Below are 114,423 nucleotides of genomic sequence, written 5' to 3' on the forward strand. Positions count from 1 at the left end.
AATGTCAAACCCATTTGCCGTGAAACTGGAGACCACGTCCATTATCCACAACCAACAACACGCAAACCTAAATCCAAACCCACGCGTACTCATCACGCGCCACCACCGATCCTCGAATCAATCTTCAAAGTCACTCACAAACCACACTACGGAGAATGCAGGAAGAATCACGCCGCCGATATCGGCACCACCGCTTACGACGGCTGCGGCGAGTTCGTCACGGCCACCGAGGAGGAAGACCAGTCTCTAAATTGCGCCGCATGCGGCTGTCACCGCAACTTCCACCGTGAAGAACTGATCACTGACAACGGAGTCGCCGAGACGGTTCTTGAAGTTCTCAAGATTTCGTCGCTGCAGTTCCGTCAGATCTTTTGCTCACCTTACGGCGGCGGAAAAAGCAAAGCGAAGAAGAAGAAACAGGAGAAAGGAGAAGATTTGGTGGAGAAGAGAGTGAAGAGGTTGAAGACGAAGTTTACGGCGGAGCAGACGGAGAAAATGAAGGATTACGCGGAGAAGCTACGGTGGAAGGTGAGACCTGAGATGAGAGATGAAGTTGAAGAGTTTTGTGTAGAGATTGGAGTAAATTGGAACAAGTTTAAGATTTGGATGAACAATCACAAGGATAAGAACTGATGAGTTTACCAAACTCTATTTTGTGTAACTGTGTAATGATGTAATGTGTAATATTTAACGATTTCATTTTCGGCTTACCCAAATTTTGTGGCCAAGGATTTGCCGGAACCTATTTCTAATCGGTAGATTTTTTTCCCTCAAAAATGTACTTCTATTAATTTAATTATGAGTTTATTATCAAAACAGGCACTTCGAGAAATGAAACTTCGGATTTAGGCATCGGACAGCGAAACTTCGGATTTAGGCATCGGACAGCGAGAGGGATTAATAAAAGTGAAAAAGTCACTGTAGCAGATTTATTTACCCCCAAACGAGAAAGACCGTGTAATTAGAATCTAACTAAATGACGTCAACTCTGTTAGCAACAAATACCAATATCATGACAATAAATTTTAATAAAATTAAAAAATTACATCATATGAACTCAAACCATTAATGTAAGGTGAACCTAATATAAAAAAGATTAAAAAAGGGAATACTAAACCCTAATAGATAGTAAATAGAGAACCCTAATCAAAGACGTATAAACCCAAATCGATCACTATACAGTAGATTATACATTAAAAAAATTGAAAGAAAAAAAAAACTAAACCCTAATCGATCGTAAATAAGGAACCCAAACATGGGTTTCAAGTACTTAGCAATCTCACCATCTCTTTCAAAACACTAATCAGCTTCCTCTCTATTTTTTCATTGTCAAGCTCCTAAGCAAGCACCTTCCCACGGCCTCTGCCATAGTTACACATCATGCGAATGGCTCCTTCCTTAGGACAAGCTCTGAATCGTAGATGTTTTCTCTGTATCCAAACACATCTTAACCGCACCTAAGCTATAAAAATAAAAGAATATGTCATCTTAGTACTGGAGACTTTTATAATAAAACAAGGAAACGACCTAACAGACTTAAATAGCTGTACGATTGCTAAAAAAAAACCTCACATTGGCTAGAGTCTGAAGAAACAAGCCTCATCTTTCTTTGATTTGATAAGTACAAACCTCAGTGGATTCTGCATTAGAGTCATCATCCTCATCTTCTACAACCTTCAATCATTAAAATAAATCCATAAACTTAAAAAGAAAAGCAAATTAATAAACATAAATTAGAAAATACAGAGCATGAAAAAAAAACTTTAATAACACATCTCAAATCCAAGCAAAACATGTCTCAAATCCAAGCAAAACATGTCTCAAATCCAAGCAATAAGCACTTGCAACATATCACAAGCACTGACAATCATCAAACTATCTTGTATTTTGTTTTGCCTATGAACTAATCACAATCAAGAAAAACGACATAATTCCCCTTTTAGCTAGCAATTCTAGCAAAACCTAAAAAAAGTTAAACTATCCAAAATCTAAGTATATATATACAAGGAGATATAACTACTGTAGGAAAACCGGAACAGGTTGATCTATGGAGGCGTGGCAAAACCCTAGCTAATTACAAACAAGATCTTCGAGATTTTTGAGAAGCCTTTCCGTCAAATTACCAAAAAAAATCAGAGCATCCATATCAAACCTATTTCGAGCGGTTTATTGACTTAATCTCTAGTCTTCATAACCCAGATCGCAATTCCTGAATCGCTACCAATCGTGTGTCGATGTGGCTTGGATGCTGGTTTATCAAACCGCTAAAGCTGCTATATATATTCTCCAAATCAATGACTCCTACGCCGTTGGTGTTGGTCACCGGAATTTTTGGTTTGTAACTATTGAGAAAGTTGAAGAGGATGGGCGAAGAGAGAAAGAGAGATATCGAAACCCAAAAAAAGAGTAGGAAGGATGACATCAGCGAGTGGAGGGCAAAAGCGACTTTTTGCGGTGTGTCGAGTGCCTAAATCCGAAGTTGAGTACCCACAGTACCTAAATCCGAAGATTAGTTTGTTGTCGGTGCTCTTTTCGTAAATAACTCTTTAATTATTTAAACTTGTTCCATTCAAAGTTGCTCTTGTAGCCAAGATTCAGCATAAAACTCTCTATCAATACATTCAAATTGTGCTAACAAATGAGCTACTTTATTAGACTATCCTTATTGGTAGTGTTTCTTAGTTGTTTCTTAAGGCATTTTTAATTATAAAAAGGAGAGAAGAAACTTTGTTAAGAGAAAAGGAAAATTTTGTTGATTTTTGGTAGAACCAAGTTTAGGTGTTTCTTAGTAATAAATATAGTAAAATAATAAGTAAAGATCATACAACACTACCAACTCATCAATACAACTCATCACCTGTGTTGGGTCTATCTCAAACGAGTGAGTTTCTTTCTCTTCTGCTGCTGCTGCCAATTCTGCTTCATTCAACAGCTCTCCGGGTCCAGCCTCAAGTTCACCGCTTGTTTTTCCAATCGTAAATCCATCACCGTCATAATATGGCTAGCATAAAAAAAAAAAATCAAGTTGGTTCGACAAACTGAGGAGAACACATATTGGTATAAGAAATATGAATTCCACATTCAGTGAATTAAGGAGCTTAAGGAGAAGGATAATGAGTTTATCTACCAGCTGAAATATAGTTCAAGAGAACTTAAAATGTAAAGACGAAACCAAGAGAACCTACGAGAATCCTTTGAGAACAACTAATCATGGTATGTATATCACTTGAGTAGTTCAACATACCTCAGACGAAAATCTAGATCGGTTAAATTATACTCGTGCATTGACTCTGGCCTGAAAATCAAATCCAAAATCATAACTTGTACATTGATATAATCAAGACAACATCAAAATCTCTAAAACAAATATGTAATGATGAGAACCTGCAAACAGGTTCAGCAATGGCGATAAGGAAATCATAAGCTTGTTTATAGAGAGGAGAAAACGTCTCCAGGAAAATCCTTCCATCAGCACAAGCCCACAAAGGCATGTTCCCATGATCTGGCTTCAACTCCAAATCTGTAAAATCCCTCTTCTTCTCCTCTCCTTCACGTTCAAACCCCATTATAATACTCTATTCAATAATATTCCAAAATGTATCTATACTAACTATGCCAGAGAGAGAGAGAGTAATCAATTTTACCATCACGAGAACCCTCATTAGCATCATCATCATAGTAATCCTGAGAATTTTACACTAATATCACATTATACTTCCATTGAAACGCCCATAATAAAATCTGAAGAGTAGCATTGAACTGAAGAAACCTAAATATGATGGAAAATATTCAACACGAACCTTCCCAGCGTACTTCATCTTCTTGTTAGGTCTTCCTCTTTCACCTGAAACATCAAAATTCCCAAATTGTTGACCGGATAATTCGATTTACTAAGCCAAAAACAAAAATCCCTAAGATCGAGACTGTTACCGTTCCCCATATTGATCTTTCTTCTTCTTTTTTTGCTCTCCCCTGGTTGTTATCAGATCGTGATTTCTCAGAAGGCTACAATTGTACGCGACGGAGGCAAACGGCGCCGTGAAAAAATCCCGGTGTAAGATAATTGGCGAAGGAAGCTGCGTCTCCGGCGATTTTTGTTATGGCGAGACTGTTACTCGTTTGATGATGTCGAGGAGGGTGCCACAAGAGACGTTTCTTTCATTCCTAAAATTAGAAACGATTCTTGCAATTCTTAACTTATGTTTGATTAATTAATAATATCTATCTACACCTAAGAAATGTACTAAAAAACAACAAAAAACTACCAATAAGGATAGTCTTATATTCTCTTTTTTTTTTTTATAAGAAAAAAAACTCCAATGTGTTACAACTAATAACAAGAGTGGCCTCTAGATGCAGTTAGATCATAACCAACTCTTCTCAGAAGTCACATACGACTCTGTTTCCTCACAAACAACATAATCCGAACTATTCTACTTTCAAAGTATATAAGCAATGAACTATTTTACTCCCACGTGTTCCTCTCTTGCTCCACACGTGCTGCTGTTCCTTTATCAATACCCCTCCCCCCCTTCCCCAATCGAAATGAAGCTTGTCCTCAAGCGCTAGAGTAGGAAACTGCTTCTGCAATTCTCTGACCACCTCCCAAGTTTTCTCAATATCAGGCAACCCCTTCCAATGAACCAGTGCCTCCAGCACGCCCTTATCATTGTAACGGGTGTCTAACACTTCCTCTGGTACGATTGACAACTCCTCAGATTCAGTAAAAAGATCTAGCAGAGGAATGACATGATGATGCCAAAGTTCTCCTTATGTGTTTGGCATGCTATGCAAGACAGATTATCAACCGGAGACCGCATGAACCAATGGAACAATGGAGTATATGGGACGTGTGTTCTCTGCAACAGTGCTCATGAGTCTAGGAACCACTTATTCTTTTCATGCAGTTTTGGATCAGAAGTTTGGGAAGCTACAACAAAAAAAAAACTCAATACAAAGTATACAACGGACTGTCAATCCCTTCTCATTTCAGTTTGCGAGCAATGGCATGATCGCCTTGACAGCTTCATGTTCGCTACTTCTTTCAAACTGATATCTATAACCTTTGGTGGGAGCGGAACACCAGAAGACACGGACACCCACCTAATGCAGCAGCTTGGATAATCTCTATGGTGGATAGAAAAATGAGGGACCGGTTCTTATCTCTTCTCCTCATTGTGGAAATACGATATGATAATGGCTTGCAAGCCTTGTAGTGACCCTTACCCAGAAGTGAATGACCAAGCATAATTCATCGTTCGAAAGGCTTGGAAAGGACTTGGAAAGACAATTTAATATTAATGAAGAAGAACAACCGAGAGATGTCCGAGGAAATTTGAAAGAAACAAAGGGTACCAAGGCCAACGTTGAATACCGAGTGTAATGAAATAAGGAAGGTATGGTTTGTTAGCTGGGAGATTTCCACGATCGAAAATAATAGGAACTCTAAGGAAGAAAGACTGACGAGTTAGAAGGAGAATATATATAACGAAGAACCAACGAGGGGACGGAGAAAAAAGAACTTGAAACCAACGAGAGAAAATCAAATGGTACGTGAAGTAGACATGAAGTTTGAGTGGTGCCAACCAAAGGAAGAAAATAGAAAGGAAATAATGGCCCAAGAACGAGAGAAGAGGAAGAAATTGAAATAGATTAAAAAGGCTTAAGTGAAAATTAGGCCTTAACACAAAGAAAATTAATAAGGGTTAAGAAGAATTAACGCTCGTCAAGAGGAGAGAGGGGCAGCTAAACGGACGGCAACGTCAAGGTTAAACGGTGTTAAAAAGAAATGACGGAAAGGACATGAGCTCGAGTACACTGAACCTAAACTCTTCAGTTTCCCGACCAAGTGTTGGTGTTGGTAACCTTTGTGGTTTCATCACTTATGGAGTGTGGAATGGAACAGAAGTCTGTCGCAGGCCCTAGGAGTATTGAAGCGTCTAGTAGTTGCGAGTCTTTATTTATTTGTTACTTGTTGATTGCTTAATGTTTCTTGTTGGCATTTTGCTTCCACATTGCGTGTTGATTGCTCCTTGCTGGTTGTTGTAGGGGTAGCGAAGAGAGACAGGTAGAAAGCATGGTAGGGGGATACCCAGCTCACTGAGTAATATTAGATTACTCATGACTCATTTTTGTTTTGCAGGATAAGGTCCGAGAGGAGAGTCTAGACCCGGGTCAAACGTAGGAAAATTGGATGGTGCAATTTGTGTCTATCTTTTTATAAATTTATGGGATATATTTACCCTCCTCCTACTATGCGATATTTTGGAGTAATTCAATTGTTTTGGGATTTACGTTTGTTATCATAAATTAATTTGTATTATTTTGTGCTAATACAAGTTAATCGGTTTTGTTATAATTTGTGGCAATGAAACTAATATTGACCTTTTCCGGGCCAACACAATGGTCCAGCCGATGAACGGTTGAAATGCCTGGTAGTCGACTTGGAACAGGGGAGATTTCACTGAGGCAAGCTGGCTGGGGCGAAGGAATCCTCTTGAACCTCGACTGGTTTGCTTCGGTGAAATTTCCCGTAGTGGCATTATGTAACCGCTCTAGGCTTGTCCGGCTATAGAGTGGTGGGGCGTCACAAGCCTGGTTTGCACTGGTTGTAAAAACGTTAACGTTAAATTTTTTATAAAAAAGAAAAGAATCCACCACAAATCAACCAGTATGAAGAGAATGTAGTTGAGAAGATAGGAGAAGTAGATCGTATCCATGATACATTTGGTGAAACCATTATTCAAGAAGACATCGCCGAAAAAGATTACTTCGCTCAACAAGATTTCAAAGAGACCAGACTGGTTCCAGGTTGGTGGTCCTAATACAAATGCAATCACAACCTTTAATACAGGCGAAAAAGTGAGACTCACATACATTATATACATAAATTTGTTTTGCCTGAATGATTTATCTCGACTTTACAGTATTATGCGAACATAGACCGTTACTTTGCATACCATTTTATCCACACGTCTTTAGGTTTAGTTTGGCATCTCTAAACATGCATCCGTATATTTCAAAATATAGTAGTAATCAATCATAACCAAAAAGAAAGTTTCTTACCATTGGCTTTTGTCGAAAGGATGACAATTTTATATATTTACAAGAGCTTCTGTCGCCAGCATTAGGTTTCATATAATCAAAAAGATAAGAAAAAAACCTTATGAACACTTCCTTGATTAAAGAAGATAATATAGATAATCGCCGATATAAACAAACAAACAAAGAAAGAATCTCTTTAAAATTGTCGCAAACTCATGGGGTGTGCATCTTTAGCGACTAATCCTTCATGTTGTTCTAATCGCGCAAAAGATAGTGAAGGCATAACAGGGTTATCTTGAGGCGTTGGCGCCATCGAAGGCTCCATTACCAACTTCTCTTCTTCTACGCGACTAAAAAACTCTTGTGCCAAATGCATTTCTTCTGAATATCCCATCATCCGCCTTGGACTAGAGTCCTTGATTTTTTTTTCTGAAATCCATATTAAAAAGTATTAAATATTTGGAACACAAGGGATCATTATAGAAGAAAAACTAAAATGTTCAGTTTTATCTATCAACCAAAACGTTCGGGGCTGAGCCAGTAGCCTCCCTAAGCCTGGAACAAGCATTTGATAATACCCTTATTGGGTTTAAATAATTCTTTCCAAGCGGGATTGAATTGAAGATGCAAGGTTCAACTTCCTTTGAAGGACCGAGTCAACGATCATCTTATATAAGTGAGTAAATGACGTTTAATGTAAGAAGAGATTGTTAAGAAGTATACCTTGATCATCAGAGAGTGTTGGAAGGTTTTTGAGAGATTGAGACCAGCTAACAATCATTGGGGTGATAATGGTGAGAAGAGCCCAGAAGAAGAAGATCATGACGTAGGCCCTTCCTTTCATTTCTCAACAACAATTTTTATTTTTATTTTCTGACCAAATTAAAGATTGATGATGTTTGTTTCATCCTTAATAACCAAACCAGAAAATACAAAATGGGTTTGGGAAGAAGACAACTTCTTCCAACAAATAAACGGCGAGCTGGCCATGTTTGCATAACATTCTCAACACTTTCTTCCTTGTTTATTTTATTTGTATGTTTTAATAATCTCGCATGAAGTCAAGCATTTCAACAAATTGTTTGATTTAATTAACTTATGTTTGGTGGTTAGGATGGTGGTTGTTTTGGTATCATTTTCGGTCCGGTCTAATCCGCTCCTAATTTTTTTGTTTTGTCATTTGGTCCAACTGACTAATTTTAAATCCATATTTGGAACGTTAAATAGCAACTATGACTAGATAGATGGTAGACCACATGACTTGATGTTACAATGTTGCAGAATCAGGGTTTGATGCCCATATTCACAGAACAATTTAGTGCTCCTATGTTCTTGATCGAAATGGTTTGACTTTGTATTGTCGCTACAACCTTCTCGGAATGTAGGATATTTATACAAATATGAATCTTGAAAGATGGTGTTTTTCTTGTTTTTTTTCCCCCGAATTCTTCAATCAGTTTGGACGTTGTTTAGTGCTTAGTTCAAAATGGCTTCGTATTCCAAAAACACGTTTGTTCTTTGTTAATCTAATTTTATATGATCAACTAGTTCGTAGATAACAATTCTAAACTCTTGATCATTTTTTCTTTGATGGTTATGGTATATACGGAAACAAATGGTGGATAAGGAAATGATTGAGAGAGAAGGCAAAGTCAATGGGTCTGGTTTACATGGTCCGCATTATCCAATGTTTTCCGTAGTTGTCACCATGTAGGGGGCCTTTTATGCTTTCTATTTGACTAAATGATGTCGAACTAATCATAAATTTGATATTATAATCAAAGTTTGGTGTGTGTGATATTATTAGCTTGACACCAACTCACCAAGGAATTGCAGAAACAACGAGATAGGAAGTCGTGAACAGATTTCAGATTTAAAACCAAAAGAGCAAACTACTAGAAAAGTCTTAATGGCAGCTATTGAGTTTATATCACCAAATGACAACTTCACGAGGTTCCCAAGCATACATCTAAACCCGCAGCCATTTTGCAAAGTAAATCCAGCTAACATCAAAATAAAATAGTTCCAGCGTTACACACACAAGACCCTTACATTTCCATTGGAGCAACGTCACCTGCACCAGCACCACCTTGTTCTGCAGGTTGAGCAGCACCAGCTTCGGCCTCGTCTTCGCCTTCCTCTTCCTCTGGCACTTTCTCAAATGTGTCGATCACTTTCTGTATCGCTTCTTGGTCTAAGAAGTGGAATGGCTCATCGACTCCTAGAATAGCGACTGTGCAGAGAGAACTCTTCAGCGTTTCCCCTTGCAATGTCTCCCTAACAGCCAAAATTGCATCTTTGATCAGATCTTCTCTTGAAGAATCCCCAAAGCTCTCAAACCTGCGTTCCAGATAGGTCTTTGCTGCTTGGGAACGGGATCCAATAGCAAAAGCTTGGTACTCAAAGTAGTTTCCGCTTGGACAGTTGTAGTAAAGGTGGGCGCCAGACTCATCCAATCCACCTACTAGTAAACCCACACCATAGGGCCGTTTCCATGATCGTTGGGTACAGACCTGTTCACAAGGAAAACACACACACAAGAATAGTCTCTTATTTAGATCAAGAAGTATCACATAGAAACAGAAGAATGAGAAACATGTAAGACTGTTCGTTTTAGAAAGACATATTGCTAGTGGCTTTTTGTAGCAAGCCAACAATTAAAAATGGGAATATAACAACAGTTGCGTTATAGACATCAACAAACGTGAGATGTAGCAGAAAAGTACATTAGCTAATTTAAGAAACCATTAGTTAGAGAGATAAAACAGAAGTGATATGTATCACATAATGATAGGCAAGATGACGGACATAAAAGCAGGAGTAATGAGCGGTGAGAAAAGTGAAAAAAGATGAGGGCAGGACAAACTATGTATAAAGCCAACAAATGGAACACTAGATGCAAAAGGAAGACCAAAATCCAAATCATAAACGAATGACAATTGAATCTCTTAGTGACAACTACACAAACAAGTAAAAGTACCAACAGACAATCAAAACTCAGTCTTCTAGCATCCTAATTTCAAAGTGGATGTTTTATACAACCTAAATCCAATTATTAGACGAAAGAACGATAGATCCTCTTAATGGCAACTGCAGAAACAAGTAAATGTACGGGAAACAAGTAAACAAAACTCATTCTCAAAATCCTAATGTCATGACATGTCTTGGTAAAGGTAAAACCTCTGTATACACGATTATGCAGCTGTGACAACAATAACATCCAAAGAATGTACAAAACAGGAACTGATAAAATCCTACAACTCAGTATCCGCTAAATCAAGCAAACCCTTATTGATTTTAAGCCTTAATCACCTCAGATCACTGTTACACTTGCTCTTAACCTCATCTCTAATTCCAAATCATCAAAAATTCATCACATACTAAAATCAGTAATTGAAGAAGACAAAAACACATTCTCAGCATACCATCACATCATAGAAAAGAGCAAATCACTAAGACATTACATGTAAACCCTAGGCGCAAATTCAAGAAGCTATCTGACTAAATTTGTGAGTCACACAAAACTAAGTGTAATCGATTCCAAAGCTAAGTGAGTCAAAAGTGAGTATGATTGATTCCAAAATTACCCAAATCTAAATCAACAATTACAGTAATAGCTAAGAGCAAACCTGAGCCTTATCAGCAAGATGAACAACGAGACGACCAACAGGAAGAGGAGACTCATAAGTAAAGGAGTGATTGATCGACTCCGATCTCATATACCGAGAGAGAACACGGCCGTCGGCGGTAAGACCAGCGATTGCGACACCAATATGGTCATCGACTTTGAAGATCTTCCTCTGGTGAGAAGAAAGCTCTGATTGAGCTTTGTTGACACAAGCGAGGACGACATGGGAACGAGATCTGAGTCCAATTGCTGCAGATCCTTGCTTCACTGCTTCCATGGCGTATTCCACTTGGAATAAACGACCTGTGGGACTCCATGTCGTAACATCTGTGTCGTACTGGTTTCTGAACATTTTTGCTTCTTCTCTCTTTCTTCTTTACTCGTCGTCGAAAGGGTTTTATAGAACAGACGAAATCTCAGGAAACTTTTCTTTTCCTTCAAGCCATGGATGCTCTTTAGCTCTCTCTCTCTCTCTCTCTCTCTCTCTCTCTCTTCGATACAACTTAACAAATGGGCTTTCATTTAATGTTCGCCCAAGTATTGGGCCGAGACTTTAAGCCGATAGCATCAATCATTTTGATATGATAATAGTGCAAATTTAATTGTGAAAACAAATTACAGTACATGGATATCTTACTCATCTTAGACCATCCAAATTTGTTTGATGTTTACTACACCCTTTTATTTATTTTTCACGCCACGCTCATCTTTTTTTTCTTCCACATCATCATCAACACTAACATCACTTTTATTCTCTATAATAGTTTATTTAATAAAATTACAACATCGTATTTTCATTTTTATTTTTGCTTATAGTTTTGTGATTACATATTATTAATCACAGTTAATATTAAAGAAAGTCTACAGTCATTATGAAACAGTCTTTTGAGTTTGAATTAATTTTACATTCAATTCAAAAAAAAACAAAAAAAACTAAAATAAGTAAATATTAAATAATTTTATAAAAAAAGGAAAAATATGGTTTTTTTTTTTGTGAATCCAAATTAAGTGAAACAAGTCTCTATTTATAGAGAATAAAATATGATGAGTTTTGGTATAAAAATATTTAAATAAAATTTCATATTTTATTAGATAATTAATCTCAAATCATTGGATTGGGTTAAAAATATTTGAAATTTGAGCATCCAATAGAAATTAAACACATATTTTTATCTAAATATTATCTTATAATTTTAAAAATCATCAACTCATTATCTGCTACTTGGCGAGCAAGGCCACCTTTTTGAGTTTTAACACTGTTGTCTCCACATCATCTTATTTTTATTTTTTCAACACCCCATTATAGTTATTCCAACAGTTAAATTATTCAACCGTTTAAAAGGTGACTATTGTAAGTAGTCTTACAATGTCCTTTTTAATAATGGTCAAATCATATTTGTGGCTATGAATGGTTTGTGTAGTATGTTTCAGACCAGACTAGTCCGCACTTAATTCACTATTCATAATTATAGACTAGCGTTATACATTGTTGCGTACTAAAAATCTTCGTATAATTAGTACGCACTTGAGCATAAAACTCCATATTGGTCTGTTTTTTTTTCATTTCACTATTCAAAACCTCCATATCATGATAAACTACTAGACAACCATTCAAAGACTAAGCTTGCTGTAACAAATATAACTTGCAAAAGTTCAGTCGATTCAAAGACAACACTCTTAAAATACGTAAATAGGCTCATTCATAATTTCATATACCGTTACACTCACACACTCACACACATACATTATAAATCAGTTCATATCACTCGCCAATGATAAATTATGATTAGTAACGTAAAGACAAACCCAAATCATACCTCCAATCGTAAATCGGTATGACAATATAATAATATAATAAAGGTTGAATTTTCTAAGCACACATCTGTTGTGCTTGCATGGAAGCATCGTTTCTCTCGCTGGTTACCCCTGGTTCTGTCTTGTTACATGACATCATACCTTCGGTTAGTCCAATTCCTGTTATGAGCTCAATATTGTCATCCTTACTCGGAACTTTGTTCAAAGAAACCGGGAGAAACCCCTTTTGTCGACATGTCTCGATAGATTCAACGAACATTTCCTCGAGACTATACTTGAAGCTAAACCCCATCTCAGTCAGCTTCTTGGAACTGAACACAATGCCCTTTAGATTCTCATCAACACCTTCAAACCTGTTCCAAAGAGTTATTTAGCAAAAGATTTGATTGCACAATTAAGGAAACTAGGCCTAAATATTTTCTCTAGGCCTTATCCCGAGGAGATCAGGCTTTAGCCGGTATTACTTACGTTGAAGGTACGTTGTATTCGGGGTATTTTTGCCTGAGAAATTTGGACATAGTAAGAATGGTGGCATCGTGAGAGGAACAAACATAACGTCCCTCGGCAGCAGTTTTTTCGTACAAGAAGATATGAGCATTACATAGGTCGTCCAAATGCACATACTGTCCTTGTCTTATGATCGAGTAATGTGCCTCCTTCCCTGAAACATTATATTTATTCATCGTTTTAGATATAATATAATTCACATTCAAACAAAAGAAGAAGCGCACACGTACGAGTGATAGGAGAGAGCGCGGTGATGAGGCTAGGCGGCATAGATGTTGTGATGAATGGACCGATCACCAGTGTTGGAATAATACTAATGAAATCTAATCCGTTTTCCTTGGCGAAATCCCACGCTGCTTTCTCCGCTAATGTTTTCGACACGAAATACATCTGCCAAAAAAAACGTATATATGATCAACTTTAAATTACTTTGAAGAAGATCAGCCTTAGCTAAATTGATTTTAATTAGTATGTATACCCATCCTGTCATCTTCTTGGACATGATAAACTCAAGATCACTCCAATCTTTTTCATCATAGACACTCTTCTGATTTTCTTCGACATTAACAGTTCCCGCAGATGAAGTAAATACGAATCTCCGTACAGTCTTTGCCTTGACACATGCTTTCAATATCCCCAACATTCCATTCACTGTCGGTTTTATCACTTCGTTCTGATTCACAAACATTAAAAAATCAATTAAGCATGGATGTCAAAACCAATAGAGGTTTATTAATTATCCATATATACTATATACTCACCTCAGGGTCTTTTGACTCAAAATCCATGGGAGTTGCCACGTGGAAAACACCGTCGCATCCTTTTATGGCGTCATCGTAGCTTCCTTCATCAGACAAATCGGCCTTCCATAAAGTGAGTTTCGACTTGGCGTTTGGCAAGTCAAGGAGATGTTTCACTTTTTTCGAATTCCCTTTATAAATTAAATCCGGTTACTAAAGTTAAGTTTATATAATCTTAGGAGAAACGAGTTTGTAAGAACATAAATAGATACGTACCAGGATCGCGAACAGTGGCACGAACAAAGTAACCACGTTCCAGCAATCGCATCACTAGCCATGAACCGATGAATCCCGAAGCGCCGGTTACACACACGGTTTCTCTCTGACTTACCATTTTGTTTGTGTTACAAATTAAGATGGATTGTGCTTTAGGGAAAGATTGTTTAGGTTTTGGTACAATTCTATGTGCTACGAAGACATTATAAATAAGGCACTAGAGATCAAGAATCGTTTATTGAAGAAAACAAAAAAGGAACAAAGAAGCTACCGGACACGTGATTACCAACCGGCAGAGCACGTGAGGAACGTTGGTTGGCGAAAGACTAAAGAGATGTGTATGGTACGTGACAATCTGGTAAGTTGATTTTATTATTTCCTTCGGTGTGTATTTTTTAGTTGTACCGGTGGGTGTAATACCTTTGACTAGAATTTGTTTGGTGAGGGAGATAGAAAGACGAGAGTTTCTTCTACGTTCTTTTTTCTTTTAATTTATCGTTTTCAAATTTTCTTTATTATTAAACTCAACTTTCATTGACAAAGAAAACACACACATATATATACAGTCAAATATTTATGTAAGCAAATCATAAAATGAATAAAAACAATCTAAACGTGTGTGGTGGAGAGGGGAGATAACTCTATTTGTTCAAGTTTATAGAAAAATTTGTGGAAACCAACATTTCACGTCGATATCATTCGTGAGGTCCCTAAGACAAGAAGCAGGCAACCGTCCATACCATTTAAGCATGAAAATAAACACGCATGTCTGTTACTTACTACGACATCTGCTACTTAGTTACCGAGACAATACATAATTGGTTTTTGTTCACCAATCACATTTGCTCTATTTACCCGGTCTACTGGCGCTCACTTTACCAATAACTACTAACTAGTGTACTTGGTTCATAGAGAAACTTGATTTATTGCGTCCAAAATATATGGATCCAGTATCCAAAAACTTCATTTCACATTCCAACAAAAAAGAGAGACTTAAATATGAAATATTTAAATTCATTGTCCAAATAATTTTCAAATTTTGAGAAGAGAGAAAAAGTCGATATGAACCACATTTACTGAACTTTAAATTTATGAACTTAAAACTCAAACGAGATTGCAAAATAATACTAAGAAGTAAGAACCAGTGCCACATTGCAAAATAATACTAAGAAGTAACCAGTGCCACACACAGAAAAAAACTTATAGTACTATTTTATTATAAGTTATTATATTTATGATAATATATATAGAATTAGCTGATTGAAACTTTTTATTACGATAAAAAGTGAATAGTGGTTGTGTTTGTTTTCTACACAAATCAAAAATCAAATTATTGTTTTAGTTTTATAATATATTTAAACACAATTCGGAAATCAAAGTAGATTATCTAACTATAGATCAATAATTTAAATAATATCTAACCCTGCTATTGCGGCATGATAATCCGTCTATACTTCACACTAGGTAATATGGAGATTATGTAAAATTTGTAGATACCAAAAAAATGCAGTTTAATTCTGCTGAAATCCGGTCCGTCCTTGGAAAACGGCATGTGTGGCACGGAGGAGGACATCTCCAACATGATTGCATAAAATCCAAGCCTCACCATAATAGTATGAATCACTCATCCAAGTAGAATGGATATTACATTTTAGTCTACCTGAAGCCGGTTTAATCCAATGGTCAACTGTATTCAGTCTGTTGCGATCTACGTTAGCCAGCTCGTGAGACAACATCCATTGTTGCTTAATCCATTCCTTCCGATGAGCTGCAGTGTAACAACCTGTCCTGTGGGCCCCCACTAGCCTCACTGCTAGCCGCCCAAACGGATCCCAAGCTGGTCTTGCAGGACATCGATCCTAACCCATCACTATAGATATCCCAATCCACCAGTAGGTTATTGGTGCGCTAGGCATTCCTCGAACCCTGGTCCTCACCCTTTAACAACCTTCCCACAGGACAAGTTGCCACCAATTGACCTGCAGATCAATTGGTGGCAACTTGTCATTTATTGTAACAACCTGTCTGCCGGTCAATTGGTGGCAACTTGTCCTGTGGAAAAGTTGTTAAAGGGTGAGGACCAGGGTTCGAGGAACGCCTGGCGCACTAATAACCTACTGGTGGATTAGGATATCTACAGTGATGGGTTAGGATCGATGCCCTGCAGGGCCAGCTTGGGGTCCGTTAGGGCAGCTAGCAGTGAGGCTAGTGGGCTAGCAGTGAGGCTAGTGGGGGCCCACAGGACAGGTTGTTACATGCAGCAATGTGGACATGAGGATCATGGTCTCTCTAAGAGAAAATTATTACATTTCTAGCTTTCCATATCCCCAAATGATCCAGGGCAGCATATTTTTTAATTGCTCTGGTATCTCAGTTTGCTCCATCAACATTAACATGTGCTTACTGTCCTCTGCAACTGAGCTTTGCGGTAATAGAAATGGAACTGCAGTCCATACTTTAGCTACCAGAGAATAACCAAATAGTATATGAGATATTGTTTTCTCCTCAACTTGTCACTCTTGACAAAGCGGGTTAATTTGAGACCCATGACTCCGCACACACTTTTTTTAAGTCTATTTTTTTCTAATTGAATATTTTTATTATTCTTATATATAAGTAGATTAGGATCCGCTCGATGTGCGGGTTTTAAAATTTCTACTAAAATAAATTTAAAAGAAAATATTGATATTTTTTGTAAATGAAATATATTTTCTAGAAATAAATATATAAATATTCTTCGTTAGAGATAAGTTTTTACTTTTTTTTTTGACAACAGCATACAAGATTGGCTCAAACAAGCCAATGCGAAGGGAAATTGTTTACAAAGGTAATTAATTGCGGAAATGCGCGTACACGTCGCGCCAAATTATCCGCTTTACCATTCTGTGAGCGAGGAACATAGACTAAGGAAAATGATGCAAACTCCTCTCTATCCGCCTGGATGTCCTCTAGATAAGGCGTGAAAGCTGGCCACTCAGAAGGCGAAATCACCATCTTCACCAAGTCGGAGCAGTCTCTAGGGAAAACGACTGATTGATTGTCCGCCCCAATCATGCAACGCATCGCCCAGATAAGGGCTTCCATCTCAGCATGAAGAGGTGAAAGGCTTCGTCGGATGTTGGCTGCCCCCATGGTAGGGTCATCACCCGTAGGTGAAATGCAGTACCATCTTCTACCCGCAAACCGATCTGACACTTTCCATGAGCCATCGATAAAACAAAGATAACTCGACAAAGACCTAGAAACCCCCAAACCTCCATCCCCGTGCAGGACACCCGCATGAGGAATAGCCAACTATGGCCCGATGGACTCTGTCTGAGCCAGAAACCAGGCTTTAGCCTCATCCTCCGCTAACCGCAATATTGCTAGTGGATTCGAATCCAGATTACTGAAAAGTTTATCATTACGTGCTTTTCAAATGTACCACAAAGTCCATGGGAATCCATCCTGTGATGGAACATCCTTAAACCGCCAAAATAGAGAATCCATGTTTGTCAAAACAGAAGCCGAACAGAAGACATTTTGGGCCGTCGGAAATTGTGACAAGGCCTAAACCTGTCTGTCTGGCGGACATTCAAAAAGAGTATGATTTATTGTCTCCTCCTCATAACCACAAAGGCCACACAAGGGATCACAACTCAGACCACGTTTCCGTAAGTTAGCTGTGACCGCTATGCAACCCGAAAGTATTTGCCACATAAAGTGACGAAGCTTTGGCGGACACCGGAGTTTCCACACAAACGCCTGTAAAGGGACATAGTCCGGCCCAAGAACCTTTGGTCCTACCATAGCCGGTGTATGGGACCTAAGAATATGATACCCTGACTTAACCAAATACTTACCTGACTTGGTAAAATGCCAACCTAACGAATCCGTTTGTCCGGTTGTCGTAGTGGTAGGGTGGAAATTATGGCAACATCTTCCGGTACAAAAGTAGCCGTAAGCTAAGCCATATCCCAGGAATTAGAGTTCCTGTCAATAAGTTTTTGAACGGAGAGCATAGGGTCAAACGACAACCCTGTGTCCAAAGCTGGTCTCGGGGATTGAGCAGGGATCCACGGGTCATTCCATAAAGAGATGGAAGCACCTGATCCTACTCGTTTAATAAGTCCTTTATTAACCAGAGAGCAAGCAGAAATAATACTCCGCCACCCATAATAAGGCGAGTAAGATTTGATTGGATCCAAAGGATCAGAGTGCCAATAATATCGGCCTTTAAACACCCGTGTGAAAAGTGAATCCGGAACAGTGATCAAATGCTAGAGCTGCTTTGCTAGCAGGGCAGTGTTATAATCATCTAAACACCGGAAGCCCAAACCTCCCTCACTTTTATCGCCACATAGCTTATCCCATGCCACCCAGTGCAATCATCTTGATTGGCCAGAAGAACTCCACCAAAAATTTGAAATCGCACTAGTTAACTTCCTCGTATCCGTCTTGGGTAACCAAAAACACGACATCACAAACGTTGGGACAGCCGTAGCGACAGATTTGATCATTACCTCTTTACCGCCCTTTGATAGCAGCCTAGCCGGCCAACCACTTGCCCGTGATTGTAACTTATCATGAACAAACGAAAAAATTTGCATCTTTGCCCCCCCCCTAAGCTTTCCGGAATGCCTAAATAAGAACCCATGCCACCTAAATTAGTAATACCTAAAACCCCCTTTAACTCCTCCTTGAGAGCATGATCCACCGTATGCCCATACTAAAGCGAAGATTTCTGGAAATTGATTTGTTGACCGAAAGCCCGCTCATACTTCCTAAGGATCTGAAGCACCACCTCACACTGCTCCCTTGTGGCCCGACAGAAGAAGAGGCTGTCATCCGCAAATAAAAGATGAGAAATAGCAGGACTAGCAGTCGAAACCTTAATACCAGCAATAAGCTTCATCCGCTCCGCTTTACGGAAATATGCGATAAACACTTCCGTACAAAGAATAAAAAGATAGGGAAATAAGGGATCCCCCTGCCGCAATCCCCGGCAAGGAACAATGGAACCATGTGCTTGACCATTGATCAAGACCTTATATTGGACCGTAACACATAACATGATCCAAGATACCCACTTATCACAAAATCCAAGCTATCTGAGTAAAAGGTCAACGAAAGTCCATTCGACCCTGTCATAAGCCTTACTCATATTCGTCTTGATAGCCATGAACTTCCCTTTACAAGAAGGATTTGTTCGGAGGCCGTGAAACATTTCCTGAGCTATCAAAATATTATCCAAGATAATTCGACCCTCCACAAAAGCCGATTGGGTTTCCGAAATAAGAGAGGGCAAGATAGTGCGTAGCCGTTGACACAGAACCTTAGATATAAGCTTATACCCCACATTACACAAGCTGATAGACCGTAATTCAGTCATCCTAGTCGGCTTATCCACCTTTGGAATAAGACATATATTTGTCATATTTAATATTTTATCAAATTCCCCATCCTGCAAAAAGGAATTCACCAAAAGCACCAAATCAGCTTTTACCGTATTCCATGCTTTCTGATAAAACAGCGCCATCATCCCATCCCGGCCAGGAGCCTTATCTGGATGCATCATAAACAAAGCTTGTTTAATCTCCTGTTCTGAAGCCTCCTGGGTTAAAAACGCATTACACTCTTGCGAAATCGTTGGGGAAACCTCATCCAACATCGCCCCAAAATCCAAAGGATCCAAGGAGGTAAATAACTCCTCAAAATAAGAAACTACAATATTCTGTATATCCCTCTCCTCCGTCTGCCAATTACCGTTCTGATCATGATGACCTGTTTACGATTCCTAGCCCGTCGCTGCTTGGTCTGAGCATGAAAATAGCCAGTATTGTGATCACCAAATAGCATCCACCGACTTCTGCTTTTTTGGTACCAATACACCTCTTCATCCCTATACGCCTCCCATATCTGCCAGGTAAGCTCAGCGAGCTCATCAACCGAAGTAGCATCATTCTCCTGGGCCGCTGCTAATTGGGACTTTATATCCTCAATTGTCTCCCGCCCATTAGGTGCTTGCGCTTTCCGCCACCAGGAAATAGCCCGACGACATGTGGTGATTTTATCCACCAGGGTGGCCGAAGAGGTGGAGCCCTTCGTAGGAGCCCAACCCTCAGTAACCGCATCATAGAACCCTTCCTTATCTAGCCACCAGCGGTCAAAACAGAAACCACTTTTACCCCGTTTCACCTTATCCTCGATAACAGCTACTAGTGGCTTATGATCCGACACAATCATTGGAAGATACTCCGTGAAAGAGTCTTTAAACAAATCATGCCACGCCTCATTTGCTAAAGCCCTATCCAGCCGACAGCGTATCGGCTTCTTATCTCGCCAACCTTTCCAAGAAAGACTATCTCTAAGAAAAGGGAACTCAAGTAAACCACAGTGTCTAATCATTTAGTTGAAAGGCACAAAGGAAGTGGCATGGCGTAATTTACCACCTCGCTTCTCATGATTTCCTTTTAGCTCATTGAAATCTCCAATTAAAAACCAAGGGTCATCTCAAGTTAAACCAATTCGTGTTAACCGTTCCCAAACCAAATCTTAGTTCTTTGGAACCGGATCACCATAAAAAAAAGTGAGATAAATTAATTTGCCTTTATACAGAAACTCTACATCAATAAGTCTGTTGGAAGCAAATAAAATAGAAACATTATTATTATTATTATTATTATTATTATTATTATTATTATTATTATTATTATTATTATTATTATTATTATTATTATTATTATTATAATAATAGAACCAACAGGTTCAACAGTTTTTAAATTAGAATAACCAAAATGACCAACAAAAGACTCTGAACAAGAAAATGATTGCTTAGTTTCAGAAAGAAACAAAAAATCTGGCCGATGCTTCTTCCATAAATCCCTGAGATTCCCCACTGTTGCTTTATTACCAAGCCCTTGGCAATTCCAACTTAAAATCTTCATTTAAACACTTTCGGAATCGGTGGCTTTGCTCCACCTGCGACCCCCTTGTCCACCTCCTGTGGCTTCGGGTGAGTAGACTGGCTTGGAGCAGCAGAGTGCTTCGGAGCAGGTCACTTACGGGGAGTGTGAACGTAAACATTTAGCTTCTTCGACCCCATACCTTGAAGACCCAACACACCCTTTCCTTTGCGTGATTTCTCCACAAAAGAAGTACCATCATCAACTGCGAGTGAAGAATCCGTGCCTTGCTGAGAAGGATCAATCTCAATGATGGGAAGATCCTCACCAGGCAAAGAACCCTCGTCGTGACCATCCTCCCCCATCGAATCCTCAAGAAACCCCTCCCCAGCAGATTCCGATATAGCTCCATCAGCAAGAGCCTCCATGTCTCCAGCATCAACCCCTGCAGAAATATCTGCCTTCTCCTCAGGATCCACCAGAGCAAGTCCCTCCACCGCTGGTAATGAACTCTCACCACCTGCATCAACAAAACCATCCCCAGCAACACCATCCACCTCCACAGCACCCGCAGAGCCATAGAAGAGGCCAGCAAGGTTGTTGCCCCCACAAGAAGCAATGAATCCCCAACCGCTGGTGCATCAGCAACCTTTGAGGCTATCGGATCCTCAACCATAGCACCGGCTTCCCCATCATCCTGAAACAAAGCACTGCGAGCCACCGGAACTTGCTTAGTCTCACTTGCAATAATCTCAACCCCAGCTTGGACCATAGCCTCACCAGTCACCACCGGTACCTCCACCATAGCAACATACTCTTTAGGCATCTCCTGATGATGCCTATACTCATTATACTGCACATAGGACAGGAACCTGCGCTGCTTGGCCACCGGTTCCCCGACTGTGAAGGCAGTCCTGACCTTCGAGCCCCTACCAAACTTCCTGATCTGAAGGTCAATTAAAACCCAAAGCACACTCAACCACGATCAAGTGGTGTCGTCGTAGCACTTTAGGATCAAATCCACAGAGACCAAGCAATGCACTTTGAAACTATTTAGACCGAGTATAGCTAAAGCAATAAGAAGATTGTTTTTCAAGTAACCGAACAAAATAGAAAATAAATAAGAGTTTGTAAAATCAAGTGAAGGTATTGGGCGCAGGGAATCAACCAAGGGTTATGATCACGAAATTGGGTGATGGGTTGGGATAGCTTTAGGGACCGTTCTTGAACTCAAATCTCAAATATAAAACTAACCTATTGTCGCAGTGTTAGTTATCTATGCAGGGAATGAATTAAACTCTAAACCATCGTTTGAATCTAAACAATCCTAGCAAGCAATAAGTTCTAGTTTGATTATGTTCACAAACTTCAACTGTCGTTGGCTAAGGATCACCTTGCTCACCTACGTTCTTTTCAAGTAATTCAACAACACTTTTCATGCCTAGATGAATTTAACCTAAGTTCATAAACTAGGTAGCTAATCTAGTTTAAGCAATAAGAACAACAATAGATGAAGAACACAATAGATCAATCCCAAATCTAACAACCTAAATCAGTGAATCATAAATTCCCCTTTTGAAACCTGAAACCCAACAGAGAGACTACTCATACATGGAAATCAAAGCACAGCAAATAAAGGATGAAGAAATCATAATCAAATTGCAAAGAGAAATAAAAGGGTTCAGAATTCTTCTCCAAAGGGTTAGAAAGGATAAGAGATTTTCTCCCAAGCTTACAAGTGCTCAAAAACGGCGTAGAGTAAAAGTTGTTGTTTAGGGGTCAAGCCCCGTGCTTAAATAATAAAATAAATCTCTAAAAAGTCGGTTTAAAACGAAAAAGGAAAGATTGCGTCGGGGACGGGATTGGTCGATCTCGCGAGGATCAGTTGATCCGGGATGTATTTCTGCTTTCATTCCATTTGCCTTCTAGCTCGATCAGTCTTCAACCAATTTAGCTCCAGATACATATTTTCATCCCCAAAACGCTCAGATTCCTCCTAAAGTCACCCAGGACTTGTAAAGACTCACAAAAGACAAAAAGGACTCTAAAAGCACACTTGGAACTACGAAAAAAGTCAAAACAATCCTAAAAACTATAGTTAAAACCCTACAAAATGTAGACACATCAATTCCCCCGGACTTGAAACTTTGCTTGTCCTCAAGCAAGAACAGACAAAAACTCAAGAACAGAGAAAAGGTTTGAAAGTGGAAACTCACATTTTCTTGGGGACCTCTTCTTTGCACTCTTCATCACATCAAATTGAGAACTACTTTCTGTACTCTGCCCATGATTAGGATCAACACTCCCTACTCTGAACTCCACGGCCTTAGAGAACCTTCAGTCTCCCCATCGTTGTCTCTCTACATCAAATTAGTAAAAAGGTGCGGTCTTACCATGGGAGTATCAATCATTGAACTGTTGACTCCTTCAACCTCTTATCGCCCAAAACCTCCTCTTTGCTCCCTTTCCTCTCTCTTTTCTCACTTCCAAAGGATTGATTTCTCCCTAATTTTCTAGGGTATCATTTTATTTTTTTTATCAATCCTTTACTTTTTTCTTGCAGACAGGTTTACATGAGTTCCGAAGGATGCACGGGTTTACGCACAACCCTCGGTTCACTTCTTCTATTACCTATATCCTCTTTTTCTCTTTTCTTCTTTACTTCCTTTTTTACTGAGTACTGAAGGGAAGAGAGAGGGAAAGCATACTTTGTGAGGAGTTGCATGTCTCGTGAGGCTCGAGGGAGGAGTCTTGTCTGATGTATACCAAGCCCCCAAGGTAAGTAATTTAGTCCGGTTAAGTCATGTCAAAGCTAGAGACAACTTCTGGTTCAACTTACTGTTCTCCTTGGCGAGTGTCTTTTGGAGCGTGTTGAGACTGCTCATGTTCATTCCAAGCTTCATTCCAAATCAGAGGTACAAAAGTAATCATAAGAGTGTTAGATCAAAGCAAAAGATTCCTAGAAATGATCATAGTTTCCTAATTTTTTTTGTTTTTTTAGACTCGACAAACTGACGCAAACAAAAGGAAAATCAAAGGAAACAACCAAAGAAAACGACATTAGTAACTTGGAGACATCCCTCCCCCGGACTTACTTCACACCGTCCCGGTGTGAAAGCAAAGCTAAGAGAAAGGAAGCCTCCGACAATAAAAATGAAAAATAGAAATGAAAATCCTAGAACATAGACAGATTAAACCGGAGGGAGACAGCAGCTGCTCAGAACTGGTGAGAAGGCGAGGATGTCGCAGAATGGTCAGAACCGAGAGGCTCAGTAGCTGCGTCCTCATCATCACTGGTAGTGGTGTGAGCTGCTGGAGGTGGTGCGAAACAGGATGGTGCGAGACTCTGGAGCCAAGTAGCCAATCAAGTGAGCAACAGGTTGTTCTTCCGCTGAGTGTCGTAGACCCATCTCTCAAACTCGGTTCGAGCTGGCTCCTTAGGTGGTGCAGCAAGAAACTGGTTCACATCAAAAGGAGGAAATGGTGGAAGGGATTGAGACGGCTGCGAAGAAGTAGATGCCCCTGCGGGTTGTGTGCGGCTACGGGATCTGAGGGCTGCAGGCTCACGTTCCTCTCCCAAAAGAACATATACAATATCGCAAAGGATGTCAACAGGAGGATCAAAATCGATGTTCTGAGCCTTGCAGAGTGAAGTGAAGAAAGGCATAGGGATTAACATGTAACGAAGTTGACCGGTCTTGGTCTGGTAGCGATAGCAAAAGTTGTGATGCACCAAAATCTCACTGGTAAACATATACTTGAGGTCAAGTAATTTCCGCTGTGAAACCGTAGCATGCGGTCAAAACGATGCCGCAATACTCGATGATAGGAGTCACCAAACTGCCAATGAGAACTCTCTTGTTTTTAGCCTGAGCCATGTTCCTCCGTACCTGCTCAAACTCCTTAGAAAGCAGGAATCCAAAGTTAACATCATGAGTTTGCTGGTAAAGAGGCGAATCCGGAGCGTGAAGGAACCTGCGAAGACCATGGAAAAACATCCACAACTCAGGTAGCTGCAGTGTGCTAGTCTCAGCCCTAGCATAAATGGTGTTACTCAGGAACTTTGCAGTGATTCGGAGGACTGGGTTGCGGATGCAAGACTGCCTGGCTCTTCGAGAAACATATTGCTCAGCAGCAATGAGCTTTCAAACGTATGTCCTACTGTCGAGCTTCTCCATCGTGCATAATGTGTTTCTAGGGAAACCGAATATGTCACAGAGATCAAACATGGAGATGACATAGTGCTTCTTGAGCAGGAAGAAACTGATCGAACACTGCTCAGCCATCATATCAGAAGCGCCTGGCAAATCCACTTGTACAGTGGCGAGAAACTCTCGTGCGAGCCGATCATGCAATTCCCATGCTTGCTCAGCGAAAGTACCAAATCCCATGTTTTTTACCAACTCATCAAAATCTGACAGCATACCCATATTCTCAAAAAGCTCCCGATCGACAAAACGAGTTGGCTCCATCTTGCATTGTGCGAGTAGCTTCAAGCACTTACTGTCCTCATCATTCCAAACTCTCGTTGGCGGTTCTTCGGAAGGAGTGGCAGTCTCCTTACCACTTCGGCTTCGTTTAGGCATTTTCTACAAAAGAGTAAATAACCAACATGTGAGAAAAAGCAAGGCAAACAAAAATTCCTTATGCTAAATCAATCCATGTTACAAGCCTATGCTAAATTCAAGCCACAACAGCCTAAATCTAGTTCCAAAAGTCATTAGGACAGTTAATCTTACTAATCCACTCATCAATTGGAAAGAAGAAGAGAGAATAGCAAAAATCTCAAAAATTGAGAAATTTCAACCTTGGAATCGCCGAAGACAAACATAAATCAGGAGAGGAAGGACTTACCTTGTTCGAATGTGTGAGACAACAATCGGGTTGGACAAAGGATGATAATCAAGTAGTGGGAACCCAAAATTCGAACAAAGCAAAGAAGAAATCGAGAGGGGAAACAAATCGGAGTTGGGGACGGCGAGGGATATCGAGGGAGAAAGGAAGAAGAGAGGAAAGAAATTAGGTTTTTAGTGGGTGTGAACACGAGACCGGTTTAACCCGGTTCAATTTAAGTCCAAAAACCCGAAAACCAATTCTCTTCCTTCTCTTTTTTATTATTTTTTTTTACTTCCCTCGATTTTACTTACCTGGAATGGGGATCAGTCAATCCAGAATTGGACTAGCTGATCCGGACCACCACGGAACTTTCCTTGAAAAGGGTTTCGCATCTTCTGCGTTTAGAACCTGTTCCTGAAAATAGAACTCACTACCAAACGTGATTCTCGAGTGACTCTGTAAAGGGTACAAAAATAACAAATTTCCTAAGAAAAGAAAAACAAAACCAAAAAGTGAAGGGTGAGCAAATGCAAACCCTTTGGGTTGCCTCATGAGCGCTTGTTAAGAGTCTCGAGCCTGGCTGTTCTTGCTGCCTAAACAGCTTGTGGTTCCTCCAGAGGGAGAGATGTCTCAATCGGATCAAACTCCGCTAGGTACGGTTTAAGACGTTGGCCATTGACAGTGAATTCTTTGCCCTCTTGGTCCCAAAGCACAACAGCACCATAAGGCATGACTTCCTTGATTTGAAAAGGTCCAGACCAACGAGAATGCAGCTTCCCAGGAAAAATCTTCAGCCTTGAGTTGAAAAGAAGGACCAAAAGATTTGCAGCAAAATCCCTGGGGATAATCTTCTTGTCGTGTAAGGCTTTGGTCCTCTCCTTGTATATCTTGGTGTTCTCATAAGCATCCATGCGAATTTCATCGAGCTCATTCAGCTGAATAAGGCGTCTTTCTGCTGCGTTCTTGACGTTGAAGTTCATCTGCTTGGTCGCCCATAAGGAATGATACTCAAACTCAACAGGCAAGTGACATGATTTCCCATAAACCAACCGGAAAGGGGTGATGCCGATGGGTGTTTTGTAAGCAGTCCGATATGCCTGTAGTGCTTCATCGAGTTTCAAGGACCAATCCTTTCTTGTTGAGTTGACTGTCTTCTCCAAGATGCTTTTGATTTCTCGATTAGAGATCTCGACCTGCCCACTGGTCTGCGGATGGTAAGGGGTAGCAACCTGGTGTGTTACGCCATGTTTTCGCAGAAGGTTTGCAAAAAGCTTGTTGATAAAGTGAGTGCCTCCGTCGCTTATTACCACTCTAGGAACACCAAACCGTGGAAATATTATGTGCTTGAACATCTTGAGGACCACCTTCGAATCATTAGTAGGACTTGCAACAGCCTCAACTCATTCAGAAACGTAGTCCACTGCAACAAGTATGTAGAGATTTCCATAAGAAGGTGGAAAAGGCCCCATGAAGTCGATCCCCCAACAGTCAAACACCTCAATCTACAAGATAAAGTTTTGTGGCATCTCGATCCGCTTGCTGATGTTCCCACGTCGCTGGCAAGAGTCGCATCGGGCGACAAAGTCGTGTGCATGTCGGAATAAAGTGGGCCACCAGAGGCCTGCTTGGAGCACCTTTGTCGCGGTTTTGAAGGTAGCGAAGTGTCCCGCGTAGCTAGAACCGTGGCAGTGAAAAAGAATTCCTTATACTTCTGATTCTGGAACACATCTCCTGTAGAGGCCATCAGCACAATGCTTGTAGAGAAAAGGTTCATCCCAGAAGTAGCGTTGCACATCTCTTAGGAACTTCTTCTTAGCATATCCAGTGAAGTTCGGAGGTTCTTTTGCAGCACACAAGTATTTTGCGATATCGGCATACCATGGTGAATCATTACCTATCTGTCGAAGGACCTTGAAATCGACGTTTTCCTTGTAGCAATCCATGAAAGCTGCAACCACATACACATTCTCATCAGGTAGTCGGTCATCTATGGGGATATCTTCATCGATTCTCAGCCTAGAAAGGTGGTCTGCAACGCCATTCTCGATCCCCGTCTTGTCCCTTATCTCAAGATCGAACTCCTGCAGTAGTAGTATCCATCGCAGCAGTCTCGGTTTAGCATTTTTTTTGTCAACAAATAGCGCAGTGCGGTGTGATCTGTGTGCACAATAACCTTGGATCCGACCAGATAGGACCTGAATTTTTCAAAAGCAAAGACTATGGCGAGTAGTTCCTTTTCTGTTGTGGTGTACTTGGTCTGTGTCCCATCGAGTGTCCTGCTAGTGTAGTAAACAACATGCAACTTACCATCCTTGCGTTGCCCCAGAACTGCTCCAACAGCAAAATCACTTGCATCACACATAACTTTGAATGGCAGATCCCAGTCGGGTGGTTAGACTATTGGGGCCGAGATCAGTGCTTGTTTGATTGTTAGGAAAGCCTCCATAAAGTCTGCAGTAAACTCAAAGGAGATGTCTTTGCATAGTAGTTGGGTGAGTGGTATGGCTATCTTGGAGAAATCCTTTATGAACCATCGATAAAACCCAGCATGGCCAAAGAAACTGCGTATGTCTTTAACGGGTTTTGGAGGTTGTAGACTAGACATGACTTCTATGTTGGCTTTGTCGACTTCTATTCCTCTATCAAAGATTCGATGGCCAAGAACAATCCCATTGGTGACCATGAAATGACATTTCTCCCAATTCAGCACAAGGTGTTTATCCACACAGCGTTGAAGTACTTTGCACAAGTTAGACAAACAGGAGGAGAAGGATGAGCCATACACCGAAAAGTTATCCATAAAGACTTCCATAATTTCATCAATCAAGTCGGAGAAGATCGACATCATGCAGCGCTGGAAAGTGGCTGGGGCATTGCACAACCCAAAAGGCATCCGTCGGTAAGCGAATGTGCCATAAGGGCAAGTGAAAGTGGTCTTCTCCTGATCATACGGGTGAATCGGAATTTGAAAGAAGCCTGAGTAACCATCCAGGAAGCAGTAATAAGGGTGGTTCGCCAAACGCTCAAGCATTTGGTCAATGAATGGAAGAGGGAAGTGGTCCTTCCTGGTGGCTGCATTGAGCTTGCGGTAGTCGATGCACATGCGATGCCCTGTTACCGTCCTGGTGGGGATCAACTCGTTCTTCTCATTTGCAACTACTGTCACCCCTCCCTTCTTCGGCACTACATGGACTGGGCTCACCTAAGTGCTGTCAGAGATTGGGAAAATCACTCCGGCTCCCAATAGTTTAAGGATCTCCTTCTTCACCACTTCCTTGAGGTTCGGATTTAGCCTCCTTTGGTGTACGATGGACGACTTAGATGGATCTTCAAGGTGAATCCGATGCGAGTATAACTCCGGTGATATACCTGAAATGTCATCTAAGGAATAGCCCAAGGCCTTCCTATATTTTCTTAACTCGCAAAGCAAGAGTGCGGTTTCAACATTGTTTAGGTTAGAATTGATGATAACAGGATATGTGGAGTTAGGTCCGAGATAAGCGTACCTTAGCCCTTCAGGGAGTGGATTTAAGTCCAACTTTGGAGCCTTGAGTTTGCTCCAATCCTCCTGACTTGATTTCGTCCCAGAGCAAGTTTCGGGATCAGCTGATCTGTCGCCTGGAACGGTCAATCCATCGCCTTTATCGGGTGTTTCCATAGGAGGTGCTGGATCAGTCAGTCCAGTTTTCGGATCAGTCAGTCCAGGGTGCAGATTGACGAATAGGACTTCATGTTTCAGAACTGCTGCAGCATCAAGTGTTCTGGCCAAGCTCTCAGTCTCCTCAGACAGATATCCCAGCTCTGGTTCCTTCTTTGTCAATGCGACAGCCAGATGATCACTTGTGCATACCTCATCATAAATCTCATCAGCTATTTCGCCTATTATATCAACCCAAAAGGTTTGACCATCGATTGTAGGTTTCTTAGCTGCTTTCTCCAGATTGAATCTCAAAATCAAATCATCCATGTGCAAGTCGATCTTTCCCTCCTTGACGTTTATCATCACACCAGCCGTGGCCAAGAAGGGTCTTCCAAGTAGAATCGGTTCTTGGGATTCTTCATCAAGTTTCAAAATAATGAAATCTGTAGGAATGTAGCAGTTCCCAATCTGCACTGGCAGGTTCTCCAATACTCCTTCTGGACGTCGAGTGGAACGATCAGCAAGGACGAGGGTGACTTGGGTCGGCTTGAAGGTGTAGAGACCAAGTCGCGTCGCAACACTGAGTGGCATAAGGCTCACGCTCGCTCCTAGATCGCAGAGGCATTTGTTGAATATGAGATCTCCTATCGTGCAAGGCAGAGTGAATGGTCCTGGATCTCCACATTTTTCTGGCATTCGATTTTGGAGCATAGAACTGCATTCTTGTGTTAGGTACATCACTCCCTTCTCCAGACTTAGCTTGTCGGTGAGGATCTCTTTCATATACTTCTTGAGAGAAGGAACCATCCTCACTGCTTCGATGAAAGGGAGTCTAACCTGGAGTTCTCCTACCACTGATTTCAGTTTCTCATACTCTCGCTCCTGAATCTTGGTCTTGCGGCGAGTGGGGAAGAGCAGTCTGGGTGCATAGGGTTTTGGGGATCCGCTGGTTTGCTCTCCTTCGGGAATTGTTGAACCAGGTATAACAACATCGTCAGTAGTGTTGTTGAGAACTTCGACAGGGGTTTTCTCCTGATTTTGTGTTTTGGATTGGCCAGTCCCGCCGTTGGATCGGTCATTCCCTTCTTTTTGTTGCGGTTCCAGAAGCTCCTTGCCGCTTCGAAGGGTGATGACATTCACATATTCCTTAGGATTAGCCTCGTTTTTCCCTGGAAGTGTCCCTGAAGGTGCCTTGACCCTTGCTGCGGACTGAGCCACCTGATTCTCCAATACTCTCATGTGCGAGTTCAAGGACTCGATTCTCCCATTCAGCTCAGAGTACATGCTATCGATCTTGACATTCACCTCAGTGGCGTTTTTCTTCTGGTTTTCCATCAAAGCATGCATCATCTGCTCCAGTTTGCTCTCCTGTGGGACTGTTACCTGCGGTGCAACCGCTGGATACCCTTGTGTGAAGTTGTTGACCTGAGGTTTCTGCTGAAAATTCGATCCTCCAAAGCCTGTACCCTTGTTCTGGAAGCCCTGTGCAAATTTATTCTGCTGAGGTCGCGGTGGATAGACCTGATCCTGGGGGTTCTCGACATTGCTGCTCCTATACGAAAAATTAGGGTGATTCCTGAAATTCTGGTTAAAGCCTCGATTTTGGAAGTTCCCTTGTCTTCCCATATAGTTCACTTCCTCCGTACCTTCTTGGTAAGTCTCAGCTCCGAACTCTGCATATCCCCCAGCTTGTTCCTTGCACAAGTTGACGCTTTGGTGATCCTTTTTCAGCAGGAGATTCACCTTGGCTGTGAGGTCTTTAATAGCATCAGTCTCGACAGCATTGACCCGAACCGTACGGTCATAGTTTTTGCTGTGATTGCTGTTGCTTGCCGCAAGGTTCTCTATCAATGCATTGGCTTTTTTCGCGGTGTTGGTGGAGAAATCTCCCTTGCTGGTCGTGTCCAATGCCATCTGGTACTTCTGTTCGATGCCCCCATAGAAGATGTTCATCAGATTTTCTTCGGTGTAACCGTGGTGAGGGCAGTCTCGAAGATATTCCTTGAACCTTTCCCATGCTTCACATAACGACTCCATGCCTCCTTGCGAAAATGTAGTGATCTTGCTTCGCAGTTTGGCTGAGCGTGACTTGGTGTAGAAGTGATTCAGGAAAGCCGCTCTACATTGTGCCCAAGTGGTGAGTGATCCAGCATCCAACAGGTTTAGCCATCTAAGTGCCTTATCCGCCAAAGAGAACTGGAACAGAGTCAGCATTAGATAGTCATAAGGTACACCATTGGACCTTGTCGTACTGGTCAGCCTCTCAATAGCCTCAATGTGATCTAGAGGACTCTCCGATGGTAGCCCGTGGAACACTCGGTTCTGAACTAGATTGATTAGACTATGCTTAATCTCATAGTCTTGCCTTGCAGGTGCGGGAGGTTGAATCGCAGATCGGTTTGCAAATAGCCTGTTTTGAGCATCCTCATCCCTTAAGGTGGCTTGCCTTGCGGGTGGATTCAGTACAGCTTGCTCTTGCTGCCTCTGGTGTTGTTGGACGATTCCCAGCTGAGGATTGGGCGGGTTAGCCCCTGTGTTTTCTCCGTCAGCCATAGGATTGGCCTGGGCTCTTGCTCTCCGGTTCTCGCGATCAAGCTGTGCTAACTCCTTGTTTCCTAGTATACGCAGATCAGTTTTCTTGCTGCTCCTTGTATGCATACACTTGAAACCAAGAAATAAGGTTGCGAGAGCTCGTTAGTAACTCAAATAAAGTAAAAGTTAGACTAAACGTGAATTTAAAATTTCAAAGGAAATGTTTTGGTCCCCGGCAACGGTGCCAAATTGGTCTGAAGGTCAATTAAAACCCAAAGCACACTCAACCACGATCAAGTGGTGTCGTCGTAGCACTTTAGGGTCGAATCCACAGAGACCAAGCAATGCACTTTGAAACTATTTAGACCGAGTATAGCTAAAGCAATAAGAAGATTGTTTTTCAAGTAACCGAACAAAACATAAAATAAATAAGAGTTTGTAAAATCAAGAGAAGGTATTGGGCGCAGGGAATCAACCAAGGGTTATGATCACGAAATTGGGTGATGGGTTGGGATAGCTTTAGGCACCGTTCTTGAACTCAAATCTCAAATATAAAACTAACCTACTGTCGCTGTGTTAGTTATCTATGCATGGAATGAATTAAACTCTAAACCATCGTTTGAATCTAAACAATCCTAGCAAGCAATAAGTTCTAGTTTGATTATGTTCACAAGGTGCCCCAACTTCAACTGTCGTTGGCTAAGGATCACCTTGCTCACCTACGTTCTTTTCTAGTAATTCAACAACACTTTTGATGCCTAGATGAATTTAACCTATGTTCATAAACTAGGTAGCTAATCTAGTTTAAGCAATAAGAACAACAATAGATGAAGAACACAATAGATCAATCCCAAATCTAACAACCTAAATCAGTGAATCATAAATCCCCCTTTTGAAACCCAAAACCCAGCAGAGAGACTATTCAGACATGGAAATCAAAGCACAGCAAATCAAGGATGAAGAAATCATAATCAAATTGCAAAGAGAAATAAAAGGGTTCAGAATTCTTCTCCAAAGGGTTAGAAAGGATAAGAAATCTTCTCCCAAGCTTACAAGTGCTCAAAAACGGCGTAGAGTAAAAGTTGTTTTTTCAGGGGTCGAGCCCCGTGCTTAAATAATAAAATAAATCCCTAAAAAGTCGGTTTAAAATGAAAAAAGAAAGATTGCGTCGGGGACGGGATTGGTCGATCTCGCGAGGATCAGTCGATCCGGGACGTATTTCTGCTTTCATTCCATCTGTCTTCTAGCTCAATCAGTCTTCAACCAATTTAGCTCTAGATACATATTTTCATCCCCAAAACGCTCAGATTCCTCCTAAAGTCACCTATGACCTGTAAAACTCACAAAAGACAAAAAGGACTCTAAAAGCACACTTGGACCTAGGAAAAGACTCAAAACAATCCTAAAAACTATAGTTAAAACCCTACAAAATGCAGACACATCACTTCCCCTCAAAGGGACGTTTGCCATCCACCTGAGAGGTCTCACCAACCGATTTGTGTCTATGACCCCCGCGAGAACCACTCTCCTACCCAGAGCCTCGTTGCCTCTCTGTTTTGACAGCACCCTTGTAACTCTGATGTCGCATCATCCTTTGGTAGAACAACCGGAGCAGAATCATCATCCTCCAAAGGTGGACAATGCTCCTCGTCGTGACACAGAATAGAACATTTCCTGCACACTCCAAACAGTCTTTCATAACGAAGCGAGACTGTGGTTTCTTCACCGTTGAAGAACTCGACCTCAGTCTCAAAACAAAGAGGTTTGAGACCATTCACCGTCACCTGCACCCTGCCACCATCGACGTCTACCTCCACCACAGACCCTAAGGCTTCTCCAATGCTTCTAAAGGTTGGACCAGCCCAGAATTGAAAGGGTACTCCCATGACAAAAACCCAAAAAGTGAGAGCTGAAAGGTACGAGGGATCCACCGTCGGACTCCAGCGAACCATGGAAACCATCCAATGATCAAAATGGAAGGGAGGCATCTTCAGAACCTCAACAATGTCTTCTTCGTGATCGAAGTCAAACTGAAATTTGCCCATCCCAAGATCCGCACTAACCACCTTGCCCTCGAGATGCCAAATCCTGGGAAACATCAAGAGAAGGGACTTCATATCTTGAGCACGCGGGTTCATACACCGCCCCACAACCGTCTTGCAGTATCCCTCGATGAGAGCCGTGTTATCAAAGTAGGGAATCTTCACCTTTCGCTTAACCACCAAAAAAAAAACAAGATCAAACTCCCCCCCCCCCCAAAGAAGCCATTAAAGAATAGAATCACAATATCTCACCGATATCGGAATCCCCAAATAATAATCAGACACCATAAAACCAAATAGCACCAGATCCGCCTAACAGAACATCGAGATACCCTCAGACAGACAAGCAATCGGATCAGAGACAGATACCAATCATTCCACTTTCCTTTCAGAGTAGCGAAACCAAATAAACCCCATAAATACAAATCGCAGACCAGATCAACACACCACCGCACTCGCCGCGAAATCACACATCGCCAAATCTTCCCCCCAATCACCAAACAGATCCCGAACAAATCCCAGAGATCCAAGAATCGCCGTTGCCAAATCGCAATCAAATCCAAACGGATACACATAAATATCCCAGGAGAACCGATTGAAACCCATAACACAAACCAATCGGAGAAACTCATGGTCGGGCTAAAACCCTAGAGTTATCGCAATCGCCATCGCCTCCCTCTCTCTCGTTTTTTTTTTGCAAGACCTTTGTATTTTTATATTTTAATACACTAATTTGTATTTTTATATTTTGAAATTATTATTACAATAATCTAAAACTATATTATCAGCCACCAAAACTTTTTTCAAACATTAATCATTACGAATAGTATCATGGGAGGTCAAACCCAGAAGAGTAGCTAGTCAACCAAGGACCAATATTATCAAACTTCAAAAACGTTCCACAACTTATTTATGTTTTACATGGAGTTAACCCGTCAAAACGTCATCTTATTACAATCCATATACAATTTTACTATATAGTTTACCACTAAAAATATGTTCTTACATCCAAAAAAATTTTATTGTTAAAGTTTGCTCTTTATCACCACCTATAAAATGACTTTGTGAACAAATTAAACCAATTTTTGTTCATTTACTTTCAATTTGACGTAGTTTCTTTTCACATTTGTTTGTGACAGTTTGTATAACCACTAAAATTTTTCTTTAAAATTTTTTACTCAAAATATATTGTGGATAAAAAGAAAAAAAATATCTACGTGATTGCAATGAGTTTATGACCAATCCAATAAAATTTAAAAAATTGAAAGATAGTAAATTTGACATAATAAAAATAACAGTTGATATATGAGTCTTAGATAATTTAGAGATATAAAATATAAACTAAAAACAATTTAAAAATACTACAACATTAAAAAAAATTAAGAAAAAAATAAATATTGATTTTACATATCCATAACTAAAGAAAAATTTCAAAATAATATAAAAATATATTTTAAAACCATCACCAATTTCTAATGAGAAATCAAATTTAACTAAATCATATAACTAAAATCTAAAAATACTATGACATAATTACATTAAAATATTTAAAAAGAAAGAATAAACAAATATTGATAGTTAGTAGATTTCCTTTTAACAATAGGTTTAAAACTTTTACTTTTTACATTTTAGTTCTTTTTAATGTGTTTAGTAAATTAGAATTGACATATGTCAACATCTTATCAATAAAAGTATCAAGTGTCACGATTTTGTTAATGAGTAACTTTGACATCAAGCTTTATATAATAAGATTTTTATACTTTTCATTTGTAATATTATAGATAATGATTTATGGTGCGAACATATAAATTTTGATTAGGCGTTTTAAGTACTAGTCGTTGGGTCACTGCCTAGTTAGCGGCTTAGCGCCTAGCGGTTTCTTGAACACTGTTTAATATATAAAGTACTAGATTAGGACCCGCCCGATGTGCGAGTTTAGAGTTTTTAAAATAAAATTAAATTTAACAAAGAATTTGAAATAAATATTTTTAGTAAGTAAAAACTATCTATAAAAATAAATTGATACACGGAGTTGCCCAATGTGATATTTGTGTAAATGATGCGACTCTGCAGTTGAAACTATTAATCATGTTTTCTTTGAATGTCCTCGCTCGTATGAAGTTTAGGATTTATCTCTGACTCTGGTCTCGTCAGAGGATTTTCCATATGACTCGGTGTACTCGAATTTGGATTTTGTTTTCTGGAGGGGTGCCTTTGAACACGGTGATCCTGATCAACTTCTTCAATTATCGTGGAGTTTATGGGCAATCTAGAAGGCCATAAATAAAAAACTTTTTCAAAGTTTAGAGATCAAGGCGAATGATATAATTGCTCAGGCTTTGGGCGATAAGTTAGCCTGGGAAAAGGCGCTCTCTTTTACGGCGGTCATGCCAGCTCCATCTCCGTCTTCGGATGTCCAGGTTTCTTCACCTGGTTGTCATATTAATGGTTCTTGGAAAGCAACTAATGTGCATTCAGGATTGGGCTGGTGGTGTTACGTTGGTCAGGAGCGAACCTTGTTGTTGGGGGCCAAGTGTCTAAGACGGAGCCCCTCCCCCTACATTCGGAGTTAGAAGCGTTATTGTCGGTCATGGAACGGATACGTGCTGCAGTGATTGCTTGTCAACATTTCAAGACTGATTGCGCTAAGTTACTCACTATTGTGCAGTCCCTAAAGATTGGCGGTCCTTCTCCAACATGCTCGATGAGTTTTAACTTGCTGGAGTCCTTCCCACTATTCTATATGTCTTGGATCCCGCGTGCGTCAAATACGAAGGCAGATTGTCTTGGATGTGCTTCTCATTCTCTTATCTCTGAAGTTTCTTTTGTAAACTCATTCCCTTCAGCTTAGACAACTAACCGAGAATTTCCTTTTAATTTATTTTTTGGTTGAAAAATAAAAAGTAAATAGATACACTTTTAGTTAAAGAAAATAGTTGTAAATGAGTTCAAAGTTATTAAAATAAAATTAAATTTAACAAAGAATATATATTTAATTCTTTTCATAAGTAAAAATATAGTATAAAAGTAAAGAGATAAACTTTTAGTTATAGAAAATAGTTATTTTTTGTTTTCTGTAATACACTAATGTATATCCATTTACAATAGCAGTCTTTTTTAATAAATTATTTGATTGGTGGAAAAAATATGAGACGATATATTTTTTTTATTTTTTTTTACTTCAACCATCTTTTTCTTAGAAACAGTAATTAATTGTATATTTTCACAATCATTTTTTATCTTATATAAAAAGTAATCATTTTTTCTTGTAAAATTAGCAACTTAAAATCAAAATAAATAATGATCTTTTTTAAATTTAAAGCTGTTTAAATTTTAGAATTTTCTTATAATTGCCTTTTAATATTTTTAAAACTGTTAATACTTTTGTTTCACATTTAAAAGTTTACAAAGGATTTTTTTTTCTTTAAAAGATTTTAAATAAAATTAGGTTTTTTTTTTCTTATTGTACTTTTTTATAAAACCTTTTTATGGTAGGTTTTGAATTTTTAAATTTTTATTATTTAAAATTTTAATAAAATTTAGAATTGAATTAACTTAATAAAACCAACGTTAAATTACTAAATGTTACTATCTCGTAATATAAACACATCTAATAATACATAAATAATAATATATATAGATCTTGGTTTCCTAATTTATTATGAACAATTTTATTTAATTTTTTTATTTTATACGTTAAATTTCTCAATATATAAATGTATTAAACTGTTAATAGTTTTTTTACATTAAGATTTTTTTTCTTTAAAAGATTTTAAATAAAATTAAGTTTTCTTTTCTTAATAAAAATAAATAAACTATATTATAATTTCAAATTTTATGATATATATATATATAATTTCCTTGTAATGATCTTTTTAAAATTTTTAAGTTGTTTAAATTTTATAATTTTCTTATAATTGCCTTTTAATATTTTTAAAAACTGTTAATAGTTTTTTTTTACATTATGATTTTTTTTTCTTTAAAAGATTTTAAATATTTTTCTTTAAAAGATTTTAAATAAAATTGGGTTTTTTTATTTTATTTTAGTTTTATATAAATTTTATGGTAGGTTTTGAATTTTTACATTTTTATTTTAAAAATTTTTAATAAATTTATAACTGACATGTGTAAACATCTGAATAACACAATTGATACGTGTCACGATCTTGTTAATTAGTAATTTTGACATCAAGCTTTATATAATAAGATATCATAATGATATTTAAAATTTATACTAAATAAACTGAAGCAAACCCAACTTGGATCCTAATTTCTATAACCAAACTTAATATACCAAATAAACTAAAATGACTTAAACTATAATTGAATATATACAAAATACATCTTTAACTATTATAAAAATATGATGCTGACACAATTTGGTTAAGTAAATTTTACCTAAATTCAGATTGAATCTAATACAAACTGAACCATTTTTAAAAAACTCCAACAGACCCAAATAAATATTTGCTTAATTTTAATACATTTTTAAAAATCTAAAAAAGAATTAGAAACCTGAAAAAATCAATTGAAAATATATATATATATATATATATATATATTATAGGGTATTTCTTTAAAAAAAGTATTTCTAATAAATTTTCTATTTGAAATAACTTGTAGCAATTTTACAAGTTTTTGCAAAATTAAGAGGGAAACAGTGTGTCTCATAAAGTAAGAGATAAAAAGACGTGGAGGTTACAGCATCCACGTGGATTCTATACACAGAGAGAATACATTGATTGATACGTTTCTCTTTCAATTTTTGTATCTCAGAGAAGGTCAGCTCTCAATTAGACTCTCCAAAGCTTAACAAGACAAAAGAAGAAAACCCAATTTGATGTAGTCAACAAGAAAAAGGAAACTATTTCAAAAGCTCTCCTTCGTCTTCTTCAACTACTCGTTTTGCTTTCGTTCTCCATCGATTTGATCTCGATCTCTTCAAAAATCGAATCTGATGGAGATGGTTTTGGAGGAGAAGGATGCATGTGATTGGATTTATAGAGGCGAAGGCGGTGCTAATCTCGTACTTGCTTACGCTGGATCATCTCCAACTTTTGTTAGTTCTTCTTCTTCTTCTTCTTCTTCTTCTTCTTCTTTTTCGATCTCTCTTCGTTTTTTTTTTTTTTTAATCCTGTAAAAGTTAAAAAGCAAGCTTTTGGTGAATTTTGATTTCGTAGTGAAAAAAAAGTAGTTCAGATTCTCGCCGTCATTGAACTTTTTTTCTTCTTTGCTTTATGAGTTTTGCTTAGATTCTTCAGATTCTATTTTAGTGGCCCTCAGGCTAGAGGGTGATGATAAATCAGAATCAGAATGAGAATTAGAATTAGAATCAGAATCAGAATCAGAATCGGAATTCGGTTTGCAAATGTGATAGGCGGTAGAAATGTTTTGGCTGGTGAACGGAGTTAATTTTGTGTAGAGAATTACACAATTTTCCAATAGTGTAAAAACGTCATCTACAGGATTGATTTGGTTTGTTTTAGTTTGATTATGATTGTCATTCTTGGTGGACTAAATCTGTTATCTTAATCTCTAAACATTTATATTAGGTGGGGAAAGTGATTCGCATACAGAAGGCTCGGAGAAATGATAAAGCAACTAAGAGTGCAAACGGCGTTGTTTCGGTTTTAACAAGCGATGAGCAACTTCTGTGGAGAGAACACCAGGAGATTATTTCATCTCCAAACAAGGAAGTTCTTGAGCAAAGATATGTTAAGCATGTGATCATCCCACTCTTGGGTCCTAAACATGTTGATGCTGGAGTAAGCTCTATTATCAATTTGTCTTTGTTGGTTTAGTTTAGATACCAATGGCTTCTTAGTAAGCTGATGATTGGAGTATTGTGGTGTTTTTGTCTACCAGGTACGTGTTTCTGTGTCCAAGGAATTTCTTGAGTGTGTAGATAAGAAAGTAACTAAGCAGCGTCCGCTATGGCGTGTTAATGCAGCAAATGTTGATACTAGTCATGATTCTGCCCTTATTTTGAATGATCATTCACTTTTTTCTCAAGGTAACCGTTTTATATTCAGAAATCAGGTTTGTTAAGAGAATCATATCTGTGTTGAGTGTTTTTTTTTGTTGTGATCACGTAAATTAGTCATAACTGTCTAGTGATCTGTTTCAGGGATTTCTAACAGTGGTGACTGCATTAGTGTTGAAATCAAGGTTTGATAAATCCTCTTTCTTTTTCCTATACACTGGTCCTTGTATTTACCTAAACTCGCTGTCCTTAATTCCCTGAAGTAGCCCAAATGCGGATTTCTTCCAACCTCAAGGTTCATAGGTAAAGAAAACATGCTCAAAACAAGCGTAAGCCGCTTCAAAATGCATCAACTTTTGAAGTTGGAATATAACGAGGTAAGGCAAATCATTGGTAGTTTAACAATCTTAATGGAACTTTCTTTTGTGGAAGAGGTCTATAGATTGTGGTTTGCTCCAAACTCTTATAAGTATGCCACTGTTCTACAGATATCTGAAGAAAGCGAATATGATCCTCTTGATCTCTTCTCTGGATCCAAAGAGAGAGTTTTGGAAGCTATAAAAGCCTTATATTCTACTCCCCAAAACAATTTCCGTGTATTCTTGAATGGTTCTCTCATATTAGGGGGTTCCGGCGAAAGCACCGGGAGAACCAGCCCCGAAATCGGGTATGCCTTTGAGGATGCTCTCAAAGGCTTTATTGAATCAGAAGATGGTCATAGGACGAAGTCCTTTCTGCAGCTAGTATCTGACGCTGTCTGTGGCTCTGGAGTGCTCAATAGACTTCTTGAAATCCAGAAGCTAGACAAATTAGACATTGAAGGAGCGATTCATTCGTATTACGATATTATCAACCAGCCTTGCCCTATCTGTAAAGAAGGTACGCCAATGGAGGCGAAATCGTCTCTACATGCTTTACCTTTAGATGAGAGCTTGAAGATAGTGAAGGAGTATCTAATTGCTGCAACTGCCAAAGACTGTAGTCTTATGATCAGTTTTCAATCAAGAAACGCTTGGGACTCAGCACCTCCTTCTGATTACATTTCTCTACAATCGACCAATCAAACCTTCGATTACAAGGTATCATTAATTTTAACATATTCTTATCTTTTATGGTGAAAGAAATATTAAAACTATCTGCTGAGATCATGGTGTTATTGTTGAATTTGTAGTCCTGATGAGAAAAGGGATTCATTAGAAAGCAATCGAGTTTTCAGGAACCGTGAAATTTGTTTTTATTTTTTGATATATCTATTTGATATCTGGACTGGGAAATGTAGGTACACTTCATTGATCTAAGCCTGAAACCATTAAAGAGAATGGAGGCATACTACAAACTGGATAAGAAGATAATTAGCTTCTACAATCGGAAGCAGATGGTCGAAAACATGGCAGAACAAATTGGCGACTCAAAACCTTCCCATAGCTAAAGCCATGGATCTTTTGACAAAAAAAAAAAGAGCTAAAACCATGGATCATCTCAATACCACTTACTGTGTTTTTGTTGTTGTTGTTACTGTTGTAAAACATAAAGAAAAGATAGCGCTAAAAGATGATGAATGTTCATTTCTTAATCTTATAATCTGTTGGAACGATACCTCCCTCGCTCTTTATAGCCTTCTCTCCCCGGTCTTCTCTCGAGGAGCTCATACATTTTTCTAGACCCGGAGTGGAGCTGTTGCCTGGGGGTGTTACCCTGGTTCAGATGGTCTCTGTCAAGTTTCAGGACTGCTTGTACATTCAAAGATTGTGGAGCCTAGTCACTCACTTCTTTATCCACATAGGAGGGAAGTTATGTAAATATCCATCTGAACTCAAAATCCTTAAAAATTACAATCCCAGGCAAATTCCACTAGGATTTGTTCTCCACTCGTTCAGAACACTCATCAACCACTTAATGGCTTGACAACTAGGATTCTGATGTGTGTAATTTTTCTTAAAAACTATTACTTTGGAAATCACACAGAAAGCTGCAAGCGAATAATTTGGATGAAGACTCCAAGAAATTATTTTTAATGTACTATCCTTATCCTATTATTCTAGAAGTTTCGTTGAACTCCAAAAGTTAGAAGTGATACATACCAAAGAACGCTTTAAAAAAAACTTACAATTTAAAAATACAGGATCAGATTAAGCAAAATGTATATGAATAACTTAAACTGGATAATTACAAACTGGATAACAACACTTCTTGAGAAGGATAGCATTGTTCTTACATCCGATGTAATATTGTTTAACCCCATTTTCAAAAATTACAGATTTTTTTTTTTTTTTTTCAAAATAGGCATGAATAGAATAACAGGTGACAAACAAATATCATTACCATGCTATAGCACGAAGCATACACGATGACATATGATTTGAAAAATCATACTACAGGATTACGAGATCATAACTCACAAACAAAAAAAGAAAGAAAGGATTGATGAAAAAAACTCTAATAAAGGTTGCTTTCATCATGAATCCTTTCTTCTTACATTTGAAAGTTGCTTCCACGTTGAATTGTTGGAGAGCTAATGTTTTTGTTTCTCCTTCTCCCTCTTTGTGTGTGTGTATTTATAGGATCCGAATGGCAACCGTGGATTTAACAGTGCAGGACAAATAATTTGATAGTGCGGTACGGTTCAACTGCGGTAAGTGCGGGACAAATATATTTGCGGGACAAGTGCAGTTACTCCAAAATAAGCGGTACCAAATAATGTTTGATTGGGAAAAAAAGGTGCGGTACAGAATTCATATTATTTTATTAATAATTAATATAGTTTTATATTTTCATTTTTGTATTAATAAATAAAAAATTAATTTTTAAATTTAAATACCAAAATTTATTTAAATAGAAATCCATTTGTTATTATATTAAAAGTTTCAAAAAGAAATTTATTTGTTATTAGGAAAACTGATTATATATGCATATATACTACTAAAATTACTACTATATATTAAAAATGATTTTTTTAGTGCATTCTAAAAATTACTTGGAGAAAGAAAACAGATAAGTCATTTTTATTTTTTATTTACATATGTATCATGTAGATAAAAATATTTATAATAATTATTATAATAAAAATCTAAAAATATATACATATGGGCGTTTTTTCTTGAAAACCGCAGGGTAAATGGTGCATCTCTTAGAAAAAGCGGGACAAGGCTATATTCTTCAGACAAAACCGCACTTGTTTTTTTTTTCTTTTTGGAAAAGAACGCAAATTGTGAGAAAAGTTGTGATTGGTGCCATGAATGCATTTTTTGTGAAAACGCTTTGAAAACCGCATTTAGTGGTTGCCAATCACAGCCATAGTTTCGAAGGGATACCTATAGTGTACATTAAAAGTAGTAAGTCTCTGAAAAAAAAAAAGTAGTAAGTCTCTTAGCTACCTGTTATTATTAGTATTATATTATGTATGGTTTTTTTTTTTTTCAACCTAACATTAATTTAAAAGAAAACTCCAAGGTTAGTTGCCCAAACAGAAGGAAAAGAGTTTACAAAAGGTAGTTGCTGAAATTAAAGATCTCGAAAAGTGAACAAGATAATCAGCCCGGACATTGGACGTACGCGGGATCCTCGAAAGCATGAAAGAAGGAAAGAATGAGCGAAGTAAACTGAACTCATCTTGAAAGGACCGACCTTTTTTTTTTAATAATAAATAATAAATAATAATATCCATAAATAAACTACAACTAGTGGTCCCATACCCATTATCCACATAACCACATTTACAATTAACAGCGGAATAACAATATCCAATAATATTCAATAATAAAACCAATACTATAGCATAAGCAATATCCAATAACAAGATAACCAATAATCCAAAATCCAATCATCAGAAAACATGAAACCAACAACCTAACAATGTTTCTAATGACTCAACTCTAGCAACCTGACAATGCCAGACAACATCCAATCGAGTCCCTAGAACATCCTCAACTTCATTGCCTGGATCTCACGGTCACACTTTGCCTTTACTTGCACCACAAACACAAATTGAGATGCATGAGTATTTGATAAAAACTCAGTGAGGCAATCCTCCCATCTACTGGGCTATACACACAAGCAATAAGATCTCTACATGCCACAATCAACAATCAATAAAACAAACCAGGCAATATACAAAGCATGCAACATCCATCGTAGCTGAAGGAAGGGTGTCGACCGACACCAGATGGTGTTGATCGACACTGACAATCTGGTGTCGACCGACACCTTGCCCGACACTCCCGAAAACCCTAGTTTGTGTCGACCGACACCTCCACATGGTGTCGATCGACACTCGCCAAAGTCTCGAGCCGTCGTCGCGTTGGTGTCGACCGACACCCCAACCGGTGTCGACCAACACCGATGCCGAGCAGCGATTTCCTTCGATCAAAAACTCCGAATTTCGCCTCCAATCTTCTCCAATCCGCTCCATGCCTTCCCAGAAGCCAAACCCAGCCAAAGCAGTGACGAAATACCATAAAGAACTCAAGGAAACAACCACATAAGAACCAAATCACATAAAAACTAGAGCTCTTAGCTTAGATAAGCCATGGTCATGCACTCACCTCTTTTGCAGGAAGATTCAGACCAAAAGCAACGAACCCAACCTTCCTAGCAAGCTTCTAGATCCTTCCTAGCTTCCAATCTCTCAAGAACAGCCAAGAATCTCACCAAAAATCACCAAAAAGCTCAAGAACACACTTTTTCCTCTTTTTCTCTCAAAAGCGTTAAACGGCGACAAAAGAACTTCCCCAAAACCCTTCTGGTCGACAAAACACTTCAATGTCTCGGTTTAGTGGTTTTCCCTAAACCAAACCGGTCCAAATCGATTAAAAACTCAATCTGGTCGAACCGGAAAATTAGTGGTGTCGACCGACACCCCCTAGGTGTCGATCGACACCCATCCCCAAAAACCAATTTTTGGTTCACGGATGTTACAATTCTCCCCCACCAATCTAGACTCGTCCTCGAATTTCGAACGACCATCAGTCAAGGACTCCCGTGCAACCATCTCCACGGCTCGCACTCCTCCGACCGATCTACAGAAGGTCACCTCTAGGCGATAGACTCACGCTCCAGGCGTCATTTGCTCTCGACTTTTGGACTTTCCTTTACTCATAAGCCTAAACCTTGAGTTTTTATTGGCTCCTCATCAGACCTAAGTCTGCATGCCATAATGTTGGCTCCTCATCGGGCCTAAGCCTGCAGTGCGCCCCCAGATCGTCATCCGAAGTCGATATACCAACCATATTCCCAAGCCACAAATTCTTTGAATATGGCAGTACTAGGAGAACCTAAGTCCCCCAAGAGCCGCGAGCAAACAATTCTGAACAAGTCTGAGTCCTATCCTATCCAGGTTTCCTTCCCGTGGCTCGCGTAAAACATCTCAATGTCCTACCAACCACATATCCCCTCACTGGAATACCTCATGACCACACAAGTATCATATACATGCCACAAGGGCCGCCACAAAGGCCAAACAAAATGTCCTAAAGAGGACCGCCACCAAGGCCAAACAAAATGTCCTAAAGAGGACCGCCACCAAGGCCAAACAAAATGTCCTAAAGAGGACCGCCACCAAGGCCAAACAAAATTTCCTAAAGAGGACCGCCACCAAGGCCAAACAAATGTCCTAAACAGGACCGCCACCAAGGCCACTCGTCCCAAAGGACCGTCACAAATACCATCTGTCCCGAAAGACCGCCTAAACAGGCACTCTGGCTAAACAGCCCGCTACAAAGGCCACACAATTGGCTAAACAGCCCGCCACAAAGGCTACACAATGGCTAAACAGCCCGCCACAAAGGCCACACACGCTAAACAGCCCGCCACAAAGGCCACACAATGTCTAAAAAGACCGCCACACAAGGGCACACTGACTCGAAAGTCCGCCACTAAGGCCACACAAGCCCCTCCAAGGCTCTCCACCGCTAAAATGGACCAATTCCAACTCCCGTAAAACTTTCCATATTTAGCACTTTCCATTCTTAGAAACTTTCCACTTTTGGAAACTTCTATTTCAAAAAACTTTCCTCCAAAAACCCCGCCTCACGGAAACTTTGTATCCCGAGTACCACCTCATCTTGTTACTGAGTCGCACAACCAACCATCCCAAGCGACCGAGTAACAAGAGAGATGGGATGGAATACTCCATTCCCGCTCCAGCCACGGATTACAGATGGGACAGGCTAAACAAGCTCAAGTCGTGGCTTGCTTCTCATACCACTTCTTGAATTTTGCCTTCATCTTCGCCTCAGGCTCCCAAGTCTGCTCCTCAACACCATCACAGTCCCATAGGACTCTCATCAAAGGAATCTTCTTCTTCCGAAGTTCCTTGTCCTCCTCTCGAGAACCCTCACTGGTCTCGCCTCCAATGTCATGTTAGGCTGAAGATCCTCCGGAATCTTAGCCAACACCTGCTCACCCTCACGGAGACACTTCCGCAACATAGACACATGGAAAACCTTATGGAATGCACGCATAACCTCAGGTAACTCCAGTCTATATGCCACTGGTCCAACCCGCTCAATCACTCTGAACGGTCCCATATACCTCGGACTCAACTTAGTCTCTGACAATGACCTGTTTGGACCCTGCAACATGGCCATCTTGAGGTACACTCTGTCTCCTACCTGAAACTCAAGATCTCTCCTCCTCCTATCAGCATAACTCCTCTGCCTATCCTGAGCCTCCTTCATGTTCATCTTGAGAACCCAAATCTTTTCTGAGGTCTCCTGAACAAAACTAGCACCAAACATGCTCCTCTCCAACACCTGAGTCCAGCATAACGGTGTACGACATGGTCTCCCATACAAAGCCTCATAAGGAGCCATCTTAATACTCGCCTGATAACTGTTGTTGTAAGCAAACTCTACCGGGTTCAGGTGATCTGCCCAATGGCCACCCCAATCCAACACACACATCCTCAGCAAATCCTCCAGCGTCTGCATCGTCCTCTCAGACTGTCCATCTGTCTGGGGATGATAAGATGTACTCATATGCACATTAGTGCCCATCTCTGTCTGAAATGCCCTCCAGAACACCAAAGTGAACTTAGAATCCCTGTCAGACACAATGCTCTCTGGCAACCCATGCAACCTGACTATCTCCCTCTCATACTTCTTAGCCAAGACCGCTGGTCCATCAGTCTTCTTAATGGCCAGAAAATGTGCTGACCTAGTCAACCGGTCCACAATGACCCAAATAGCATCAAAGGTCCGTGACACTGGCAATCCTACCACAAAATCCATGGTGATCATATCCCACTTCCACTTAGGAATGGGTAAGCTCTTCAGTAGACCGCCAGGAACCTGGTGCTCAGCCTTCACTAGCTGATACACATCACACCTCGAAACCCAACTAGCTACATCCTTCTTAATCTCGACCCAATGATAATACCTCTTGAGATCACGGTACATCTTAGTCGCTCCTGGATGAATAGAAAACCTGCTCGCATGAGCCTCCCTTAGGATCTCTTGTCTCAACTCCTCATCCTTGGGCACACAAACCCGACTGTGCACCAATATAGTACCATTATTTGAGACCTGATACTCTGAATCCACATCCTTTGAGGCATTCACCAGCCCCAAATCCTTCTCCTGAGCCAACCGCACCCTACTCAGAAGATCTGCTCTATCAACTGCTTCCAAACCCAACGGTTCCTGTGAAACAGCACACAACCTCAACGCACTGATCTCTCCTACCAGAGACTCCATCTCCTGCTCAGGCAAAGCCAACACTGGCGTAGTAGTCAAGATCTCCTTCAGGCTTGCAAAACCCTCCACTCACTCCTATGACCAAACAAAAGGAACATCCTTCCCTATCGACTTAGTCAACGGACGTGCCTTGCGTGCAAAACCCTGCACAACTCTCCTGTAGTAACCTGCCAACCCAAGGAAACTCCTGACCTCTGTGGCATTATGCGGTCTAGGCCAATCTCTGATAGCCTGAATCTTCTCCGGATCTACAGAAATTCCCTCTGCAGAAACAATGTGACCCATAAACCCATCTCATGCTGCCAAAAACTGCACTTGCTCAACTTAGCAAACAACTTCTGCTCCCGCAGCTTCTCCAGAACTGCTCTCAAAGGCACTGCATGCTCTTCAGGACTCTTAGAAAATACCAGGATAGCGTCGATGAAAATGATGACAGACACGTCCATAAACTCCTGAAACACGCTGTTTATCAACCTCATAAACGCTGCTGGCGCGTTAGTCAACCCGAACGACATCGCCACAAACTCATAAACCCATACCTCATCTTTCTTCTTGATGAACACCGACGCTCCCCACAGTGAAGTGTTAAGACAAAAGAGTCCCCTGCTCAACAAATCCTCTAGCTGCATCTTCAGCTCTACAAAACAAAAAAATCAAGTAAGCCGACATCAACTCACCACCACTCGGATATCAACATCTCTTGTCCATCGAAGAACCTCTAGTAACTTGTTTCTTAGGGAAACTTCCACAAAATAGCTTAATACAAAGTTAGCTTTTTGCTTAGCAATTCTCCACAACAAATCATCAATATGAACGTAATAAAACAAACAAGTACCATACGTTCGCACATTCTAATTCACCGCGTCAAATGCTTTGCAAGCCGCCAACTCAAACCTCTTGCCTTGTCTCCCTCAGCAAACTTACCAAAACCTTGAATCTTGCAACCCTGTCCATCTCCAATGAACGTAATCCAACATCGTCGCAACGATTAGATTATCCTGTCATGAAGGCTTCTCGTGAACTTATGTATCTGGCAAACATGCCTTTCCCGGCTCAGACCTGCTGTAACTCCCCTTCCCGGGACTCCAGCACTACCGGCCTCACAATCCTGGCGAAACAGCCACACATTCATAACCGCTCTGTTCATAAAACCCTGACCCATTGGTCAACACATCTAAAACCCGAGATTAAACCACCGTTAATCTCTCGAGATCTACATTCAATCGGGTTGTTTATACTCACGTCCTAGGTATTGCTTGCTCCCAAATCCACCACCATTAGGTCGCAACCTTCGAGCCATACCGATCTCACTCTCAGACCAGCGTCTTCGAGCTATACTGTCTCACTCTTGGAACACAATCCTCAAGATCTCGGTATCAGGGGAACTACTCATCCCCTCAGGGGAACATAATCCCCTCTGCCACTCTCGGAGCCCCTAGCCCCTCGAGCTATTGGTATTCAGGAGAATCACCATCCCGTCAGGAGCAACAATCCTTAACCACTATAAACATCTCCCGACCAAAAGTACCTCCTATGGTCCAAGTATAACATTGCAATGTTACACCTGCCCACTCAACTTCTAATATCCAACTGGATTACCCACCAAACAGAGAAAATATTCGCTCCAACTACAAATGTCCACCTATCCGCCTCTCTAGGCTCGATACCTCTCGAGAAGAATCTCGCACCGGCGTCTACCACTGCTCCATCCTCCTAACATAAGATGGAAACTCCTCCACATCCGCAGCCCTCGGCTGAACCCCGCCACATGCGGTACAACTGGAGCCTGCATTGGTACCCCTCTCGGTAACCGCTCCAACGGCACGCCAATAGATCCGCCAAGTGATCATCTCGACCCTGGGCTCCACCTGCTGCAACCCCACACCCGGGTTCCCAGCACCCCCGGCATTCACACCGGCTAACCCTCTATGGTCCCTCCTGATACGCTTGCAACCCTCTGATGTACTTCCTCGTGGAACTCTGGACCACACACTTGCTAGCCTTGGGACCCGCCCAACCATGACCACGACCACGTCCCCATCCACGACCAACAACTCAAACACCTTTAACCACTACACTTCCAAGAACAGAGGCTAACAAGCAATCTTAACATAACACAGAAACACAAAAACACAAACTCACCGTGGAATCACTCTGTAGGCTCGAAGAGGATGTTATAGGACTCCATGCCACACACAATTGAATAACTCACATAACTAATCAAAGAATGCAAATCCCAAACATCTACAGCACAAAGCCTAGTGAACCCAAACCTAGAACCGTATGGGCTCTGATACCAAAATGAAAGGACCGACCCTTTTTTAATAATAAATAATAAATGATAATATACATAAATAAACTACAACTAGTGGTCCCATATCCACTAGCCACCTAACCACATTCACAATCAACAGACCAATAACAATATCCAATAATATCCAATACTAAAACCAATACTATAGCATAAGCAATATCCAATAACAAGATAACCAATAATCCAATAACCAATCATCAGAAAACATGAAACCAGCAACCTAACAATGTTTCTAATGACTCAACTCTAGCAACCTAACAATGCCAGACAACATCGAATCGAGTCCCTAGAACATCCTCCTCTTCATTGTCTGGATCCCACGGTCACACTTTGCCTTTACTTGCACCACAAACACAAATTGAGATGCATGAGTATTTAATAAACACTCAGTGAGGCAATCCTCCCATCTACTGAGCTATACACACAAGCAATAAGATCTCTACATGCCACAATCAACAACCAGGCAATATACAAAGCATGCAACATCCATCGTAGCTGAAGGAAGGGTGTCGACCGACACCAGATGGTGTCGATCGACACTGACAATCTGGTGTCGACCGACACCTTGCCCGACACTCCCGAAAACCCTAGTTTGTGTCGACCGACACCTCCACATGGTGTCGATCGACACTCGCCAAATTCTCAAGCCGTCCTCGCGTTTGTGTCGACCGACACCGATGCCGAGCAGCGATTTCCTTCGATCAAAAACTCCAAATTTCGCCTCCAATCTTCTCCAATCCGATCCATGCCTTCCCAAAAGTCAAACCCAGCCAAAGCAGCGACGAAATACCATAGAGAACTCAAGGAAACAACCACATAAGCACCAAATCACATAAAAACTAGAGATCTTAGATTAGATAAGCCATGGTCATGCACTCACCTCTTTTGCAGGAAGATTCAGACCAAAAGCAACGAATCCAACCTTCCTAGCAAGCTTCTAGATCTTTCCTAGCTTCCAATCTCTCAAGAACAGCCAAGAATCTCACCAAAAATCACTAAAAAGCTCAAGAACACACTTTTTCCTCTTTTTCTCTCAAAAGCGTTAAACAGCGACAAAAGAACTTCCCCAAAACCCTTCTGGTCGACAAAACACTTAAATATCTCGGTTTAGTGGTTTTCCCTAAACCAAACCGGTCCAAATCGATTAAAAACTCAATCTGGTCGAACCGGAAAATTGGTGGTGTCGACCGACACCCCCTAGGTGTCGATCGACACCCATCCCCAAAAACCAATTTTTGGTTCGCGGATGTTACACATCTACAGCGGGCCAATCTTCAGGAGACTGCACCATCGCCAGTAGATCAGCACAGTCCGTCTCGAAATACTGACAGTCAACACCAGACGCTAAAATAGTTGCCATCGCCCAAAGCAACGTCTGAAGCTCCGAATGAAGAGGTGAAAGACCGCGTCGCTGACTCCGTGCTCCCAATAACAACGTTACATCTTCACTATTGCACAACCACCAGCCGAGCCCTTCCAAAGGATCTGATATTATTGTGTATGTTTAACTCAGTCAAACAATAAACAATACATAGTCTATGCTTAATTATTACAATTCAATTTTGAATTTTTAACAATAATTTTATTTTTAACATTAGTTTTACTAATATATATTATTTAAAATTTTTAGTGAGAACTTTGACCAAAACATGCCTTATTTTTATTTTAGAATTAAGAAAATAATAGAAATATAAGAGAAAAATTCAAGTCAATTTGTTTTTTTCTAAATATTTGTAATTTGTTTACACAATCACTTTGACTAATAATAATAACTAAGTTTTAAATCTGCGCTACGCTACATATCCTTTTATGTCTATAAAAAAATTTAAAACTTAAAAATCATTTAAATAACTATATACTGATAAATGATATTCAAAAGTATTATAGTATGCAAAAGTTTTAGATAATATACAAAAGTATTATAACTTATCTGTTTTCATTTTCTTAACAAAATATTCTTTTATTTATAATTTATGCATCATTTATGTTTTTTTATAAAATTAATAAGAAAACAAAAAATAATATAAGATTATTTAGGCCATGAATGAAATGAGTTTTTAAATTGGTTTTTACCTTATGGTTTTTAAATTTTATTTTATGGTTTCTAAATATTTGGTTTTTGGTTTTTACTAAAAAGTCTAAAACAATTTTAAAAATAATAATAAAAATTGAAAATGAGAAAAAACACTCATAAGTAGGAAAACCACTATAAGATGTTTTTTGGTTTTTCTTTGTAAATAGTAAAATCTGCCAAAAAAAACTAAATTCCCTAGTTTTTAGAGAAACCAATTTTATAAAATCTTGAATGACGGTAAATTTGATTTTTAGAAAAACTAAAACCAAAAGCTACTTAAATAATATATTAAGGAGCCGTCTCCGGCGAAGGATCCGACGAAATCTGAAGGAGAATAAAAATACGAATCTGCTCCGGTTGTGGCCAGCTCAGATTCAAAGTCTTGATATGATTCGAAATATGAGTCTGAGCCAACTCCTACTGCTGTCGTTGCTGACTCAAGAGTGCTTATGCTCCGGTTGCTTATTGTTAAAGGCTGAGATTCTAAGGGAGATGACTTTTCCAATCTCTTAATATGACTAGAGAATATGAGCAGAGAGAGACATAATCTAATCTATGGATTTGCTCCTTTTGTCTTTTTGGTTTGATGTTAGATAATCGGCTAATTAGTAAGTATCTATTACATTGAGTATTTTGTGACCAAAATGGAATATACTCTTTCGTTTGTTGTCATAATAGTTTAATAACTAGTTAGTAACCCGTACTACAGTACGGGCAAAATATTTTATATAATTATATTATTTTAATTATATAATTCAAGTATTTGTACAGTATTGGTACTAAATCCAAATATCGGATTTCAATTTGCTTTTAATTTTGATTATTACGCGTATATAACCTAGACGTATCTATTTTGGAACGGAAAACACATCATTTCCTATTCCGTCCTTTATCATGTCCCATTCCGTTTCATTTGGTCTCATATCCATCAAAAGTTTTCTCTCTTGTGATCATTCTCTTTTAAATAATTTGTTAGTCAATATATTTGATAGAGATTAGGTAAGAAATTTAGATGGATACCCGAATTCTTCTTGAATAGTTAATTTTTATTTAGTTAGTTGAAATTATCCAAGAAGAATTATAATTTTACAAAACTATCTAACTGCTTTAAAAAAAATACCAAAAATCTGAAAGTACCCTTTACAAAGTGGCTAGTTACTTCACAAAATATATAAAGTCTTTATTTGAGTATTTAATTTATATAGTTAGTGAGAATTATATTTCTCAAAACCTCTCAAAATATTTTCAAAAATATCCAAAATTCTCAAAATACTCATCTCATATTAGTTATTTACATGTCACATAGTAAAAAAAAATTTGAAAATCGTTTAAGTGCAATTTTTTTAACTATTATATGAATTATCCGTTTCCGTCGCACATCCCAAATTAATCATAATTTCATTTACCTGTTATATCAAATTTTTTAGTTTTATATGTTTTCTGTGTAGTGGCACACCAAAAAAAAAAAGTTTTTTCTTTATTAGGTATTGACAATAATGATTTCTCATGAAATGTAATTTATTACATACTAGGTTGAGTCTCGTGCGTTGCACGAGATTATTATATTAATTTATTTTCTGGTTAAAAGTCATTAAGAATAAATTAATTTTTTAAAATAAATTTCGAGAGACTTTACAATTTGAAGATCATACCAATAAAGTTTATTTGTATCGAGAAACTTTGTTTTTTTGGTTAAAAGTTATTAGGGTTTTGGAATTGTTTTATTTGTATTCATTAACTATATAGTTAATGTTAAATGATCAATTTATCCTTTTCTAAATTATGAACAATTTAAAAAACCTTTTTAAAAGTTTAAATTATTATATTATTTATGTTTTTATTGAATTTTAAATAGTATTATAGTTTATACTATTTGTATTCTATAATTAGGACATGTTATTTTGTGATTGCAAAATAGAGTGTCGATATTTTGAGTTCCTCGTAGATCTTGAAGACAAGTTGATTGTTATTTCTAGGTCTTAAATTACTGCTTCCACATCAAGTGTTCTTGTTTCATTGGATTGTAGTATTCGCTTTCAAAGAAGACGTTGAGTGGTTGTGGGTTAGCTGGTCCAAATGATAGGATAGATGCGTGTATAAAATCTATCAAATTATTCATGAAAGGTAATACAAAAATTGGTTATGTTTATGAAATGTGGATTGTTGGAATATGAGATTGTGTAGCTGATGTTGTTTTTTTTGTCGATATTTGAGTTTTATATTAAAGTGTGAGTTTAGAAGAGTTTAGACATTACTATATTTTATGGCAATCTTTGGTAATTTAGTTTGGAGATAAGAATAAGATAGGACTTCAATTAAGCATAGATGCCATTAGAGAAAACTTTTTAATTTTAAAATCTAAGATAGTTGTATGTAAGTTGTAATAGGTTGATTATGAAAATGTTTTTTTTAGGGATAATAGAGATGTATCTTCAAAAAAAAAATGTAAGATATATATCATATAGTATCTAAAGTTAAAATTTACAATTAAGCTTTTCTAATAATATTAAATTTTGTTTTTTTTTGACACATACAACAATAACAACCAACCAAGAAAAACACAAAAAAATGTATAATATTTAAGAAAGAGTGAAAGAGCATGAGAAAATGAGTATTCATAGGATGGGAAGTCATGGGAGTTACAATTTAGAAACAAAAAGTATGGGAGTTAATTGTAATTTATTATTTGTTGAAAAAAAATGAATAGAGAAATAAAGTTAATGCAAATTTATTTTATTTCAGTTTTAATATTAAAGTGTGAGTTAAATGTATATGATAAAATGTGTTTTATTTATGGTTTAATTTGAAATAATTTTATCAACTAACTAACTCCGAATCAACCTCCAGCTCAAGCCGTGTTACTCTCTTTTCCCAAGCAATATGGAGACCGTAATACACTTCCCATAACTCCGCTAAAGGCGCAGAACAAATTCCTATGTTCAAAGCAAAACCTCTGCACCATTGCCCCATCCTATCTTGCAGTACTCCTCCAGCTGTGGCCAGACCCGGATTCTCATGTGAAGCCCCGTCAGTGTTCGGCTTCACCCATCCATCACCCGGAGGTTTCCAACATATCATTCATTCCACTTGTTCACCCCCGCGGTTTCCTACCTGAGCAGCCTTATAAGCAGATTCCACTTCTTTTGCCATACTTGTAACAAACTTCACGTTGTCCCTGTACTTGCTCACTTTGTCAAAAAATGCGAACATCTCCACTTAATAATATTTAATTTGTTTTTTTTTAACACAAACAACAATAACCAACCAACCAACCAACCAAAATCGCAAAAATTTTATAATAGTTAAGATGAAGTGAAAGAGAATGAGAGAATGAAAAATGAATATTTATGGAATGGGAAGTGATGAGAGTTATAGTTTTGAAACTAAAAAGTATGAGAGTTAATTCTAATATATTGTGTGTTGAATAAAATTGAGTGGAGAAATAAAGTTAATGCAAATTTATTTTATTTCAGTTTTAATATTAAAGTGTGAGTTAAATGTATATGATTAAATGTGTTTAATTTATAGTTTAATTGGAAATAATTTTATCAATTTTATATTAAAGTGTGAGTTAAATTTATATGATTGAATGTATTTTATTTGTGGTTGCATTAGAAATAGTTTTTTAGTTTCATATGACAAAATGTGTGTTATTTATGGTTTAATTGGAAATATTTTATATCTTATTTCAATTGTAATACTAAAGTATGAGTTAAATGTATATGTTTAAATGTGTTTTATTTATTGTTTTGATTGAACCGTTTTAGCTTTATATTAAAGGGTGAGTTAAATTTAAATGATTGAATGTGTTTTATTTGTGATTTAATTGGAAATGTTTTTTTCAGTTTTATATTAAATTTTGAGTTAAATATATAAGATAAAATGTGTTTTACTTATGGTTTGATTGAATTTTCTTTTAAGGTTTCTATTAAAGTTTTAATTTTAAAATGTATGATTAAATGTTTTATTTTTGGATTAATTGAAAATATATTTTTTAGTTTTACATTTAAAGTGTGAGTTATATTTATTTAATTTAATATGTTTTATTGGTAGTTTAGTTAAATTTTTGGTGAATAAGTTTTTGGACAAGTGTTAGTTTTACAGTAGTTGTGGAAGAAAGTTTTAGGAGGTATCCTACTTTATTATATAAGAAAGTTTAATTTTAAAGTATAAGATTAAATGACTTATTTGTGGATTAATTGAAAATATATTTTTTTAGTTTTATGTTTAAAGTGTGAGTTATATGTATTTGATTAAATGTGTTTTATTGGTAGTTTAGTTAAAATTTTGGTGAACAAGTTTTTTGGACAGGTGTCAGTTTTATAGTTGCCATATGTCAAGCTGTGAAAGAATGGAGATATCGAGATTCCCTTCGACTCGGCTGATTCAAAATCTCGCAGAATTGAACAGATAAGGGGGGAAGGGGTGGGGAAGAGAGAGATGCGAGGAAGAGGAGAAGTCGGAAGTCATAGATTCCGTCGATTTTTATTCGAGAAGTCGAAAAAATTATGTGGCCCATTAATGATTTACATATCAATTGGCTTAAACATGAGATAAAACATTATTAAAAAAAAACAGAGAATTCAGAAGTGCCACGTGGCAGATAGATAGAGCTTGTTAGAGGTGTAACCCTACTTTATTATATTAGATATTAGATTGGCTTTCAACAAAGATAGTGATAATGAATCATAAAATTAGCTGTTTAATCATTGACTGCTGATGAATTTTTCAAAAATTTGGACAAAATACATGAATTTTTCATTTGAATATTGATTTTATATTTAGTTAGTAGAAATTATAATTCTCAAAAACATGCAAAATATTTTCAATAAAATCAGAAATCCTCAAAATATCCATCTCAAAATAGTTCTTTACCTGTCATGTATATCTCATCCTTGACTTTGAGTTCATTGTTTTTTCCATTGACCGTGATCAACACAATTGTGTATCTGCAACAATCAAATAGAGATAGGTAATCGTTTTTATGATTCCGACTTGAGTAATTTTCGAACTGTTCATGTTCTTTACTTAGCATAAATTACACCACTTTCCAGCAACTACTTGGCTAGGAAGTAACACACATAACTCCTTGAGTTTAATCCTTATTGAAGCTCTGTCACTTTGTAAGGACTATTGGCTTGTTGGATATCACGTAGGTATCTTTACTTTCCCCAAAAGACGTCAGATACGGCGCCGTAGAGCCCCCAAAGTTGGCTCCCCTACACATCCTTTATCTCCATCTTTCTTTACACTTTCTTTCCCTTTTCCCCCTTTAGCTTCCCAGATCTGACCTGTCTTGGCTTCTCCACCACAATCAAGACTTGCCACAACAGCAGCATGAGTCCCCAGACCCACCATTGGTTTTCACCACTCCACTGCCTCTTTCTCTCTCCTCTCCATCACGATTTACTCTTTTCTTCACATCATTTCCACCAAGGAGCATCAGAGTCCTCTCACCTCTGCTCACGTCTCTCTCTGCTAATCCATGTCCTTTGTTTCTCTGTTTTCATCCGACGGCGTCTGGTTGAATTTGTGTTATTTGCAAAATCACAACCCTTCTCCCTTTGTGGATTTTTTGGTTAGCAAAATTGAGTTATTTTCCAGTTAGGTTTTGAACTATTTAAATTATGTAAATAATTAATTAAAAGATATGTTTAACATTTACTAAAAAATAATTTAAAAAATAACATGATACGTATTATTAATGAAATTATCTAATTCTTTGTGTTCTTTCTACCGCTCTCTAGTAGTTTCTTAGAACACCTCCATCGGTTACATACTTACATTTCAGAAGGTATCTAAAAAAAATTTTAAAAAGAAAAGAATGAAGATAACATAGGTCGGTTCTCATTTGAGAACCTATAAGATACTCCATAGAAACTCTTATAGGAAAGCCCTACTCACTCCGGGAAACATCTGTACCCGAATCCACTAGAATCAAGCTTATATAATTGGCTTCTACATAGAGCTTTTACATTCACAACTCAAACCCTACACGCATTGAAAATTCTCCCTTCCATCTCACCCACTCACTGCTTTTTCCTCTTTTGTTCGAACATCACTTGCAGGTTACATTTACATAACACACAGTTTCATTAACAAGGAAACAATGAGTTGGCGCCAGCACGTTTCCTTGAATGACTCGTACGAAGATCGATGGGCTGTCTTGGTGTTGGGCCTTGTGGTCAAATTTCGAATCAAAACCTGTGATTGCTTGAGAGTCTTCTCTTGCCTTCTCTTCTCAACTTGAAAACTCGAAGACAAACTCTCACAAATACAATGATTATTCGTGGAAACGTACTACTCAATCATTCTATAGGTTGTTTCTAATCTTGTATCTTAAAGTCTACTGTTTTAATTCTCAGCAGTGTGGTTGTAATATTGTGGAGTTTCCACTGTTGTTTACTGTGTTACCTTCTGGTATATACAAAATGAAACTTTAGGAAAAAAAAAAAATCATTCTATAATATTCCTTTATTCTTCGTGTCAAACCGAATGTTTCACAAATCCACCTTCAAAGTTCCAATACTTTAATAATACTTTGTAAGAAAAGGAGTTGTAGAATTTTTTGCCATTCGAATTGTTTATCCACCGATTCATTGACCAAGACCAGGAGAATATAAAATCCCACCAACTCTTCTTGTTTGTCTTAAAGTGTACCAACTCTTCAGTTGGTGAAAGCAAAGGTTAATTGGACTTTTCAAAAAGTCCAAACTAGTAAAGGATAAACGTTAATCTCCAGGTTCACCAACCAAGACATATTTGTCTACTGTCCGTATATATTATTCATCCATGCAAGGCCACTAGACCTCAATACTTCCACAATGGATTCTTCATCATCAGTAAAAATCGTCTCAAAATGTTTCGTGAAACCCAAAACCATACCGGAAGAATCAAAGAAACCTTACTATTTATCCCCATGGGACTACGCGATGATCTCAGTTCAGTATATCCAAAAAGGTCTCCTCTTTCACAAGCCACCACTTGACTCCATTGACACTCTTCTTGAGAAGCTGAGAGAGTCTTTTGCGGTCGCGCTCGTCCATTTCTACCCTCTCTCCGGTCGCCTCTCGTCCCTGACAACGGAAAACCCGAAATCATACTCTGTGTTTGTGGATTGTAACAATAGCCCTGGAGCTGGGTTCATCTACGCGACCTCGGATTTATGTGTAGAAGATATCGTGGGTGCAAAGTATGTTCCTTTGGTTGTTCAATCTTTCTTTGACCATCACAAAGCTGTGAATCATGATGGACACACCATGAGCCTCTTATCAGTCCAGGTTTGTTATATTCTTCTTTTTCGTATGGTTCGGTTTGACCTGTTTCACAACTTTTTTTTGTTTTGTTTTGGATATGAATGAAACCAAATATATCAAATTGGTTGACATTTTTACTGGTTTCTGTCCGGTTTTGACCGGTTAAACCAGATTATACACTCTAATTTCTTATACAGTCCAAACTACAAGTACAATTGATTACGAATTTTAAGGGTGTTTGTACACTTGTGTAGGTGACAGAATTGGTAGATGGAGTTATCATAGGACTATCAATGAACCACGCGATGGGAGACGGTACTTCATTCTGGAAGTTCTTTACGGCTTGGTCAGAAGTCTTCCAAGGACAAGAGAGCAACAAGGAGGATGACTTGTGTCTTAAGAATCCACCCTTCTTAAAACGTTACATCCCTGAAGGACACGGTCCCCTCTTCAGCCTTCCCTATAGCCATCCTGATGAATTTATCAGACCCTATGAATCTCCAATTCTCAAGGAAAGAATATTCTGTTTCTCATCAGAAACCATAAAATTGCTTAAAGCAAAGGTCAACCAAATATGCGGAACAACCACCATTTCTTCTTTCCAATCGCTAACCGCGGTTATATGGAGATGCATAGCTAGGGCGCGGAGATTACCTGTGGATCGAGAAACAAGTTGTAGACTAGCTGCTGACAACAGAGGAAGAATGGATCCACCGCTTCACAAGGAATACTTTGGAAACTGCCTCTGTACTTTGAGAACGGCTGCAAAAGCTGGCGAGCTGTTGGAGAATGATCTTGGATGGGCTGCTATGAAAGTGCATCAAGCAGTAGCTGAACATTCTAGTGAAAAAGTATATCAGATGATTGATCAATGGTTAAAGTCTCCTTATATATACCACATTGATCGGCTTTTTGAACCGATGAGCGTTATGATGGGAAGCTCGCCGAGGTTTAACAAGTACGGTTGTGAATTTGGGATGGGAAAAGGAGTGACGCTTAGAAGTGGCTACGCGCATAAGTTTGATGGAAAAGTATCAGCTTATCCAGGAAGAGAAGGAGCGGCAAGTATAGATTTAGAGGTATGTCTTGTCCCAGAATTTATGGATGCTTTGGAATCAGATGAAGAGTTCATGTCTCTTGTTTCCCTCTGATAAATTACCAAGTTTTTCTTTCTTCTTTCAATAAATTCTAGAGTTTGGCAATCATGCGCCTTTGCTCAATGTTATTTCAACTGTAATGTTTGTAGTTCGAGTCAAGAAGCAACAGTGCATTGAACAGGAAAACAAAGACTCAGTCGCATCACTCCCTCCTTCACATTGTAAAGGATTTATTGAAAAACAAGAGAACTAACTCTTACCGAGAAATTGATCAAATCAAGTGGTTGGCGCAAGAAGGGGCAGGATCAAGTTAGGAACGTGAGCTTGATGATCCTCAAGACGTCCCTTAACAGATTCACCATCCCAACGAACAAGAGTTGGTACTCCGGTGAGCTTAAACCGTGGATCAACTCTCCACGGATGCGCCGGAGTCCTCCACGTCGGTCTATCTCCGGCGTAAGCACGGATCAGATTCACCTCCTCTGGAAACTCCTCTAGAGTCTTGAAAATCACAGGTTCAGCTCTAACACAGTCTGATTCACACAAAAATAAAAAACCATTGAATCGATCAAGATGATAAAATCGCTTGAAAATTGAAACAAACCCTAAGAGACAGAGAGACCTGGACACCAGCTGCGACCGGTGGTGGGTTCATCGTCGGCGAGGAAGAGTATGAAATTGATCTTGCTGCGATTGGTTTCGTCCGATTTCAGTTCTTGCAACACTGATTCTAAGGTTGATGGATTCGCGTCGATCTTCTTCACCGTCATTTTCTTCTACTTCCTTCTTCTTCTCCAACGATTCTGATTTCGCTACCAATTTTAGTATTTTCTAACCTTTTCTTATTGGGCCGCGCTACTCAAATTAAGGCCCAAATTATTATTATCTTTCTTGTCAACAGCTACCATAGTCTTTTGTAGGCCTGGGAATCCGAACCGAACCGAATTGTCTGAACCGAACTCAGATTCGGACAATTCGGTTCGGTTATATTTGTTTTTTGATTCCGATCGGAATGGTTTTCAAAAAATTTTGGTTTGTCTTCGGTTCGGTTCGGAGAGACAAAACCGACGGAAACCCGAAATTTAACCCTAGGTATATTAGCTAATACACCGGTTTATTTCATTAGTTCTAACCCTAAACCTAATCTATCTAAACTCTTCCTCTTAGCGGCGACAGAGAAAGACATTCTCGAGTTTCTGATCCGATCCTGTGTTGTCCCGATCAACCTTGTGTTTAATCTTCAGTGTAAGTTCTTTTGTCTTAATCCTTTTGTTCTAAAGCATCGTGTAATCCTTTTGTCTTAATCCTTTTGTTTTATTGTTGTCCGTCTTTGATTCGTTGTATAGCTCTAGGATTTGTTGTTCTTTGTTTCATTCTTTGCTTTTGATGTCCGATAGTTGGGTTTGGTTTCATTCTTTGCTTATGTTGGGTTTGGTTTCATTCGTTGGGTTTGGTTTCATTCTTTGCTTATGTTGTCCGATTAGAACTAAGTATCCTTTGGTTTCATTGTTTGCCTTTGATGTCTGATAGTTATAGTTAGAACTAAGTATGTGTTGTTACTTATTAGAACTAAGTATGTCTTGTTCTTTGTTTCATTCTTTGCTTTTGATGTCCGATAGTTGTAGTTAGAACTAAGTATGTGTTGTTACTTGTTAGAACTAAGTATGTGTTGTTACTTGTTAGAACTAAGTATGTCTTGTTCTTGGTTTCATTCTTTGCTTTTGATGTCTGTTGTAGTTAGAACTAAGTATGTGTTGGGTTTGGTTTCATTGTTTGCTTTTGATGTCCGATAGTGTTAGTCTTTAGACTTGTACTGATCTATGCTTTTGTTTGTACTGTTAGTGTTAGTCTTTAGACTTGTACTGATCTATGCTTTTGTTTGTACTGTTAGTGTTAGTCTTTAGACTTGGACTGATCTTTGCTTTTGTTTGTACTGTTAGTGTTAGTCTTTAGACTTGGACTGATCTTTTTCACTTGTTGTTTTTAACAGATGTCTCATGACTCTGGGGAAGAGAACATTGACCCGGTTCTACAAGAAGAGATTGATGATGGTCCGACAGCTTCTCCAGTTGGTGGGAAGAGACGACGAACTCAGGCTACAACTTCTACTGTACCGTCTCAACCGAGGAAAAAGCCAGCTCATAGATCTCCGGTTTGGGAGCATTTTATTCAGCAAGCACATGATCAGGCCCTCGCCAACTGTCGGTACTGTGGTCAAGCTCTAGAATGTGACACAGTGATTCATGGAACAAGTGCAATGAAGAATCACATTAGTAGGTGTAAGTTGTACAAGATGCATCTAGAGAGTGGTACTCAGAGTGTGTTGGCTGGTGATAGCAGTGGTGTAATGACTGCAATCAAGTATGATCAAGCTTTGTTCAGAAGGTCTGTGAATGAGATGATCGTTCTTAATGAGCTGCCGTTTGCATTTGTGGAGTCTGAGGGTTTTAGGAGATTTTGCAGCAACATGCTTCCCATGTATACGGTCCATTGCAGGAAGACAGCCACAACAGATATATACAGTATGTATCTGAGAGAGAAAGGAGCTTTGAAGGAGCTGTTTGGTAAGGAGAAGCAGAGAGTGTCTATGACAACCGATATATGGGTAGCTCCCACGACTTCTTGTAGCTACATGGTGGTAACAGCCCACTGGATTGACAGAGATTGGAAGTTGCAGAAGAGGATTATCAGTTTCAAGCCAGTGACAGATCACAAAGGTGATACAATTGCTGAGCATTTGGTAGCCTGTCTTGAAGAATGGGGAATTGAGAAGGTCTTCACAGGAACAGTGGATAACGCTAAGGGGAATGACAAGGCTCTAAGGGTATTCACTGATGCTTTGATCATGAGAGGACCTGATGCTTTAGTTAGTAATGGTGATTATCTTCATATGCGGTGCTGTGCGCATGTCCTCAACTTGATAGTGAGGGATGGTTTATCCAAAGCAAAAAGGAGTATAGTGTCCATCAGAAATGCGATTAAGTATGTGAGATCATCAGGTGATCGGTTGAAGTCATTCCTGTTGAGGGTCGACACAGAGAACGTAGGTCGAGGAAGCTTATGTCTTGATGTTGCAACCAGGTGGAACTCGACTTATCTAATGCTCACAGCCGCAATTAAGTTTAGGGTTGCATTTGAAAAGATGCTGGCTGAAGACAAGTTGTATAACGACTACTTCATGGAGACTGAAGAGAATAGTGAGGAGAATGGTGATGAAGCTGAATTCCCAGGGCAGAAGCGTATTGGTCCTCCTAATTTTGCTGATTGGGATCAAGTGCAGAGGTTAGTTAAGTTCTTGAAGATCTTTTTCAACTGCACTTTGTCTTTCTCAGCCAGCAAATCAGTGACCTCTACTCTTTGTTATAATGAGATTGTGACAATTGAGAGGAATCTTATCAATCTAAGCACCACTGGTGATGTGCTACTAAAGACAGAGGCAATGATGATGAGGAGTAAGTTTGAAAAATATTGGGATGGTCTCCTAAACATGAATCCGCTTGTCATCATCGCAAGTGTGTGTGATCCTAGAAACAAGATGTAGTTTGCTGGTCTTTGCTTCGACAAGCTTTATGGAAAAGACAGTGTCGAAAGTACTCATCTAAGATCATCAATTAAGGGTGTGATGAAGAAGATGTATGCAGAGTATGTGGTGAAGTTGAGTGTAAGTGAACAAGTTGTACCAACTACTGGTGGGGTCGTAGCTGATGCTGGAATACCAGCAACTGATTTGTATGATTTGTCGGATGAGGATGGTTATGAGAGGATGGATACGCTGTACTCTGAGATGGTGGCTGAATGCACAAATGAAGAATGTAGCAGTGAGCTAGATATTTACTTGTTGGAGAAACCAGTGCCAAGGACTGTAACTGCTTTGGGATTGGACTTTGATGTTCTATTTTGGTGGGGGCGAAACAGTTCTAAATTCCCTGTCTTATCTGAGCTAGCTAGAGATATCCTTGCTGTTCAAGTATCTTCGGTTGCTTCTGAATCCGCATTTAGCACAAGTGGTCGGATCTTGGACCCGTATCGCAGTTCTATGTCACCTTTTATGGTTGAGTCGTTGGTTTGCACCCAACAGTGGCTGAGGAATACCATTCAAGCAGAGAAATTAGCAAGCTTAGTTCAGATGTTTGAAGAATTGCAGTTTCATGAGTCCTTAGGTAACCCATTTCTCTTAATTCTTACCTTTTTCATTACTTTTTTGTGGATTAATGACTAATTTTGCAACATTTTCCTTGTGTAGCTACACAGAATGCGACTCATCCAATTGCGGATCCGTGATCTAGAAAAGAACAAGGGAGACTAGAACCAAATAATGATAGTAAAAGGTTGTCTCTCTTTCTCTACATCTTTTGCATAAAAAAACTCATAACAGTTAACTATTTTTTGGAATGAAGTAAGTAGAGAATGACAATATACCAAATGCCTAGAGGTAAGAGGAAAGGATCATTGGTATATTGTCAATTCTCATTCTCTCTATTAACTTTTGGCAAGTGACTTGACTTTTGGCAATTGTCTCCTAATATCTTTGTGACATTCATGGAGACTTTTGTAAGTGTGGTTTTTTGTAAATTGTCTTATGTATAAGAGAAGTAGGATTGACTGATGAACACTTGAACTTGTTGTTTTTTGTAAACATGACTTGTATGCTATCTTAAGCAGTTAAATGTCATGAATCATATTCTATTTAGTTGTTGTTGTGTTGTGTTTGTTCGACATTGTTGGTTTATTGACAAGTTTCACTTAAAATCGAAATAACCGTGTCCAAACCGAACCGAACCGATCGATTAGTCGGTTAGATTCGGTAGAGTTTTCAGATTCCGAATAACCCGATAACCGAATAAACCGACCCGAATTAACCGAATAAACCGAATTCGCAGGCCTAGTCTTTTGTTCTAAACATACCATCAAAATATTTTTTCCCAAAAATAACAAAAAATTAAAACTAAATTTTCAACATCAAAACTAAACCCTAACTCCTTAATACTAAATCCTACTTCCTAAAAGCTATACTTTAAATCTAAAATAATCAACCCAAACCTAAAAAACAAAATTTCTACACCTCTTAAAATCATTTTTTTGTTTGCGGTATTTTAGAAAAGATAGAAATTTTGTGATATTTTTAAAAAATATATTATAGGTGACAAAAAAAATGGTATTAATTAATAATGGTATTTTTGGGTTGTATTCTTCATTGTAATCATACTCTGTTTTTTTTTTTTTTGAAAAATGTAATAATACTCTGCTAACTCACAGGCACATGGTTTTATTTACATCCGTGTCTTTCTCTATGGTTTTCAAATTACCTTTTTTACTTATTAAATTAATTTGTTTGCATGGAAATGAAAATATATTAATATATCATAAGATGATTAATTGATAAAATAGTGTAAACAGTTGCTGCAAAGTTCATAATTAGGAAATAAGCAAAAACAAATCCGACTAAATCAGGAATTAATGTTGTTCATTACTACTTTTTAGCCAATAAAATGATGTTGATGTCATTAGTGTTTTCACATATCGGATTAAGTTATGTAACACAACTTTTGTTTAGATGGAACAGTTATTCGTTACGAATGATTTTTCTACGTACATCTACTTGAAAACTAATGGAAACAATCTTAGTAATTATGTTCCTCGAGCTTTCAATTTACATAGACTAGGAGTCTATAGCCACGCTATTGTAAGCTTGTTGTATAAACAATTTTTTTTTTAACATTTGATACATTAACTCACATTTTACTATAAAGTCATAATTGAAATCATATAAGTTATGCATTAACTATTTTTGTTCACTAACTCTTTTCAAACACACTATAAACTAGAATTAAAACTCTAATAATTTAGGCTATGAATGGTAACATGACTAGTTAGTTTTTCGTAAAATTGGTTTATGCACCGTTCACAAAAAAATTGTTATAGTTTGTGTTATTTCAAAATAACAAAAAGATGTGTTTGCGATTTTTTAGGAAGGATACTCCTTCCGTTTTTTATTAGTTGTCGTTCTAGAGTTAAAATTTTGTACCATAATACTTGTCGTTTTAGATTTCCAATGCAAATGTTTTGTAAATATTCCAATTTTATCCAATTGTTTTAATGTTTTAACTATTAAAAAATTAGAAAATATATTAAGAAAAAACTAAAACAATAAAATTAATGGTTTTCTTAATTTATGTGAAACAACCTTAAACGACAACTAATAAAAAATGGAAAGAGTATTAATTAATTGACCGTAGTTACTTATTTATGTGACCACCAATTATCCAACGGTTTTGCTTCCAATAAAGCATTGGATAAAGTCAAATATTGAATTATTATTTTCTGTTTAATTTATACTAATAATAAATGAATAATTTTAAATTTATGACTAATAATAATCAAACTCTATGCTAAACCTATTTTTAATGTTTTTTTAAAGTTCTTATAAATAAATTACTTTTTAAAAAACTTTAAAACACTTCCAAGCACGGACATCGAAACACATCCACCATCAAACATGTTTTGGCGCCGGCGTCGGGATACTTGTAATACCCCCGAACCGTTCTACCGGCCGGACAAACCGCGGACCTGCCCGGAGGTTGTCACAGAGGACAACTGCCTGCGATCCGGCCGAGGTACCACCAACGAATTAGGTTCCCCAACCATTCCACCGACAGCCGCCTACCTGTTACGTACGTCCCTTAGGCTTTTCAACCCTCGGAACACACTCGACGTTGTGCTAGTCTGGACTAGACCGTACCATTTCTACTTGTCCGAATATATATATGAAAATATCTCGATTTATTACTTAAGTAAAATGTTTACAAATCAACAAAAATACGTAAGTAAAACAGTTGGATCTATTCAAAGAATAACAAAGACTGCTCTTGAGAAATAAATCGACTAGTTTGCTAGGATTTGTAAAAATATCTGTAAGACCTCTCGTATTTGCTTCATCTGGGGTGATAGGTATTTGCCCCACTCCCAAAATACACCAAAAGAAAGTACAAACTTGCGTAGCTATTCACATTTCTCTCCTGACCTGAAGAAAGGAAAAGAGAAGGGGGTGAGTAAAACGAGTTTCTCAGTGAGGAGATCAACTCTGCCCACTGGTATGCAATAAACGTGTTCCAAACATAAACACGACCATTACTTAGCATAAAATCAGAACGTATAACCATCAAACAATCATCACATCGATGATATGTAGCGTAACTCATTTATACACATCTTTATCTCGTTATCATGCAATCATGCACCTTAAATATCACACTTAGAGCAAGACCCTTGCGGCCTAACTACTCCCACACTCAGAACAAGGCCCTCATGGCACAACCTCTCCCACACTAACATTCTCATTTTTGTTCTCATACATATGTTTATGCAATTCGTAAACTTGTTTTAACATGTATCTGTAAACATTAAAATCTCATATTCGATTTACTAACAACCTAACTTCATCATGTAATCACAAACCACCCAAGGACAATTCTCGAGCCTATACTCAGCAACTATCGAAGAATATATAAGGAAATAGGCTACTACATATCCGCAAATACCCTCACCTGAATTTGGACTAAACGAGAAATGAAAAAAAAAAGCTGAAGCGACTAGCAACGATCTGAAACTTGCAGCAGAAGAAAACAGTTCAAACACAGATTAGGGTTTCTGATTTTTGACACAAGCAGATGATTCTTGTCCGACTAGCAATCAATGTAAAAGCTAAGGTGTACCTTTTCCGGTGAAAACGATGGCTCAGGTAGCTTCCCTAACACCCCTTCTATCTGACACAATCTTCAAGCTGCCTTAAAGTCCACATGTATCGCCGAAAATCTTTCACCAAAACCTCAGGTTGAAACTGGAAACTGGATCTAACACTTTGTTAATTTCTGGGTTTAGAAAATAATAATTTTTCACTAAATTTGATCATCATTTCCGGATTGGCATTACCTCGCATCAAAGTATCGTTTGTTGCTGCTTCTCCCTTGCAGAAAGATCTATCTAACGACCCCCAACTCACAATCTGATCCTTCAGTTTGACCGGAAACTGATCACCAATGTCCGTACTTGACACTGATCTTTCCTTCCTCTTTTTCCCTCAAAACACAATAGGCTGAAATATAAACCACTTATTCTCTCAAAAAGTAGAGAATAATATAAGAAGGTAATATAACAAGGTTATGTTTCCTTATCCAACAAAGTAGAGACAAACGGTGATGAGTGGTAGAGAACGGAGGTTGGCGGTGGCTCCGTTGGTGGTGACTAACAACCTCACGATGATGGTGACTTGAATTTCAGATTTTCAGAAGCTAGAGAGAGATCAAAGTTGGGACGTATGCTCTTAAGCGGCTGTGACGAGTAAGACAATATATACACCTATGTATACACTTACACGCTTTCGTTTTTTTTTTTATTAAAGAAGTTGGGCTTTTGATGGGCTGTATCAGGTCTCACACTATTGCTCTGAACCTCTTTAAGTGTCTTGGAAAGCTAGTTCTGAATCATTCTTGCCACCAGTTTGATTACGGTTTTGCCAATAGTCATTCTAAGTCATTGTTAGCTAGAGGCTTCAACATCTCTCAAACTGCCACCACTTTTATCCGTAGTGTATTATCCCTAACACCTTTAGGCATCAACCTCCATCATCTGCCACCTTTTGTGAAGCTCAGGTCTGCTTTAGTTATGTTTGTGTCATGCTGGCAACAAACTTTGTGTAGAATCCGTAATCTCTGTTCAGCCCCGTCTCAAAAAAATTTGTCCCTGGGCATACAAATTTTTAGGACCCTTTTCAACATAAATTTACTTTTTTCTTTTTTTTTTCTGGTCCCCATTTGCTTAATGTTTTTTTAAAAAAAAACTTTTGTCCCATGGCAATTGCCCCTCTTAGCCTAGGTATGAGCCGGGACTGTCTCTATTGCCAAGGCCTTATAAGAGAGGACCTACCAATTATGTTAAAGATGTACACTTCTTCATTGAGAAACATATCAAAAATAAAGCTTTATAGCATTCACCCCGCGACATGTATTGCTTCTTTGCATCTCCTCTCAAATTGCCAAAGGAGTGTGTATGGTCTTAGAGCTTCTTTGATCAACAATCGCCCTCGACATGTATTGCTAGCTACTTCAACCACCATCCACTCGCCTTGAACACCTTATCAACATCATTTAGTCATTGTTGGACAATGACCAATTGGTCTACCATCGATCTATTCTTAGAAGACACTTCAACAATCCTTGACCTCACATGTGGCAAACCGCTTTATAGCATTTACTTCAAAGCTCTCTTGGATCCCTTGTTGATCTCTTGGATCCTTTATTTGACACAAACAAATAATAAATAAATTACTTTCTTTTTGAGAAAAAATAATTCATTATTTCTTCACAAATAATCATTTTTAATATAAAAATATATTTATAGAAAATAAAAACTATAGTCAGTTTTAATCAGAATTTGATTACATTATATCATTCAAAATGTATAATATCTATTTTAAATAGATTTAATAATTTGAAAAATATTATAGTTTCCTCTATAACGAATTTATGTTAAAATTAATGTATTTTCACTATTTTAATGAAAAAAAGTTACATGATTATAATTTTTGATTACATGTATTTATAATATATAATTAAACTAGTTATGTATAAAATAATATGAAATCCGCACCACAAATAATTTTTAACCAATCAAACATTATTTTGCAATAGCCACATTTGTTCCGCAAATACATTTGTCCCACACATACCACTGTTCAACCGTACCACATTATTAAATCATTTGTCTCGCATAACCAAATCCGCTGTTACCATTCAGATCCTTAAATATTTAGTAAAGATAGTGAATGTAGACCATAAAAAATTGGTTTTCCATAGTGTTTCTTAAAAACATATCCCAGTCACCAATCAAGTATTTAAAAATAAATTAGTGTTCTTACAAAAAAAACAAAAAAAAACAAAAAAAAAACAAAATAAAGTATGCGAATTTTGGGACAGATTTAACACAAGACCGCGTTTCAATATAAAGACAGCGGACATGAATGATTACCACGACCAAAGTATTTTTGTCCGTTTGTAGTTTTGTTCGCACTTTTTTACCATTTGGGTTTTATCCCTACTAAAGTGGACTCAAAACAAAATAACATTAGAAATTTGAAAAAAAAAAAAACAAAAGTGGACAGAAAAACAGAAAAACAGAAAATCCGCATTTAAAAACAGTCCATGCACACAAGAAGAGAGGACAAGTCCGTAGAATAGTGGTTTGCTTTTGAAAAACCAATCAAATATTTTTGTTTTCTTTGGAGTTAAATTTTTTCTTATATTTTCTCTTTATTCAGTTTAAATTTTTATTATCGTAGTAGTAGGTTATACATTTCATTAATTTTTAAATAGATACATATATTTACTACCATTTACGCATCTTATAGTAAACCGCAAATAATTTCACGAATGAAATTTTATTTTGTACCGCTTATTTTGTATAAATCGCACTTGTCCTGCAAATATATTTCTTCCGCATGTATCATAGTTTAACCATACCGCACTATAAAACCGCTTTTTCCGCACATCCAAATATATGACACAACCACACCCATTTTGAATTAATTAATTAATAAGTTCATATATATTAACTAATTTACTCAATTAAAACATGTCAAACCAACACGGAATAACCAACAAAATTCCACAATAATTATCATAAATAAATAACCAGTAATTATCCAAGTTGCATTCTAGCAACAATCCAAAGCTAATTAAACCAAAACCAACAAAAAACTGATATCCTAGATCATCATCTCTTCATTGCCATGATTTCATGTTTACACATTATCTTTACATGCACCACAAAGAAGAGAAACGTAAGTATAAACACAAATACTTAGGAAAACGATCCTCCTTTCTACTACAATATACACACAAGCGAATAAGAACACGAACAAATAATCAACAAAAAAAATCAAACCATGCAATCAGGAAATTCAAAACTAAACACTCATTAAAAAAAGAATATTTTGAAAATTAATAATCTTTATTTTTTCATGAACAAGATTTTTATGAATCAATGTTAAAAAAAACTAACACAAGCATAATCAACTCTTCTATTTAAATTACTAGGTATTATTAAAAACAACAATGAAATTCTATATTGTTTTCAATAATGAGATTAACTCTTTATTGAGTCTAATGGAAAAGCCTTCGAGCCCAAAACTGAGTTACTGGAAAAAAGAATCTAAGAAAGCCCAAAATCAAAATTTGTTGTAGAGAAGAAGACTTATGGTAATGAAAAATTATTGTTAGTGGTCATTTACTTTATATGCGTCGTAGTGGATTGACAGTGTGAGATGGTCTTTCATTTTGAGGAAATTGAAGAGAGCTAACATTAGATTGTATCTCACTTAAAAAGGACAGAGAGATCGGATAAAGATTGGTTGAAATCAGTTATTTACTTGTGAATCAGCCAACAAAAAAATAGATAAATAAAAGCATGATCTGAGTAGAAAGAGATAAATAGTGCATGTAGGGTAAACGAGGACTCTTGTGATCTGTCGAGTAAAAAGTGACGGGCCTTTGAAAACCAAGAAAATTAGCATAGGAGTACTATATACATTGTGTTATATGACTGTTTCTTAATACCAATGGAGTAGTCGTAATTAAGTCGAGTGGCAATACCCGCAAAAACAAAAATCTCTTTGATTTCAGGGGCGGGACCTTTACGCAGGGAATAATTTTTCAGCCTACTTAATTATACGGTTAGGGAAGACTCATATGTCATGCATTTAATACAAATGTGTTAAGTTATTTTTTCAATCCAACATAAACTCTTAAATTGAGAGATGTATTTTACCTCTATCGATTTTTTTTTGCTATCTATGATTTGACCATGATTACCCAAAGAATTTTTCTAAATTACAAACAACGAACGTCATGAGCTTTGGTAGAAGACATTAGTTTTCCCATATACTTTTGTAAAAGAGAATTTGTTAAAAATACCCTTTTTGATGTATCCCTTTTTAAAAATACCCTCTATTTTGGTTATTTTTATTTTTGCCCTCCTTTAATTTTTAATGACCATTTTACTTTTAGATGAAAATTATTTTATTCAATAAAAAAAAACTAAATTTTCCCGCCAAAAAAATTTTCGACATATTTTCCCGCTAAAAAATTTTCGAAAAAAATAATCTTGATAAAAACTTCCGACAAAAAAATTTACAAGGTTTTTAAAAGGTTTTATAAGGTATAAATCTTATAAAAACCTTACAAACATCGTGTAAACACTTTTACAAGATTTTTAAAAGAGTTTTAAAAGGTTTTTAAAAGGCTTTTACAAGGTTTTTATAAGGTTTTTAAAAGGTTTTCAAAATGTTATTTAAAAGGTTTTTAAACACCTTGTATGTTTTTTTAAAAGCGTTTACTAGGTGTTTAAAAACCTTGTAAACGCTTTTACAAGGTTTTTATAACTTGTAAACGCTTTTACAAGGTTTTTAAAAGGTTTTCAAAAGATTTAGAAAATGTTTTTAATTTTAAAAGCGTTTACAAGGTTTTTAAAAAGTTTTTAAACACCTTGTAAAAGTGCTTACATGGTTTTTAAAAGGTTTTTAAACACCTTGTAAACGTTTTTACAAGGTTTTTAAAAATGTTTTAAAACAACTTGTAAAAGCATTTACAAGGTGTTTAAAAGCGTTTACAATGTTTTTATAAGGTATAAATTTTAAAAAAATTGGCGGGAAATTTTTTCGATTTTGGTGAGAAATTTTTTTTTTTGGGGAAGATTTTTCATTTTTTGGCGGGAAATTTTTTATTTTTTGGCGGGAAATGTATTTTGATTTTGATGACTGTACATTCTTGTCATCACTCAAAGAAAAGGTAATTTGGTTATTTTGTACATAAAAATAGGTAGTTTTAAAAATGGTCAACATAGAAAGGTATTTTAAAAAAGGGGTACGAAAAAAGATGCATTTTCAAAAATGTCCCTTTGTAAAATATGATAATTCAATAAAGCATATACTTTAGTAACACATTAGAGAGAAAATAAAATTGAAAACAGTGTAAGCTATATTTCATATAGTCTATGAAATTAAAACATAGAATTAATCTATTACAATGATATTTCAGTTGACTTTGTATCTTTAGGATTTGAGATATAGTGGAAGAGAATGTTAGAGTGAGATAATGAAATATTTATTATTTATAGGATGAGATGTGATGAATAATAGTATATTTTGTAAATAACTAGATTATGGAAGTTATGATTATAATTTATAGTATGTTTGAAAATACATTTGTGAAGAAATGTAGTTAATGCATAACTTATAGTATGATTTTCAGTTATGATTTCATATTAAAATGTGAGGTGCTGTATCAAATTTTTAAATTTATGCATTGTACCAAAATCAAATAGAAAAAACACATAAGTGTATTTCAACAAAAAGAATTATATAATTAAGCTAGCGTGGCTACAAACTCCTAGTAGCTCTAAATAGAAAGCTTGAAAAACATAACTTCTAAGATTGTTTCCACTAGTTTTTATGTGGATATAGAAAAATTATTCGCAATGAATAACTGTCAAATTCAAACAAAAGTAATACTTTATCAACTTACTACGATTATGTATAACACTAGAAAAACTATATCAACAGTTGCACAAAAAAAAAAAAAAAAAACTATATCAACTTACTACGATTATGTGTAACACTAGAAAAACTATATCAACTTACTAAGTTGATATAGTATTACTACGATTATGTGTAAACGCTAATTACATCAACTTATATCATTTTATTGGCAAAAGTAGTATTGAACAACATAAAAATATATAATCTAGTCGGATTTGATATGGCTGATTTCCTAATTGTGAAAGTTGCAGTAACTGTCCACGCTATTTTATCTATTGAAATCACCTATTTTGTTCTCTCTCAAAATCAAGAGTTTGTTTTTATCTTCTCCCGAGATAATGAGTACTTAATTACCTCTTTACTGACGAATTTAACACCATCATGGCCACAACCTCCCTTTTCATAGACGAAATGTAATTTTGATGCAAGCTTGACATATAAATATACCAAGCAAATGGTGGATTGGTTATTCGAGAACTATCACAACAAAAGCTTGGGTTTCATACCGTTTAAATATCATAGAATCGCTGTTAGAGGTAGAGGCACAAAAATTACTCTCATCAATGTAGCAAACATGGATTCGAGGTTTCACTATAATGTCTATTGTGAAAGATAGAGGTCTTAATCAACAGCATAAACAATAGGCTATCTATCCATCTCTTGAAAGAATCTATCATAATACAAATATTGGACAACAAATTTTATGGAAATTTGTTTTACATATGTAAATCGTTATTATAACAAAGTAGCTCAATAGGGAGGCATACATTCTAGCTTTTATATTGATTGTCTAAATCCTCCATTTTGAATTGTAAACTATGAGCACAATGATTTTCTAAATTAATATAAATTATTTAATGAAAAAAGAAAAAAAAAATAAGTTTATCTCAAGATTGAGTTACCGATCAATGAGTCATTAATGTGGTTAATATATGGTTATAAAGAATTTGTTTGGTCCACAAATATAAATATATAAATAAAAATAAGTAAAAATTGTATCTTGTGTATAGGCTACACGGTATATAGCACAGAGAAAACTTATATATAGATAAGAAATATTATAAAGGAGATTGATATTTTGCCTTAAAGAACCAAAAAAAAAAAAAGAAATCATCTCGTTTACTATATCATTAACAAAAAGCCCTCAGATCACACAAAATAGATTTATAAAACCCACTGATGATGATGATTCATCTTCTTTGTATAGACCGGAAACGCACTACCTTGTCACATGTATAAGCACACTACCCCATACGACGTTGCTCGCACTTTCATGTGTATTTTCTTTTTCTTCTTTTAAATAGATGTGACAGTGCAATTATTCGTTAGGGGAATATGTTTGCTGAGTTTCTTGTGTTCGAAATTAATCAAACACACGATTCTCTTGTAGAACTTGGGTTGAACTAACTTCCCCAACACGTAAGCCCGAGATCTAACGGTGAAGTTTAGCCTCATAGGTACTGGTGCAGGAGGCGCTGGTGGTTCGACGATCACGATGGGCCCTTTCTTCTTCTTGGGTTTTGTTGGAATTGGTGCAGGAGGTGGTGGTGGGACTAAGGTTGAGCCACTTCCATAGAGAGGAGTCTTGTCTCCAAGTACATTCACCACCACTGTTCTTTGGCTTTTTCTTGACTGATAAAATTTCTTAATCTACAAAAAGAATAAAGGTCAAAATTGGAGGTAGGTAATCAAAACTTTATATATTGTAAGACCAAACGGTAAGAACATGTTTATGTAAATAAAGCAAGAATGAACTTAGTCCAACCACATTAGATCATACTTTTCAATACTTTTAAACACATACCAACAAAAACATTTTTATTATACTAAAAAATATGTACATTTTTAAATATTTTTATCAAAAGCGAAAGCGAAATGATCCAAGCAAAATCCGATTTTTGTCGGTTATACATATTTTAAACGCACAAATAAAACTACCTAATAGTGCACTCCTGATCAACCCCATGTGACAATCATAGCCACCGACAACATTGATCTAAGACAAACCAAAAACTCGACCGACCCCAAACTTTTCACAAACCAAACCAAAAAAAAGTTCGGTTATACAATTTTAAAAACCAAAGAAAAAAAAAAAAAAAAAAAAAAAAGAACAAAGAGCATCTGGTGATAGCAACAAGACCAACATTGATGAACATGTATTAAACACATTTTAAAGGAGTTTCAGATTTTGAACTTACAGTGCCAGAACCAATAGTGATCTGAGAAAAACTAAGATCAATCGGAGAAGACGTGACATGAACACCAAAGAAAGTACCAGTGTTACGGTACAACATTCTCAGCGTCGCGTTCATCGTGATCATATCAGTTCCTATACCTCTCGCATCTTGTCCAGCTTGAACCTTAAGTTGCTCGAACGTTATACTCTGCAAAATTCAATTCCACAAACTTAAACACCACTCTAGATCTGAACATATCCGATCTGATTTCGATCTACTAAGTCAACTCTAGATCTTTAACTAACCTTAACAGAGATCTTAGGTTTCTGAGGTTTAGCAGCAGCATAAAGAATCAACGAGAAGAAAGCAAAGAGCAAAGAGAACCCAACAATGAAGGCTAAGACATAGCATCGACGAGGCAAAGCTTCTTGTTGTCTGTCTCCACCATCATCAAGAAGACCTTCTTCTTCAATCCTAGCAAACTGTTTTTCTCCAGCGTGACCCTTGCGTTTTGAGCCGTTGATCTTGGAGAAGCGGCTCGATGAAGAGTGAGAATGCGGTGGAGATCCCATCGGGCTGGTGAGTACAGGTGTTGAGTGGAATGATGTTGCTGTCTTCTCTCCATCGTGAGAGTCACGCGACGGAGATTGGACGAAGTAGGCTGGACGACGGGGAGATCTAGTAGGAGATGAAGCCGAGAGGCTTGTCACCTCCGAATCGGTCTTGGCGTGCATCTTGAGATTCAAATGGAAGTTGAAGAAGCAGAAGATGAGAAGGCTTTGTTATGTGATGATGATGTGTGTGTATTTATATATTGAATGATTAGTCAATAATGAGTGGATTCGAGGGCCAAATTGCCCACTGGTTTGTAAATTATTGTAACGCCGGGTTAGAGCATCATGGTCGCATATTATTCTGTCATAACCAAAATTTGAGTAACTTATAGCAAAATACTTTTGAATTAAGCATTTTCACTGTAGGAGTATATATCAATTCCAAAGCTTATAAGCATACTTTTTCTATTGGCGTTAGCTAATCTACTTCTGAGTGAGACAAGTTCATTGGTTTCCGCCAAAAGCAATGCAACTCAACAAAACTTTTACCAACCATATCTTTTAGTGCAGTCAAGATAGTGACAAAGTCAAAACTATTTATTATGTGTTGTTCATCTATAATTATGATTCCTCTTAAATTCCAAAATGTTTAATTCAACATTTTCCAACATTTTTAATATATATATTTTATATATACAAATATAACTGCGCATACATCGTAACCTGTGATATAGAACCAGTGTGATCAGAAAAAAAAAACAAAGAACCAAAAATTACTTTGTAGATAAAAGAAAAAACACTACACCAGGCCACCAATTGTTGTTATCTCTATCAACTAATCTGCATTTTCTTCAAGACAGTTCATCATCGTCATCATCACATACTTGGAGGAGGTAGTTTCCAGAAGTTCCATGTGTTAAAATCCTCCTGTTTTATTAAACTTCATCAGAATCTGCTGCAGTGTAAACATCTTTTGATGAAGTAAACAAACTATAGCTCGACATATATCTATACCGGTTCTGAAGAGGTCGTAGCTGGGAACATTCCGTTGACAAGAGCATGAAGATTTGTGTATGATCTTGTATCAATCCTACGATTCACAGCTACTTCTCCCTGCAATTCTCACAAGCAAGGTTACAATTTGCTTAAAAGGCCAAACTTTGCGTTTGCAAACACATGAGCTCTTTTGCATTTTGGAAAAACAAATGCAAACTTACTAAAACTTATGGTTTCCTTTGAAAAACAAAAACCTAGTATAACATGCAAACACAAACAAACAGTCGAGTCCTTGCAGCCTAAGAGCATAGTTTGTTCCCACCATATGTTGCTAATTCATCTTCTTTTTTTTGCTAATGTATGTCCCATTTTAAGAATGTGTACCTTCGGGTTAATAATGAAGATCTTCCCCCGGGGGATTCCAACTTTAAGGTAGCTAATCTCATCCGTGTCTCTGTTTCCAAAACCAGCATAGAATGGGTTGTGTTCAGGAGGAAACAAGCCCCTTATTTCCTGTAAATTTTGGAAAAAAAGAGTTAAACATATTTGAGAGGGCATGGGAGTTTAAAAGATATAGAAACCGCATAGAGCTAACCTCTAAGCAAGCAATCTTGAATTCATGAGGTGCTCTTCTAATCACTGGAGAGAAAATTTTGAGATCAACAAATTATGAGATCAACAAATTATGAGATCTATACGATATGTTGCAGAGGAAACACATTACCTTCCCGAAACAACGAAGGGAATAGACCGTCAGGAGAGATAACAACAGGCCCATCCGGCAATGCTTTTCCGTCCTGGTAATTTACTTAATAAGATTAACAAGAGTACGGTCGATTTCTTATCAGTTGGTTGGAATGCATTGTGTTTAATTACCTGCTTCAGATTAACTAGAAATTGTCTTGTAACTGAGGCTTGAGAAATCGCACGTGCACTTAAAAATATCAACTGATAGCCATTTTCCTGTAGATATGTAATGAGAGAAAATGAATCTTTGCCTTTGCCCCATTATTGTTCATGCTGTTACCATTTATAAAGATAAGAACAAGTAAAGCACAGATAACAGACCTTTACAGCCGAAAACAAATGTGTAACACCTGTTTGTGACCAATCTATACCAACCAAAGGCATAAACTGGCCTAAGACATCCGATCTACGACAAACATAAAGACAAATCAGAGAAAATATGGAAATTAGAAACAGGTCCTGGACTTGGCTGAAAACGTAATAGAAAAACCAAAGGTGCTTTACCTTGTGATGGTACCATCTACATCAGAAACAACTATGCGAGAATTCCATTTCCATAAGTAAATCCTTGCGTCTACCTGTTAATTTATAGAGTTGTGAACACCGTAAATAATCTTCTCCATTAATATGACAAACATATCGTACTAAAGGAAAAGAATGACCTGTTGGGTACCCACAATATTGGTGGAGAACGTAAAAGTCACGGTATTCATTCCTTCTTTCAGATCTAGCGAAGCCAATTGTTCAGAAGTTGGAGTTAGTGCCCTAACCGTCTTTTTCACTGGTATTGGTGACGACTTCTCTTGTTTCTCCTCAGTTCCAGCTGCGTCCCCGGAAGAAGAAGCCTCAGTATCGTTTCTTGATCTTCTGAGAGAGAAAGGCCAAAGCTTCCAGCTTCCACTGTCTTGAGCTAAGCCATCACCAGGTTTCTCATTCTGGTCAACAGCTATCATGCCCTTGGGTTCAAATACTTGGGCAGTCCCAAATGAAACCACTCCTAAGATAATAGGAGCTGCGGCATCCCACGGAAAATAGCAGCCACCAATCTTCACTATAAGCTTATCATTCTCCAAAATCGATGGGCCTAAAGAAGCAAACTTTTCTATATCCAGTTTCTCGGAATTGAAGGCCTGGGAAGCCGCTTCTACTCCCATTCCTTCACTTAATAAGTGCTTGCACAGAGAGAGCTCGACTGAGAGTGGAGATAACAAAGTTAGACTATAGCATTATAATTCATATCAATCAAACAATTTCAGCAGAGTGAAAAGTAAGACAGTTAACAAGTTATATCTTCTTACCTACTTGGGGATTAGCAATAACATGTTTAAACGCCTTTAAGCTTGGGCTACCCTCAACAGCTTTTTCTGCATCTAAACCCCCAGTGCTCGACTCATTTTCTCCCAAATCTAACTTTGATGTTTTGAAACATGGGTCATATGACTGGCTCACAGGCTGAGAAGCACAATCACCCATATCATCCTTGTTGACAAGCCGCATAATCGGTAATGATCCTACTAACCGCTCCATCTCATCTGTATCCTTTTTTCTCTCTATGTTAATCGGCTCTGACAAGCCCTTTGAGTTCTCCACGCCGTTTTCAGGACTAATTTCATTTTTATCACAACTCTCTTTCCCATCAACTTTTATAGAATCTGGCAAACTTGACCCTCCAGAACTACTCCCACCAGGTTTACATTCACCAAGATCGCTAAAGGAAAACTGTTCATCCTCTCTCTCTGGTTGCAGGATCCTTTCTCCACTTGTTGACTGAGGCATGCCTTCTAAGGTGATTTTATTTTCATCTTGAACGGGGGAGCCAGTGCTGCTTCCTTCTTGAGAAGGGCCAATGCTCTGCAAATCCGCTTGGTCAGCTGAACCCAGTGTGACAATTTCCACAGATTCAGGAGCACCTAACAGTTCTTGCTTAGAATCCAGATCGCATCCAGTAACAGAATCCTAGTGGAGATACAATTTATACAATACATGAGTCTCATGCATTATCTTAATTTACTTCCAAAGCTATTCTTCTAGCATTGCAAAGAAAATGAGATTAATTAAAAGTAGTAGTAACTAACCAGTGCAAGCGTCTCGGTTCTTGGTTCGACAAAGATATCTTCGTTTCCACTCCCTTCACTAGTAATAGAGAACACCATACTCGACGATTCACATAAACCATTTTCAACAACAAGAGCACTTGATGCAGTCTCTTCACAATAATCTTCGACATTGGTGCTTTCACGAAAATCCTGCTCTTTCTCATCAAGAAACCGCAATGTAGGAGATGCAACAAGAGGAGTCTCCAATATCGAATCGCTATCAACTAAAATTTCCGAGTTACCCTCATTTATTCCATCCCCAACAACACAAGATTTGCCACTAGTACTAGTGTCAGCATTGTCTTTTCCATCCAAAGAATCAGAAGATTTACCTTTGAAAGACTTACGCGTATCGATATTAGTAGACCAATTAACCTCCAAGAGATCAGCAGCGATCTCAGCTCTCTCCATGGAACTAACACCACTATCCTGACTAACAGATCTCCCACCAAACACAAACCCCAAAATCCCAGGCTTGCCAACAATCTTGGCATTACCAGTACGAGGACTAGCAGAATCATAGTTACAACTCCTAGACTTGAGCGGAATCTTAAGCTTATCAACAACAACATCATCACTAGTCTTGGACGTGTCAGCCTCATCACCAGAAGACAAAGTATAAACCTCACCACTCTCAGATTCACCAACAACATCTTCAACTTCTCTAAGGAAATAAGCTTGACCTGTATGAGCCAAATACATATTGAAACCTGAATCAACGCCATTGACATCGATCTTGATCAAATTCCTCCTATTCTTCAAAACCCCTTGAAATTTCCCGAATCGGACATACCAAGGAGACGATTTGAACGTCCCATCAGGTTGCTCGACGACGATAATGTCGATCGCACCACCAAATGGATGAAACGGACCTGAAACCGTACCTACGCCGCGGTAGATGTAGCTTCCGATCCTACCGACGGCATTCATTTCCACAAACCCAGATCGACAAGTCAACGAAATCCACGATCTTGAACACAAATTTGGAAACTTTATGATACGGATCGATCAATCATGCTGTAAAAATCTAAACTTTGAACAGAGAAGAGAAGAAATAGAATGGGCTTTTTTTTTAAGGAAGAAGCAAAAAAGGTATATTCTTCTGTAAGAAAGATGGAGAGGAGACAGAGACCAACCAGATTGATCATTCATTCATTAATTCTTGCCGCCGGACATTATTTTGTTTCGGTGGGGTTCGTTTCGTAGTGATCCAATTCCACACCCTTCTTCTTCTTCCTTAGTCAATTTTATTATTTAGAAACAACTCAATGTTGACCCAAAAGAAAAATGCAGTTTTTATTAGTTAATGTTTAGACCAAGTTGTGATTATGTGACAATGTATTTAGCCAAATTTTGATATGTTAAAATTAATACAATCTAAAAACATTGGATTTTGGGGGAGTTTTGATTTTGAATAATCTAAAATGAGTATCCAAATTTTTTTATTAAATCGAGTAAAAAGATTTAATACATGCATTGGATTTTGTTATGCTAAAATTTATCACATTCTAGTAACATTTGATTTTTGAGATCTAAGATATTGCGTTGAAGTGACCGTAGTAGTCTAGTGGCAAATTCATCGAGACCAAACACTATCACACCAAAGATTAAATCCTGCAAAAGTATTTATGACCTATGCATGAATTCCAATAACTTTTGCTATTTTTATCTTGAAAATTAAACATATTTAGAACCAAAGGTTCTCGAACGAGTTGACAATTGTGTTGGTTTTGGTTGCCTTGGCACCTTATGAACAGTTTAACGTCGATGGTCAGACCGGACTTATAACATATCTAAGTTGCTGCGTAGGATCTTAATCTAATTTATGAAATGAATAGAAGAAAATGCATCAAATACACCACGAGCAGGAAATTATAACACTTCAATTAAGCAGTGAACCAAAGCCTAAAAGTTAATAAAATGAGTTATTAATAGGGAAAATTATAAATAAAAGATATTTTTCCAAAAATTTGGCCATCTACACTTTTTTTATAAAAGTTCGGTCAAATAAGTTTTAGGGGTTAAAAAAGTCAATAATACCCTAAATAATATTTTCAGATATAATTTGTTGATTTTTATTAACTGAAATTAAGAAAACAGTTTGAACAAACTATTTGCTTTTGTTGGGTCTTATTTTGAAATCGAGTGGGCCTTATTTGGGTCTAAACTTACAATTGAGAATACAAAAAATTGACAAAGAGTTAAAAAAAATTTTAATCGAAACAAAACCTTGTTTCGCCTTCCGCCGTCTCTCTCCGTCATCTGGTTCTCACCATCGTTTCGCCGTCCGCCGTCTCACCGTCTCTCCATCTTCACCATATCTTTTCCTTTCGCTGTCCGCCGTCTTTCTCTGTTGTCTGGTTCTCACCATCGTCTCTCACCGCCTCTCCATCTCACCTTCTCTCCGTCTTCACCATCGGTTCATCTCTTCAAGTATTGGGTATGTAGAATTCTTTTTTTTTTTTGCATGTCGATTATTTTGATGTATTAGTTTCTTGAGATTATGTAAATTTTATTACTTGATTTCAACCCAGATTTGTGTAAATATAAGTTTAGATCCGTTTTGCATTTTGACCAAATAATTCTTGATTTTTTTGCATGTTGATTATTATGATGTCTTAGTTTCATTAGCTTATGTCATTATTTTAAAAATCGATTTCAGTCCAGATTTGTGTAAATATAAGTTTTATACAAATTTTTTTAATGATTTTACTTAATAATGTGAATATGATGAAGTTGAAGCTCTTCGTTTGTTTTATTTTTAGTATTCTATTGACTTTAAAGTAAAAATTGTGTACCAGGGTTGATGAAACAAGATCGATAAAGCTAGTTAACAAGAACAAGAGTGATGATCGAAACATGTGTGAACACTTTTTTTGAACGATAAGGTTAGTGAAAACGTTTGCATAAATCTCTTTTTCATATAAAGTTCTTCGTTTTTTCTTTTTCTTAGTTTGTTTGATTCTAAGTAGGGTGATATGAGCTTAGATATGAGTGATTACGGTGTTGATTGAAGCGTATCCACACTTGTAGCAGCAACAGATTGTAACGTTGTTTTGTGAACGTACCAGGATTCGCTTCTTGTAGCATGTGCAAGTATTTTGGAATCTTAGCATAACTTTTCTCAGGAATTCCTCTAACTTCGTTAACTGCATACTCCCGAGACTCCCAAGCTTGGTGATATGTTAGCTCGCAGCCGTACCTTGAACGAATAATATTAACTATATCATTCGGTTTAGGACCTTCCTTCATACCCTCATAGCTTTGCTTAATGAGATGTCCAATTGTTCTTGTAGATGGAGTCCTACAAAATGAGTTTTTTTTGAAGGGGCACATGTATGGTTACCCACAAACTTGTTGATTTTGAAATATGTAGACGCTTGTAAACACTCAGCCTGGAGACGCCAGTTACAAACACTATCAATGCAGCGTATACACCACCATCTCTTATCAGATTTTGTAATCCTGTAGTCGCAGTTATATTTCATTGCATACATTTCCATAGTAGCCTGTAAAGCTTCCTTACTGCTGAAATATTCACCCTTTTTTACCATTGAATCTTCCAACTTAAAACCAGCAGCATCAACAAGATTAGCATCAGTACGCTTTTCTAATACATCATTAGTCGGCTTTGGTGAATTCCTTGAAATAACACCTACTGATTTTCCCACATCAACTTCCACATTACAACCATCGCTACTATCAACTGGGAACTTATTCAGATCGAACTGGACTTTACTCCTATCACCTTCATCAACTACTCTTTTGAAAGTAACACACAACCGAATCATGTTTATCTTTTTCAGATATGCAAGAAAATTTTTCATACCTCTATCATTTGTCACAACAACAGGAGGACAATCAACTTTAACCTCTGTGGGTAGATAACTGAATTCCACATCAAACATATTTTGCTCTATTTCGTAGTCTTCTGAAACCATAACCTTCAACTCTTCAAGAGATGTAGTGGGTTGCAAAGTCAGTAATCTAGCACGTTTTTCTTCATCATCAATAAATCTCCACTTCTTCTTGGCATCCAGTGTCCATACACCACAAGTAACATAGATTTGCATCATAAACAGGTAAGTGAAAGCTTTGTGGAAGGTGGAAGAGATGGTGATCGATCACGTTAAGGTATAATGTCGATTTTTCTTAATTTGTTTATCTTCTAGATAATTTAGAATACGCATTCTAAAATGTATTAGAACAAATCTAAACAATAATTACGAAATCTTAACCATAAATTAAGAATATTTAAAAAATATTTAAAATTATTCACTTTCCTTATTTAATTTATTTTCTTTATATTTTAGGGTATTCTAAGGTTTACAGATTACAAATTCTAAAAATTTCTATGATATATCTTCTACTTCTTTTAGTATATAGGGTAAAACGTAGAAAACGAATTCTGAATTGATGTAGAATGAAGAAAAACGTAGAATACATATTCTTAATTTTGTAGAACATACAAAATTCAGGTTCTGAAATTTTTAGAACAAATTTTCCGTCTAAACTTCTTAGAACATGTAATAACTGTAGAATGAACAATCTAAATGTTTCAGAAAGAGAAAAAATCGTAGAAAGTCTATTCTAAACAATTTAGACCAGAAATCAGCAATTTACAAACTGATTTTTGACACCCAAAACATTTTTTTTTCAAATTTTTTTTTAACAATTGTATATAAACATGGGTTTTCTGTTTGTTTATTGGTTCAAATTTTTCAAAACTTCACTATTTCTATTAGTAGGGGTATTTTCGTCACAATTGACAATCTTAAAAAAAAGTGTAGATAGCCAAATTTTTTGGAAAAAGCTCCTTTATTTATAATTTTCTCTTATTAATATGTATCTCAATGGGTTAACGACTAGAATGATCAACTAGCCATTCTTGGCACGTTTGTTGATCATGAGAACCATATTGAATACATCATAAATGGTATGCTCGACTCTCGGGGGGTTCAGTATATATAAGATACAGCTAGTAGTGGGGAAAAAGTTGTCTTATAAGATTATAAGAAGTGTACTCTTTTTTTTTTTTTTTTTTTTTTTTGACAATCAAACCCCATATATTAAGTTATTGGAGACGACTTCTTCGAGAGAGAGCCAATTAGGTTCCGACAAGCTTACATAGGAAAAACAGAAACCTCGTGTTCTTGCACATTTCGCAAGTTTATCGGCACGGATATTATCCTCTCGAGGAATATATCTAATACTAAAGTTAGCAAATCTATCTCTCAAATTAATAAAATTCTTCAATTCTGATGAAAAGGTCGGCCAATCTTCAATATTAGACGTCATCGTTAGGAGGTCTAAACAATCCGTAGCAAAGAGTACTTTATCTAAGTTCAAGACCAGAAGGCACTCCATAGCCCAAACAAGGGTGTCTAACTCCGCATGTAAGGGGGATAGGCTTCTACGCGAACCTTTAAGCCCCATGTGCAAGAATCTAGCACCGAAAGAAGCAATCCAGCCGTGTCCACTCCTATCCACTTCTGCATGCCAAGATCCGTCTATAAAACATACAAGGCAATCTTGTGGGATTTGGGTCGATATGCCCGCTTCTACTAACCCTGATGGTATGTCTCTATTGTTTGCTCTTCTCCACACTTCTTCTTCTTGGATGGCTTTCTCTAGAGTATCTTGCGAAGACTCAGATATATTATTCAAAAACTTTCTTGTTTCTTGCCTTCCAAATGTACCACATCATCCAAGGGAACGTTCTCAAGTTTTGATCAATAGCACCAAAGTCTCTACCACGCCCATATAGAAAATCGAGGTTGCTATATAGAGAAGATGAAGGGAACACCATAGGATGGGAAGAGATTGTCGATAAGGCCCATACTTGACGTGCTGGGGACATTCAAATAGCATATGATTTATAGTTTTCTCCTCTGCTCCACATCTAGGGCAATCTTTAACTCTACGAAGTGTACTCTATATTGGCTAGAATTAATAAGTGTCTTTGAGCTTCCAGAGAATATCTCTAGTCATTTTCGTTGGTTCAAAACTATCTTTTAGTCAACTTAACATTGGTGATGGTTAATGTAAATCTGAAAGGTTTGATTACAACGCCTACAAATATATAGCGATGCATCGAAGTCTGATGTCTGTTCTTCCTAGACAGAGCAAATGGTTGACATACTCTAGATTACGGGTTAACTAGTCACTGTGATTTTTTTTATCATGTTCATAAATTAAAACTTTTTAAAGCTCTTTCTATTACTATTATAGTGGGACCGTGGCTATACAATACGCTTATGTCTTAAGTATTTTCTATTACATTATCTTACATTATCTAGGTGGGCTCAACCCATTGAAATATCGATCAATGGAGATCCAAATTGTCATTAATTATTACATCGATCATATATTCATATAACAGAAAAGCATTAGTGGATTATAGCTTTTCTTTTTCTTTGAATTATGTGGTATATTTGGAAAGTTAGGAAATGCGAAGGTATTCAAAAATGAGGTGGAACGGTCGGCAGAGGTGGCATGGTTGGCAGCCAGTGAGGCAACGGCCTGGTTTGCAGCTCAAGTTGAGGAGGAGGAGGGTGTTACGGTTCCAACGATTTATGGCCCTAGGTTGGCGAGGGGAGGAGTTCTCTCCCTACTATTTATACCGGATTTCGTTGTTTTGTTGACGGTTCTTGGAAGGACACATACAAGTTTGCAAGTGCAGGCTGGGTGTGTATGTTGTCCCAAGGCTTCTCTCCGCTCATGGGCGCCTCAAATTTTCAGTGAAATCTCTCACCAATTCACGCTGAGGTCAAAACCTTTGTTTGGGCTTTGCGATGTATGATAGGACATGATTTGAGGGATATAGTTTTTCTCACATACTGCTCAGATTTTGGGAAGATGGTGTTTTCATCGTCCGAATGGCTGGCTTTCTCTGCTTATCTCGACGACATAAAAGTGGATATGGAGGAATTCTCTAGTTTCTCGTTGACTTTGATCTCAAAGAATGCAAATGTGCTTGTGGATCGATTAGTACGAAAAGTTCATACTCAACCGCACGTGGTTACTCAGTTCTTCTCCCAATTGGCTCGTTTGAGTCAATCTTTTCATATTTGTTGTTAAAAAAAGAAAAGCATTAGTGATAAATGAGAATTGATCAGCATAATTTTGCACCCAGTTCAGCTATTGGTAACCAAAAGGTATGAACATGTGTAGTACTTTGAGAAACTTTATCCATCATCAACAAGAATTAGAGATAAGTTATGTTTGTAATTGTCAAGTTGCAAAGATATGATCTATTTTTGTTTCTTGAAATGAAAATAATTTTCGTATGATTGTGACAAATAAGGTGTATCATATAAACAACGTGATATTTGTAGAAAAAAATTTCTTTTACAGAAAATCATGTTTACTGAGAAAACTGAAATTAGCATGTAACATATTAAAAAAAAATTGTTTTACAAAAAACTGTATATACGAAAAATGAAAAATCGGCAATGGTGGAGAAAAATTCGGATTTAGGACGGCGAGGATGGTTGATGAGGTTATGTGAGAGAGAGAAGAACCCTTCGTATCACTAAACATCAATTACTCCAATGATTTTTCATTCATAATAATACTGTACATGCATCAATTATATAAATTCTTATAAATAAAATTTTATATAAATTTGAAGAATATAAATTGCATGAGACCTGACTTAGTCATTATATATGTTCATAAAATATTAAAAAATCATTTTTTGTTAAATGAAATATGTTTTTATGGTGATGAACAAACAGGAGGAAAAGGGGAGAAAAAGAGAGAGAGAGAGAGAGGGCGCGTGTGTGTTTTCATGCCCGTGGGTTATTGGCCGTTCATCTCTCTTTCTATTTTCCAATGCGCAGGTCAGGTCACATCGCAAGCTGATGATTGTTTCTCTTTTTGTTTCTTTTGTTTCTCTTTTGAAGCTTCGTCTTTGCATTTGTCGGATTTAAGGTATGTGTTTTGTCCGAAAAAATCCATGCTCTCATTGACTTAATGAATCTATTTGAACAAGAAAATGCGATAAACACGAATTGAGCTTTTGACCATGTATAAACAGGAACAACAAAATTGTCTGATAGAGAGTTACAATAATGTTGGGCGATGACAAAGATTCAGACGACCTTAATGTATTTCTAAACGCCATTGGTGAAGGTGGAGATGATGATGAAGAAGAAGCTCCAACGAGAATCTCCACCTCTTTCAATGGCATCGACTTCTTGACCTTTGACGATGAAGATTCACATCAGAACCCGTTTCAAGATTGTGAATCAAGTCCAATCAACGAGGCTCCTCCTCCTAAGGTTTATGTCGCACCGAGGGTGATGATAAGTCATCAAGATTCGTTTTCTGAAGATTCAAGAACCGATGTCATCGAAGATGCTAGGATATTGCCTGCTTCGCCTCGTTTGCGAGTTCCTGCTTCTCCTCGAGCTTTTGTGTATCCGAGATCCGTCGAATCGCCTCGTTTCGGTTCTCCCGTTGGTGTTATCGATACAGCTTCGCCTTTTGATTCGGTTAAGGACGCAGTTTCTAAGTTTGGTGGGATCACAGATTGGAAAGCTCATAAGATTCAGACAATAGAGGTTTTACAATTTGAGCTTTTGTTCTTTCTTCATTTTTTTTGTTTATATGAGAGATCTTGATTTTGGTATGTTCTTGATTTGTGTCTCAGAGACGGAAGATGGTTGATGAAGAGCTTGAGAAGATACAAGAAGCTATGCCTGAGTGCAAGAGAGAAGTTGAGTTAGCTGAAGAGGCAAAACACAATGCGTTGAACGAGTTAGAGAACACAAAGGGACTCATTGAGGAGCTTAAACTCGAGTTAGAGAAAGCGGAAAAGGAAGAGCAACAAGCGAAACAGGATTCGGAGCTCGCGCAGATGCGTGTTGAGGAGATGGAGCAAGGTGTAGCTAATGAGGCAAGTGTTGCTGTCAAAGCGCAGCTCGATGTTGCTAAAGAGAGGCAAGTCTCGGCTACTTGTGAGCTACGATCCGTGAGAGAAGAGATTGAAATGGTTAGTAACGAATATGAAGAAATGTTGAAGGAAAAAGATTTAGCTAGGGAGAAAGCTGATATTGCTGTTATGGAAGCTAAAGAGATTGAGAGGACGATGGATGGTTTGAGTATAGAGCTGATTGCAACCAAGGAGTTGTTGGAATCAGGACACACTGCACATCTTGAAGCTGAAGAGATGAGATTTAGCGCAGCAATGGCTCGGGACCAAGATGTTTACAATTGGGAAAAGGAACTGAAGATGGTGGAAGATGATATCGATAGGCTTAACCAAGAGGTTCGAGCGGCATATGATGTGAAAGCTAAGCTTGAGACTGCTTCTGCTCTTCAGCATGATCTCAAAACTGAATTAGCGGCTCTCACCGAAAACTCAAGCGGTAATCTGTTGATGGAAAAGGAGAGTAGTAATAATGACATTCATGCTGCGGTTGATTCTGCAAGAAGAGAGCTCGAAGAAGTCAAATCCAACATTGAGAAAGCAGCTTCCGAGGTGAAAACATTGAAGATAATCGCTGGATCATTACAGTCCGAGCTTGAACGAGAGAGACAGGATCTAGCAGAAACTAAGCAGAGAGCAAGTGCGGTTCTGGCCAGGAAAAACGATGAAGATGCAAGAGAGGAGTTGGTGGAAACAGCAACGAAGTTGGAGCTGGCGACAAAAGAGGCAGAGGATGCAAAGTCATATGCTACAGCTGCGAGAGATGAGCTTACAATGGCGAAGGAATTGTCTGAACAAGCAAAAAGAGGAATGTCTACGCTAGAGAGTCGGTTAACCGAGGCGAAAAAGGAAATGGAAGCTGCTAGGGCTTCAGAGAAGTTGGCCTTGGCTGCTATAAAAGCTCTGCAAGAGACTGAATCTTCTCAGAGATTCGAGGATATTAATGAATCACCAAGAAGCATTATAATTTCCGTAGAGGAATACTATGAGCTAAGCAAGCAGGCACATAAGTCAGAGGAGGAGGCAAACACAAAGCTATCAGAGATCGTCTCCCAAATAGAGGTGGCTAAAGAGGAAGAGTCAAGAATCTTGGAGAAACTAGAGGAAGTGAATAGAGAAATGAGCGTAACAAAAGAAGAGCTTAAAGAGGCTATGGGAAAAGCCGACAAGGCTAGAGATGAGAAGTTGGGTATGGAGCAAGAGTTGAGAAAATGGAGGTCGGATAATGGGAAGAGGAGGACAGACGAAGGCCGTGAGCCTGAGAAAAGCCCGACGAGGTCAAGCACCGAGAATGGATTCGGACAGTCAAAATCATTTGCATTTGGTGAACAAGGAAGCAGCAGCAACTACACTGGAGCAGGTACTAACAATAATAATAATAATCTGACCCCTGAAACAAAGAAGAAGAAGAAGAAGCTATCTTTGTTTCCAAAGGTTTTCATGTTCTTGTCAAGAAAGAAGTCTCACAGTCACAAGTAAAAAATGTTGCATACCTTTTTCTCGTTTTCTTCAAAATATTTGGTTTGTTCTTTTCTTCTTACACCAACAAAACAATACAGACTCCTTGAGATGAGTCTAGCATTACATTTCTGTATGTGTTTGTTGTATTCACTTATAGGAAATAAAGGTATTGATTGATACACACTTGCCACCAAAGTGTAGAAAATTTTCAAAGACAAAGATTCATATTATTAAAAGCCAATACCAATTTTTTGTTCCAAATATAAAAGAGAATACAAAGATACTTGAAAGAACTTTATTTCTGACTAGTGCTTTACCATAGGTTTTAAAAATTCCACCTCTCTAATAAAAAAGCCAACCCTTTGAAGACATAAATTGAGCTTTGAGTTTAGGGGTTGCTGCAATACCACTTCTTTTTGGTGTTCACAACTTTGAAGGCTTTGGGAAGATGTCGGGTGTGAATTTCTGCGCTGCACTGAGACTACCCTTGATCTTCATCGCACCCCTGCATCAACATATTCAACATTCACAGGATTCAGAGATCATCTTCTTGAACCAAATCAAATTCACACAAAAGCTTTTAACAGTGGATTTCGTGGTTCAGACAGAAGATAAAACTGCTAACAAAACTTATACTGACATATTCCGGGATTCAGAGATCAACTTATTGAACCAAATCTTAGTTACACAAGAGCTTGTAATGGTAGATTGTGGTTCAGACAGAAGATAAAGCTTTGGAGGATGCTTGAGTTTGTTGTCAGTAATGGTAGATTTTGTGTAATGGAGAGAGAGCATAAGAGATATAGAGGAATGATAAGAACAAACCTAATGAAAGCAATCTGAGGATTCATCTTCCCAGTAGCAACTTTGACAAAATCATCATCCTTGAAGGAAAACGTAGCATCCACTTTCCCTCCTTCATATTTCCCTAATTTTCAAAAGATCCAACCACAAACGCAAAAGTCAAAAAATCAATTACTTATCACTTTTGCCTAAAACCAAAACCTCAGATTCTCTTCATTTCAATTCCCAATTGCCACAATCAACAATAAAAAATCCAACCTCTTTTTCTAAATTCCCAATTGCCATAATTCTCACTTTTGTCTAAAATCAAATACTCAAGATTCTCCGATTTGAATTCCCAAATTTGCCATAATCTCAACAAAGAGCTAACCTTTGGGTGTAAATATGAAATATTTATGTACCCAATTACTCATAATCAACAAGAAAGAGCTAACCTTTGGTGACTTCGCCTTTCTTCAGATCGACGATGTAAGTAACCTCTTCAAACCCTAATTTCTGAAAATTCCAAATCTTTCACAATCAACACAAAAGCAAAACAGAGGAAGAACGATGAAAGAGGTCTCTGAACAAAAAGGACCAACCTTTGGAGCGATGTTGATCTGATAAACGAGTCCGATCTTCTCTGTGACCTCTTTACCGGCGTCGGAAGAGAGATGTTCCTTCATCATGTCCATGATTGCGTCAGATTTGAGTTGGGTTTTCGCCATTTTTGTTGAAGGCAGTGGAGTGAAATTGGAGAAGAAGAAGGTGAAAAGGTGGGATTTTTAAGGATGGAGTTTGGTAGTGAGAGACAAAGGAGATGACGTGATCGATAAGTATGGAAAGATTGAGATTTTTTGTTAGAGAATGGCACGCTTCCCTATTCGCTTGTTCTCGCACCTTACTCTGTATTGATATATATTTGTTTATTTCTATTTTGGGAGATTTAGCAGAGTAAATTGTTTTGACCAAAAAGAACAAAAAAAATCAGAGTACTGTAAATGCCTAAATGGTTTTATTTTTGTTCAAAACATAGTATAGTAAAACCTCTATAAATTAATACTTTATAAATTAATAAACACTATAAATTATAAATTTTGTTGGTCCCAAATCGGGTCAGTGTAAAAAATAGCAAAATTCGATAAGATAATAAGATAATAATTTTTCTGAAATTCCCTTGTAAAATATGGTCCCAATAATATCATAAATTAATAATCATGTAATTTTCATATATATATATATAAAGCATATACTGATAACAATGTATGCTTTATAGTTTTGATTTTTTCCAAGACCTCATATATAAAAAATTGTTATGTTGTATTTTCAAACTATATTTATATAAAATACTATCTAACATGTCATAAAAATAGCTAATTTTTAAAAAAAGTTTTCAAACTTCTAGATATGCATCATTTTTATTTTGATAGTTTTATAGGCTATTAAAATATGACTATTAATATTATCCATAAATTTAAATTTATGTATGTTATGTGTATAATTGATATTGTTTATAATATTTGTAACTTATAGTCAATAATGCTTTCTATAATTTACAAATTCAATTCTAAAACCATAAAATTTATAAAATCCGAAAGTCTAATCTTCTTTTGTTAAAATTTTCTCAACTAATAATTTTTAAGAATTTAAACAATTAATATATATATATAAATTAATAATTATTAATTTACATTATAAAATAATAAATATTAATTTATAGATAAATTAATATCACTATAAATTAATAAAATGTCATGGTCCCAACATTATTAATTTATAGAGGTTTTACGGTAATATTTTTCTGTGTGCTAAATAATTATCAAATAAAGCATAAATATCATATATTCTCAATGTTAAGGATTTTGATATATTAAATATCATACTGTTGTTAAACATATGTTTTTTTTTATAAGCATTGTTAAACTTTTGTTATTCATGGTAATTCTTAGAATGAAAAGCAAATTTCAGATATGAGATATCTAGTTATTTGGTGTGATCTGTTGGATCAATCAACGTTTAACATGGATTCAAATGCCATCAACACAGGGGAGGGAGGGGAGTAAGGGTTTGGTACTAAAGACTTCAACGAAGCTAGAATAAACATGCACCACACACAATCAGAAACTTCTAGGGCGTTTTGTGTTTTTTTTTTTAACTCTTCAATGGTTAATCTTCCGTATGCAAGTCAAAATACAGATCATTTTGCGTTTTTAATTTTTTAATGGTTCTCCTGTATGCAAGTCAAAATACAGATCATTTTGCGTTTTTTAATTTTTTTAATTTATTAATTTTGCGTCAAAATACAAGTCAAAATTTAGATCCCACGACTCGTTTTGAGCCCAAACTGTCCGATTTAACCGAAAAAAAACAAAAATAGCCATTGAAACCCAAAACACTTAGTAAAAGTAACCACTGAACCAAGAACCATAGGTGATGTTTGGTTTGGCCCTTCGGTTCCTGTTAATTTTGGTTAGGCCAAGCCTAAATTGTGGAACATAAAAGGAAATTATGGAACTTTTATATATAGAGGTAACAACCACTAAACCATCAAAAACTAATTTGAGGTCGTTCTAAGGTTTTAGAATACAAATTACAAATGAATCCACTCACACTTGAGCAAATATATATTTTATAGTAAGGGATATAATGATGAAAACACTTGTAACTAAAAGGATAGTAAATTTGACTTATAAGTTATGCAAGTATATACATTACAAAATTCTCCTCATAAAAGCTTCACGATCTGACTTCTCAGGAAACAGACTTCAAATTTATGTCATGTTCCAGGAGTTTATTGAGTGGAACAACCTACGCCAAGGAACAATTCGGATCAATAACTCATCACATTCAGTGATATGATCAAAACTCTAGTAATGGAGGGAGAAGTTACCTGATCGGTACTCGATGATCCTCCGCTCATCACAGTCTTCATCTTCTTCGAACTTCCAGTTTCGCCTTTTGTTCCTTCATTGACAAAGTTCTGATCCGATACCTCTGCTTTAAAACATCACAAGAAAAAAATTAGAATAGAAACCACATATCTAAACAGAGGAATAAGACTCATTCTAATAAATTAATACCTTCTCCAATGCTGATTTGGTCGTGGTCACGCAAATGAGAGCATATCTGTTTGAGACTTGAGGCTGAACCAGAGCTGCATATGACCATTACTGTCTTCCCATTTGAGCTGACCACTTGACTTTCGAGCTCGGAACTACCTTCACCCGTTACCCGAATTTGTGTCTTAACTAAAGGTTTATAATGCTTGATCCATGGACTCCTAAGGAACTCATGAGAACCACCACCGTGTCTTCCGTTACTCCGATGCTCAGGTTGTTTCACATTAATCTTCTGCCAGAAACCATCATGAAGAACCTTGAACTAACCATATAGAAAAGATAAAAAATTTCAATGAAAAGTGATATTACAACTTCAGCTATAAAAAAGAAAAACAATGTCTCATACCTGTTCTTGAGACGGTATCCTACCGCTGCTGCCGAACCTCGTGGATTCGGATACGTTGTCCTTCTTACCGAGAGCACCAAGGGAACTATATAACTGATCTACGAATGAAGTTTCCATAGATTTAAGATATAAACTATGCTTCTCATTAGTCCATTCGGTATCCATATACTCTTTCCCCGCAGAGTACTGCAACAAAGATTTAACAGAAACTCATCAGTTAATTACTTAATTACAAAAAAAAAAACGAGTTTGTCACAAATTTGTCATCACACGAGTACACAAATCAAGATTCTTTGTAAAACATCTAATCTAAAACCATCTAATTATCTCTATAATGAAGCATGAACATCAAAATCAAGTAACTACTTCGTTATCCAATGCCAAATTCATCAACAAGACTGTGTAAATCGAACAAATTCCAAACATATGTTCCACAATAATTAACAGAAACCAAACTAATTCCGTCAAAAAACGTAATACCCCCATTAAAAACGCTGTAAAATTCAGATCTGAACAACGAATACGACGGCGATTCAGATTCCGGCGAAGAAAAACAGACATGCAATCATAATAATGAAAGATAAAAAAAAAAAAAGTGAGATATAATATGATGTATACCATGGACGAAGTAGTCTCTCCCTCCACGGAAGAAGCATCGTCGGAAGAATCGTCAGAGTCGTCGGAGCAACGACGGCTACTATAGCGTCCTCTGTAATCACCAACCATTGGCTTATCTTTGTGGAGAGAGAGAGAGAGAAGGAGAAGAAGAAAATGAAAAAAAAAATAAATATCAGAGAGAAAGAGAAGATGAAGAAGGTGAAAAAAATATCAAAAGAACGATACAGTTGTAGACGCTTTTACACGTGGGTAAAGTTGCCACGTCATCACCGGTCAATTTGGCGGAATGAAGCTTTTCTTTTTTTTTTCCGTTTAGATATTTCAAACACGTAAAAAAATATCGCAGATATTTTCTGCCAACTGCAAAATATCTTCGCACCGTCCTATTCTCTTTGATTATTCCCTTTTCATTTTTTATTTTGTTGTTGCTTTTGGTTTAACATCTCTGACTTTTTTTCTTGTTTTTTAATCATTATTTTATCCAATGAGAAGTTGGCAGCTCATTCTTAGATATTTATGCAGAAGTTTTTATATTAAGCATTTGTTTATAGATGAGATTCACTTTTCTATTTTCTATTAGAATAATTGTATCACATGCTATATGAGATTAACTATGATTACGAAAATAGCAATAACTTGACTTATTCATGTCCCTTTTGGACATTTTAGTTTTTAATGAATGTGGCTTATTCATTAGATAAAGATTTTCATGATTTCTTAATATATCATTTAGTTTAGACGGAATACGTGATTTTTGTTCTCTTATAAATTTCGGGTTGAATATATAATATACCTATTTAGGCATTTAAAAAATATTTGTATTAAAAATTTAAAATTACCTATACACATGTAAAATTACTCACACTTACACAATAATCATCTAAGATATAAATAATTCTTTTAGATGAAAATAATTTACTCTAACATGCAAGAGTAAATATTAGATAATTTTATAAATATTCAAAAACTTACAATTGAACCAATACAGACTACAGTTATGATATTACTTACTTGACCCTAATTCTTAACTACAGATTATTGTATGAATGTTTTTTTTTGTACATGTATGATAGATTGATTTGAACTATTTTGACAAAAAAAATAATATGTAAGATATCGATGCAATCATTAAAATACTGATATATTATAAATCATTAAAAGAGAATTTATTTAATTTACATCCATATGCACAGATAAGTAAAACACTATTTGACAACTCCAAGGTGTTCCTATAATCTTATGTAAATTGAACTTGCAAACTAACTTAATAAAAATTCATGTGAATAATTTATTTTAAACTAATAAAAAGAACGAAAAAATTATAGAACAATACTCCACTCGTCAGCAAAATAAATTTTTAAATCTAATATATAACATAATTTGATGTTAACTTTTTAACATTAAATGATGAAATGAAAATGAAGAAAAAAAATACAGAAAAAAGTGTTTAACTTTTAGGTTTATATTTGAAAAAAAAAAAAATATATATATATATATAGGGAAATATATCTACTTTTATGTTATATTTTCAAAATATTTTCCTCTTAAATCTCATCATTTTAACTTAAACAATTAACAAAAATTGTTTAATGATAGCTTAATTTTAAAATATATTAGATGTTATAGTAATATAACTTAAAATATTTATAAATCTCCTATGAACAGTATGTAGTCACTTTTAGTCATCAAATAAAACAAAAAGTCCAGAGAGATTTCTCACATTTGTTTATGCATTGGCAGAACAGTTTGGGTGTTCTTAGCCCAATAAAATAATAAATATATTGAACAGTGCGCATAGAACACTTTTTTAGTTTTTGATGTATAACTGATCTTGGCTCAGTTCTAAGCTGACGTGGCAAGCTGTGAATGGATACAATTTTTTGCAAACAATTTTTCACAAATTAAAAGAGGATTTAATTGAGAATATATGGAATAAATTTGGACATTAAACTATGTATTAATTAAATAAAATGTTTGTGTGCTTTAATTAAGTAATATATATGTTTTCTTTTATCTTTAATGTTTTTTTGTATCATAAAAATTTGGTATTTTATTTTGAATTTTAGTAAAAGTTTTATAAGTTTGCAATTTAAATGTTATTTTTAAAGTTTTTCTAAATGTAATATGTTTAAGATTATTATATTATTAAATCTTATGATCTTAAACATGTTTTCCCAATAACAAACTTCTTAACAAAAGATCTAAACTAATGATCTTACATTATTTTCATAATATTTTTACTCTAAGAACATCCATAACTGTTCTCCCAATAAAGATGCCCGAACACAATAGTGAATAGACTATAAAATTCAAAAGGCTTTCTTCAGATGAGTTTTTCTGTAGAAAAGATCAACAATAATGGTTCAAGATTAGCAAATTAAAGAAGAATTAAGGTTGCAGATAGACATGACCTTTTGTGACTTAGAGGGTAAAGTAACATTTGAAATCCTCAAAGAAGACAAGAAGATTTTTTTTTTTTTTTTTAAAGACAAGAAGATCTTAAAATTTGCAGATGCGCAGTGCTTCCAAATTCCCTTAGTATTGTACAGAATCTATCATTAACGTAGATTAGATTACCTCTTCTTGATTCTCTCATTATGCTTTTGAATTGTAGTGACCGTCTCCAATGCTTTGGCATAGACAGCAGTTTCATCAAGGGTGTGTCACTGAAATCGCCTTTTTATGATTCATCAAGGGACCTCCGAGAGTTGGAGTACCCCGCATTGTCCTACCTTCCAATCGTTATGGTTCACCTTGAACTCAAAGACAAGCTCGCTGGAAGTCACCTCCATTTCGACTTTGAATATGTGCAGATGCTCTGTAAAAATGTCACATACACTACAAGAAAACATGGGGATTTCCTACAGCAGATTTTGAAGGAAATTGGAAGGAAACACATATTTCTTACCATTTTCCTACGAAAAATAATGGAGGTAATAGCCTGAAGGAAATCAGTTTTGGAAGGAATTTAGTAGGGAATTTCCTACCAATTTCTTACGAAAACATTTTCGTAAGAATTTTGTAGAAAAATGGAAAGACGCTTTCTAACAGTTTTCCTACCAAAATGTTAGTAAGAAACAAGTTCCTACTATTTCCTACCAAGTAATTCTTACCATTTTCCTACTAATTAAAAAATAAAATTAATTCATTAATTTCAAAAATTAAATGAAATTTTATAAAAAAACAATAATTGTTAATTAAAGAGTTTTATTAAATTAATTAAATAGAATTACAATTTTTTTTTCTTTAAAACAAAATAAACCAAAAACAATTATAATTCTCTCCGGCGCTCTCCTCCGCCGCTCTCCTCCACCACCATCTCTGGTACTGTCCATCCATCACCAAATATCTTCTTCTCTTTCTTCTTTCTTTGTTGAATCATAAGATTTACTTTTTAAGCATAGACAAGTGTTAATGGCGGCGAGATCTGGAAAAAAAAAAAGTTAGATCTGAAATATAAGAGGAGGAAGGTGACGGGAAGCTAAGATAGAATTGAGATATGAAAAAACACAATTAGTGAATCATCTCATCATCATCAAATCTCAGAACAAACAGAAAACAATGACATGAAAAAACAAATTCGAGAAAGAGGAACACACCATAACTGAAGCGAAGAGATCTCGCTGAGTAAACCGAAAAAACAGATCGGAAGAGCGACGGCAGCGAAGACGAAAAAGAAGAGTGGTGAAGCTGAGCATGTGCTTCTGTTTCTATTGTGATGACTTTGCATCTGAGCTTTTTTTTTTCTTACGCTTCTTTGATTCCCCAAGAAGACGAAGGGATGAGATCTTTGTCCTTCTGATTTTTTTTATCTCACCGTCTCTTTTTTTTTTGTTTTGGGCTTTTGGCAGTATTAATAATTATTTATTTGTTCCCTAAATTTAAAAAGAAACAAATATATATGCCTTTACGTAAATATATATTTCTTCTATTAGTGTGAGAAAGTTTAAATAATATAAATTTTAGTGGAAAACATAAGGAAAGAAAAGAAAAACATAATGAAACATATGTTTGAAAAAGTAAGTAAATAGACTAATACAATATTTTGTAAATATAAAATAAATATATAAATAAATTATCTTAAATTTACATGTATATAGATTAAAAAGTTTATTTTGTGAATGTAAAGTAATGTAAGAGATTTTAATTTATAAGTAAATGAGTTTAAAACATAAAACATTTGGTAGGAAATTGGTGGTAAACATTCATTCAATTGGTAGGAAATAAATTTTAAAGGCATTTGGAAGGAAATGTTTCCTACGAGTTTCCTACGAAATTGCTTCGGTACAGTTTTCATAGGAAATTGGAAGGAAATTTTCCTACCAAATTCCTTCGGCTGCGTTTCCTATTTAATTGCTTCTATTTTCCTACAAATTTTCCTACGATTCTACGTTTCGAAGGAATTTCGTAGAAACTTTTCTAGGATTTTCTTATGAATATATTTTGTAGGAAATTTCGACAACTTCTTTTTGTAGAATAATCGTAAGTTTTTTGTAGAAAATTTTTTCTACTAAAATTTTGGTAGGAAATTTGGTAGGATTTCACTATGTTTTCTTGTAGTGATAGTATAGTCGTGCTCTGTTTACACGTAACAAGAACAAGAGAGCAAGTCTCGTCATCACCTTCATTAACCAGCAAAATGCAAGCTTTAAATCTCATGGATGTAGGAAGAGGCTTCTCATTTAACTCGATTGTCAGAGAACCTCCAGTAGCAGCTCGGTGAGTGAAGTATGCAGGCACTAAACCTCTATAGACTTGAGCATCTACCGAGATCTAACTGTTGTAGATTAGTGGAACTTCCAATGAAAGAGGGAAGACTGATCAGACTTGAGCAATTACGAAGATTCAATTTCTGAAGATTTTTGGTATACCCACTAGTAGAGGGGAGCTCCACCAGGCTGGAGCAATCTTCTAGATTCAATTCCTTAAGATTGGCGGCAGTTGAGAGATCAGGAAGCTCCTTCAAGTTTTTAGACGATCTCAAATCCATCCACTTGAGATTTGGAAGCGGCTGTCCACAGACAAATAATAAGAACATGCTTTTAGTAATTAATTACGAAAACTACTGTATGTTAAGGAAAAACAACTTATTTTAAAATTTGAAGAGACCAAGAGTTACTTACTTTAATTCCTTCCCACAACTTCTCAAGTTTGCTAGAACACAGCCCTAGTTCGACCAAGAACTCTGAGTTGAAAGTAGGAGGCAAACATGTCATCGGAAAACACATCCACTCTAGTAATCGAAGTTTTGGAGACATATACTCTAAACCACATGGTAGATGTGATGTCTCATGATCCCCCCTGAATCTTAAGAATTGGAGATTAGTCATTCCCTGCAAGGCTCTCTCACTTATAAGCAAATTTTCCTTGGTGCTAAATTCAAAATCTATGCCTATGACACTTCTTCTAGCCTGAAAAAGGAACAAAAATAGTAAGAGATAGGTTCATTATCAAATAAACTCGATTTGTTGGGAGATATGTCAAAACTTACTTCTACATCAACAGTGAGCATTGCACAAATTTCTCTTGCATCAGCCAAATATAGACGTTGTCTAGGCTCACGAGCAGACTGTTTACGGACTATATCTCTACCTAGTTGGACTAGCAAATCATGCATGGTTATCAGACATCCAAATTTTATAGAGATGAGAGATTTCTCTGCTAATACGTTAAGCCCATGGCTCACATCCAAGAACATCTCTGCAAGATGCTCTTCCACTCTCTCAATCACTTGACGATTAAAAAAGCAGGCTATATGAAGAAATATTTTTTTTTTTTCGTCATCTAAGGCATCATAACTGAACTTCAAAATGCTTTGAATATCAGCGTCAAGGCTAGTTCTTAACCTTGGTAGTTCCTTTTGCCACTCCTGCTTAGACATTCCTCGAAAATAAGAGCCCATAACCCTTAAACTCAAAGGGAGTTTACCCGCAAGTTTTGTAACTTCCCAAGCAAGTTCTTCAAAACCATCTTTAGGGGACTTTTGACCAAAAGCATACGTGCACAAGATTTGAAGAGCCTCGTCAGGTGGTGGAAAATCCACTTTGTAAATATGGTTAATCCCATGTGTCCTAAAAAGCTTTCGATCTTGACTTGTGATGATAATCCGACTCCCGGGACCAAACCACCAAGTTTCTTTCGCCATGGCATCTAGTTGCATCGACTGGTCCACACCATCAAGAACAACAAGAACTTTCTTGTCTTTTAACCTGTCTTCAACAACTCCCAAATGAGAAATCTTCATATCATTCTGGTTGGTTATTCGAGACATAAACTGTTGTTGTAAGTGCAACTTTGCACTGTAGTCATCGGAACAAGGTCTTGTATATTTTGCTTCGATAGATTCCATAAAGACACTCAGTTGAAAACTGTTGGAGAGATTGTTGTACACAACTCTAGCAATGGTGGTCTTCCCGATCCCAGAAGGACCCCAAAGCCCAATCATCCTCACTTCATCTGATTCTAGGCATAACAATCGTTCCATCACCTCCAAATGAGCTCTCATACCAACCAACCCGTCGAAATCACTTGATGATACTGAATTATTCAGTAGATATTTTTTTTTATCATAGCCGCTTCATTATCCCTAACAATATTAGAAGATAGATATCACTACATCGATTAAACAATTATAGAAAAGCTATAAATATATAAATTTTGATGTTTGTTAGAAATAATTTAAATGGAAATAGAAAACAACGAACCAGTTGTTTGAATGGTAACCGGCGATTGTGGCTACTTTTGCCAAAGCTTGTCTCCATCTCCCAATGTCCTGTTTTGTTTTACCGACACATGTTTTTCTGAATATTTTTTCCCAAAATCTCCAGTTAGTTTTTTTACATCAGATGGATCCACTTTATAGAAAACAGGCATCACCATTTGACCCAGTTCTTCCCTGCACTTCATAATCTCTGCCAATTCGTCAAGACACCAACTCGAAGAAGCATAGTTTCTCGAGAGTAAGATAATTGCGATCTTGGATTCTCGAATCGCCCGAATGAGTTCAGGACCGATGGATTCTCCTCTCTTGATCTCATTATCAATAAATGGTGTGATACCCATTCTTTGAAACTCCATTTGAATGTGACTAAGAAAGTCTCTACGGACATCTTCTCCTCGGAAGCTTGGAAAGACATGGTGTGTCCAGATGCGATTCAAAGGTGATGAAAGAGATAAAGAAGATGGAGGAGATGAAGGTGGTGATGACGTTTCATTGTCATCTTCTTGATGGAGTCTGAGTTTTTTAAAAAGCGTGAACAAGCCTATTGTTGCAGCAACAACAGTGGTAAGGCAAAAAGAAGAAGAATCCATTAGCAAGTATGGCTGGAGAGATGAGTGAATATCACAGATCCTTAAAGAGAGCTATGTGGAGGAGGATCACAAGTTGCAAAGGAGACTATGTATATACATTACAAACTAACGTTGACCCCATTGACTGAGAATATGTTTTTTTTTTTTTTTTTGATAAGTTTCTCTACTGACGTTGACCCCATTGACTGAAGAGTCTTCGCAACTAGCAAGAGAGGAAGCTTCGTTCATAGATTTCTCTTTAGAAAAAAAAAAGTAAAAAAGTAATTTCTTTAACAATTACATTATATTCAAAGACATTATTTCTTTGGAACAAGTCATGAAATTAGATTTATTGATGCAAATAGGCAACGGGAAATTCACAAGCAATGTCATGGAAGTAGTAGTAGTGACTAAAAAATTCCAAAATCTAAACTTTATACAAAAGGTGTGACAAAACTGGAAATGGTTTATTTTTCTTTTCGTTTTAGAAATTTTTTTCCTTTAATCCATAATCCAATTCAAGAGTTTAGAAAAAAACCAAAAAAAAAAAGAAGGAAAATATTGTTTTTGGGGTTTTAGCCAATTTTCAATGAAAAACAACAAAAAAAAAAAACAATAAAAATCTATAGTTTAGGTTTCTCATAAGAAAAGACTCTTTTCTGTACATAATTAGTTTTCATAATTCCGATTTATATTTATTTGGGATCATCATATTTTTGTTTTATATTTCTTTGTGATCATCATATTGTAGATTTATATTTAAGGCAATCTTAATTGAGTAGATTAATTATTACCCTGAAATATAGCATAGTAATTTACTAAGTTGTATAAATATCATCAGTTTGAAAAAAAAAAAGTATAAATATCATCATTGCATAAACCTCTATTAATTAAATCTAAATATTGCATGTTATTTACAAAAATAGAAGATTATCTATAAGTTTTTATTTATAACTGTAAATCATCTATCATTTCTTTAATTTTTTTTTTAATAAAGATATATGACAAAAGATTTATAGAAAATGAAAAATAATAATTAATAATTATCTTATCTAGATATTTATTATATTTTCTAAGTTAACTTTTAACTACTTATATAGAGTGAAATGATTATACAAATTATTTGCTCCTATAATAGACCTTTTTATTTGTAAAATGTTTCTTTTGTCAGATCATTTATTTAATTTATCTCCAGATTTTCTTATTTCATCTGGATCATGTGCTTACTTAGCATAGATATTTTGATTTACTTTTTAGTTAAATTACTTACTTAGATTTCCTATAAATGCATATTACTCTTTTGGTGAACTGAAACTTTTGAGAAAGAAAATAAATATTTTATCTTGATCATCTCTCTCTTCCTCTGTTTTAAAATTACTCATTTGGTTCTGTTTTGTATGATTTTGACAACAAAACCTCTTACATTTCAACGCCAACTGTCTAGACAAAAGCTCGGATTTGTCATTTGTGTCAGGTGAAATGGATAGTTACTGGAGATTGAAAAACTTGGTGTATGATGTGCCGGTTAGCCGACAAGGATCGATATACTCATGGACAGTAGATCAGTTTCAGACCAGCTTAGGGAAAAACTGTGGGTCAATGAACATGGATGAGTTGGTTAAGAATATATCTAGTGCTGAAGAAACACAAGAGGGGTTGAAGAGACAAGGCTCAATAAGACAACACCAACACCAAACTGTGCAAGCTGAGAAGAGAAGCTTGATCCCAAGAGTTGCGACAAATCCTAGTGGAGCCATAGCATGTTCTTCGGTTAACCCATTTCCAATATTAAATAAGATGCAAAATATCGATGGCACGTCTTCATTACTCTCACCATCTCCGAACATTTTTAGTGGTAGTACTAGTACTACAAGGGGTAGGAAGATTGATAATGCCATCGCCCCAGAGAATAAAATCGATGACAAAAAACTGAAAAGAAAGATAAAGAACCGAGAATCAGCAGCGAGATCACGGGCTCGGAAGCAGGTAAACAAAATGTTTGATATATCTTTTTATCTATACAGTTTAATTGATTTAGTTTAGACGTACCAAACTTCTCCATTTGCCATGTTAGGCTAAAACTATGGAGCTTGAACTTGAACTTGAAAATTTAAAGAAGAAATACCAAGAGCTACTAAGAGAACAAGTAGATATGCGGAAAATGCAAACCGAACCGGTAATTTATTTCTCTAACCGGTACATCAATTGAAAGATTTGCCACATCTAACTTCAAAACTTTTTTCTAACTTTATGTGTATATCTATATCACACGCAAGGGAATGATTCAACTTCAAGGAAGACCGGAGAGAAAGCTGAGGAGAACGAAATCGGACATTATGTGAATCAAGAAGACTGGAGCTGGAGGATAATAACTTAATAAGTTTATCTAGTTCATCATGTTTTGTTTTTGCATTTTTATGAATGTTGGGTATAATTTTAACTTTTGCCCAAACAATTAACATATAAGCTATTTTCTTAATCAGTTTGACATCTTGTTGGTGAATGTCCCCAATGATCGAATTCTCATGGGTCTCGGCAAAAATTTAAAATTTATTTTATTGGACTAGATAAGTAGTTCATGAGGTTTGAAATACAAATCCTTATCTTGTTTGATGCAGGATTTTATTAACAATATAAGCTACAAAAATGTATGTTAAAGTTTATGGATACATTAACCAGAGAAGTAGTTCCTGAGGTTTGAAAAACAAATCCTTAATCCTTAATAACGGTTTAAACGATAAAATAAAATTAAAATAAATGTGCCACGGTGAAATGTGGAACCAGACATGCAAAAAAACTTTGTTTGTACCACCAGGGAAAGATAATATAGAGAAGTGAGTGGCGGCAATGTAATCTCTAGCACGGATAACCCGATGCACATCCTCTGCCCTTCCATGAGATCATTTTCCGGTGATCTCTGCCTCTGAATGATCTCACAAGAAGCTTACCGTCTACAGGCTTGCACAAACCAACATCAACCACAGTTGTCGCTGTTCCTCTTTTGGAATCTAAAGATGGGTCGTCCACGTAATAGTCAAACAACATTGCTAAGCATCTGATTTGATGAGATAGGAGATAGTTTTCTTGATCTGAAGGAATAATCTTTAACATATGAAGGTTCACCTGATACCGCCAAAAAAAGGTTACTTAGATGCTATATTGTTGGTGTCATCGAGTAAAGATTAGTATATGTTACTGGGCGTATCACTTACTTCTGCTTCCATTGCTCGAAGTTCGTTGTAATGGTCACTTTCATTTGTCCCATTGTCATTTCCTGACGACGAAGAAGCATGGAGAGACAGAGAAAACAAAGGAGGTCGAAGAGGATACTCCATGCTAATATAGACCTGCCAATACAACTCAATTTTAACACTTAAGAATGAAAAAGACAAAGGGAAGACAGCGTTCTTAGAAGTTACCGTTGCTTCTAACTTCCACAATTTTCCGCCATCTGTTTTCCTGGAGAGCACAAGCGCAAACTCTCTCGCACCATAATCCACCCATGTATTATCAGGGCACAACGCTTCCACATGCGCCTCAGTTCTTCCGGCTGGCTCATCTACTTCACTATCATCGTCCAAAACAAGATCCAAATCATCTTCGTATATTTTAGAACTTGGTGACTTTCCTTTGATAACTGGAGAATCTAGGTTCTTTGTCATCAAGGCCAACTGCCTTGACCGTGCTTGACTAGATACTTTCAATGGGGTATGATTGGAACTGGTTAACGAAGCAGCCGCTGTGACCAAAGAGGGAAGTTCTCCATCTTCCCGTATACTTTCAAGATCTTCCTTTCCAGGAATAGATCTTCCATCTACATCGATTTCCATAGGTTCTGGAACTTGTTCCACACTGTTCAGAGTCAGAGAGCATGACTTACTAGCTGAAGGTCGTATATGTAACCAGGAATCCAAAGCACAGAGAACCTTATGGAGTGCCCACGGAGCATCTTCGCAGTTCACCACTGGTAACTCATGTTTCATAAGCAAACCAAGCTGTTCCCTGTTGCCAGTAGAAGTTTCCAAAGTATTCAGCAAAAAACAAACATATCAACAGAAATGATTACCTATGGAAGCTCTTATCACAAAATCGACAATGCTGCAGGGAGATTAAATTGTTGACCGCCAAGTTATTGACAAAACCAAACTATTAACTGTACGAAGGATATGCTGATAGAACTTTGGATTGTGTTTCTTAAACTAAGCTATTAAAACCAAACTATTAAACCTACAAATTTTCTGTAGTTCTTTGCATTGTGTTCTTTAACTAAGACGGAAAACATACAGAGTGGTGAACTCACGCAAGAGCCAGATGCGCTTTTTTCCGCGAGCGTATTCTTTGCAGAACTGTTTGCACCCTATGCTGCTGGCGATACAATGAAAGATTAGGCACAAACGCATCACTTTTAGCTGAGTCAGTGTTATGAGCTTCTTCGCCTAGTAAAACTGGTGACACTTCTGGTAAAATATCAATTCCCGCCAAATGTTGTACCCATTTATAAGGCCTTGAAGTTCTGTTCTCATCAAATGCCTGACCATCGCCAAGGATGAGCTTGGTCGACTGTATGGAAGACCAGCCATACGAAGAGAATTGAGTATGCTTTATAAAAGTAAAGTCGTCAAAAGCCACATGTAGAAAATTGAAACACCAAAACGAAAAGTTACCTGATGAGGAGGCTCAAGTCCAGCATCATCTGGAAATAAGTTACAAAAGATGTTTTTCTCTGGTCCATCCTGAGAGCCTTCAGCACCAACACATACTACATTCAACTTCAGCAGGTACTCAAATTTGAGAATGACAAGTTTGAAGGATTTTGCATCAGGCATCTCATCATCATATATGTGAAGGAAAATTTTGAGAGGGTGAACTTGATATAATCCTGTCTTGTCAGAACCTTCTTTGCTAGTAAGTTTCTTGGGTCGTTTTCTTCTCCTTTGTCCATCATCATCGTCATCAGGTCCATCGTCCTCCAGCCTAGAACTCTCTGTATTATTCAACATACCTGAAGAATCAATACCAAATTAGTATTCCTTTCGTTTCAGTATTAGAGAACAAAGTAAGTATTAAAAGCAACTTACCTGAGTCCTTTTTTTTCGATTGTTGTCTAGCATAAGCTTGAGCATCCTTAAGGCTCCCAACTACCTCCAAATCAATGCTCTCTTCAAAAGCTTCCTTTTGTGCCAAGAGCTGTGAGTATAGAACATAAAGCGGAGGAGGAAGCAGCTCAGCTAAATTATGCTGCTTCAGTTTCTTTGTGTGCTGTATATCCAGCTGGTTCTGTACTGGAAGTGATGCTTTCTTCAGAGTCTTGAGGTGTAAAGGAAGACTTGACAAAAACTTCTTACGCTCTGCAATGGTTTCTAGTAAACTCTTCTTCTTTTGCTCCAATCTCGCTCGTTGCTTACACAATTCTTTCCTCTGAATCAAAACACACATAAAGGTGATGAACAGTTTATCACTTTTTTCACATTTACATGTTTCCGAAAAGTGATTCCGCTATATTCTTTCGCCGTATTATTCATGAAACTAAAATAACCAAAACATCTACTAAAACCAGCTTTTAGCATTTTATGATTATTTTGCAAGAACTCTTTCTGCTATACCAATAAAGTCCTGATAACACTCAAATCATTTCTACCAAACGTAAACATTCAATGGAGATGAGCTTCGATGAATTTCAGAGATAATGATTGAGTCCTACCTGATGAAGCTCAAAATTGAGTCTTTTAGGCATCAAAACATGTGAACTATCACTTGATTGCGATTGATCCTTGATAGCTTCAGGAGCATCTCGAAAGAAGTCTTGTTCAGGAACAAGGTCAATGTCAGGATACTTTGATTTGAAATCCCTACAAGCCTTAATAGCTTTAACGTAATGGCTCTTCTCGTACATAAGATTATGTAATTGCAATGTCGTGAAATCAACAGGTGCTTTAGCTCGTTCCGTCTCCGCTTTCACTTTATCTTCCTCAGTCAAAATCGCGCGATTCGCCTGCGAATTGAGAAGGAACGAAACCCTAAGTTTGGTGTAGAAAAGAAAAAAAAGAGAGGCGGAGGAAGAACCCTAGAGATTGGTAGAGAAACCTGACGAAGATTAACGAAGTTGAGGAACATTTGTGTGAGGAGTTCTCGAATCTCGGATTTGTGATTTCCTTCTTTTTTCATGGAGAGCATCGTCGCGACGATTTCTTCTACTGAGGCTTTGCTCTCTCGAAGTAACTCGAGTGGAGATTTACCTGGCTCTCGCGGTGGTTGTGTAGTCTCCGCCGTCGTTGTTACTTCCGGCGTCGGGATTTCGTCAGCGGTCACCATTCCTTCTTCTATTTCGCCGTCCTCCATTGTCGATTTCTCCCCAGGCAGGCTCCCTTACTCAGGATTTATGATTTCTTTTCTAAACTATTTAATTACAAACAAAAATGTACTTCCTTAATTTAGTTGTGTGAAGAAGAAAAGTTGTAAACGGGAGATAGTGCAAAACTGTAAGAAAAAAAGCCGTACATGAAGTTTTTATGATTGGTAAAAACTTAAAGCGCGGTACCACTTGTACCGCTTTGTTTTTGTCACCAATCATACTCGTTATAATTATTTTCGTAAACAATCATTAGGTCTGAATGGTTACCGCTGTCGAGGTGGACAAATCTGTCGATGGATTAAACCGTTCTGTTTTCAGTGTGGATAATAAACTATTGGGCAATTGACAAAAATAACACCAATTTAAGTTTTTAGTCCAAGATTAGCATACATATTTAAAAGTTCCAAAACTAGCACAAATTTATATATTATTAAAATAAAAAGAGTTTCTCAAAAATAGCACCCATTTAAGTTTTTCTTCCAAACTTAGCACACATTCTCTTATTTTCCAAACTTAGCACTAAATCTTCTATTTAACATTGAAATATTAAAAGATTTCATTAAAATCTCTGTTTCTCTCGACAATGGTTTTTATGAAATTGAAATTTGTAAAATCATTTTCACGACGACAAACTCTAATCAGAGACAATGAAGCAGATTACGATGGGGAACGCTCTAGCTTCAAGAGAAATTGATTGATTTGAAATATGTACAAAAAGAAGATATTGTGAGAAATAGGGAAGGAAGTTAGGGTGAGTGATTACGGTGACGAGGATGAACACGATAGGGTTCTAAAATGGGAAATCGTATTACCCAACAGAGATGATTTGACGCCATTGTCTCAATCTATCTAATCCGGGTCTTCTCTTTCTCGGTGCTACAGATTCGATTCACCACCGATGAAACTCGGTTGAGATGGATTGATGGTGTGCCTGGTTAGGCAGATGAATTGTGTCAATGGTTTGTGTGTCATGCTATGCTGCTTTGTATATTTTTTTTTTTGATGAGAAACGTTATGAACTATATATCCTGAAATTGTTAAAACATTTTTCCTATTTCACAGTGAACTGTTCTCTCTCAATGTGGCGGACCAGTTTATGATGGCAAATGGAAAGCTTGTTCGTGTACTCATCCTTTTTTTTTAAAATAGATTTCAAGTCTGTTTGTGCATCTTTCTTTCTTCCAAAGCGTTCTGTTATTCAAAAGCTTTTCATTGTACATTCTAACTACAGATTTTTGTAGTTTTGCCCTTTTGTATATTTCCTGTGGATTGTTCACAGTCTCGGTCTACACAAACTTTCATAAGTCTATAACTTAGTTTTCTCTCACTCTACTTCATAAATCTGTATGCATTTATAAGTTTGAGAACACCGAACTTGAAGGCACGTCTTAACAAATTTATATAAGTTTCTTAATGCTTATATAAGAAAGGCATATTTGGGTATAATAATACCACGACAATATGACATGACAAAACAAAAAGGTTTGTTTGTGTTTGTTGCGCATTCCATTGGAACTTCTATCTCTCCCTCTTTGTTTATGATTATTTGTTGATTTTAATATGATTGTTTATGTTTCTTTGTTGTTGATGTTCTTAAGCTGTTTTTGTTGTTTCTCGACGTGCTTTGTGGTTTTTCACTCTTGTAATCCTGTTAACACTGTCAATTGGAATGTCCTATGATTCTAGTGTTGCTTTGTGATTTATCTTGAGGTTCAACCTTTGATATGTGATCATCTTAGTTTTGTTGCCTTGAAATTCTAGTAATTGGTTCATAGAGATTTACATAAAGTTGAAACATTTATTTGTTTTTAAATCCCTAAAATATCTCAGTTTTACTCTATTTCACCTGAACCGAACTCTTGACAACAAGAATTGCTATAGTTTCTTAATTGTGTTTAATTCATGAGGATTACACGAAATTCAGGAAAGATTTCTTGCATTTTAGGATGGCTTTCATAAAAAAATTTGATTTCAGGATGGCTTTCATAAAAAGCATGGATATTGGTAAACACTACTAGGATATGCACAAATCCCCTTACTAATGGAGTCTTTTGATATATTGAGGAAACTCCAAAAAGATAGTTAGAAACACAATTATTTAAAGCGGAAAAAGCTTAAAAATACCTCATCTATTTTTTATTTGGACGTTTAATACCTCGTCTTTTTTGGTTGGAAGAAAAATACATCATTTAATTAAAACGTGCGATTTAATACCTAAACTAATAAATTTTGTTAGTTTCATACCTACGAATTGTTGACAAAAATAAAATTCCGTTTTTACCCTTACTATATCAATTAATAATTAATTTTAAATGATATGACATTACTTTATAAGTTTATTTGAATTAAAATTATTTATTTTAATTACAATTTTGTTTTAAATATTTAAATAAAATTCTGTTTTTACCCTTACTATATCAATTAATAATTAATTTTAAATGATATGACATTAATTTATAAGTTTATTTGAATTAGAATTAATTTTATTTTAAAATTTTTATTTTAAATATTTAAATAAACTTCCATTTTTACCCGTACTATATCAATTAATAATTAATTTTAAATGATATGACATTAATTTATAAGTTTATTTGAATTAAAATTAATTTTATTTTAATTAATTTATAAGTGTATTTGAATTAAAATTAATTTTATTTTATGTTAAATGATATGACCAAGTCTGTGAAAGCGAAAAAGGAGAATAAACATGAATTAGAGTTTGATGAAGATGATTGTATTTTTTTGTAAAACAAAATTGTAATTAAAATAAATAATAATGCAAATAAACTTATAAATTAATGTCATATTATTTAAAATTAATTATTATTTGATATAGTAAGGGTAAAAACGGAATTATATTTTTGTCAAAAAAACGTAGGTATGAAACTAACAAAATTTATTAGTTTAGGTATTAAATCGCATCTTTTAATTAAATGATGTATTTTTCTTCCAACCAAAAAAGACGAGGTATTAAACGTCCAAATAAAAAATAGATGAGGTATTTTTAAGCTTTTTTCCCCCATTATTTAAATTTAAGAATAATTCAATAATAAATTATTCTAAGAAGGATTGAATGATGTTTAGGAAAGATCTGTTAAAATTCAAGATTGTTTTCATAAAAATAAATAAAAAGATGAGCTATTTGGTATTTGCTAAGATTCGTACTCGAAACCTTTACGAATTGTCTAAAAAACCTTTAATAAGCCTAGGTGCAAAGAAAATTATTCATAAAGGACGCAGAACAATTGTTAGCACTTTGTTTTAACTGTAACTGAACTTCATGAAAGATTATATGAAATTAAGGAAGGAATTAGTGAAATTAAGGAAAGATTTTTTGAATTTCATGATGACTTTCATAAAAAAGTTTAGATATCCTACATAAGAATATGCCCAAAAATGAAATCATCACCCCTTGCTAATGGACTAATCTTCTAATATTTGACACATTGAAACAAAACACACAGAAAAAGAGATTTAGAAACACATTTATTCAAAATTAGGAAGAATAAATATTCAGGAACATCTCCTTGAAATTCAAGATGATCTTCAGAAACACAGTGGTTGAAAGATTATATGAAGCTTCTTGTTCCAATCATTAATTACAACAAAAGAACCAAACTGATACATTAAGGAAAAACATAGAAAAAATATTAAAATCTTTATTTCTAAATTTAGGAAAGATTTCATAATGTTTAGGAAGGATTTCATAATATTTAGGAAGACTTCTTGAATTTTAGGAAGCCTTTCCTAAATATCTAAAAATCTCAAAAACGGTGATGAATAGAACCAGAAGATCCTCCACCAATGTACTCTGCATCATCAACATTATTAGCCCACTCTATAATCGACGAACTGCAAGCCAAAAATGACTATTAAACATGAGTATCACCACCACCATTATTGCCTCAACAACTCTCCTCTTCTTCTCAATGTCTCAAGTATTTCTCACCATTCACTCAAAATTATTCCCTTCATGACATCATGACAAGGAGCTGCTTGAGGAGTTCCCTGTAGGAAAATACTGAAGTCCAACGTTTCACTACCATCATGATTCAATTTTATAGCGACAAAGAGATCACAATCCAATTTTCAATCATTCAAATCCTACTTCTCACTCTTTTTACCTACTGATCTCAGATCCACAACTCTAAACCCATAGAACTGTTGAGTTTCACCTTTAATTCTAGCTTCCATGACATATAGTTTCTACTTTCAAAAGATCAAATTCAGATTAACTACAACAAAAACCCAAATGATGTTTGGTAGATCAAAATGTAGAAAACACACAATTTTTCAAGCTTATTCCTAATCAATCTCGAATCTTTCCTAAAAATCTAGAAACAAACTTACTGACAGATCCATGATTTCAAATAAACCCAAACACATATGCACATAATCCAATACACAAATAAATCAAAGTCATTTCCCTTTAATTGGGAAATTAATGAGATGATGATAAAAAATGACTACAATTGAAATATGATACATCAGCTTATCACAACCCTAGTTCTATAATTAACTAACCAATTGAAAAATGAGTGATTCTCAATTCTATCTCAATAGTGTAGTCAACGATATCTGTAAAGGTGGAGGGATGATTACGGAGAGTGCGAGAGAGATTTTATGAGAGATATGAGGCTACATAGGAGAAGCAAGTGAACGATGACCGAATGGAGGACGCCACCATAGGAATGATCCTCACCATCTTCTTCCTCGATTCAGCTCAGTGGTGGAGTGGAATCTGTGTGTGTTTGTGAGACGGAGCGGATATGTTTCTTCCGTCGAGAAGGAGGTAACAAAAATATAAAAGATTATAATTATTTTATAATATATATTAATTCAGTAAATAATGCTACTTTTGGAATATTTTTAAGTGTGTGCTAACCTTGGAAGAAAAACTTAGATGTGTGCTATTTGAGAGTATTTCTCTAAAATAAAACATAATTATATTAAAACAAAATCGTGACATTGCTATCTCTCTCACTCTTTCTTCTTAGAGGAT

At 36.7% G+C, this 114,423-nt stretch overlaps 15 protein-coding genes, 3 long non-coding RNA genes, 1 other non-coding gene and 3 pseudogenes across 28 annotated transcripts in view; 8 read left to right on the plus strand and 14 right to left on the minus strand.

Annotated features, from left to right (window-relative positions):
- Positions 1–710, plus strand: part of LOC104771413 (zinc-finger homeodomain protein 13 pseudogene) — a 904-nt pseudogene extending 194 nt beyond the window's left edge. The window contains exon 1 of the transcript XR_015592219.1: positions 1–710. This exon is cut by the window's left edge and continues 194 nt beyond it. The product of XR_015592219.1 is annotated as a zinc-finger homeodomain protein 13 pseudogene (transcript).
- A 298-nt stretch (positions 711–1,008) lies between these two features.
- Positions 1,009–2,481, minus strand: LOC104771412 (uncharacterized). Its single transcript, XR_764824.3, has 3 exons — positions 2,153–2,481; positions 1,573–1,674; positions 1,009–1,462 (listed from the first exon to the last, which is right to left on the minus strand). It is a non-coding gene; the product is annotated as an uncharacterized LOC104771412 (long non-coding RNA).
- Positions 2,482–2,726: 245 nt separating this feature from the next.
- Positions 2,727–4,420, minus strand: LOC104771415 (general transcription and DNA repair factor IIH helicase/translocase subunit XPB1-like). The gene is made up of 6 exons (XM_010495932.3): positions 3,931–4,420; positions 3,801–3,844; positions 3,645–3,684; positions 3,385–3,547; positions 3,245–3,295; positions 2,727–3,001 (listed from the first exon to the last, which is right to left on the minus strand). The coding sequence occupies exons 1-6, from the start codon at positions 3,938–3,940 to the stop codon at positions 2,926–2,928; spliced, it is 384 nt and encodes a 127-aa protein (XP_010494234.1). The 5' UTR covers positions 3,941–4,420; the 3' UTR covers positions 2,727–2,925.
- Positions 4,421–7,042: 2,622 nt separating this feature from the next.
- On the minus strand, positions 7,043–8,035 carry LOC104771416 (uncharacterized). Its single transcript, XM_010495933.2, has 2 exons — positions 7,768–8,035; positions 7,043–7,473 (listed from the first exon to the last, which is right to left on the minus strand). Exons 1-2 carry the CDS (start codon positions 7,886–7,888, stop codon positions 7,241–7,243), a joined length of 354 nt encoding a protein of 117 aa, XP_010494235.1. The 5' UTR covers positions 7,889–8,035; the 3' UTR covers positions 7,043–7,240.
- An 858-nt stretch (positions 8,036–8,893) lies between these two features.
- Positions 8,894–11,227, minus strand: LOC104771417 (proteasome subunit alpha type-1-A). Its single transcript, XM_010495934.3, has 2 exons — positions 10,674–11,227; positions 8,894–9,557 (listed from the first exon to the last, which is right to left on the minus strand). Exons 1-2 carry the CDS (start codon positions 11,022–11,024, stop codon positions 9,093–9,095), a joined length of 816 nt encoding a protein of 271 aa, XP_010494236.1. The 5' UTR covers positions 11,025–11,227; the 3' UTR covers positions 8,894–9,092.
- A 1,128-nt stretch (positions 11,228–12,355) lies between these two features.
- Positions 12,356–14,461, minus strand: LOC104771418 (dihydroflavonol 4-reductase-like). Its single transcript, XM_010495935.3, has 6 exons — positions 14,011–14,461; positions 13,756–13,925; positions 13,473–13,667; positions 13,225–13,384; positions 12,956–13,148; positions 12,356–12,840 (listed from the first exon to the last, which is right to left on the minus strand). The coding sequence occupies exons 1-6, from the start codon at positions 14,126–14,128 to the stop codon at positions 12,543–12,545; spliced, it is 1,134 nt and encodes a 377-aa protein (XP_010494237.2). The 5' UTR covers positions 14,129–14,461; the 3' UTR covers positions 12,356–12,542.
- Positions 14,462–19,713: 5,252 nt separating this feature from the next.
- Positions 19,714–20,397, minus strand: LOC147919479 (uncharacterized). Its single transcript, XM_087503981.1, has one exon. It carries the CDS (start codon positions 20,395–20,397, stop codon positions 19,714–19,716), a length of 684 nt encoding a protein of 227 aa, XP_087360107.1.
- A 10,942-nt stretch (positions 20,398–31,339) lies between these two features.
- Positions 31,340–31,446, plus strand: LOC147919480 (small nucleolar RNA R71). Its single transcript, XR_015594291.1, has one exon. It is a non-coding gene; the product is annotated as a small nucleolar RNA R71 (small nucleolar RNA).
- Positions 31,447–38,584: 7,138 nt separating this feature from the next.
- On the plus strand, positions 38,585–41,521 carry LOC104771419 (inositol-pentakisphosphate 2-kinase). The gene is made up of 7 exons (XM_010495936.3): positions 38,585–39,003; positions 39,497–39,709; positions 39,810–39,957; positions 40,072–40,112; positions 40,194–40,304; positions 40,416–41,006; positions 41,207–41,521. Exons 1-7 carry the CDS (start codon positions 38,902–38,904, stop codon positions 41,354–41,356), a joined length of 1,356 nt encoding a protein of 451 aa, XP_010494238.2. The 5' UTR covers positions 38,585–38,901; the 3' UTR covers positions 41,357–41,521.
- Positions 41,522–51,181: 9,660 nt separating this feature from the next.
- LOC147919481 (uncharacterized) lies at positions 51,182–55,084 on the minus strand. The gene is made up of 2 exons (XM_087503982.1): positions 54,895–55,084; positions 51,182–51,417 (listed from the first exon to the last, which is right to left on the minus strand). Exons 1-2 carry the CDS (start codon positions 55,082–55,084, stop codon positions 51,182–51,184), a joined length of 426 nt encoding a protein of 141 aa, XP_087360108.1.
- A 3,684-nt stretch (positions 55,085–58,768) lies between these two features.
- LOC104771423 (putative acetyltransferase At3g50280) lies at positions 58,769–61,158 on the plus strand. Of its 2 annotated transcripts, XM_087504531.1 has the most exons (3): positions 58,770–59,286; positions 59,517–60,341; positions 60,509–61,158. In XM_087504531.1, exons 1-3 carry the CDS (start codon positions 58,831–58,833, stop codon positions 60,671–60,673), a joined length of 1,446 nt encoding a protein of 481 aa, XP_087360657.1. In that variant the 5' UTR covers positions 58,770–58,830; the 3' UTR covers positions 60,674–61,158. The 2 variants fall into 2 exon arrangements, with proteins under 2 accessions (XP_010494242.1, XP_087360657.1); XM_010495940.3 differs by having other exon boundaries at positions 58,769–59,286; positions 59,517–60,549.
- A 313-nt stretch (positions 61,159–61,471) lies between these two features.
- LOC104731736 (zinc finger BED domain-containing protein RICESLEEPER 2-like) lies at positions 61,472–64,838 on the plus strand (annotated as a pseudogene). Its single transcript, XR_015592593.1, has 3 exons — positions 61,472–61,604; positions 62,350–64,519; positions 64,603–64,838. The product of XR_015592593.1 is annotated as a zinc finger BED domain-containing protein RICESLEEPER 2-like (transcript).
- Positions 64,839–74,970: 10,132 nt separating this feature from the next.
- Positions 74,971–77,102, minus strand: LOC104771425 (uncharacterized). Its single transcript, XM_010495942.3, has 3 exons — positions 76,430–77,102; positions 76,146–76,331; positions 74,971–75,597 (listed from the first exon to the last, which is right to left on the minus strand). Exons 1-3 carry the CDS (start codon positions 76,856–76,858, stop codon positions 75,244–75,246), a joined length of 969 nt encoding a protein of 322 aa, XP_010494244.1. The 5' UTR covers positions 76,859–77,102; the 3' UTR covers positions 74,971–75,243.
- Positions 77,103–77,326: 224 nt separating this feature from the next.
- Positions 77,327–81,795, minus strand: LOC104771426 (phosphatidate phosphatase PAH2). 2 transcript variants are annotated; one of them, XM_010495944.2, is made up of 11 exons: positions 80,497–81,795; positions 79,720–80,377; positions 79,099–79,613; positions 78,926–78,999; positions 78,743–78,827; positions 78,551–78,637; positions 78,399–78,471; positions 78,270–78,313; positions 78,059–78,187; positions 77,693–77,791; positions 77,327–77,605 (listed from the first exon to the last, which is right to left on the minus strand). In XM_010495944.2, the coding sequence occupies exons 1-11, from the start codon at positions 81,445–81,447 to the stop codon at positions 77,555–77,557; spliced, it is 2,766 nt and encodes a 921-aa protein (XP_010494246.2). In that variant the 5' UTR covers positions 81,448–81,795; the 3' UTR covers positions 77,327–77,554. The 2 variants fall into 2 exon arrangements, with proteins under 2 accessions (XP_010494246.2, XP_010494245.2); XM_010495943.2 differs by having other exon boundaries at positions 79,084–79,613.
- Positions 81,796–88,023: 6,228 nt separating this feature from the next.
- LOC104771427 (protein WEAK CHLOROPLAST MOVEMENT UNDER BLUE LIGHT-like 3) lies at positions 88,024–91,096 on the plus strand. The gene is made up of 3 exons (XM_010495945.3): positions 88,024–88,452; positions 88,559–89,084; positions 89,174–91,096. Exons 2-3 carry the CDS (start codon positions 88,593–88,595, stop codon positions 90,929–90,931), a joined length of 2,250 nt encoding a protein of 749 aa, XP_010494247.2. The 5' UTR covers positions 88,024–88,452; positions 88,559–88,592; the 3' UTR covers positions 90,932–91,096.
- A 22-nt stretch (positions 91,097–91,118) lies between these two features.
- Positions 91,119–92,675, minus strand: LOC104771428 (sterol carrier protein 2). The gene is made up of 4 exons (XM_010495946.3): positions 92,299–92,675; positions 92,152–92,212; positions 91,739–91,841; positions 91,119–91,418 (listed from the first exon to the last, which is right to left on the minus strand). The coding sequence occupies exons 1-4, from the start codon at positions 92,422–92,424 to the stop codon at positions 91,337–91,339; spliced, it is 372 nt and encodes a 123-aa protein (XP_010494248.1). The 5' UTR covers positions 92,425–92,675; the 3' UTR covers positions 91,119–91,336.
- Positions 92,676–94,192: 1,517 nt separating this feature from the next.
- Positions 94,193–96,217, minus strand: LOC104771429 (cold-regulated protein 27). Of its 4 annotated transcripts, none has more exons than XM_010495947.3 (5): positions 95,780–96,217; positions 95,162–95,347; positions 94,777–95,077; positions 94,587–94,693; positions 94,193–94,504 (listed from the first exon to the last, which is right to left on the minus strand). In XM_010495947.3, exons 1-5 carry the CDS (start codon positions 95,885–95,887, stop codon positions 94,448–94,450), a joined length of 759 nt encoding a protein of 252 aa, XP_010494249.1. In that variant the 5' UTR covers positions 95,888–96,217; the 3' UTR covers positions 94,193–94,447. The 4 variants fall into 4 exon arrangements, with proteins under 4 accessions (XP_010494249.1, XP_010494250.1, XP_010494252.1 ...); XM_010495948.3 differs by having other exon boundaries at positions 94,587–94,690; positions 95,780–96,137; XM_010495950.3 differs by having other exon boundaries at positions 94,587–94,690; positions 94,777–95,047; positions 95,780–96,044.
- Positions 96,218–98,969: 2,752 nt separating this feature from the next.
- On the minus strand, positions 98,970–100,103 carry LOC147919482 (uncharacterized). The gene is made up of 2 exons (XR_015592595.1): positions 99,379–100,103; positions 98,970–99,206 (listed from the first exon to the last, which is right to left on the minus strand). It is a non-coding gene; the product is annotated as an uncharacterized LOC147919482 (long non-coding RNA).
- Positions 100,104–100,245: 142 nt separating this feature from the next.
- On the minus strand, positions 100,246–103,216 carry LOC104771431 (disease resistance protein TAO1-like; annotated as a pseudogene). The gene is made up of 4 exons (XR_015592594.1): positions 102,484–103,216; positions 101,271–102,365; positions 100,903–101,190; positions 100,246–100,790 (listed from the first exon to the last, which is right to left on the minus strand). The product of XR_015592594.1 is annotated as a disease resistance protein TAO1-like (transcript).
- Positions 103,217–104,197: 981 nt separating this feature from the next.
- LOC104771432 (ABSCISIC ACID-INSENSITIVE 5-like protein 8) lies at positions 104,198–105,559 on the plus strand. The gene is made up of 3 exons (XM_010495951.2): positions 104,198–105,055; positions 105,144–105,245; positions 105,346–105,559. Exons 1-3 carry the CDS (start codon positions 104,549–104,551, stop codon positions 105,409–105,411), a joined length of 675 nt encoding a protein of 224 aa, XP_010494253.1. The 5' UTR covers positions 104,198–104,548; the 3' UTR covers positions 105,412–105,559.
- A 115-nt stretch (positions 105,560–105,674) lies between these two features.
- LOC104771433 (THO complex subunit 5B) lies at positions 105,675–109,605 on the minus strand. Of its 2 annotated transcripts, none has more exons than XR_015593019.1 (8): positions 109,154–109,602; positions 108,771–109,061; positions 108,148–108,487; positions 107,734–108,071; positions 107,354–107,629; positions 106,489–107,071; positions 106,282–106,416; positions 105,675–106,192 (listed from the first exon to the last, which is right to left on the minus strand). XR_015593019.1 is itself a non-coding variant. In XM_010495953.3 (8 exons), the coding sequence occupies exons 1-8, from the start codon at positions 109,406–109,408 to the stop codon at positions 105,926–105,928; spliced, it is 2,469 nt and encodes an 822-aa protein (XP_010494255.1). In that variant the 5' UTR covers positions 109,409–109,605; the 3' UTR covers positions 105,675–105,925. The 2 variants fall into 2 exon arrangements, 1 of the variants encoding a protein (XP_010494255.1); XM_010495953.3 differs by having other exon boundaries at positions 107,370–107,629; positions 109,154–109,605.
- A 437-nt stretch (positions 109,606–110,042) lies between these two features.
- On the plus strand, positions 110,043–110,748 carry LOC147919483 (uncharacterized). The gene is made up of 2 exons (XR_015592373.1): positions 110,043–110,380; positions 110,484–110,748. It is a non-coding gene; the product is annotated as an uncharacterized LOC147919483 (long non-coding RNA).
- The last annotated feature ends 3,675 nt before the right edge of the window (positions 110,749–114,423 follow it).

Source organism: Camelina sativa, chromosome 20 (genome assembly GCF_030686135.1).
Source record: "Camelina sativa cultivar CO46 ecotype springtype chromosome 20, ASM3068613v1".
Taxonomy (NCBI): domain Eukaryota; kingdom Viridiplantae; phylum Streptophyta; class Magnoliopsida; order Brassicales; family Brassicaceae; genus Camelina; species Camelina sativa.

Coding starts and splice junctions, on each gene's coding strand:
- LOC104771415 (XM_010495932.3), bottom strand. Junction 3,685..3,800: donor AGATGAAGTACGCTGGGAAG/GTTCGTGTTGAA, acceptor TAAAATTCTCAG/GATTACTATGATGATGATGC. Junction 3,296..3,384: donor ATTGCTGAACCTGTTTGCAG/GTTCTCATCATT, acceptor TTTGATTTTCAG/GCCAGAGTCAATGCACGAGT.
- LOC104771416 (XM_010495933.2), bottom strand. CDS start 7,888: ATGAAAGGAAGGGCCTACGTCATGATCTTCTTCTTCTGGGCTCTTCTC. Junction 7,474..7,767: donor AACACTCTCTGATGATCAAG/GTATACTTCTTA, acceptor TATGGATTTCAG/AAAAAAAAATCAAGGACTCT.
- LOC104771417 (XM_010495934.3), bottom strand. CDS start 11,024: ATGTTCAGAAACCAGTACGACACAGATGTTACGACATGGAGTCCCACA. Junction 9,558..10,673: donor ATCTTGCTGATAAGGCTCAG/GTTTGCTCTTAG, acceptor CCTTGTGAACAG/GTCTGTACCCAACGATCATG.
- LOC104771418 (XM_010495935.3), bottom strand. CDS start 14,128: ATGGTAAGTCAGAGAGAAACCGTGTGTGTAACCGGCGCTTCGGGATTC. Junction 13,926..14,010: donor TGCCACTGTTCGCGATCCTG/GTACGTATCTAT, acceptor TAATTTATAAAG/GGAATTCGAAAAAAGTGAAA. Junction 12,841..12,955: donor GAATACAACGTACCTTCAAC/GTAAGTAATACC, acceptor TCTTTGGAACAG/GTTTGAAGGTGTTGATGAGA.
- LOC147919479 (XM_087503981.1), bottom strand. CDS start 20,397: ATGATTAGACACTGTGGTTTACTTGAGTTCCCTTTTCTTAGAGATAGT.
- LOC104771419 (XM_010495936.3), top strand. CDS start 38,902: ATGGAGATGGTTTTGGAGGAGAAGGATGCATGTGATTGGATTTATAGA. Junction 39,004..39,496: donor CTGGATCATCTCCAACTTTT/GTTAGTTCTTCT, acceptor CATTTATATTAG/GTGGGGAAAGTGATTCGCAT. Junction 40,113..40,193: donor GCATTAGTGTTGAAATCAAG/GTTTGATAAATC, acceptor TCCCTGAAGTAG/CCCAAATGCGGATTTCTTCC.
- LOC147919481 (XM_087503982.1), bottom strand. CDS start 55,084: ATGATATGTTGGAAACCTCCGGGTGATGGATGGGTGAAGCCGAACACT. Junction 51,418..54,894: donor GTTATGGGAAGTGTATTACG/GTCTCCATATTG, acceptor CAATAATATCAG/ATCCTTTGGAAGGGCTCGGC.
- LOC104771423 (XM_087504531.1), top strand. CDS start 58,831: ATGGATTCTTCATCATCAGTAAAAATCGTCTCAAAATGTTTCGTGAAA. Junction 59,287..59,516: donor TGAGCCTCTTATCAGTCCAG/GTTTGTTATATT, acceptor ACACTTGTGTAG/GTGACAGAATTGGTAGATGG. Junction 60,342..60,508: donor CGGCAAGTATAGATTTAGAG/GTATGTCTTGTC, acceptor TAATGTTTGTAG/TTCGAGTCAAGAAGCAACAG.
- LOC104771425 (XM_010495942.3), bottom strand. CDS start 76,858: ATGCACGCCAAGACCGATTCGGAGGTGACAAGCCTCTCGGCTTCATCT. Junction 76,332..76,429: donor AACCTAAGATCTCTGTTAAG/GTTAGTTAAAGA, acceptor TGAATTTTGCAG/AGTATAACGTTCGAGCAACT. Junction 75,598..76,145: donor TCACTATTGGTTCTGGCACT/GTAAGTTCAAAA, acceptor TTCTTTTTGTAG/ATTAAGAAATTTTATCAGTC.
- LOC104771426 (XM_010495943.2), bottom strand. CDS start 81,447: ATGAATGCCGTCGGTAGGATCGGAAGCTACATCTACCGCGGCGTAGGT. Junction 78,828..78,925: donor GTAGATGGTACCATCACAAG/GTAAAGCACCTT, acceptor TGTTTGTCGTAG/ATCGGATGTCTTAGGCCAGT. Junction 78,472..78,550: donor TTCTAGTTAATCTGAAGCAG/GTAATTAAACAC, acceptor GTAAATTACCAG/GACGGAAAAGCATTGCCGGA.
- LOC104771427 (XM_010495945.3), top strand. CDS start 88,593: ATGTTGGGCGATGACAAAGATTCAGACGACCTTAATGTATTTCTAAAC. Junction 89,085..89,173: donor ATAAGATTCAGACAATAGAG/GTTTTACAATTT, acceptor TTTGTGTCTCAG/AGACGGAAGATGGTTGATGA.
- LOC104771428 (XM_010495946.3), bottom strand. CDS start 92,424: ATGGCGAAAACCCAACTCAAATCTGACGCAATCATGGACATGATGAAG. Junction 92,213..92,298: donor AGATCAACATCGCTCCAAAG/GTTGGTCCTTTT, acceptor TGGAATTTTCAG/AAATTAGGGTTTGAAGAGGT. Junction 91,419..91,738: donor CCTCAGATTGCTTTCATTAG/GTTTGTTCTTAT, acceptor ATGTTGATGCAG/GGGTGCGATGAAGATCAAGG.
- LOC104771429 (XM_010495947.3), bottom strand. CDS start 95,887: ATGGTTGGTGATTACAGAGGACGCTATAGTAGCCGTCGTTGCTCCGAC. Junction 95,078..95,161: donor GGATACCGTCTCAAGAACAG/GTATGAGACATT, acceptor CTATATGGTTAG/TTCAAGGTTCTTCATGATGG. Junction 94,694..94,776: donor CCAAATCAGCATTGGAGAAG/GTATTAATTTAT, acceptor GATGTTTTAAAG/CAGAGGTATCGGATCAGAAC.
- LOC104771432 (XM_010495951.2), top strand. CDS start 104,549: ATGGATAGTTACTGGAGATTGAAAAACTTGGTGTATGATGTGCCGGTT. Junction 105,056..105,143: donor GATCACGGGCTCGGAAGCAG/GTAAACAAAATG, acceptor TTGCCATGTTAG/GCTAAAACTATGGAGCTTGA. Junction 105,246..105,345: donor GGAAAATGCAAACCGAACCG/GTAATTTATTTC, acceptor ATCACACGCAAG/GGAATGATTCAACTTCAAGG.
- LOC104771433 (XM_010495953.3), bottom strand. CDS start 109,408: ATGGAGGACGGCGAAATAGAAGAAGGAATGGTGACCGCTGACGAAATC. Junction 108,488..108,770: donor TCAATTTTGAGCTTCATCAG/GTAGGACTCAAT, acceptor GTTTTGATTCAG/AGGAAAGAATTGTGTAAGCA. Junction 107,630..107,733: donor GACTTGAGCCTCCTCATCAG/GTAACTTTTCGT, acceptor TCTTCCATACAG/TCGACCAAGCTCATCCTTGG.